The sequence below is a fragment of the Mytilus californianus genome, unplaced genomic scaffold, assembly GCF_021869535.1.
Source record: "Mytilus californianus isolate M0D057914Y unplaced genomic scaffold, xbMytCali1.0.p SCAF_1, whole genome shotgun sequence".
NCBI classification, from domain to species: domain Eukaryota; kingdom Metazoa; phylum Mollusca; class Bivalvia; order Mytilida; family Mytilidae; genus Mytilus; species Mytilus californianus.
This window is the reverse complement of record NW_026262581.1, coordinates 118,626,445-118,747,326: the sequence shown is the minus strand read 5'-3', so window position 1 is coordinate 118,747,326 and position 120,882 is coordinate 118,626,445. Positions and strand designations below refer to the sequence as shown.

The 120,882-nt window shown below is 31.7% G+C and overlaps 2 protein-coding genes across 2 annotated transcripts; both read right to left on the bottom strand.

Annotated features, from left to right (window-relative positions):
- Positions 1-12,026: 12,026 nt before the first annotated feature.
- LOC127732184 (xylose isomerase-like) lies at positions 12,027-72,787 on the bottom strand. The gene is made up of 15 exons (XM_052241255.1): positions 72,558-72,787; positions 68,083-68,159; positions 66,267-66,339; positions 65,023-65,164; positions 64,235-64,372; positions 63,767-63,876; positions 62,966-63,061; positions 53,983-54,066; positions 53,417-53,472; positions 52,372-52,442; positions 48,857-48,962; positions 48,381-48,483; positions 14,800-14,879; positions 14,419-14,493; positions 12,027-12,225 (listed from the first exon to the last, which is right to left on the bottom strand). The coding sequence occupies exons 1-15, from the start codon at positions 72,643-72,645 to the stop codon at positions 12,142-12,144; spliced, it is 1,383 nt and encodes a 460-aa protein (XP_052097215.1). The 5' UTR covers positions 72,646-72,787; the 3' UTR covers positions 12,027-12,141.
- A 2,251-nt stretch (positions 72,788-75,038) lies between these two features.
- On the bottom strand, positions 75,039-101,400 carry LOC127738877 (receptor-type tyrosine-protein phosphatase kappa-like). Its single transcript, XM_052250345.1, has 20 exons — positions 101,232-101,400; positions 96,373-96,567; positions 94,524-94,629; positions 93,950-94,050; positions 92,252-92,457; positions 88,128-88,215; positions 87,098-87,174; positions 84,650-84,686; positions 83,900-83,997; positions 83,379-83,504; positions 82,580-82,728; positions 81,567-81,702; positions 80,563-80,712; positions 80,008-80,107; positions 79,523-79,596; positions 78,902-79,033; positions 78,090-78,215; positions 76,848-76,990; positions 76,282-76,417; positions 75,039-75,493 (listed from the first exon to the last, which is right to left on the bottom strand). The coding sequence occupies exons 1-20, from the start codon at positions 101,299-101,301 to the stop codon at positions 75,419-75,421; spliced, it is 2,325 nt and encodes a 774-aa protein (XP_052106305.1). The 5' UTR covers positions 101,302-101,400; the 3' UTR covers positions 75,039-75,418.
- Between the last annotated feature and the right edge of the window lie 19,482 nt (positions 101,401-120,882).

Below are 120,882 nucleotides of genomic sequence, written 5' to 3'. Positions count from 1 at the left end.
TGGGGAATGTGTCAAAGAGACAACAACCCGACCATAGAACAGACAACAGCAGAAGGTCACCTATAAACTACACGAACACCAGCATACGTATACTTGGATAGATAAAAAAAACATGTCTGCACACAAGTAAAAATTGTTCATATCATGAACGTCCACTATATTCAACCCACACAGGTTTACGTACATGTATGTTTAAATCGATCCATCATGTCCGCACCCATGTAAACATGTCAACGCCAAGGTAAACATGTACATATTCACACATACGTATACTGATGTGAACAATTTCCATGTAAGTGTACCGATATGGATTTCATAAAGTAAATATTTCGTGATGTAAACAAACTTGATGTGAACACAGAAATGTTTGATTGAGACTTAAATACACATAGTGTGTAAAGCAGGTAAATGTGTGTATTTTAACAGAAAATACATCCTAAATGTTTCACGAAGTGTGATCAAGCGTATGTTATTAAGCTTGGTTACACAATAATAAAGCACCATCATAGCTCCTTTCCATCAGAAATTAAAAGAAGAAAAATTGACAATGTATATTTGTGAGGTGTACGCATATTATATACTAATTTTATTTTTTTTCTTATCATTTCAAAAGAATCGTACTAAAGCTTATGATTTCATGGTTTATAAAATACATTGGATAAGTCCACGATGTTATCATCAGCTCAGTAGTCAGTACATCGGTACTGACATGATTTATAACAAACCTCTCTAAAATTGGGGGCTGGGGAATAGACATATGGTCACTTAGGTCCGACCGGCAGTTAAACCTTTGCCAAAGTGGGGCGTCCGTTTAACTGTGTGGGATGTACAAGAACACAGTCACGTCCGGTCAGAACAGGGCGTGTAAAGAGAGTGTCACACTTTTTGCACGTTAAGAATCCTTGCAACAACTCTTTTGGAGGTCCGTAGGTGGCATTTTGCAAGGCAAAATTTCTGTAACTACCCAATATACCCTCATGTTTCAGTGGCAGTCTAAATTTCCCGACCTTCGTCCAGAACATCCTCTATTAAAAGACCTACCTATTGTATTTATTGTTAATTTGTTCTCGTCCTGAACATGCATGCAATGTTTGCCACAGGACGATAAGCAGCCAACAATTAATCATCTAAAATCGTCCGTTTTTAAATTTTAAAACTATAAAGAAACTTAGGTTTCAACTTCTTCAGGCAAATTTGAACCTTAGATAGATTTGGCTACTTTTCATATGATATAAGAAGATGTGGTATGAGTGCCAATGAGACAACTCTCCATCCAAGTCACAATTTGTAAAAGTAAACCATTATAGGTCAAAGTACGGCCATCAACACGGAGCCTTGGCTCACACCGAACAGCAAGCTATAAATACTAGTGTAAAACCATTTAAACAGGAAAACCAACGGTCTAATCTATATAAAAAACGAGAAACGAGAAAAACTTATGAACCACATCAACAAACGACAACCACTGAACATCAGGTTCCTGACTTAGGACAGGTGCAAACAAATGCAGCGGGTTTAAATGTTTGAATTGGCGCCAACCTTCACCCTACCTGAAACAATAGTGTAACATCACAACATAGAAAGACACACTATAAAATATCAATTGAAATGGCTTAACTCAATTAAAAGACATATTAACAAAAACAAATGAACATACACTGAACGAATAAATTTGATCTATGACACAATGTAAATACAAAATTAATAAAACAAGGGGTTCAGATTTAAAACGATATCAGAAAGACAACCATAACCCTTGACAAAATGCCGCCAAATAAAATAACGTATACAGGTAAATAAAAATAATTTTGTTGTAAGGTATACATGGAGTACGGAAATAATTTTTACAGAATAAATAATTTTGTTGTTCCTAGTACGAGAACAAAAGTGAAAATTTATCTTCATACTTAACACTTATCAAAGGTGGTATATATTAAAAATAGTGAGACCAGATATAACACTGAATAAGTAAACATTAAATAAAAAATGTACATTACAAATTGTATCAACAGGTCAAATTAACACGAAAGTACGATTTGAGAGTACTCGCAGTTACTGAAAGCTAGTTAAAAGCCAAAAACAATTAATAATAAACATACATCAGAGACTAAAATCAACTAAAACACATCCCAGGGATTTAGTGTTTTAATGTCATGGCATGACTTGTGCAATGCCAAAATAAAAGCATCGACAGACAGTAGGATAGTTAGGAGTTAACCTGTTAATAAATATGTATAATAATAATAATAATAATAATAATAATAATAATAATAATAATAATAATAATAATAATAATAATAATAATAATTAAAAACCAATTGTTCAGAGAACAATTGAAGGTCTTTCCACTCATAAAGATCTATTTTGAAATAGAACTATTAAAATTTGGTTTAAAATATCATATTCAGCGTCTAATGATAGTTTATTGTACACTGATTCCAAAAATACATGGTTTCTATACATTTTTTTCAAAATAAGGGAGATAAATTGTTATTTCCGGTTTGAAAGATGTCACTTCCGGTTTTATTTGATAGTTTACTTGATACTGATTCCAAAAATATATGGTTTAATATACTTTTACATTAAATAAGTACAAAAAATAGCTACTTCCGGTTTACACAAGGTCACTTTCGGTTGGCTTTTCCATGGTCAAGTGGCTTGCAACATAATGCAAAAAGTCTTACGGCTTTATCACGTATACTAACGAGGAAAAAGCAAAGGTCAAAATCTAGAACGTCAAATTTACCTATGACCTTTAGCTCAATTTCAAGGTCATAAACCGAGGGCTTCAAATCAAAAGACCATAGGTCTTAATTATATATGGTTAATGAGTTATATCACTTTACGCCTAATTTTTAACATAAGAGGGGAGAAAACTCCAATTTAATGTTAGCGTATTATTTCAACCAAAATTTATGTGTTACGACATGTCGCAACTTACAATTTAGTAAAAATATCTTGTCGATATCTTATACGGTTTTTGAAAAGAAGTGAAAATAAGCAAAAATCAAAATTTAAAATATGACCTTGACCTCTGACCTTGATCTTATTTTCTTTTTTTTTGGACCAAGGACCTCAAATCAAAAGATCCTAGGTCTCTATCACTTTTTGTTTAGAAGATAGAAATGCATATCACTAATAACAAACGCATAAGGGGAAATAACTCTCATATGGAGTGTTCATAGCGCTTCGGTCAAAATAGGACAAATCATGCGAAGGATATAACGAGCAATTTTATAAAATAAATTTGTCGCTTTCTTTTACGGTTACAGAGGAGATGCAGTCACAAGGAAAACAGTGTTCGGGGAGATAACTCCTACAAAGAAAAGTATTTGGTTACGCAGGGTGAATTTCAAAGGCGCATAAACTGTTCGATATCATATACCAAACATCTAAGCGACATCTTGCGAAACAAAATTTATACGCAAGAAAGAAAGAAGAAGAAAAAAAAATAATAATCAGAACAAATACCGAAAAGTGGAAAGACCTAATAATAATAATAAATTCTTTATTTTCAGAAGGCAACACAGATAACAAAACATTTAATCCACCCAATGGCCTTCTACATTTACATATACATACACAAAGATAAACAAAACAAAATGCTATTACACTACATGTGTACAAGATCACAATCATATATAGTACAGATAGAGCAATACCACCGACATGAAAAAAGTATCGGCTTTTTTAAACATATCTTAAAATATCTCATCCTTTAAAAATGCACAGTTATGATTGTAAAAACAATGTTACTTTAAATACATAACAAACAGAATGAAAGCCATTCGATACAGATTGATAAAAGGCTGCTATATCACATCAAAACAATTAATTTGAATAAGAATACTGCACAAAAGTGAAATATACCCTTCCTCGTCAATTATAATACAATGTAATTGTTTCAATTGTAAGATCGTAGATTACAAGAAACGTCTGTATTTATTTCAGTGTCATTAGAGTATTTGTAATTATCTCTATAATTATTGCAATTTCCATGGAAATTTTGATTTGTTTTAATTCAGGTTGTCGTGAATTTTTTGGGAGAAGATTGCATGCAAAAGATCTCAGAATGTCATTATTTTCAAATAAAAAGGGTGATACAGAATGATGAACTTCTCATGTTGACGAACAATGTCAGTAAGTATCAAAGTTTTCAGACATACAGACAAAGGAGTAGCGTTCACAAAGTGACATTTGTCCCAATATGCCAAAAACTGTCGAAGACCGACAACTCCCGCACAAACTGTCAATTAAGAACGGCGGTGAAATATGGTGACGAACATACACATGCTGACAAACAAACCTCATAAGTATGAGCAGCATTCGGGAAAGCAGTGTCAGAGGAGTTATATGTTACGCATGGACGCGTTCAGACGTAGCTGTTGACTATTACTATGTCCTTGACCACGATGCTGTTATACAGTTGATGAAACTTCTGTTGTATTCGTTTTCCTCGGGCTAGGGCGCTCTTTGTATACCCTTCTCAAGTCAATTTATACTATAATATTTGAGAAAAAAAACACAGTTCTGTTCCTCCCGAACACATCTTTCTAAGAAAATTTTTACTTAAAAGTTTAAACTTTATTTCAGAAATGATTTTTCTTAATATAGATAGACTTTTATTTTATTTAATAGACATTTAGACAGGGAGAACATGATTTATTTATCGGTTGTAATTGGCTTTGAACTAGCTATCCAGTAACTGCGAGTACTCTTATATCGGTGCTTGGTGTCTTTTATCTTAATGTTTGTTGGTTTTTTTATGCTTCGTACTGATCTATTGAATGAGTTACGCCATTTGCAACTGATTTTTATCGATTGTTCTTTTGTTGTGGTGCTACACCACTGTTCCAGGTTGAGTTGCTTTCTCGTTTGAATTGATTCGGGTATGGGATTTCCTCCTTGGTAAAGTCCCCTATAATTACTTATAATTTTATCATATGAACTGTGGTGGATAGTTGTTTCATTGTCAATTATACCACATCTATTTATTTGTATATTACTGGTTCACACTATTTTAACGTGTCTATGAAAATAAAAGGCATTGTACAGATATAAAGACTACATTTTTTTGTGCATAATACGTTTGCGTGACATCTGCTGTTACACAATTGCTCTGCTTATCGACATGCACACCTACTTTTCTTATATCCACATGAAGAGCTTTATACCGTAATATTATTACAAATATGAAACAAAATTTACTTTTCATTTAATTTTGATCTAAAAAGTTGAAAAATAAGTATAAAATTATTTATCCCTATATGAAAACATTGGATGTATAGAATACGACCAATCAAGTGAAACAAAAAAAAGATGGCCAAGGCGGCCTACTTTTGCCTGGTTGGTAACCTATCAATTGAAATGCTGGTCCAATACGAAGTATTTTTAACATACTTTCTGTTATCTTTAATACTATTTTTTTTTTATATAAATCACTTTTTATATGTAGCATATCAATAAGACAAAATCTATTTGATTTATAGACTTCCTCCTCACTGACCAAACATGAAAAATCTACGATGATAATATTTATTTTGTTTCTAGAGTTTGAGTCAATATATTGTGCCTGGATATGTTGACATGTCTTCCTGTAGATTTTTATCTTGTGAACTAAAACGTTAGTTTTCCGTCTCAGCCTGTCGGTCTAGTAATAAACATGTTTCATATTTACATCTCATAAAACAATATTCTCGTTCTGATATGCCTTTATTACTTGCTACTAAAAGGTCTCGTTCTGATATGCCTTTAATACTTACTACTACAATTTCCTCATATTTCTGCCCTTTTCATATATTACATTTTAATTTCCCTCATTTATTGTAACTTCTTCAGTGTTACTGCTGTAGGCTTTTGTCTTTTTCAATGCATTATCTAATTTAGTTTACTAATTCCCTGAATTTAATTAGTGAATCTGTAAAACCAATCTTAAATATTTCAGGGATTTTGTAAAATCCCTTGTCAAAATCAGAGATTTTGTAAAACCACTAATCAGTTCAGTGATTTTTCAAAACTCCTCAAATTTCAGGGATTTATCATTTATTAAATCACTGATTTTACAAATTCACTTGAACATATTCACACAAGAAAAAAAAAAGACTTTTTTTAGATTTTCTTCAAGTTCTGTATTTATTGCGTGTTAATGTTCGCAATGCAGTCTAGTAAGATAACGGTTATCATGAATTTGTCATTATGGAAGTACTCAAGTTGACTGTGAGTGTATGATAAAAAGGGAAAAATATCCAAATAGCCGATTAAATACTCACTGAGAAGACACGTGTACCTAAATCCCGAGCGAGTTTTGTGGTGAAGAGATATATATACGAATATATATATTCACAAAATGTATAACTGTGTCAAAATTTTCCACCATGTCAATGGTTTTATTTACTTTTTGAACTTTCTTTTGGTCTTAAAATATATATTTGTGGTTTAAAGCCAACGGATGCTTACTTAAGAGGAACAAGAATATGAGATATGGAACAATTTGGGAGCTAGTCGTCCTTTGATGTTTTATATCCGTAAATAGGTTTGCATCAGCTGCTTACAACAACTAGTCTTGCAGAGAATGCACTAAGATTGAAAGTGCTAGCTCATTTTTCAAATAACATAAACATACGATTGTGATGGAAAACTTATTGTCCTTGTCACTTCTGGAAACTAACAACATTATCTATAAGTCATAAATATTGAAGCTGTGTTAACAGAGGGAAACATAAACTCGTTATATAAAACCATCAGCGTGTACCCTTTATATAAATTGCTGATTCCTCAAGTCAGATAAACAATTCTATTATTAATGTATGTAACACCTCAAAATACAATCAATCATGTGATACGCAAAGAAAATAAATATATATTGACAAGACTCAATGATCGTATTATTTATAAATTATGCACGTTTTTGTTCCCTCAGACCATTAAACTAATGTGTTTTGAACAACCATCAAAGCTCTATTATCTATAAACATTCAAGTATAATCAGTAGAAAGGAACTTTTGTCTTTTTTATATATTAACATGACATTTAAATAACAAGGAAATCATTGAATGATCATAGACTTTAAAAAAAAAAATCAAAGAGTTTAGATGAAAATAAGCACTGCCTTGTGATGCCTGACAATCAGAATATTTGAATGGAAGCTACTTAAGTTTCTGGGGAACAAAAGTTTCAGAGAAAGATCACCTTGATTGTGACTCATATGCAAACCAGAACTTTTTTTAGAAGGAGCTACAATAATTTCCGAGGAACGCCGGTTTAAAAAGAAAGATGATCTTGCCTGTGATACCTATGACTACCAGAACTCTTTTAGTAGAAGCTACAAGAATTTCCGCGGAACAAATGTGTTATGATTATGTTATGATTAACTGTAGAAAGATGATATTGACTGATTTCTACCAACCATAACTGTTTTGAGTAGAAGCTATCTAAATTTCAGATTAACTAGAGTTTTGGTAGAAAGATGATCTTGTGATACCTAATCCCCAGAGCTTTTGAGTGGAAGCTATATAAAGTTTTAGAGCGACATAGTACTAGTTAAAGATGATCTATACACTCATGTGTATCAATCACATGTATTATGGATTGAACGATGTTTTCATTCTAAACCAATCAGAACAAAGCTTTTAGGCTACCGAACATTCAACATGTTTTGGGAGCTCTCTGATATTTAATATATTTGGCAATTTTCTATAATCTCATCCCCTTGAAATAAAAGGACGATCATCGTATCTTTGTTTAATAATACAGAAAAGATTTGTTTCTTATGTAGCCGACGAAAGATTCTTATGATACCAAAATCAACAATTTTGTGAAAACTTACAGATTGGCAAACATTATTTGGGGTTAAACAAGGTTGTAACGTGCGTCCCCTTTACCTATATTTTATATAGATTAAATGTCACAAATGAAAATACAACAATAAAAAAACCTGCTCAGTGCAGATACCAACAGAATGAAAACCAATTAAACAAAGATAAAAAGACAGTTCATGATTTGAAAACCAAGTTGCCTATTCACATATACTAATCATTTATCAACAAACAGTACAAGTTTTGTCAAACAAAGTTTAACCACTAAAAGACATGATTTAGTAGCGATTCGTGTGTCATATATCAAGGTTTGATGACAGCAAAATACTAGCTATTAAGTATTATTGATTTCATTTCTAAACTGATTAACTGTAAAATATCCTCAAAAAGACTAACTACATACACATGTATGAGAAAGACTAACTACATACACATGTATGAGAAAGACTAACTACATACACATGTATGAGAAAGACTAAATACATACACATGTATGACACATTCTTTTAATTTACAAATGACAAAAGACGTAATGATAGACTCAAAGGTCAAATCTATTAAAAATATAAAAAAAGATAAGAAATCAAAATTATTGAAATAAATGTGCATGATATAGCTTAGTGTCATTCATGGTTTCAGAGTTATATTATAGTAATTGTTTACATGCCTTCAGATTATACAAATAACTTTTCGGATCACCTGACCTCACTTTTTGTTTTTGGTCAGGTTAGCAACACGCTCAATATTTATTTTCTGTGTACTGGTTTTTCTACGGCTTGATTTTTTTTATTGTCCAAGTTATTCCTTTTCTTTTTACTTTAGTAAAACGGTATACTTATTATTTATCAGTACAAGTTATGATATTAAAGTTTTAGTCATATTTTATAAGAATAATCAGTTTAAGATTATTGACAATATCATTCATATGTGTTAAAAATCATTTAGAATGATTGTGACATCTTTAATCATCTTGATTATGAGATCTGAACAATGGCAGCAGACACAATGATGAATCAATGTGTTGATGCCAGATCACACATATAATAACCATGCGTGGAAATGAAATGTGAATACTACAGATTCTTTAAACATAAGATAAACCTCTATCAGATTTAGTTATCCTAGACATAAATATTTAGATAATAAATATATTACACTCTTTGTTCTGTTTACAAACTATCTAGTCTGAACGTTCAAAGTTTTCTTACATAAAGATCTGGTATACCTTCCTTCCCTCTTGTAGATCTTTGATATAACAGGCGGGTTTATCATGAGATGTGCATAGTTTTTTTTATCTTTGGAATCTATTGATCTGAGTTTGTCTGTAAAATGTCCATAATTTGACGGATCTCATCTAGATTATATGTACATCATATGTAAAGACAATCACATATCAGTAATGCACCGTTAAACATTTTGAATATCTAAAGGCAATCACATATCAGTGATGCGCCGTTAAACATTTTGAATATCTAAAGGCAATCACATATCAGTAATGTGCTGTTAAACATTTTGAATGTCTAAAGACAATCACATATCAGTAATGCGCCGTTAAACATTTTGAATATCTAAAGGCAATCACATATCAGTAATGCGCCGTTAAACATTTTGAATATCTAAAGGCAATCACATGTCAGTAGTGCACCGTTAAACATTTTGAATATCTAAAGGCAATCACATATCAGTAATGCACCGTTAAACATTTTGAATATCTAAAGGCAATCACATATCAGTGATGCGCCGTTAAACATTTTGAATATCTAAAGGCAATCACATATCAGTAATGCGCCGTTAAACATTTTGAATATCTAAAGGCAATCACATGTCAGTAGTGCACCGTTAAACATTTTGAATATCTAAAGGCAATCACATATCAGTAATGCACCGTTAAACATTTTGAATATCTAAAGGCAATCACATATCAGTAATGCGCCGTTAAACATTTTGAATATCTAAAGGCAATCACATGTCAGTAGTGCACCGTTAAACATGTTGTATATCTAAAGACAATTACATGTCAGTAGTACACCGTTAAACATGTTGTATATCTAAAGGCAATCACATATCAGTAATGCACCGTTAAACATTTTGAATATCTAAAGGCAATCACATGTCAGTAGTGCACCGTCAAACATGTTGTATATCTAAAGGCAATCACATATCAGTGATGCGCCGTTTAACATATTGTATATCAACGACAAGTAGAAAGCCCCGAGCAGTATTCCAGAAAAAAAATTGTTAAAGGCTTGTAAGTAAAGTTTGAAGATTCCATAGGGAAATCAGAAAAAAAAACTTAAACAAAAAATGCAACACGAACTCCAATAAAACTGGAGGTGAAGTGAGATTTTCTGTTGGGTTTGTATGAATAAAATCATATGGAGTATACCTCAACATACAGCTTGAACAAAAGACCATTGTCTACTTAATATGTCAAGCTTAAATTGTCCAAGTCTTTGCAATGAATATAGCACTTTAAAAATTCCGAGCAAGTTGTAAGGAAGTAAGAGCCTGGTAGCAGGACTCAGGCCGTTCAGTTTTCTCTTTTTGTCATGCCTGGAGCTTTTGAGCTTTCATTACGTGTTTTGTTCATTGTTAAAGGTCACCTATAGTTATTTACATCCTTGTCCTTTGCTATATCAGTGGTTGGCTTATATGCCACATCTATTTATATGTATTCAACTGATGTAATGCAGATCTACACAAGATTTTTTGCTATCTCAGTGGTTGGCTTATATGCCACATCTATTAATATGTATTCAACTGATGTAATGCCGATCTACACAAGATTGTTTGCTATCTCAGTGGTTGGCTTATATGCCACATCTATTAATATGTATTCAACTGATGTAATGCAGATCTACACAAAATTTTTTTTTAGTAATGATATATTTCACGGATTTGTCCCACTTGTCTTAAATCCCGCCCTCTTTACCTCGATTGTGACATTACAGAATACCAAATCGACTTATAACAGGATTTTCTCTTGCATGAACGACACAAATGATGCCCCATGTGGAGCAATATCTGCCTACCCTTCCGGTGCGCCTGATTCCTTGTTTTTTTGGTGGGATTCGTGTTGCTCAATCTGTGTAATGGTTTGACATTGTTGTTGGTTTATTCGTCGATTTTATTTTTAGCCATGGTGTTTTCTGTTTTTATTGGTCTCAACGATATGCCATGAAAATGCCAATATGCTATTTAAACAACCGAATACCATAATTTACATACATGAGTGGTTCCCTTAACCTGACCTCATCACAAACTTTAACATATAAACGATGCAATTTACCATGACTAAGGAGGGCAAAGCCAAATATTTCTCATGGAAATGCGATGTGCAAATGCTAATACACATGTCTACCAAATATTATTGCCTTATCATTTATGGTTCCCCTTAAACTAACCGAATCAAAATTTAACAATTGTTGACGCCGACGCTAAGATCAGAACACCCAAGTCTCGCTTTCTCGACTACGTGGGAGGTGACACATGATTATATGGCATACAACTACAATGTTTAAACAAAACCATAAGTAAGCTGCTGATCTTAGAACACTAAAAAAATAGTAAGTAAGTGGATTACGAGAAACGAAATAGGTGTTTGAATGTTCATCCTTGACGAAAGTGATCTTTGCCACTCGACCATCATGCAAAGTTGTGTTTCATTAATGGTTTAGTATTCAGCCAAGCCGCAGCTGGTCATATTAACAAGAACATTTTTCTTTAGATACAAGATACAAGGACATGATTGAATTTTTTTTCTCTTTAACATATACTCTATGACATAACAAATCATTTAAGAGCATTTCAAACTGAATCTAAATGTTTGCACATTCAAGGTTTGTACAGTATGAAGATCAATGCTTATTGACATGGCCTCTTAACTCATTTTTATTTTGACTCCGTTGATTTCAGTCATTCAACACCTCAATACAGATATCAAATCAGTAAATCATAACACTGACCTAAAATCTTTATGAGAAAAATCATTATGAGTAGAGTACTAATATTATAAAAGATTGGATTAACTGCCAGACGAATAAGAGGAAATTAAAAATATTCTCAGATAAAGAGCACAATGAATTTTGATTTACTTGGCATAAATGACTTAATTGTCCATTTATAGAAATAAATGAAACCTCTCAACTGCAAAAGAATTCATTAAACAATATGCATCGAATGGAAACATATTAAGTAACTACAAAACCGATGTAATGAATTTTACATTTTAATAAAACGAATCCTATCATGAACAAACTGCTACAGAATTAAGTATCTAAATCAATCTTCAGATATCTACTAAAACATCTAAATTAAACATTGTTCTTCACATGTAAGAATTGAGCATTGATTCATAGTGTTCTTGTCGGCCTGAGGCAACTTCTGGTTCTCCTTTCTTCATTATATATTCCTAAAAAGAAAATATATAATAATTTAAATACAATACACCAAACCGTTATGTATAGTAGTCACTACTTAAACAGAAGCGGTACATGTATAATATTTTATCGTGTAAACAGACGCCTGATTGAAATTGAGATATTTTACAGTCGTGGGAACAAACGCCTTAAATCGTGGTGTTATTATATTTAATATTGGAGCAGACGCCTTAAACGGAGGCATTTTATTCTACAGCAGTAATGATCCCCGTAAACAGAGGGCAAAACATTTAATGTAGTAACAGACACATTAAGTAGAGGACCCTTTAAATGAGGAGTTAAATCATATTTCACCGTGCTATGTCCTTAAACAAATAGGTCATGATATTTTACCTTGGAAATTGACTCGTTATAATATGTTACCGCGGTAGAAGGAATTGACTTAAAAATATTTTAAGATAAATAAGAACATCAATCTGGAAGAGAATCAATTTTGCTTTAACCGCTTTGTTCTAGTGAAAATCTGGGTAAGTGTGAAAACTATTCCAGGAAACACTATTTCCCACAGATTTCCCTTGAGTGATAACTCTCTGATCTTGAAGGTTGCTGCTTACACAATCATTTTTGGTAATAGCAGATTGAAACTAATGACCGACTTTAAACTGTCAATTCCAAGGAGCAGTATGTATATTAGATAAGAAAAAAACCGACAATAACTCTGTAATTGCGCGCATAATCCATTGTGAATAGTTATAAAAATGCAAACCTTTACACACTGTTTTAGCCATACATGTATGATGGCGGTACTTACACATGGAACTACGCAGTGCAAAAAGGTTTTGGCGATATAACATACCTGATTTTCTTTATGTTTTTTTTTTGTAAAGTCTGATTCTTTAGATGAGATCAAAGAATAATTGGCTTTGTCATGAATTGTTATAAGTAACAACAAACGGTATCAATGTTACTGCAACAGATGCGCATTTCGACAATTAATGTCTTTTCAGTGATGCTCGAGGCCAAGAATATTTGAAAATTCGAAACCTAATACAAAGAGCTAATTAAACAAAAAGGCTCTTCTTTTTCTTTGTAACTTTCTATTGTATTTCCTAACATCTTAAGAACATGCAATATTGCCTACTACTTACAATAACTTATTATTGTTACTATGTTTATTATTATTCTTTTGCTTATTATCATTACTATGTTTGATGTGAATTGATAAATACATATACTGTTGTTTGTCTCTTTGTCGTTTTTCGTTTCGTGCCATGGCGTTGTCAGTTTAAACTCGATTTATGAGTTTGAATATCTTCTTGACTTCTCTCGGCTCTCTTTTAAAGTAACATTAGAAATCTGACAGAACATGCAGAATACAGAGTATTGGCATATTATTATATAATACATTTGACGTATTTCGATACCATCTTATTTAAGGACTAGACAACTTGGATTGTTGGGCCAGTCAACAGTCATGGCAACAAAATAAAACAGTTGAATAATGTATTGAGTATATTAGTGAAAAGTAGTATTTGAAAAATGACATGACTTAAGTTTAGGTCATATAGATAGTTAAAGTATCTCGATAGGCTACTTGAAAAACAGGAGTGATCGCAAAGTGTGGTATGAAGTATTTGATTATGAAAATTTGTTTCATGTTAAAGTAGTGTGTTTGGATTAAACAATATCAAGAATCTAGAAATGACTTACACTTAGTCATATACATTGTAGTCCACTTGTTACTTACAAGATTAAAGAGATCTTATATTTGCAGCTATCACTCGTTTAATTGATGTAAATTTACTTCATTCACAAATTTATATTCATTAAATAAAACATACTTTAAAAATCTACTTACTGAAAATCTGAAGTTGCACATTATTAAAGTATGGTGCCAATATTTTGTCTTATACAAATTATGATTTAGCATTATATGAAATATCAACGATAACCACACCAATGGTAAACGGACGAATTATGGAGCAATCCTTACTTGAATTTTACAAATGTCTGATTCAGTAATGTACAACAGTGTTGGAATACTATAGATCCAAATTCTACGATCCTAGGCCTAGAAACATCAAGCTAATATTATATGAAAGTATAAATATTTATTCGAGTATATACTATGAGCATGATTAAACGTGATATATTCCGTCCATTGCATCTCCCCCGATATTAGATTAATGACGCCATTCTATATCCCATAAACATATTTTAATTACCTCTAATTCTTCCAACGACGTTTGAACTTTATTAATTTTCTTTCCAACACCTGTGTCATAGCTGCTATATCTTTCCTGCAACATAAATCGAAAGGGAGTATTACTTTTTATATTTAATACTAATAAGTCATAGTATACCAGTAATAACACATGATGTATGGATAGATAGGAAATAATTCAACCTTAAGCAGAAGGGAATAGTACATTACGCTTTCTAACGTATTACATTTTTGTATATACGTAATTTAGAAAAAAAAATCATTCGTTGGGGATAAAGTAGCTTATCGTTGTAGGAATGATGGGTCAATATCAATATATAGAACATGTTTTTGAAAAACTAGTCCTATTCGTTTGGCGATAAATGTTATACATAACTATTACCTTGACTTGTCTAGGAATAACTCCATCTGTTAAAATTTTGGCAGCTATTTCCAGTCCCCTTGCAAATGTATCCATTGCACCTTCAATGACATAATATGCAATAATTTTTGTTTTGATGACAGCTTAAAAGCCCAGTTTACATTGACATATACAAAGTTAGGAGCCTATAATTCAGAAACAGTCGGTGTTTCTATTTTTTGGTCGTTTTCATTGTAATTAGCTAAAGTAAAATCTTTATTTGTTTCCTTTAATTACATTCAATGGATGTTGCCTTTTCGATTTTAAGAGCTTGTCTTAAAGTATTGATGGACAATCTGTACAAAGTCAATTAAATATCTAGATGTAGTAATTGCACATCATACCTATAATTTCTAAAAAATATAGCCTATATTTTCAGTTTTACTCTAAAGGTAAGTCAGATTCCCTTTAACCAAAATATTTAATAAAAAAGTAGTTTTGTAATAAACTAATATTAAATCTGTACCTATTTACACCACTGGGTCGATGCCACTGCTGGTGGACGTTTCGTCCCCGAGGGTATCACCAGCCCAGTAGTCAGCACTTCGGTGTTGACATGAATATCAATTATATGGTCATTTTTATAAATTTACTGTTTGCAAACTTATGAATTATTCGAAATACTAAGGATTTTCTTATCCCAGGCATAGATTACCTTAGCCGTATTTGGCACAACTTTTTGGAATTTTTGGTATTCAATGGTATTCAACTTTATACTTGTTTGGCTTTTTAACAATTTTGATCTGAGCGTCACTGATGAGTCTTATGCAGACGAAACGCGCGTCTGGCGAATCAAATTATAAGCCTGGTACCTTTGATAACTATTATCACAAGTAATAGCTTTTCTAAAAAGCTAGCCGTCTTTAGCTAATGAAAGTGGAATATGTTTTCGCTTTGAAGTTTAATTCATTCAGAATAGCCTTGTATATAATTTGTAGTGGATTATAAAACTTATAAAAGGTTTATACAATTTTTAAGATTTACCAATATCTTTTTGGGGGGAATGTATTTACACAGGAAACGGAGGGGTACTGTCCTATTCATCTGCGTTTGTACCTTTTTAACGATTTTTTTATTTTTCAAACAGATATATATGTTGTTCGTTTACTTTTTCTTTGGTTATTTGTTTATTTCTTTGTCTTAGAAAAGTATGACCGCTTCCACCTGAATGTTTTTCATTCATAATAGGCATCGAAAAGTGCAAGGAATGAAGCGTATTAAAATTTAAACATATAAGAACACAAATGATTTATTTCAAACGGTATCTCACATCTTTTAAAAATGATCCTTAAAATGTAAAGCTTTACATATGTATGGTCTTGTTTTTTTTAATACCTTGTCTATTCATTGTAGTTGGACTGCAATGTGGAATGCCCAACGCCTGTTTTTCTATATTTGAATAATGGGTATTCTTACAATTAAATGTTTCTCTTTTGATATTATTTGGTTTTATTTTCACTTTTGAAAAAAAAATACTCAAAAAGGTGATGTGTTATACAAGACCTATTGTAAGCGATTGAAATTCAAAAGATAGTAGTTTCGCCATTCTTTTTCAAATTATCATATTATTATAAGATCATTTGCTATTAAGAAGGTGATAAGTTCTGCAATGCTATTTTAGATTCACTATGAGGCCATCAACATAATAGAATCAAAAAAATTTACCAAAAAACTTTATTAAGCATGCATTTTGATACTGTATCGTTTGTTATTGTTTTACTTGTGCATGTCTTCATATTTATTTACTAATTACCATTTAATGTTGGGTGACGAATAAGGCCCTTATCGTACTTGCCCTTCAAAGCTTGGCATACTGGATTGACATATAACATTTTTTGGAGACTGGTCGTATGTTGATATATAAATGTCTTTTTTTTTATTATGATCATAGTATATGTATGTTTATAAAGTATTTTTTTTATGTTTTTTATACTAATAAATGATTAACTTTTTAAATCAACTTTACACTTTTGCACTGATAGCAGCAATCGCAGGCGAGACACAGGGTTCCGCGGAACCCCTTACGATTTTTTTGCTATTAAGATATTTTTTGACAAACGGGACGATTTCAATTTTATTATTCGGTATTCAAGAGCTTGCAGCTCCTACTCAGACTTTGTAAAACGTCACCAGTGAGCAGAAAGTTGATGAACAAGGGGTATGTCAAAGAACGTCTCGTCCTTTTTCTAAAAAAGTTCATCGGAAGGTACCAAGACCTTGTTGATGAATATTCCGTATCAACTTCACAAATAATACACGATGGTCTTGAAGTATAGATTCTGCGTACTGACGTTGTTTATCATCTTAATAACGTGTTATAGTATTCTTTTATTTGTCTTTGTTAATATTACTTTTACTGTTAAGTCTGTTTTTTAGATATCCATTTGACGTGACTATATACTTATGTATCCCGTCATACTTTGAACGACAAAATTATTTTATTTATCATATTACTATTACTGTTAAGTCTGTTTTTTGTGATAAACATTTGACGTGACTCTGTACTTATGTATCCCGTCAGACTTTGAACAACAAAATTATTTTATTTATTAATATTACTTTTACTGTTAAGTCTGTTTTTTGTGATATCCATTTGACGTGACTCTCTACTTATGTATCCCGTCATACTTTGAACGACAAAGTTATTTTATGTCTACTAGTGCGAATTTCAAACGCGCGATTTTACGCCAGTACTTAAAACCTTCCATCCTTTATGGGTGGATTTTACAAAGATAAATAAAATCGTATAATAAAAAAGCATAATGAGGATGTTAAATTTGATGTATGCCTTTTTGTACTCTTCGTTACATTTGTTTGTTTTTTTAGTGATTAAGATGATTACACAATGTTGACTGCTGTACACCTATTTTTGACATTTTTACCTATTGTGTCTGTTTGTTTTGTTCACGCATCGTTGTCAATATAATGGAATTTGATGCGACTGTCATACAAGTGAGAGGTTTAGCTAGCTATAAAACCACGTTCAATCCACCATTTTCTACATAAGAAAATGCCTGTACCAAGTCAGGAATATGACAGTTGTTATCCATGTGTTTGATGTGTTTGAGCTTTTGATTTTGCCATTTGATTAGGACTTATATCTAGAAATTGACTATAAGGGTCGGTTGAAAACAAAACTTTACGACAAAAGAGATGATTTCAGTTTCCCGATTGTGACCTTTTCATTTTTAAACCAAGAGTTCCAAATAGTGCAGTTGAAATCATCACTTCGTAAATTTTACGGACGCCATCACGAGTTGGTTGCCCGTTATGGAATATCCGTTTCACAGATGATATCGGATATGTTCCTTATGTCGTTACTACCATCCCGTTCCCTTATCACGAATGTGACCTACCGAATTAGACTATTTACCGGCTTTGTAATAACATGAGCAACAAGACGGGTGCCACATGTGGAGGAGGATCTGCTTACCCTTCCGGAGTACATGAGATCACCCCTAGTTTTTGTTGGGGCTCGTGTTGCTGTTGTACCCCTATTTGTGACATTTTTACCTATTGTGTCTGTATGTTTTGTTCACACATCGTTGTCAATATAATGGAAATTGATGCGACTGTCATACATGTGAGAGGTTTAGCTAGCTTTAAAACCAGGTTTAATCCACCAATTACTACATAAAAAAATGCCTGTACCAAGTCAGGAATATGACATTGTTATCCATTCGTTTGATGTGTTTGAGCTTTTGATTTTGCCATTTGATTAGGAACTTTCCTTTTAGAATTTTCCTTGAAGTTCAGTTTTTTTGTGATTTTACTTTTTACATGGATTCACAACTATGCTACATATTGAATCTAGACTTGGGAGGATAAAAAACTTAAAATAATGTAATGACATGTCTATTGTAAAAGACCGTATGTTGAACTTTAGAAGTATATTGTTTGTTTGTTTTTTTGTTTAATTGGGTTGCTTTCTAAATACATTATGTATACTTCACATCTCCTTTTGAATCATGCATAAATATTTAATATTGCTTAAAATATGCTAGCATACATGTATAATTGCTTTACTCGTCTGTGAGTAGCTTTTTTATTCTTCTTATATTCCCCTTTGGAATTGTTTTTTGTCTTCTGTTCTTCAACGTCTGCTATCTTGATAGGAAGAGATAGGTAGAGGGGTATGTGGAGGGGGCACGTATTATAATGAGTGGAAGCAGATGAGCCGCTGGTAGAGAAATTTAGGTGAAATATATAAGAAGGTTGATGATTGTGAATCTGAAACTAATCAGATGTCGATATTTTTTACAGATGCAATTAAAATTACTGTCGTTAATGCTTAAGACAATTTGTCAACTCTATTTATCTCACTATGAAAAGCGTAACAATGATAGCTATATATATTATATGTAGGTATAATTATTGTAAAAAAGTATGACTCTTCTGTTATTCAAAATATATGAAAAGGGTGGGATATTGGATGTCTCAGCTAGTCATCCCTACCATAAAAAGGTCGAAGTGCCGCCGCCCCCTGAGATAAAGATTCCATTGTAAACTAATATTAATTGAAAATACCGGTAAATGATTTGGATATCTCCGTTTTTAATGTTTTTGCTGCCTTTTGATTATCTTACTAAGAAATAATATCTATAACCAAAAGAAAAAAGCAGGCGCGGTGTTATCCTATGTTTTCGTGTATAAACCGTAAGGCGACTGGATTGAATGTGAAATAATCACGTGTGTGTTTACAAATTTTAGGAGTTTCGGCTATTTATAGATAAGTGTTACCTGTGTACCGATATGCATGATTGGTAAACAGGCAAAATCTAATTGCTAAAATAAAGAGTTCAAATCACACACTCGGCCCAAGACCACAATTAATGATCCCGCTTTTCGTTGTCCACGAATATAGTTCCTTTTAATTAGAGTGTATTTTTTCTTAATTTTTTTCCTTTCCCTTCCTCACTCATTTCTTAGTTTTTTTTGGGTGGAAATAAAAGAAGAGAGGTGAAATAATCTTTTGGATGTTGTATTTTAACTGATTTTGATATGGAAAGAGTGATTAGGCCAGGTGCAAAAAGGTGATATTTACAGTTTTCGGAACATCTCTTGACTTGTCCATAGGGGTATGGATGTGTATTGGCTAAATTTGTAAGAGTCATTGGTTCAATCTTTCTGAATTTTGGATATATTTTTGGACTAGTACTATACATTATACACACAAAAGATTTGACAAAAATGCAAGGTGCAATTTTTTTAATGAAACAAAACGTTATAAAGAACTAATAGGGGAATTTAATTGTGGTCTGTGGCCTAAGAGGTGAATTCAGGAAATATTGAATTTGTACTTTGACAACTTCCCTGAATGATCTATTGGTATTAATTTGTCAAACTACATGAGAATAAATGATTTCCACTTTTATTTGATAGAAATTTTGTAAAAAAGTGACATTTCAGCCTACATGCCCAAAATTGAACTTTTTCAGTTGTTTCAATATTTTTACAAAAGTAGCATGCTTACTTTCTCTCTGACAGATTTTTCTGGTTTTCTATTTGTGTTTGTGATATCTAATGTAGATGTTTAACTCATTTTTGAACACTGAAGACAAAAAAAAGTAGATAAAATCAGAATAAGAGTGCAAAATGTGCTGCTTTAATGGTCTTAGTCTAACGGTCAGTATGAAGCAAGTGAAAAATGAGGTTCTATGCACATACAACTTGAATTCCTTTTAGCAGATTTCACTGAATCTGTATCAAAAGCACTTATTACTGGTTGTTTGACCTTGTCTGTTTCACAGACTACCTTTATTTTCTTTTGTTTGATAGCTAGTGGTTAAAATATTGGCCTTTTGAGGCTGAAATTTCATGCCGGTTTTAAAAAGTAAAGTAAATAACTTTGCATCAAATCATACTGTCTACATATATAGTTGAAAGTGACAGTCATGTTACATCCAGGCTCCATGTTTTATCATATCTAAACAAAGATTTGAGCAAAAAGAAGCATATCTCTATCTACCATATCATTTATATGCTTTTTAATATGCAAATGTGGGGAACGACCTAAATTTACAACCTGTTTTTTTAAGCTTGACATTGCTGAAGACCATTTTATTCACATGTGTTATGCTATTTGAAACTTATATTTCCATTAAAAGTACATTTATAACATGTAAAAGGTGTTTTTATAACTTAACAACTTCAGAAAATTGTGGTAAGTGAAAAATATTACATTTCATATAAGGCCTCGATTCATTTGAAAACCTCTATTTTTTGGCACAGGCTCATATAAAATTTACTTCTGGCCATTTTTTATAAGTCTGAAACATGAAGTATGCTATCTGTTGCTTTTAATAGGTGATAACTTATACATAGAAACATTAAAAAATGTAAGTTTTGGTATATTTTGGTTTTTAGAAGCCCAAATTTGATAGTTGAAATTGTTCTAATTCAACGCCACAATTCAGCACCCAAAGTTCAGATATAAAAAATGCCACATTTTTTATAATTGGTATCATATGGCTTTGAAACTTTGTAAACTGTTTTATAATACACTAAGCTTAAATCATGCCAAGTTTTATTAGAATTGGTCAAGTTTTAGACCCCTAATAGGCCCAAGACCACAATTAATGATCCCGCTTTTCGTTGTCCACGAATATAGTTCCTTTTAATTAGAGTGTATTTTTTCTTAATTTTTTTCCTTTCCCTTCCTCACTCATTTCTTAGTTTTTTTTGGGTGGAAATAAAAGAAGAGAGGTGAAATAATCTTTTGGATGTTGTATTTTAACTGATTTTGATATGGAAAGAGTGATTAGGCCAGGTGCAAAAAGGTGATATTTACAGTTTTCGGAACATCTCTTGACTTGTCCATAGGGGTATGGATGTGTATTGGCTAAATTTGTAAGAGTCATTGGTTCAATCTTTCTGAATTTTGGATATATTTTTGGACTAGTACTATACATTATACACACAAAAGATTTGACAAAAATGCAAGGTGCAATTTTTTTAATGAAACAAAACGTTATAAAGAACTAATAGGGGAATTTAATTGTGGTCTGTGGCCTAAGAGGTGAATTCAGGAAATATTGAATTTGTACTTTGACAACTTCCCTGAATGATCTATTGGTATTAATTTGTCAAACTACATGAGAATAAATGATTTCCACTTTTATTTGATAGAAATTTTGTAAAAAAGTGACATTTCAGCCTACATGCCCAAAATTGAACTTTTTCAGTTGTTTCAATATTTTTACAAAAGTAGCATGCTTACTTTCTCTCTGACAGATTTTTCTGGTTTTCTATTTGTGTTTGTGATATCTAATGTAGATGTTTAACTCATTTTTGAACACTGAAGACAAAAAAAAGTAGATAAAATCAGAATAAGAGTGCAAAATGTGCTGCTTTAATGGTCTTAGTCTAACGGTCAGTATGAAGCAAGTGAAAAATGAGGTTCTATGCACATACAACTTGAATTCCTTTTAGCAGATTTCACTGAATCTGTATCAAAAGCACTTATTACTGGTTGTTTGACCTTGTCTGTTTCACAGACTACCTTTATTTTCTTTTGTTTGATAGCTAGTGGTTAAAATATTGGCCTTTTGAGGCTGAAATTTCATGCCGGTTTTAAAAAGTAAAGTAAATAACTTTGCATCAAATCATACTGTCTACATATATAGTTGAAAGTGACAGTCATGTTACATCCAGGCTCCATGTTTTATCATATCTAAACAAAGATTTGAGCAAAAAGAAGCATATTTCTATCTACCATATCATTTATATGCTTTTTAATATGCAAATGTGGGGAACGACCTAAATTTACAACCTGTTTTTTTAAGCTTGACATTGCTGAAGACCATTTTATTCACATGTGTTATGCTATTTGAAACTTATATTTCCATTAAAAGTACATTTATAACATGTAAAAGGTGTTTTTATAACTTAACAACTTCAGAAAATTGTGGTAAGTGAAAAATATTACATTTCATATAAGGCCTCGATTCATTTGAAAACCTCTATTTTTTGGCACAGGCTCATATAAAATTTACTTCTGGCCATTTTTTATAAGTCTGAAACATGAAGTATGCTATCTGTTGCTTTTAATAGGTGATAACTTATACATAGAAACATTAAAAAATGTAAGTTTTGGTATATTTTGGTTTTTAGAAGCCCAAATTTGATAGTTGAAATTGTTCTAATTCAACGCCACAATTCAGCACCCAAAGTTCAGATATAAAAAATGCCACATTTTTTATAATTGGTATCATATGGCTTTGAAACTTTGTAAACTGTTTTATAATACACTAAGCTTAAATCATGCCAAGTTTTATTAGAATTGGTCAAGTTTTAGACCCCTAATAGGCCCAAGACCACAATTAATGATCCCGCTTTTCGTTGTCCACGAATATAGTTCCTTTTAATTAGAGTGTATTTTTTCTTAATTTTTTTCCTTTCCCTTCCTCACTCATTTCTTAGTTTTTTTTGGGTGGAAATAAAAGAAGAGAGGTGAAATAATCTTTTGGATGTTGTATTTTAACTGATTTTGATATGGAAAGAGTGATTAGGCCAGGTGCAAAAAGGTGATATTTACAGTTTTCGGAACATCTCTTGACTTGTCCATAGGGGTATGGATGTGTATTGGCTAAATTTGTAAGAGTCATTGGTTCAATCTTTCTGAATTTTGGATATATTTTTGGACTAGTACTATACATTATACACACAAAAGATTTGACAAAAATGCAAGGTGCAATTTTTTTAATGAAACAAAACGTTATAAAGAACTAATAGGGGAATTTAATTGTGGTCTGTGGCCTAAGAGGTGAATTCAGGAAATATTGAATTTGTACTTTGACAACTTCCCTGAATGATCTATTGGTATTAATTTGTCAAACTACATGAGAATAAATGATTTCCACTTTTATTTGATAGAAATTTTGTAAAAAAGTGACATTTCAGCCTACATGCCCAAAATTGAACTTTTTCAGTTGTTTCAATATTTTTACAAAAGTAGCATGCTTACTTTCTCTCTGACAGATTTTTCTGGTTTTCTATTTGTGTTTGTGATATCTAATGTAGATGTTTAACTCATTTTTGAACACTGAAGACAAAAAAAAGTAGATAAAATCAGAATAAGAGTGCAAAATGTGCTGCTTTAATGGTCTTAGTCTAACGGTCAGTATGAAGCAAGTGAAAAATGAGGTTCTATGCACATACAACTTGAATTCCTTTTAGCAGATTTCACTGAATCTGTATCAAAAGCACTTATTACTGGTTGTTTGACCTTGTCTGTTTCACAGACTACCTTTATTTTCTTTTGTTTGATAGCTAGTGGTTAAAATATTGGCCTTTTGAGGCTGAAATTTCATGCCGGTTTTAAAAAGTAAAGTAAATAACTTTGCATCAAATCATACTGTCTACATATATAGTTGAAAGTGACAGTCATGTTACATCCAGGCTCCATGTTTTATCATATCTAAACAAAGATTTGAGCAAAAAGAAGCATATCTCTATCTACCATATCATTTATATGCTTTTTAATATGCAAATGTGGGGAACGACCTAAATTTACAACCTGTTTTTTTAAGCTTGACATTGCTGAAGACCATTTTATTCACATGTGTTATGCTATTTGAAACTTATATTTCCATTAAAAGTACATTTATAACATGTAAAAGGTGTTTTTATAACTTAACAACTTCAGAAAATTGTGGTAAGTGAAAAATATTACATTTCATATAAGGCCTCGATTCATTTGAAAACCTCTATTTTTTGGCACAGGCTCATATAAAATTTACTTCTGGCCATTTTTTATAAGTCTGAAACATGAAGTATGCTATCTGTTGCTTTTAATAGGTGATAACTTATACATAGAAACATTAAAAAATGTAAGTTTTGGTATATTTTGGTTTTTAGAAGCCCAAATTTGATAGTTGAAATTGTTCTAATTCAACGCCACAATTCAGCACCCAAAGTTCAGATATAAAAAATGCCACATTTTTTATAATTGGTATCATATGGCTTTGAAACTTTGTAAACTGTTTTATAATACACTAAGCTTAAATCATGCCAAGTTTTATTAGAATTGGTCAAGTTTTAGACCCCTAATAGGCCCAAGACCACAATTAATGATCCCGCTTTTCGTTGTCCACGAATATAGTTCCTTTTAATTAGAGTGTATTTTTTCTTAATTTTTTTCCTTTCCCTTCCTCACTCATTTCTTAGTTTTTTTTGGGTGGAAATAAAAGAAGAGAGGTGAAATAATCTTTTGGATGTTGTATTTTAACTGATTTTGATATGGAAAGAGTGATTAGGCCAGGTGCAAAAAGGTGATATTTACAGTTTTCGGAACATCTCTTGACTTGTCCATAGGGGTATGGATGTGTATTGGCTAAATTTGTAAGAGTCATTGGTTCAATCTTTCTGAATTTTGGATATATTTTTGGACTAGTACTATACATTATACACACAAAAGATTTGACAAAAATGCAAGGTGCAATTTTTTTAATGAAACAAAACGTTATAAAGAACTAATAGGGGAATTTAATTGTGGTCTGTGGCCTAAGAGGTGAATTCAGGAAATATTGAATTTGTACTTTGACAACTTCCCTGAATGATCTATTGGTATTAATTTGTCAAACTACATGAGAATAAATGATTTCCACTTTTATTTGATAGAAATTTTGTAAAAAAGTGACATTTCAGCCTACATGCCCAAAATTGAACTTTTTCAGTTGTTTCAATATTTTTACAAAAGTAGCATGCTTACTTTCTCTCTGACAGATTTTTCTGGTTTTCTATTTGTGTTTGTGATATCTAATGTAGATGTTTAACTCATTTTTGAACACTGAAGACAAAAAAAAGTAGATAAAATCAGAATAAGAGTGCAAAATGTGCTGCTTTAATGGTCTTAGTCTAACGGTCAGTATGAAGCAAGTGAAAAATGAGGTTCTATGCACATACAACTTGAATTCCTTTTAGCAGATTTCACTGAATCTGTATCAAAAGCACTTATTACTGGTTGTTTGACCTTGTCTGTTTCACAGACTACCTTTATTTTCTTTTGTTTGATAGCTAGTGGTTAAAATATTGGCCTTTTGAGGCTGAAATTTCATGCCGGTTTTAAAAAGTAAAGTAAATAACTTTGCATCAAATCATACTGTCTACATATATAGTTGAAAGTGACAGTCATGTTACATCCAGGCTCCATGTTTTATCATATCTAAACAAAGATTTGAGCAAAAAGAAGCATATTTCTATCTACCATATCATTTATATGCTTTTTAATATGCAAATGTGGGGAACGACCTAAATTTACAACCTGTTTTTTTAAGCTTGACATTGCTGAAGACCATTTTATTCACATGTGTTATGCTATTTGAAACTTATATTTCCATTAAAAGTACATTTATAACATGTAAAAGGTGTTTTTATAACTTAACAACTTCAGAAAATTGTGGTAAGTGAAAAATATTACATTTCATATAAGGCCTCGATTCATTTGAAAACCTCTATTTTTTGGCACAGGCTCATATAAAATTTACTTCTGGCCATTTTTTATAAGTCTGAAACATGAAGTATGCTATCTGTTGCTTTTAATAGGTGATAACTTATACATAGAAACATTAAAAAATGTAAGTTTTGGTATATTTTGGTTTTTAGAAGCCCAAATTTGATAGTTGAAATTGTTCTAATTCAACGCCACAATTCAGCACCCAAAGTTCAGATATAAAAAATGCCACATTTTTTATAATTGGTATCATATGGCTTTGAAACTTTGTAAACTGTTTTATAATACACTAAGCTTAAATCATGCCAAGTTTTATTAGAATTGGTCAAGTTTTAGACCCCTAAGAGGTGAATTCAGGAAATATTGAATTTGTACTTTGACAACTTCCCTGAATTTTTATTGGTATTAATTTGTCAAACTACATGAGAATAAATGATTTCCACTTTTATTTGATAGAAATTTTGTAAAAAAGTGACATTTCAGCCTACATGCCCAAAATTGAACTTTTTCAGTTGTTTCAATATTTTTACAAAAGTAGCATGCTTACTTTCTCTCTGACAGATTTTTCTGGTTTTCTATTTGTGTTTGTGATATCTAATGTAGATGTTTAACTCATTTTTGAACACTGAAGACAAAAAAAAGTAGATAAAATCAGAATAAGAGTGCAAAATGTGCTGCTTTAATGGTCTTAGTCTAACGGTCAGTATGAAGCAAGTGAAAAATGAGGTTCTATGCACATACAACTTGAATTCCTTTTAGCAGATTTCACTGAATCTGTATCAAAAGCACTTATTACTGGTTGTTTGACCTTGTCTGTTTCACAGACTACCTTTATTTTCTTTTGTTTGATAGCTAGTGGTTAAAATATTGGCCTTTTGAGGCTGAAATTTCATGCCGGTTTTAAAAAGTAAAGTAAATAACTTTGCATCAAATCATACTGTCTACATATATAGTTGAAAGTGACAGTCATGTTACATCCAGGCTCCATGTTTTATCATATCTAAACAAAGATTTGAGCAAAAAGAAGCATATTTCTATCTACCATATCATTTATATGCTTTTTAATATGCAAATGTGGGGAACGACCTAAATTTACAACCTGTTTTTTTAAGCTTGACATTGCTGAAGACCATTTTATTCACATGTGTTATGCTATTTGAAACTTATATTTCCATTAAAAGTACATTTATAACATGTAAAAGGTGTTTTTATAACTTAACAACTTCAGAAAATTGTGGTAAGTGAAAAATATTACATTTCATATAAGGCCTCGATTCATTTGAAAACCTCTATTTTTTGGCACAGGCTCATATAAAATTTACTTCTGGCCATTTTTTATAAGTCTGAAACATGAAGTATGCTATCTGTTGCTTTTAATAGGTGATAACTTATACATAGAAACATTAAAAAATGTAAGTTTTGGTATATTTTGGTTTTTAGAAGCCCAAATTTGATAGTTGAAATTGTTCTAATTCAACGCCACAATTCAGCACCCAAAGTTCAGATATAAAAAATGCCACATTTTTTATAATTGGTATCATATGGCTTTGAAACTTTGTAAACTGTTTTATAATACACTAAGCTTAAATCATGCCAAGTTTTATTAGAATTGGTCAAGTTTTAGACCCCTAATAGGCCCAAGACCACAATTAATGATCCCGCTTTTCGTTGTCCACGAATATAGTTCCTTTTAATTAGAGTGTATTTTTTCTTAATTTTTTTCCTTTCCCTTCCTCACTCATTTCTTAGTTTTTTTTGGGTGGAAATAAAAGAAGAGAGGTGAAATAATCTTTTGAATGTTGTATTTTAACTGATTTTGATATGGAAAGAGTGATTAGGCCAGGTGCAAAAAGGTGATATTTACAGTTTTCGGAACATCTCTTGACTTGTCCATAGGGGTATGGATGTGTATTGGCTAAATTTGTAAGAGTCATTGGTTCAATCTTTCTGAATTTTGGATATATTTTTGGACTAGTACTATACATTATACACACAAAAGATTTGACAAAAATGCAAGGTGCAATTTTTTTAATGAAACAAAACGTTATAAAGAACTAATAGGGGAATTTAATTGTGGTCTGTGGCCTAAGAGGTGAATTCAGGAAATATTGAATTTGTACTTTGACAACTTCCCTGAATTTTTATTGGTATTAATTTGTCAAACTACATGAGAATAAATGATTTCCACTTTTATTTGATAGAAATTTTGTAAAAAAGTGACATTTCAGCCTACATGCCCAAAATTGAACTTTTTCAGTTGTTTCAATATTTTTACAAAAGTAGCATGCTTACTTTCTCTCTGACAGATTTTTCTGGTTTTCTATTTGTGTTTGTGATATCTAATGTAGATGTTTAACTCATTTTTGAACACTGAAGACAAAAAAAAGTAGATAAAATCAGAATAAGAGTGCAAAATGTGCTGCTTTAATGGTCTTAGTCTAACGGTCAGTATGAAGCAAGTGAAAAATGAGGTTCTATGCACATACAACTTGAATTCCTTTTAGCAGATTTCACTGAATCTGTATCAAAAGCACTTATTACTGGTTGTTTGACCTTGTCTGTTTCACAGACTACCTTTATTTTCTTTTGTTTGATAGCTAGTGGTTAAAATATTGGCCTTTTGAGGCTGAAATTTCATGCCGGTTTTAAAAAGTAAAGTAAATAACTTTGCATCAAATCATACTGTCTACATATATAGTTGAAAGTGACAGTCATGTTACATCCAGGCTCCATGTTTTATCATATCTAAACAAAGATTTGAGCAAAAAGAAGCATATCTCTATCTACCATATCATTTATATGCTTTTTAATATGCAAATGTGGGGAACGACCTAAATTTACAACCTGTTTTTTTAAGCTTGACATTGCTGAAGACCATTTTATTCACATGTGTTATGCTATTTGAAACTTATATTTCCATTAAAAGTACATTTATAACATGTAAAAGGTGTTTTTATAACTTAACAACTTCAGAAAATTGTGGTAAGTGAAAAATATTACATTTCATATAAGGCCTCGATTCATTTGAAAACCTCTATTTTTTGGCACAGGCTCATATAAAATTTACTTCTGGCCATTTTTTATAAGTCTGAAACATGAAGTATGCTATCTGTTGCTTTTAATAGGTGATAACTTATACATAGAAACATTAAAAAATGTAAGTTTTGGTATATTTTGGTTTTTAGAAGCCCAAATTTGATAGTTGAAATTGTTCTAATTCAACGCCACAATTCAGCACCCAAAGTTCAGATATAAAAAATGCCACATTTTTTATAATTGGTATCATATGGCTTTGAAACTTTGTAAACTGTTTTATAATACACTAAGCTTAAATCATGCCAAGTTTTATTAGAATTGGTCAAGTTTTAGACCCCTAATAGGCCCAAGACCACAATTAATGATCCCGCTTTTCGTTGTCCACGAATATAGTTCCTTTTAATTAGAGTGTATTTTTTCTTAATTTTTTTCCTTTCCCTTCCTCACTCATTTCTTAGTTTTTTTTGGGTGGAAATAAAAGAAGAGAGGTGAAATAATCTTTTGGATGTTGTATTTTAACTGATTTTGATATGGAAAGAGTGATTAGGCCAGGTGCAAAAAGGTGATATTTACAGTTTTCGGAACATCTCTTGACTTGTCCATAGGGGTATGGATGTGTATTGGCTAAATTTGTAAGAGTCATTGGTTCAATCTTTCTGAATTTTGGATATATTTTTGGACTAGTACTATACATTATACACACAAAAGATTTGACAAAAATGCAAGGTGCAATTTTTTTAATGAAACAAAACGTTATAAAGAACTAATAGGGGAATTTAATTGTGGTCTGTGGCCTAAGAGGTGAATTCAGGAAATATTGAATTTGTACTTTGACAACTTCCCTGAATGATCTATTGGTATTAATTTGTCAAACTACATGAGAATAAATGATTTCCACTTTTATTTGATAGAAATTTTGTAAAAAAGTGACATTTCAGCCTACATGCCCAAAATTGAACTTTTTCAGTTGTTTCAATATTTTTACAAAAGTAGCATGCTTACTTTCTCTCTGACAGATTTTTCTGGTTTTCTATTTGTGTTTGTGATATCTAATGTAGATGTTTAACTCATTTTTGAACACTGAAGACAAAAAAAAGTAGATAAAATCAGAATAAGAGTGCAAAATGTGCTGCTTTAATGGTCTTAGTCTAACGGTCAGTATGAAGCAAGTGAAAAATGAGGTTCTATGCACATACAACTTGAATTCCTTTTAGCAGATTTCACTGAATCTGTATCAAAAGCACTTATTACTGGTTGTTTGACCTTGTCTGTTTCACAGACTACCTTTATTTTCTTTTGTTTGATAGCTAGTGGTTAAAATATTGGCCTTTTGAGGCTGAAATTTCATGCCGGTTTTAAAAAGTAAAGTAAATAACTTTGCATCAAATCATACTGTCTACATATATAGTTGAAAGTGACAGTCATGTTACATCCAGGCTCCATGTTTTATCATATCTAAACAAAGATTTGAGCAAAAAGAAGCATATTTCTATCTACCATATCATTTATATGCTTTTTAATATGCAAATGTGGGGAACGACCTAAATTTACAACCTGTTTTTTTAAGCTTGACATTGCTGAAGACCATTTTATTCACATGTGTTATGCTATTTGAAACTTATATTTCCATTAAAAGTACATTTATAACATGTAAAAGGTGTTTTTATAACTTAACAACTTCAGAAAATTGTGGTAAGTGAAAAATATTACATTTCATATAAGGCCTCGATTCATTTGAAAACCTCTATTTTTTGGCACAGGCTCATATAAAATTTACTTCTGGCCATTTTTTATAAGTCTGAAACATGAAGTATGCTATCTGTTGCTTTTAATAGGTGATAACTTATACATAGAAACATTAAAAAATGTAAGTTTTGGTATATTTTGGTTTTTAGAAGCCCAAATTTGATAGTTGAAATTGTTCTAATTCAACGCCACAATTCAGCACCCAAAGTTCAGATATAAAAAATGCCACATTTTTTATAATTGGTATCATATGGCTTTGAAACTTTGTAAACTGTTTTATAATACACTAAGCTTAAATCATGCCAAGTTTTATTAGAATTGGTCAAGTTTTAGACCCCTAAGAGGTGAATTCAGGAAATATTGAATTTGTACTTTGACAACTTCCCTGAATTTTTATTGGTATTAATTTGTCAAACTACATGAGAATAAATGATTTCCACTTTTATTTGATAGAAATTTTGTAAAAAAGTGACATTTCAGCCTACATGCCCAAAATTGAACTTTTTCAGTTGTTTCAATATTTTTACAAAAGTAGCATGCTTACTTTCTCTCTGACAGATTTTTCTGGTTTTCTATTTGTGTTTGTGATATCTAATGTAGATGTTTAACTCATTTTTGAACACTGAAGACAAAAAAAAGTAGATAAAATCAGAATAAGAGTGCAAAATGTGCTGCTTTAATGGTCTTAGTCTAACGGTCAGTATGAAGCAAGTGAAAAATGAGGTTCTATGCACATACAACTTGAATTCCTTTTAGCAGATTTCACTGAATCTGTATCAAAAGCACTTATTACTGGTTGTTTGACCTTGTCTGTTTCACAGACTACCTTTATTTTCTTTTGTTTGATAGCTAGTGGTTAAAATATTGGCCTTTTGAGGCTGAAATTTCATGCCGGTTTTAAAAAGTAAAGTAAATAACTTTGCATCAAATCATACTGTCTACATATATAGTTGAAAGTGACAGTCATGTTACATCCAGGCTCCATGTTTTATCATATCTAAACAAAGATTTGAGCAAAAAGAAGCATATTTCTATCTACCATATCATTTATATGCTTTTTAATATGCAAATGTGGGGAACGACCTAAATTTACAACCTGTTTTTTTAAGCTTGACATTGCTGAAGACCATTTTATTCACATGTGTTATGCTATTTGAAACTTATATTTCCATTAAAAGTACATTTATAACATGTAAAAGGTGTTTTTATAACTTAACAACTTCAGAAAATTGTGGTAAGTGAAAAATATTACATTTCATATAAGGCCTCGATTCATTTGAAAACCTCTATTTTTTGGCACAGGCTCATATAAAATTTACTTCTGGCCATTTTTTATAAGTCTGAAACATGAAGTATGCTATCTGTTGCTTTTAATAGGTGATAACTTATACATAGAAACATTAAAAAATGTAAGTTTTGGTATATTTTGGTTTTTAGAAGCCCAAATTTGATAGTTGAAATTGTTCTAATTCAACGCCACAATTCAGCACCCAAAGTTCAGATATAAAAAATGCCACATTTTTTATAATTGGTATCATATGGCTTTGAAACTTTGTAAACTGTTTTATAATACACTAAGCTTAAATCATGCCAAGTTTTATTAGAATTGGTCAAGTTTTAGACCCCTAATAGGCCCAAGACCACAATTAATGATCCCGCTTTTCGTTGTCCACGAATATAGTTCCTTTTAATTAGAGTGTATTTTTTCTTAATTTTTTTCCTTTCCCTTCCTCACTCATTTCTTAGTTTTTTTTGGGTGGAAATAAAAGAAGAGAGGTGAAATAATCTTTTGAATGTTGTATTTTAACTGATTTTGATATGGAAAGAGTGATTAGGCCAGGTGCAAAAAGGTGATATTTACAGTTTTCGGAACATCTCTTGACTTGTCCATAGGGGTATGGATGTGTATTGGCTAAATTTGTAAGAGTCATTGGTTCAATCTTTCTGAATTTTGGATATATTTTTGGACTAGTACTATACATTATACACACAAAAGATTTGACAAAAATGCAAGGTGCAATTTTTTTAATGAAACAAAACGTTATAAAGAACTAATAGGGGAATTTAATTGTGGTCTGTGGCCTAAGAGGTGAATTCAGGAAATATTGAATTTGTACTTTGACAACTTCCCTGAATTTTTATTGGTATTAATTTGTCAAACTACATGAGAATAAATGATTTCCACTTTTATTTGATAGAAATTTTGTAAAAAAGTGACATTTCAGCCTACATGCCCAAAATTGAACTTTTTCAGTTGTTTCAATATTTTTACAAAAGTAGCATGCTTACTTTCTCTCTGACAGATTTTTCTGGTTTTCTATTTGTGTTTGTGATATCTAATGTAGATGTTTAACTCATTTTTGAACACTGAAGACAAAAAAAAGTAGATAAAATCAGAATAAGAGTGCAAAATGTGCTGCTTTAATGGTCTTAGTCTAACGGTCAGTATGAAGCAAGTGAAAAATGAGGTTCTATGCACATACAACTTGAATTCCTTTTAGCAGATTTCACTGAATCTGTATCAAAAGCACTTATTACTGGTTGTTTGACCTTGTCTGTTTCACAGACTACCTTTATTTTCTTTTGTTTGATAGCTAGTGGTTAAAATATTGGCCTTTTGAGGCTGAAATTTCATGCCGGTTTTAAAAAGTAAAGTAAATAACTTTGCATCAAATCATACTGTCTACATATATAGTTGAAAGTGACAGTCATGTTACATCCAGGCTCCATGTTTTATCATATCTAAACAAAGATTTGAGCAAAAAGAAGCATATCTCTATCTACCATATCATTTATATGCTTTTTAATATGCAAATGTGGGGAACGACCTAAATTTACAACCTGTTTTTTTAAGCTTGACATTGCTGAAGACCATTTTATTCACATGTGTTATGCTATTTGAAACTTATATTTCCATTAAAAGTACATTTATAACATGTAAAAGGTGTTTTTATAACTTAACAACTTCAGAAAATTGTGGTAAGTGAAAAATATTACATTTCATATAAGGCCTCGATTCATTTGAAAACCTCTATTTTTTGGCACAGGCTCATATAAAATTTACTTCTGGCCATTTTTTATAAGTCTGAAACATGAAGTATGCTATCTGTTGCTTTTAATAGGTGATAACTTATACATAGAAACATTAAAAAATGTAAGTTTTGGTATATTTTGGTTTTTAGAAGCCCAAATTTGATAGTTGAAATTGTTCTAATTCAACGCCACAATTCAGCACCCAAAGTTCAGATATAAAAAATGCCACATTTTTTATAATTGGTATCATATGGCTTTGAAACTTTGTAAACTGTTTTATAATACACTAAGCTTAAATCATGCCAAGTTTTATTAGAATTGGTCAAGTTTTAGACCCCTAATAGGCCCAAGACCACAATTAATGATCCCGCTTTTCGTTGTCCACGAATATAGTTCCTTTTAATTAGAGTGTATTTTTTCTTAATTTTTTTCCTTTCCCTTCCTCACTCATTTCTTAGTTTTTTTTGGGTGGAAATAAAAGAAGAGAGGTGAAATAATCTTTTGGATGTTGTATTTTAACTGATTTTGATATGGAAAGAGTGATTAGGCCAGGTGCAAAAAGGTGATATTTACAGTTTTCGGAACATCTCTTGACTTGTCCATAGGGGTATGGATGTGTATTGGCTAAATTTGTAAGAGTCATTGGTTCAATCTTTCTGAATTTTGGATATATTTTTGGACTAGTACTATACATTATACACACAAAAGATTTGACAAAAATGCAAGGTGCAATTTTTTTAATGAAACAAAACGTTATAAAGAACTAATAGGGGAATTTAATTGTGGTCTGTGGCCTAAGAGGTGAATTCAGGAAATATTGAATTTGTACTTTGACAACTTCCCTGAATGATCTATTGGTATTAATTTGTCAAACTACATGAGAATAAATGATTTCCACTTTTATTTGATAGAAATTTTGTAAAAAAGTGACATTTCAGCCTACATGCCCAAAATTGAACTTTTTCAGTTGTTTCAATATTTTTACAAAAGTAGCATGCTTACTTTCTCTCTGACAGATTTTTCTGGTTTTCTATTTGTGTTTGTGATATCTAATGTAGATGTTTAACTCATTTTTGAACACTGAAGACAAAAAAAAGTAGATAAAATCAGAATAAGAGTGCAAAATGTGCTGCTTTAATGGTCTTAGTCTAACGGTCAGTATGAAGCAAGTGAAAAATGAGGTTCTATGCACATACAACTTGAATTCCTTTTAGCAGATTTCACTGAATCTGTATCAAAAGCACTTATTACTGGTTGTTTGACCTTGTCTGTTTCACAGACTACCTTTATTTTCTTTTGTTTGATAGCTAGTGGTTAAAATATTGGCCTTTTGAGGCTGAAATTTCATGCCGGTTTTAAAAAGTAAAGTAAATAACTTTGCATCAAATCATACTGTCTACATATATAGTTGAAAGTGACAGTCATGTTACATCCAGGCTCCATGTTTTATCATATCTAAACAAAGATTTGAGCAAAAAGAAGCATATTTCTATCTACCATATCATTTATATGCTTTTTAATATGCAAATGTGGGGAACGACCTAAATTTACAACCTGTTTTTTTAAGCTTGACATTGCTGAAGACCATTTTATTCACATGTGTTATGCTATTTGAAACTTATATTTCCATTAAAAGTACATTTATAACATGTAAAAGGTGTTTTTATAACTTAACAACTTCAGAAAATTGTGGTAAGTGAAAAATATTACATTTCATATAAGGCCTCGATTCATTTGAAAACCTCTATTTTTTGGCACAGGCTCATATAAAATTTACTTCTGGCCATTTTTTATAAGTCTGAAACATGAAGTATGCTATCTGTTGCTTTTAATGGGTGATAACTTATACATAGAAACATTAAAAAATGTAAGTTTTGGTATATTTTGGTTTTTAGAAGCCCAAATTTGATAGTTGAAATTGTTCTAATTCAACGCCACAATTCAGCACCCAAAGTTCAGATATAAAAAATGCCACATTTTTTATAATTGGTATCATATGGCTTTGAAACTTTGTAAACTGTTTTATAATACACTAAGCTTAAATCATGCCAAGTTTTATTAGAATTGGTCAAGTTTTAGACCCCTAATAGGCCCAAGACCACAATTAATGATCCCGCTTTTCGTTGTCCACGAATATAGTTCCTTTTAATTAGAGTGTATTTTTTCTTAATTTTTTTCCTTTCCCTTCCTCACTCATTTCTTAGTTTTTTTTGGGTGGAAATAAAAGAAGAGAGGTGAAATAATCTTTTGGATGTTGTATTTTAACTGATTTTGATATGGAAAGAGTGATTAGGCCAGGTGCAAAAAGGTGATATTTACAGTTTTCGGAACATCTCTTGACTTGTCCATAGGGGTATGGATGTGTATTGGCTAAATTTGTAAGAGTCATTGGTTCAATCTTTCTGAATTTTGGATATATTTTTGGACTAGTACTATACATTATACACACAAAAGATTTGACAAAAATGCAAGGTGCAATTTTTTTAATGAAACAAAACGTTATAAAGAACTAATAGGGGAATTTAATTGTGGTCTGTGGCCTAAGAGGTGAATTCAGGAAATATTGAATTTGTACTTTGACAACTTCCCTGAATGATCTATTGGTATTAATTTGTCAAACTACATGAGAATAAATGATTTCCACTTTTATTTGATAGAAATTTTGTAAAAAAGTGACATTTCAGCCTACATGCCCAAAATTGAACTTTTTCAGTTGTTTCAATATTTTTACAAAAGTAGCATGCTTACTTTCTCTCTGACAGATTTTTCTGGTTTTCTATTTGTGTTTGTGATATCTAATGTAGATGTTTAACTCATTTTTGAACACTGAAGACAAAAAAAAGTAGATAAAATCAGAATAAGAGTGCAAAATGTGCTGCTTTAATGGTCTTAGTCTAACGGTCAGTATGAAGCAAGTGAAAAATGAGGTTCTATGCACATACAACTTGAATTCCTTTTAGCAGATTTCACTGAATCTGTATCAAAAGCACTTATTACTGGTTGTTTGACCTTGTCTGTTTCACAGACTACCTTTATTTTCTTTTGTTTGATAGCTAGTGGTTAAAATATTGGCCTTTTGAGGCTGAAATTTCATGCCGGTTTTAAAAAGTAAAGTAAATAACTTTGCATCAAATCATACTGTCTACATATATAGTTGAAAGTGACAGTCATGTTACATCCAGGCTCCATGTTTTATCATATCTAAACAAAGATTTGAGCAAAAAGAAGCATATTTCTATCTACCATATCATTTATATGCTTTTTAATATGCAAATGTGGGGAACGACCTAAATTTACAACCTGTTTTTTTAAGCTTGACATTGCTGAAGACCATTTTATTCACATGTGTTATGCTATTTGAAACTTATATTTCCATTAAAAGTACATTTATAACATGTAAAAGGTGTTTTTATAACTTAACAACTTCAGAAAATTGTGGTAAGTGAAAAATATTACATTTCATATAAGGCCTCGATTCATTTGAAAACCTCTATTTTTTGGCACAGGCTCATATAAAATTTACTTCTGGCCATTTTTTATAAGTCTGAAACATGAAGTATGCTATCTGTTGCTTTTAATGGGTGATAACTTATACATAGAAACATTAAAAAATGTAAGTTTTGGTATATTTTGGTTTTTAGAAGCCCAAATTTGATAGTTGAAATTGTTCTAATTCAACGCCACAATTCAGCACCCAAAGTTCAGATATAAAAAATGCCACATTTTTTATAATTGGTATCATATGGCTTTGAAACTTTGTAAACTGTTTTATAATACACTAAGCTTAAATCATGCCAAGTTTTATTAGAATTGGTCAAGTTTTAGACCCCTAATAGGCCCAAGACCACAATTAATGATCCCGCTTTTCGTTGTCCACGAATATAGTTCCTTTTAATTAGAGTGTATTTTTTCTTAATTTTTTTCCTTTCCCTTCCTCACTCATTTCTTAGTTTTTTTTGGGTGGAAATAAAAGAAGAGAGGTGAAATAATCTTTTGGATGTTGTATTTTAACTGATTTTGATATGGAAAGAGTGATTAGGCCAGGTGCAAAAAGGTGATATTTACAGTTTTCGGAACATCTCTTGACTTGTCCATAGGGGTATGGATGTGTATTGGCTAAATTTGTAAGAGTCATTGGTTCAATCTTTCTGAATTTTGGATATATTTTTGGACTAGTACTATACATTATACACACAAAAGATTTGACAAAAATGCAAGGTGCAATTTTTTTAATGAAACAAAACGTTATAAAGAACTAATAGGGGAATTTAATTGTGGTCTGTGGCCTAAGAGGTGAATTCAGGAAATATTGAATTTGTACTTTGACAACTTCCCTGAATTTTTATTGGTATTAATTTGTCAAACTACATGAGAATAAATGATTTCCACTTTTATTTGATAGAAATTTTGTAAAAAAGTGACATTTCAGCCTACATGCCCAAAATTGAACTTTTTCAGTTGTTTCAATATTTTTACAAAAGTAGCATGCTTACTTTCTCTCTGACAGATTTTTCTGGTTTTCTATTTGTGTTTGTGATATCTAATGTAGATGTTTAACTCATTTTTGAACACTGAAGACAAAAAAAAGTAGATAAAATCAGAATAAGAGTGCAAAATGTGCTGCTTTAATGGTCTTAGTCTAACGGTCAGTATGAAGCAAGTGAAAAATGAGGTTCTATGCACATACAACTTGAATTCCTTTTAGCAGATTTCACTGAATCTGTATCAAAAGCACTTATTACTGGTTGTTTGACCTTGTCTGTTTCACAGACTACCTTTATTTTCTTTTGTTTGATAGCTAGTGGTTAAAATATTGGCCTTTTGAGGCTGAAATTTCATGCCGGTTTTAAAAAGTAAAGTAAATAACTTTGCATCAAATCATACTGTCTACATATATAGTTGAAAGTGACAGTCATGTTACATCCAGGCTCCATGTTTTATCATATCTAAACAAAGATTTGAGCAAAAAGAAGCATATCTCTATCTACCATATCATTTATATGCTTTTTAATATGCAAATGTGGGGAACGACCTAAATTTACAACCTGTTTTTTTAAGCTTGACATTGCTGAAGACCATTTTATTCACATGTGTTATGCTATTTGAAACTTATATTTCCATTAAAAGTACATTTATAACATGTAAAAGGTGTTTTTATAACTTAACAACTTCAGAAAATTGTGGTAAGTGAAAAATATTACATTTCATATAAGGCCTCGATTCATTTGAAAACCTCTATTTTTTGGCACAGGCTCATATAAAATTTACTTCTGGCCATTTTTTATAAGTCTGAAACATGAAGTATGCTATCTGTTGCTTTTAATAGGTGATAACTTATACATAGAAACATTAAAAAATGTAAGTTTTGGTATATTTTGGTTTTTAGAAGCCCAAATTTGATAGTTGAAATTGTTCTAATTCAACGCCACAATTCAGCACCCAAAGTTCAGATATAAAAAATGCCACATTTTTTATAATTGGTATCATATGGCTTTGAAACTTTGTAAACTGTTTTATAATACACTAAGCTTAAATCATGCCAAGTTTTATTAGAATTGGTCAAGTTTTAGACCCCTAAGAGGTGAATTCAGGAAATATTGAATTTGTACTTTGACAACTTCCCTGAATTTTTATTGGTATTAATTTGTCAAACTACATGAGAATAAATGATTTCCACTTTTATTTGATAGAAATTTTGTAAAAAAGTGACATTTCAGCCTACATGCCCAAAATTGAACTTTTTCAGTTGTTTCAATATTTTTACAAAAGTAGCATGCTTACTTTCTCTCTGACAGATTTTTCTGGTTTTCTATTTGTGTTTGTGATATCTAATGTAGATGTTTAACTCATTTTTGAACACTGAAGACAAAAAAAAGTAGATAAAATCAGAATAAGAGTGCAAAATGTGCTGCTTTAATGGTCTTAGTCTAACGGTCAGTATGAAGCAAGTGAAAAATGAGGTTCTATGCACATACAACTTGAATTCCTTTTAGCAGATTTCACTGAATCTGTATCAAAAGCACTTATTACTGGTTGTTTGACCTTGTCTGTTTCACAGACTACCTTTATTTTCTTTTGTTTGATAGCTAGTGGTTAAAATATTGGCCTTTTGAGGCTGAAATTTCATGCCGGTTTTAAAAAGTAAAGTAAATAACTTTGCATCAAATCATACTGTCTACATATATAGTTGAAAGTGACAGTCATGTTACATCCAGGCTCCATGTTTTATCATATCTAAACAAAGATTTGAGCAAAAAGAAGCATATCTCTATCTACCATATCATTTATATGCTTTTTAATATGCAAATGTGGGGAACGACCTAAATTTACAACCTGTTTTTTTAAGCTTGACATTGCTGAAGACCATTTTATTCACATGTGTTATGCTATTTGAAACTTATATTTCCATTAAAAGTACATTTATAACATGTAAAAGGTGTTTTTATAACTTAACAACTTCAGAAAATTGTGGTAAGTGAAAAATATTACATTTCATATAAGGCCTCGATTCATTTGAAAACCTCTATTTTTTGGCACAGGCTCATATAAAATTTACTTCTGGCCATTTTTTATAAGTCTGAAACATGAAGTATGCTATCTGTTGCTTTTAATAGGTGATAACTTATACATAGAAACATTAAAAAATGTAAGTTTTGGTATATTTTGGTTTTTAGAAGCCCAAATTTGATAGTTGAAATTGTTCTAATTCAACGCCACAATTCAGCACCCAAAGTTCAGATATAAAAAATGCCACATTTTTTATAATTGGTATCATATGGCTTTGAAACTTTGTAAACTGTTTTATAATACACTAAGCTTAAATCATGCCAAGTTTTATTAGAATTGGTCAAGTTTTAGACCCCTAATAGGCCCAAGACCACAATTAATGATCCCGCTTTTCGTTGTCCACGAATATAGTTCCTTTTAATTAGAGTGTATTTTTTCTTAATTTTTTTCCTTTCCCTTCCTCACTCATTTCTTAGTTTTTTTTGGGTGGAAATAAAAGAAGAGAGGTGAAATAATCTTTTGGATGTTGTATTTTAACTGATTTTGATATGGAAAGAGTGATTAGGCCAGGTGCAAAAAGGTGATATTTACAGTTTTCGGAACATCTCTTGACTTGTCCATAGGGGTATGGATGTGTATTGGCTAAATTTGTAAGAGTCATTGGTTCAATCTTTCTGAATTTTGGATATATTTTTGGACTAGTACTATACATTATACACACAAAAGATTTGACAAAAATGCAAGGTGCAATTTTTTTAATGAAACAAAACGTTATAAAGAACTAATAGGGGAATTTAATTGTGGTCTGTGGCCTAAGAGGTGAATTCAGGAAATATTGAATTTGTACTTTGACAACTTCCCTGAATTTTTATTGGTATTAATTTGTCAAACTACATGAGAATAAATGATTTCCACTTTTATTTGATAGAAATTTTGTAAAAAAGTGACATTTCAGCCTACATGCCCAAAATTGAACTTTTTCAGTTGTTTCAATATTTTTACAAAAGTAGCATGCTTACTTTCTCTCTGACAGATTTTTCTGGTTTTCTATTTGTGTTTGTGATATCTAATGTAGATGTTTAACTCATTTTTGAACACTGAAGACAAAAAAAAGTAGATAAAATCAGAATAAGAGTGCAAAATGTGCTGCTTTAATGGTCTTAGTCTAACGGTCAGTATGAAGCAAGTGAAAAATGAGGTTCTATGCACATACAACTTGAATTCCTTTTAGCAGATTTCACTGAATCTGTATCAAAAGCACTTATTACTGGTTGTTTGACCTTGTCTGTTTCACAGACTACCTTTATTTTCTTTTGTTTGATAGCTAGTGGTTAAAATATTGGCCTTTTGAGGCTGAAATTTCATGCCGGTTTTAAAAAGTAAAGTAAATAACTTTGCATCAAATCATACTGTCTACATATATAGTTGAAAGTGACAGTCATGTTACATCCAGGCTCCATGTTTTATCATATCTAAACAAAGATTTGAGCAAAAAGAAGCATATCTCTATCTACCATATCATTTATATGCTTTTTAATATGCAAATGTGGGGAACGACCTAAATTTACAACCTGTTTTTTTAAGCTTGACATTGCTGAAGACCATTTTATTCACATGTGTTATGCTATTTGAAACTTATATTTCCATTAAAAGTACATTTATAACATGTAAAAGGTGTTTTTATAACTTAACAACTTCAGAAAATTGTGGTAAGTGAAAAATATTACATTTCATATAAGGCCTCGATTCATTTGAAAACCTCTATTTTTTGGCACAGGCTCATATAAAATTTACTTCTGGCCATTTTTTATAAGTCTGAAACATGAAGTATGCTATCTGTTGCTTTTAATAGGTGATAACTTATACATAGAAACATTAAAAAATGTAAGTTTTGGTATATTTTGGTTTTTAGAAGCCCAAATTTGATAGTTGAAATTGTTCTAATTCAACGCCACAATTCAGCACCCAAAGTTCAGATATAAAAAATGCCACATTTTTTATAATTGGTATCATATGGCTTTGAAACTTTGTAAACTGTTTTATAATACACTAAGCTTAAATCATGCCAAGTTTTATTAGAATTGGTCAAGTTTTAGACCCCTAATAGGCCCAAGACCACAATTAATGATCCCGCTTTTCGTTGTCCACGAATATAGTTCCTTTTAATTAGAGTGTATTTTTTCTTAATTTTTTTCCTTTCCCTTCCTCACTCATTTCTTAGTTTTTTTTGGGTGGAAATAAAAGAAGAGAGGTGAAATAATCTTTTGGATGTTGTATTTTAACTGATTTTGATATGGAAAGAGTGATTAGGCCAGGTGCAAAAAGGTGATATTTACAGTTTTCGGAACATCTCTTGACTTGTCCATAGGGGTATGGATGTGTATTGGCTAAATTTGTAAGAGTCATTGGTTCAATCTTTCTGAATTTTGGATATATTTTTGGACTAGTACTATACATTATACACACAAAAGATTTGACAAAAATGCAAGGTGCAATTTTTTTAATGAAACAAAACGTTATAAAGAACTAATAGGGGAATTTAATTGTGGTCTGTGGCCTAAGAGGTGAATTCAGGAAATATTGAATTTGTACTTTGACAACTTCCCTGAATTTTTATTGGTATTAATTTGTCAAACTACATGAGAATAAATGATTTCCACTTTTATTTGATAGAAATTTTGTAAAAAAGTGACATTTCAGCCTACATGCCCAAAATTGAACTTTTTCAGTTGTTTCAATATTTTTACAAAAGTAGCATGCTTACTTTCTCTCTGACAGATTTTTCTGGTTTTCTATTTGTGTTTGTGATATCTAATGTAGATGTTTAACTCATTTTTGAACACTGAAGACAAAAAAAAGTAGATAAAATCAGAATAAGAGTGCAAAATGTGCTGCTTTAATGGTCTTAGTCTAACGGTCAGTATGAAGCAAGTGAAAAATGAGGTTCTATGCACATACAACTTGAATTCCTTTTAGCAGATTTCACTGAATCTGTATCAAAAGCACTTATTACTGGTTGTTTGACCTTGTCTGTTTCACAGACTACCTTTATTTTCTTTTGTTTGATAGCTAGTGGTTAAAATATTGGCCTTTTGAGGCTGAAATTTCATGCCGGTTTTAAAAAGTAAAGTAAATAACTTTGCATCAAATCATACTGTCTACATATATAGTTGAAAGTGACAGTCATGTTACATCCAGGCTCCATGTTTTATCATATCTAAACAAAGATTTGAGCAAAAAGAAGCATATCTCTATCTACCATATCATTTATATGCTTTTTAATATGCAAATGTGGGGAACGACCTAAATTTACAACCTGTTTTTTTAAGCTTGACATTGCTGAAGACCATTTTATTCACATGTGTTATGCTATTTGAAACTTATATTTCCATTAAAAGTACATTTATAACATGTAAAAGGTGTTTTTATAACTTAACAACTTCAGAAAATTGTGGTAAGTGAAAAATATTACATTTCATATAAGGCCTCGATTCATTTGAAAACCTCTATTTTTTGGCACAGGCTCATATAAAATTTACTTCTGGCCATTTTTTATAAGTCTGAAACATGAAGTATGCTATCTGTTGCTTTTAATAGGTGATAACTTATACATAGAAACATTAAAAAATGTAAGTTTTGGTATATTTTGGTTTTTAGAAGCCCAAATTTGATAGTTGAAATTGTTCTAATTCAACGCCACAATTCAGCACCCAAAGTTCAGATATAAAAAATGCCACATTTTTTATAATTGGTATCATATGGCTTTGAAACTTTGTAAACTGTTTTATAATACACTAAGCTTAAATCATGCCAAGTTTTATTAGAATTGGTCAAGTTTTAGACCCCTAATAGGCCCAAGACCACAATTAATGATCCCGCTTTTCGTTGTCCACGAATATAGTTCCTTTTAATTAGAGTGTATTTTTTCTTAATTTTTTTCCTTTCCCTTCCTCACTCATTTCTTAGTTTTTTTTGGGTGGAAATAAAAGAAGAGAGGTGAAATAATCTTTTGGATGTTGTATTTTAACTGATTTTGATATGGAAAGAGTGATTAGGCCAGGTGCAAAAAGGTGATATTTACAGTTTTCGGAACATCTCTTGACTTGTCCATAGGGGTATGGATGTGTATTGGCTAAATTTGTAAGAGTCATTGGTTCAATCTTTCTGAATTTTGGATATATTTTTGGACTAGTACTATACATTATACACACAAAAGATTTGACAAAAATGCAAGGTGCAATTTTTTTAATGAAACAAAACGTTATAAAGAACTAATAGGGGAATTTAATTGTGGTCTGTGGCCTAAGAGGTGAATTCAGGAAATATTGAATTTGTACTTTGACAACTTCCCTGAATTTTTATTGGTATTAATTTGTCAAACTACATGAGAATAAATGATTTCCACTTTTATTTGATAGAAATTTTGTAAAAAAGTGACATTTCAGCCTACATGCCCAAAATTGAACTTTTTCAGTTGTTTCAATATTTTTACAAAAGTAGCATGCTTACTTTCTCTCTGACAGATTTTTCTGGTTTTCTATTTGTGTTTGTGATATCTAATGTAGATGTTTAACTCATTTTTGAACACTGAAGACAAAAAAAAGTAGATAAAATCAGAATAAGAGTGCAAAATGTGCTGCTTTAATGGTCTTAGTCTAACGGTCAGTATGAAGCAAGTGAAAAATGAGGTTCTATGCACATACAACTTGAATTCCTTTTAGCAGATTTCACTGAATCTGTATCAAAAGCACTTATTACTGGTTGTTTGACCTTGTCTGTTTCACAGACTACCTTTATTTTCTTTTGTTTGATAGCTAGTGGTTAAAATATTGGCCTTTTGAGGCTGAAATTTCATGCCGGTTTTAAAAAGTAAAGTAAATAACTTTGCATCAAATCATACTGTCTACATATATAGTTGAAAGTGACAGTCATGTTACATCCAGGCTCCATGTTTTATCATATCTAAACAAAGATTTGAGCAAAAAGAAGCATATCTCTATCTACCATATCATTTATATGCTTTTTAATATGCAAATGTGGGGAACGACCTAAATTTACAACCTGTTTTTTTAAGCTTGACATTGCTGAAGACCATTTTATTCACATGTGTTATGCTATTTGAAACTTATATTTCCATTAAAAGTACATTTATAACATGTAAAAGGTGTTTTTATAACTTAACAACTTCAGAAAATTGTGGTAAGTGAAAAATATTACATTTCATATAAGGCCTCGATTCATTTGAAAACCTCTATTTTTTGGCACAGGCTCATATAAAATTTACTTCTGGCCATTTTTTATAAGTCTGAAACATGAAGTATGCTATCTGTTGCTTTTAATAGGTGATAACTTATACATAGAAACATTAAAAAATGTAAGTTTTGGTATATTTTGGTTTTTAGAAGCCCAAATTTGATAGTTGAAATTGTTCTAATTCAACGCCACAATTCAGCACCCAAAGTTCAGATATAAAAAATGCCACATTTTTTATAATTGGTATCATATGGCTTTGAAACTTTGTAAACTGTTTTATAATACACTAAGCTTAAATCATGCCAAGTTTTATTAGAATTGGTCAAGTTTTAGACCCCTAATAGGCCCAAGACCACAATTAATGATCCCGCTTTTCGTTGTCCACGAATATAGTTCCTTTTAATTAGAGTGTATTTTTTCTTAATTTTTTTCCTTTCCCTTCCTCACTCATTTCTTAGTTTTTTTTGGGTGGAAATAAAAGAAGAGAGGTGAAATAATCTTTTGGATGTTGTATTTTAACTGATTTTGATATGGAAAGAGTGATTAGGCCAGGTGCAAAAAGGTGATATTTACAGTTTTCGGAACATCTCTTGACTTGTCCATAGGGGTATGGATGTGTATTGGCTAAATTTGTAAGAGTCATTGGTTCAATCTTTCTGAATTTTGGATATATTTTTGGACTAGTACTATACATTATACACACAAAAGATTTGACAAAAATGCAAGGTGCAATTTTTTTAATGAAACAAAACGTTATAAAGAACTAATAGGGGAATTTAATTGTGGTCTGTGGCCACTCTACGGGATTAACAGACATTGACTAGATTATGATTGTCTCAACCAATCAATGAACTTCACTATTAAGAGTCAGTAATTATCTTCCAATCAGATAGTAAGAAGCATTCAGCCCGCAGACTGTGCATCGTTCAGCTCTTAATACCCTCTCCGTGGAGACGGTAAAAATACAGATTTTTAATTGTACCATTATAATAAGGTCAATTGTATTTTTAGATATATATATTTAAAATCTGTACATACTGTACATCACGAAATAAATAAACAAGACTACGTTCGAACATTAACAATGACATCGTTCTCATCAAAAATCAGAAAACTGATTGGCGACAATGGCGGCAAAAGAAGGTCACCCAGAGTGAACTGTGAACGAGATAGGTAACTTACTAGTATACATGAATGAGCCAGAACACTTGCTGGAATAAGGAAAAACTAAATCCGGACAAGCACAATTTACATGGAATTTTCCAAGGGCCGAACACTTGTAATTCCATGAAAAACAGATCACCTAATACAAAACGATAGTAGTTCATAATTCATCATTAATCACATTATAACCAAAAATTTACTCAATACCTAAAAGTACAACTATAAAAGGTCACTGGTTGGAAAGACATACAAAAACTAAACTTCTATTTCAAACATGCAAAGCATTGCTGGATGACGTATCAAAACGTCGCATTCAGCAATAAAGCTGGTTATAGATAATAAGCGTTAAATGAAAACAGTCTGTCTAAATCATGGAACGTCAACTCTGATCGCATTTCCATTAAACAAATAGACGAGACAAATTTTTCAAGTCTAACTTAGAATAATAGAACGGAATTTGTCAACCAGGCAATGAAATGATCTCAGTAGTTAAAAGGCCATACACAATTCATTTGATAATAGAGTAACACGATATGACGGAGTCAAGCAATCAACATTCTACCTCAAAGACAAAAGTGTGAAATTGATCTGTCAATTCAATGTCGTTTTTCGCAATATGATTTACATTTGGACAGAATTGACAAATTATCTCACGGAGTTTACCATTGGCACATTACGCGTGAAACAGAAATGATTTACTTAACAATATCGTATCAATTTTGTGGTTTATAAAATGTATGATAGCAATACTGATATGATTTTTATACTTCTGTGGAATAATCTTATACAAGAAAACTCCATTTTTTGTTTGATTGTTATCGCGCTAAAAACGACGAACATGACAGAGTTAACGATTACTATAGATTTAACCTAATACATAACTTCAATCTATGAAAATTGAAATATAGGTAAGAATGTCATATTTGAGAAGAGGATGATACCCTTTGGGACTAGCAATCCACCAGTAGCCATGGGTAAAGAGAATGTATAGTCACCACTCTTTCAGTACGTGGATTTACACATTTATCAACTCTGTCCGTATTCATTTAAGCTTTATGAAATTATTAGTGGTAACACACTTCAACTTTAAATAGGGAATACACCTCTGGCATCAAAATTATTTCTATGAAAAGATGTTCCTTTTAAGTGTTATAAGTTGTTATACGTTTCAGTTTATTATTTGCAATCTTGTAAAAAGCCATCTATTTATAATAATAATAATAATAATAATAATAATATTATTATTATTATTATTATAATAAACGAATTGATAACATGTAAACAAAAAAATTTCTAATATTACAAATAATAGAAAAGAAAAGGAAAAGAAAGGAAAATAGATTATGCTGATTTCCTACCACATATTCCATACCTATATGTGAAATAAACATGTCCTTTAAGTCCGTAGATTCTCGTCGAACTTTACAATCAAAGTTCAGACCTCCAGGTTGTATGCCATTCTGTTCCAATACTGTCTGAAAAGAAAGACAATTAACATGTTGACCGCATCAATATTCATATATTGGTCATGCTTAGAAAATAATAACAGACTGTAAAGACGCCAATCGATACGCACGTCTCTGTTTATTTCCAAAAAGTGCATATTTTAAATATGACCGCATGTCTGCCGACACGTCTGTTTTCTGTAAAACCTTTGTATATGATATAATAAAGCCTTTGGTTTTTTTTAATTAATTACAGTAGTCAACTATATTCAGGCTATTTTTTACAATTATACTAGATGAAATATAGTTATTAATAATTTTCTTTGGATTCATCTGTCATTTTGGATATAGATAATAATATTTTCAATCGGATATATGTGAACGCATCATCACTAAATCTAACCTTCATCACCATCGTAGCATTTTTCACATCCATTGGAAATTGATCTGTATCCCATCCTAAATCTGGAGAACCCGTGTTAGAATCTATTGAACCTAGCATTCCAAACCTGAAAGAAATGTATGGAAAACGGGTTTTAAATGTACCTGAAAGAAATGTATGGAAAACGGGTTTTAAATGTACCTGAAAGAAATGTATGGAAAACGGGTTTTAAATGTACCTGAAAGAAATGTATGGAAAACGGGTTTTAAATGTACCTGAAAGAAATGTATGGAAAACGGGTTTTAAATGTATTTGCCAGATGAAGAGAAAATGTATGATATGATTTCATGCCCTGGGAAACATTATATGCTTCTTAGATGATTTTCACCAGGAACACTCAAAGCCACATAATAATCCCATCTTATTCATACAAAAACTTTACAGAACAGTCAAACACATCTATTGACAACTTGACTTTATGGACTGACATTATACAGACAAAATCCCAAAGCAATGACTACTGGGTCGATGGTAGCCTCAAGGGCTGATAGTCCACAAGTAGAGGTATCGACCATGTGGTATTAAAACATGAGATATGAGTTCCGTCTGCACATCATTAAAATATTTATGGGTTTAAACGATGCAAGTTTTAAATATATCAAAAGATAATAGAATACATGTAAGCTTATAGAATATATGTAACTGTTTCACTGCTGCCTTTCTAAATAATCCGAAACATAAATTAAGCAAATAATATAATTCAGTAACTCAATTTTAAAATATCTAACAAACTCCTGTAAGACCATTTCTAACCTTGATTATTATTTTCAAATGCTATTAAAGACCCAACCCACCAGCTTACACACCAGGATACTGCTGTTTTGATAAAAGAACTCAAACATTTAATATAGTATCCATAAGACATTTATTCTAATACATTGTATAAATAACTTACAAAATCGTGAAATGATTTTAGTGGCAATTGCGAATGTAGTTTACATGCATGAGATTTATGGGACAGAGAATCAATTTACTGAAATAAAGTTAATGCATGGCTATGTATGTTCGATAAACCAATTTAACAATTCATACATCTCTTGCCATAAACAAAACTATTCATTATTTATATCTTTAAAAAGTTTCAATTTAAATCAATTGTAGTGCACTACAATAACTACGAGAATATTATATTTAGCTATACAAATTGGCACTGACGCTTTCAACATTTTATATTATTTTAGAAAATGAAATTTGAAATGCTAGAATTAAGACTTTTTATTAAGTATATAGAGAAAGTCTCCTTTACAAAAAAATCTGTACAATGCCATTGTACGTTTAGTGTCAGATGAACACTTAGTTTTGAGTTTCATAGTCTCCTGATGCAATGACAAAAGCCTTTGTTTTTAATCAATAACACCGACAAATATACAAGACGTATAGAGATGAACATTTAACCTTCCCTCTCAAGAATAAAATATATGTGACGGAGTTGAACTCAACCAAATTCTTCTAACAAATTATGTAAGAGAATCTACCACCATTAATTCATTAGGACAAGAAGTGACATTTTGAATCAATTTTCCAATAATAAGTGTACGACTGTAGCTTTTCGTTAAAGTTGAATACAAAATAAAAAACTGTATCCTAAGTCTATGGCTTGTGACCACATGATGATATGAAACCGTTCAAGCACAGCCGCTCTGTTTTAACACTTTAAAGTCCGAGTTGGAAGTAACGTTTGCATTCCCGAAACATAAATTTACTAATTAAAGATAAAATTATGCAGTTCATTTGTAAGTTTTTTGAATTCAAAGTCCCGTCTGTATTGTAATCGGTGCTTCCAGTAACATTCTGATTTTCCTTTATAATATAACATTTATAGAAAAGATGTCACTCTTATTCAAATGCTCATTTTCGACCTTCAACTGATTTAGCTGTTCTTTTTTAGGAGCGTACTAGAATCTGGTTTAACAAGGTCGTCCTTGTCAACAGATGAACACGATGACACGGTTGTAATTCGTTTTTATTGTTAAAATATCTCAAGTCTCCTCTACCTCATTGTTTCTGTTATTTCGATTTGTGATATTACGACTTCTTGACCTTCTTCTGATTAGGAAACAATTCCGTTTTCCATTGATATGGATTTCTGAGAGTATCAGAAGGTTTGTTATGGTTTAATGATGCAGCAGCATGCTGACTTTTGCATGATATGTAAGCATCTTGATCTCGTCGTTAGATTCACACAAATCATAGCCAATGACAGTACGCGTCCGAAAAAAAAAGAAAAAAAAAAAGCAAAAAGAAAAGAAAAAGTATAAAACTCCTCCTCCAACATAAACAAAAATTTGCAGCAATTAAATGAAATCATACATACGGTACATCCTCTTAGATGACAGAACATAACAATATTTTATGTCGCCAACTATATTTTACCTGTTTGTAAAGGTACAAGTTATTCTGTAAAGTGTACCTACTTTGATATATATTCATTACAATTCCTTTTTGTGACGAATTTGCATACCAACTTATAAAATTTGATTTGATTTTATACTCAGGTCTTGTATAGCATTTTCATAGCAACGACTACCGATACGCGTACAAGTCTTCGAAACTTCACCAGTTTCTCAACTTAAAGATATAAGAGATAACATATATATAGAGAAATTTTTTATGTACTGTTTCATTAGTCTGAGAAACGCTTCCTATTGTTTATGTTTTTCAATATAGCGATTGCATGTAGATTCACAGAAAACGTTTGGACTTAAATGCTTTAAAAAAATACGCGGATAATACCGAGGGAACATTCAAAGCTCACAAGAGAAAAACTACAAGATAAACAAGAACACAAAAAAAATTCATAGAAATAAAAAAAAAATAATAAACACGAACCCAACCAAAAATTTATTGTGATCTCAGGTTCCAGAAGGGCAAGCAGATCTTGTTCCACTAGTTCTACCTAAGGCTATATTTCATATGGAAGGACGTTCTTCTTTTTTACTTTGGGACATTGAGGGGTTGAGACAGGTATTGAATCAAGTAACATTAGTTAACGGTATATTAGGCTATACCTAAATACCAGTTTGAATCAATATCATGAAGTAACACAACGATGTGCATAACTAATAGTGTTCACGCTATAACATTCTACATAAGGAAATGTCTGTACAAAGTCAAGAGTATGACAGTTGTTTTCCAGTCGTTTGATGTGTTTGAGCTTTTGGTTTTGCCATTTGATCAAGGACTTTCCGTTTTTAATTTTCCGTGGAGTTCGGCATTTTTTTTATTTTACTTTTTTCATGTCCGCTTTGTGCATTGTAATTTGAATCAAATGTTTTAATATTGCAATATATTCCTCGCAATTTTAATGGTGTTTTCTGTTATATTTTTATATCTATCATTCAATCTTAACAATGACTATTCTAAAAAAAGAACAAATCAACAAATCAAACAACAGAAACAATAACAGTAACCCAGAAATTAAATTAGAATAAAATGATTAGAATTAATAGGATGTGTAAAATAATTAATAATCTTACGCTGATGACATAACTATGTCATGTTCGTAGCTGTGTCCTGCTAGGGTCGTGTGATTAGGTTCTATGTTTAACTGAAATAATATAAAAATATATCAATCTAATGAAATGAAATATAAAAAGTCAACAGGAGTCAATAGAAATATTGAAATCAATCACTCTTGGCACTTAGTTTTCAAACCTCTGTTATATCCACTAATTCTAAAATGGATTAACCATTCCAAACCATATTTCCATATAAGCCAGATACTGATATCTGTTGATTAGATGATCTGTGGAATCAATAGTTTAATTAATAAAGTAAATACAATCCAGTAAACTGTAATTCACAAATTCTCTGATAATTCTCTTATCAATCATATGCAATAACCATGTGGAAATTATGGGCTTTTTGCTTTTTCTCGGTCAGTTAGAAATTGTAATTTGTCTAAAATAAATCACAAGGAATGATTTTAATTAAAACATTTAGAAATTTAAATTTGCCTTACTTTTGGTCTCAGCAAGGAATTGTATATTCAAATATATTCCTTGGTCTCGGAGATATCATTTTATAAATACGTCTATCTTCTTAAATAGCTTAACTTTAATGCAAGAGTACAAATGTTTTATATTTTATAGTAATGCTTTGACTTCACTGATGAACACCAGTATGATGAGTAAATTTAATCAAACGTTTTTGTATAATGTTGGTTTACTCAAATATTGGCGCGAATTAAATAATCAAAACAACATAATTATCTTGCATGTTTTTTATACAGCAATTGGATCTGACATTATACAATCACTGTAAAGTTTGGATCATTGATGATGACTGCTTGCAGGAATTAAAACCACACTGATGTTCTATATACATCAAGAGAAAACAAATTGGGGCTCTGAAAAGAACTAATATCTCAACAAAACTTGTTACCATTTTTATTTTGTATTTGATGGTCACCATCCCTCAAATAAAACATTAGATAATTAACAATCAGCTGATGATAGGAAAGGATCGTGTACCGATTTGGAATGCATTTTTGGGAGAATAAAAAAACTTTGTTATCCTTACTTTGTAGTCATTTTCTAATCCAAAATGTTTCAGGAACCCAATAACTGTCATGGCATCTGAAATAAAAATCGATGTTTAAAAGAAACCACATATCTATCAAGATATAAAGGGGGGGAAGGGGGGGGGGGGGGGGGGGTTGTACCGAAAAAAAGAAAAATACCGAACTTCAGGGAGAATTCAAAACGGAAAGTCCTTTATAAAATGGCAAAATCAAAAGCTCAAGCACATCAAACAAATGGAAAACAACTGTCATATTCCTAGCTAAACCTCTCAGTTATATGTCAGTCGCATAGAATTACATTATATTGACAACAATATGTGAGCAAAACAAACAGACATAATAGATAAAAATGTCAAAAATTGGGGTACAGCAGTCAACATTGTGTTATAATCTTAATCACTATAAAAACAAATAACTATTTCAAGAAAGAAAATCAAAATGGCATAGAGACACTCTATAGAAAAGTAAATGTTTTTTTTTATCTGTTCAAACAAATCTGTTTTGAAGTTATAGCTTTGTATATATCTATAAATGAAAAAGTAAAAATTATGTAATATATTCTTACCATAATCATATTGATGTTTTGATGGCTCTTTGGGTTTAGGCTCTATCAACAAAGGTCCAGTAAAACCAATTTTCTTTTTGTAGGCTGAAAAGAGCAAGATAATTTGTAGATGAGTAATTTTATGAATTTCCTAGTTTTATTGTAAGTTAGAGCAAAATTTACGTACTTGGTGGCATTTCGAATTTTTATGAAATTCGATAAGCATTTACTCGTTGAACCTCTAATGAAAACGAAAAATTATATATGCAGTAGTAACACATTTCTATTATATTAAGTTAAAATAGGGGTAACAGCTCAACGCATCTCAAATACATACAGAATTTTTAAAAGATCCGAAATACCATCCAATAACGTTTACTTTTCTTTGGGTTTTTTATAGATCTTGGTTCATACGAAATTGTTTTGAATTGATATTCAAGTACAAGAAGGGAAGTGACACGGGATATTTGACTCATATTAACAGCAGACATGGGGTAATTGAAATATGTAATTGTAATTGACCGTAATTCATTACAAGTTCCTAAGTAATTGAATATAATGTGTAATTGACCATTTTTTCAATTACAAGTAATTGAAAGTAATGAATTGACTGCAATTGACAATTATTTTTCAATTACAACTCAATTACATTTGAAATGTTGAACCAGGAAGATTGAATATTGTGTTTTCTCAACACATGACGAAAAGCCATGACTTTAGTAAATGTAGTTAGCTGACAAAGCAAAGCCTAAACAGTATACCTTTTGTAATGACACAGCCATGGGAGATTCTTTATTTTGTATTGAATGGAAAAAAATAAATAAAAAGAATAAAAAAAAGATTGTGAAAACATGCCATAATTCATGTTAAAAGAAACCATTAGTAAGACACAGTCTTATTCCTTAATTAGCTTGTTACCCGCATTTATATTCAGATAGATATCGTTAGACATTGATTTACATAGTTAACTTTGTATATGTAAGAGAATGCTAATCCCTTTCTTCATGATTAAGTCCGAGCGTTAGCGAGTACTTATCATGAAGTAAGGGATTATCATTCTCTTACAAACTTAGAATATTGTAAAGTGCTCAAGGCTCAAATGATCTCCTGATTGGTTGTATACAAGAATTAGTTTCATTGTCATTGCAATGTTTATAATTGATGCATGACTTCCTTTTTCGGCATTTCATTTATGGATTAGTTTTAGTGATGTAAGGACTTTCTTATAATTTGGGAAATATTAAAAAAAAAATGCGTAATAAAATTTTAGTGAAGATTTTTTTTTATTTACAATTTAAATTAATAAATACTTTTGAGATTCAACTGATTTTATTTCACAGCCAATATTTTGGTCCGGCTTTTTAAATCAAATACTATTTCATTCAGTCAGGGGAATGTTCAAATAAATGCCTTTAAAAGTTTTTAATAAATTCAAAACTTAAATTAAATTCCTGTTTTTTTATTTTATCGGAATATTGGAAATAACTATTCTTCGCAACCGCTGGTCCAGTAATCAGATTTTGGGAAAACTAAGGATTTGGGTAATTTTTTATTTAAAATTATTTTTCTTTTTTGCATTGCTTTGATGTTATTCAATTTTTAAGTAATTTGAAGTTATTAATATTTTCATAATAACATTAAAGGTACCAATTTTAGTGCACTAGTAAACTTCAACTTATTTTGAATTTTTTGTTTGTTTCACAATTCAACTTTTAGTTAGTTTCAATCACTGTGTGATAAATCCTTTCAATCTGATAAATGTGCTTCGGGGCAGCTGTAACTCATTTATAGAAACTCTTTGTTTTGAACTGTAAATAGACCTAAATAATAGGATAATCCCTTACTAAGAACATGATTTAATTCATTCTTCACAATTAAGAGACATCAAATTTTACAATTTCATTGGTCGAGAGCACTTTGTTATATTCTAAAAAGAACATAGTCAATCAATAAATATAATCTTTCGCTTTTTGTTTTATTATAAACTATATAATAACTGTTTTTACAACAGTTATGTTTGCAAGTAAACAGGTGTTTAGCCAATTAGAGAGAGATGAATATACCCCTAGGTACATGTAACTCGTGAAGGAAATATACATATGACAAAATCTCACACGCAAAAAATTGTTCACTAATAATAATTTAGACTTTGAAAATGTTAAGATGTGGATCATTTGCGTTTTAACAATATATTATTTCATTAATATTTCCCCCGTTACTTGATTAAGGATCCAAATGGTTTTGTAGTAGAGTATGAGTCCATATATTAACTTGTTTGAAGGCTATCTGTTCCTGCTCAATCCCCAATGTCTAATTTTTGCAGTAGAATTTTACCATCATCTTGAACCCTATATGTAAGTTATCTGTTCTCATCCACTCCTTTTTCTATCCCAATTCACCCTTTTTCCCAGTAAAATCTGAGTATTTCAATTTTTTTCAGGTTTTATTGCTTGCCTGTTCCCCACATGTCCACTTTATTTTCCATCAGATATACTATAAAGCAATGTATGATACTTATCATAGAATAAATGCATGTTTTCAATATTTTAGCTAAATTTTTCTTTCAAAAGTTATTGAAGTAATTAATTACATTTGCCAAGTAATTGGAAAGTAATTCATTATATTGGCAAAAAAGTAAAATGTAATGTGTAATTTAATTGAAGATTTTGTAATTGTAATTAAATGTAATTAATTACTTTCAAAAGTGATTGACCTCATGTCTGATTAACAGCAACGGTAAAATACATTTTTTGAGTAAAGCTGCTGCTTATGTTACATATAAATAGGTAGATCTATCTGGGCCAAATGATTCTAATGGAAATATGACGTATAAATGCTATCACACCTGAATACCTAATAGCATTTACTTACCAGTAGTAGTTCATTCAACATTTAAACTAGGGGAAAGTTTCAAAGTCAGTTAACTATGACTGAGGGGACAGGACATGCATTTCAACATGGAAATGAAATAATAATTAATGCTAATACAACTGCATATCAAATATCATTGACATATCATTAGTGGTTTTCTAAAACCGACCTGATCACAGACTTTAGCAATTATTGACGCCGTAAACTGCTTAAGCAATACTTCCTTTGAAACCCTCTATGTCTATGTTAATGCTTATTCCCGTCAATAAGATCGGTCCAAAAGGAAGTCTTTCCTTGCTATTTTTTAAAATGATATATTTGACAATTTTTCATAAATTGACCGTATAAAAGTGAATTGCGTATTTTATGTCAATCAGATAGAAAGCTTGACATACCCTGTATACTATATAGCAAATATATATCACTACCAAATTATGTAGGAAGTATACATCATCCTCTAAAGGAGTTGCAGAGATAAGGTGCACTTAAACCTTATATAAAATAAGATCAAATCAATTTCAATTTACCACATGGCTGTATAATATCTATTAAATGAAATTAAATAGCTAGCCCAATGTATATAATGGTGATAAGAAAAACATTTGTTATATATGGCTTTATAGAATCAAGACTAATGACCTAATCAAAAGTGATCAAATTGTTACCGAATAAAGAATAAAGTTTTCGAATATTAGAATAGTCGACATATTAGGCTTTAACATTCCCACGCTATTATTTGCGGAGTCTTCAATCTTCAGTTTTCCGTGTATAGTATTTTATGGAATATTGTTTTGTCAATTCCATTTTTTTCTGTTAGTCAATGCATTGTTCGTCGACTTATGATTTTGATTTTCACTCGTATTGTTGTCTCCTTACTTTCGCGATATCTGTTAAAAATTAATTTTCATTGGCTTTACATTTTTAGTTTCATACAATGTACTGTTTACGTTTCAATTTCTGGACAGGGGAAAGTTCACAGTAGAGGCGTTTAGTTTGTCGTATGTGTTTCGGTTCGCCCTTCTTATCTCGTTAATGACTTATTACAATTTTATCACAAGTTAGGCACAGCTAGTTCATTTACAGATTTTAGCTGAGTAAATGCTACTGTGATCTGTTTTCTGTGGATTATTGTCATTTCTGTCTATATTTTTTAATTTGGCAATGAAAAATCGCTTTTTCTTGAATTTACCGAATGTTTTGGGTTGAACTTTCCTCTAATATTACGATCGAATGGTGGTTCATTAACTTAAAAAAGTATGAATGCAATCTAAAACCGATACAATTTTACTGCGCAGGGAATGGATCATCAATTAGCTGTTCTGAAAAGGGAACTAGGACCTGTTTAACACTGATATGTTGATTGATACGATGAGTAAGTGTCATATTTCAATAGAAACATGCTTTTTAGCGGAGGTAATTCTTTAAGAAAAGTTGTCTGATGTGTTAATTTATCTTTGTGTCCTATGCCCTTTCGTATTATTTTAAACTGATATAAAAATAAGGAGATGTGGTATGATTGCATATGAGACAACTTTCCACCAAAGTTCAAATGAAATGGATGTAAGCATTTATAGGCAACCGTACAGCCTTCAACAATGAGAAAAATCCATACCGTATAGCCAAGAAAGGCACCGACATGAAAAATATGAAACAATTCAATTGGGAAAACTAACGGCCTAATTTATAACAAAATAATTTACGAAAAACAAAAATGAAAGACATGAACCAACGAAAACCGCTGAACTACAGACTCCTGACTTGGAATAGGCACGCCAAGAATGTGAATGGGTTAAACATGTTTAATGCCGCCAACCTTCCCCTAACCTGGGACATTGGTGTAACAGTACAACATAAGAATAAAACTATAAAAAAATCAGTTGAAAAGGGCTTCACTCGTCAGATCGATACATAGCAGAAAAACATGTAACAAAACACATACCGGACGTGGCAGGTTTATACATCCCCCACAACAACAATAGCCACAAAGAACAGGTCTGAGAGTACTCGCAGTTACTGACAGCTAGTTCAAAGTCAATAACAACTAATATAAAAATCATGTATCTAAGACTAAAATATCAGTCAGTACACATCAAACATCTCATAGATTTAGTGTAAAGACGTCAATAGCAGTTAGGGAAAAACATGACATTGTGCAATGCCAAAATATAGGTATCTACAGATTGTAGTACCGTGAATGTGCACATATATATAACACATAATAGTGAGTATGGTTTTTATTTGAGTCCGGATTCTTTTCGTGGATGGTGCATGCATAGCCGAATACGTTAAAATAAAAATAAATATTTTCGATTTTTCTCCGTTCAGAGTTCATGCGTCAAATGGATTTACAAGTCCTGAACACCAGTAAACTGCTGTTACCTTATATTGTACAAGACTGATACACTTAGTCGGATCATAACATGCCAGTTCACAAGGCAGTTTGCAGAGAGTTTAGTGTTGGTTGGTCTTTTGTACTGTCCAATATTTTTGATAACTCATGTTACAAGTCCTCTTTCTTTATTATGCTACCATACACGGATACATTATTCTACTCAGATGTCAAAGCATCCAAAACCATTTTTAACATAAATGTTTTTACCAAGGTGGTAATCGAATTCTAAATCTTTTACACTCGAAGCCAGCACGCCACACCGAGGCTACCGAATATTATATATTTTTTCCCATTGTTGTCTGCATTGAGAGGTCTTACTCATATATTTGTCCTTTAAGGCTGTCCAAAGTCAGACCAGTGATAAATGATATTGCCTCTCAATTATTTGAGTTTAAGGGATTGTGTGAAGTTTTTGTATACCGTCCTCTATCATTGTTTCGTAGATTTTGACAAACAATCTGTTTTAATCGCTAATGAGGGTAGTTAACCTTGCAAGAAAAAGAAGCTGCGTAGTACTCATCTAGGCTTATAATAATGGAGTACAGATACTGTCATACGATCTGAATATGTTTCTTATAGCGTACTTTTGTTTGCTTCCGAATAATTAAAACTTCTTGAAAACCTTTCTCTGATGACATCTTACTGTTCGCTGATATAAATTTCTGTTGTTTTCGTTACTGTCAATTATTACATTTTACGACTTCGTTTTGTTTCTGATAAATAAGTGTCCATTTCTTTGACAACCAGAGGCCATAGAATTTTCTAATAATGGACTTGATTGTTTCTTTCTGCAGCGCAAAGAACTGGACATGAGAATAGTATGGATTAATGTCGTTTGAAAATTTCTGGACGCCCACGATTTCATTCCTTTATTCTTAGAGATTTTAAAACCTTCACACACAAAATTGGGTCAAATAGAATTTCTTATCAATATATAAAAATGAACACTGTTTAGTTTTGAATATTAAAGTTAATATGATTTCAAAGTCACATAGACTCTCTCGCATATATATATATATATAGGATTGCAAGGGTTTATAGAATAGACTACTACTAAGAACATTGTGATTATGAATGAATGTTTCCACGATGTTAATGATTTTGGTCCTTCTAAAACTAATGGACATTAGCAACAAATCATTAAAACCGCACAGAAAATAATCTGTCCTTAATATGACCACATAGATGATAAAGGGGAATAGTGAATAAAACATGAAATATTTCTAATTTTGTAACCTATATGTAATCCAAATTCATTGACGTCAAGCGACTTTTAGTTAATCTATATTTAGATGCAGATGTGGGACGTTATGCAAAACATAAAATATAGCCTTTAAAACATTGAGATGGCATTTTTTATAACTTGTCGACATTAGGTTTGTGCAAACTACTGCTGACAAGTCTCATGCATGAGAACAAAAATATTTGTTCCAAAAAGTTTGATTTATAGATACTAATGTGTTTAATCATTTGTTAAGCTATAATTTGTACAATTCCATGTTTGGCACATGGACTTTTCTCTTTGGTGTCCTAAATAAGGTCTCAGTCAAATCTCAACAAAGGTCGTTGCAATAGGATGTCAGCGGAATTTCCAGCTATAATTAAATGTAATGCTTTTCTTTTGTTTCCAATAATTTGTTTGATTTGTTATTGCTGGCATTACTTTAAAATTCTATAAATATGTTATGTCCTCTTTCAACTTACTTCATATGAATTCTATTTATTCCAAGTCTAATGATTTTTTTTCAAAAACTATTGGGTCTTTTATCCTCAGTTAAATTAACAATAAAGTGATTTAATTGACCAGTTAAGGTTTGAGAACATACGAAAGCTTGGAGTTATTGGTTTGTTTTGTTTCGGGTTTAATTAAAACAGAAAAGGGATAATTCAAGTTGTGCGAAATCTTTGGACAGGTTCCCAGTGTAACTTAAAAGGATAAAGTATAATGGATGTAAACCAATATAACAGTTTAATTAACTTCAATCAGAATTACTAACTAGTCTAAAAGGGTTAAAATAAAATCGGTCATGTGAGATTTAATGGAGTAATGTCCATTACGAGATTTAAATCAACATTAAGTACATAAAAATGCAGATAGTTTTAAGTTGATACTGTACTGACACATTTCATTCATTCTATAGCACGTCAGGACTAGATATGACTAAAAACATTAAAAATAATTAATTGAGGAAAGCATTAAAACATCCTACAGAGATTCTTCTGACTTCAACATCGTCTACATACAACAGAGATGTGCTAGTTGGAGAAGTCAGAGAATCTATTTTAAGGAAATTACCCCTAAAAACCACAGGTGCAGGTAGTAGTAAGAAAGCATTGATTGGGAAAACTAAAGTAATGACCAGGAAAGGACAATTTTGGGAAATTTCTTTTTTCAAGGGTAAAAACTCCTTAACCGTAAAACTGTAATGTATGAAACTCAAATTTGAATTAAAAATTATTAGCAATTCCAAAATATATTAAATATTTTGTTCGAAAAAACTAAATTAATCTTCTGTCAACCCCTCAATGGTATTGATTTTCAATTTGTTAACGGGAAGAGAGGGAAATCCTGAGGAGTATAAGTTGCGACTCGGAAAATCTAACTTGCCCTGTATGGATGATTAATACTTATTTCCTGATAACATTAGTGCTATATATTCAAAGCAAAAAAAATAAAAATAGTAATTACTCGAAAACAACCAAGTTTGCTGCTTCTTTCTTTTCCAAGGGGCTTCAGTTCTAATGGGTAGCAACTACCAAAGTGGGGATTATGTAGAAATAATGACAACCGTACTTTTTCAGAGACATCTTTATATTGGTGCTTTAAGTCTATTGTTTTTATGTTAGTTGTTTTTGTGCCGATCTATTAAGTTAAGCCATTTGCAACTGATTTTTATAGTTTTGTTCTTATTTTGTGCTGTTAAACTTCTGTCCCAGGTAATGGGAGGGTTGAGCGCTCACAAACCTGTTTAACCCCACCCCATTCTTTATATGCCTGTCCCAAGTCAGGAGCATGTAGTTCAGGGGTTGTCTTTGGTTCATGTCTGTCATAAATGTTTTTTCGTAAATTGTATTGTTATAAATAAGACCATTAATCTTCACGTTTGAATTGTTTCGGGGCTTTTTATAGCTGATTATACGGTATGGGTTTTTCTCGTTGTTGAAGGCCGTATAGTGGCATATAATGAAATATACATTGCAATGGGTCATAAATATAAGTGGTCTTTAAAAACTAAAAAAAAATGTATGTACTTATCTTTTTATCTAATTACTATGAATGATTCATGTCGTTAACATCTTGTTAAGATGTCAATTGTATGTCTGGAAAATATATGAAATGGGGGATGATTTTGCTATGAAATATATATATGGGTAAGGATTTTCGAATTAACCAATATATGAATTGGGGTGGTTCTTAAACCCCAGATGGACGTCTGAGCCAAACCCCTTTTAAAAAATCTCCCCGAACACAAAAGTTGGCATAATATTGAAACTGCAAAGCACTCCGTACCTTTTTAGAAAGATTAAACCTATATACTGCAACTTTACATATTGTGGATCATAAGTTTCAACGTTACCACAGATAATCTAGTGTTACAATTTTCATATATGTGTAATAAATGATCTTTTAGACTATCAAATATTATTTCAAGGGTGGTTGATGTTGTTAATTATACACGAAGAGAAATATTAGGTTCTATATTTATAACGTCAGCATGAATTAGTCGACAAATTACTTACCGGCAGCCATCTTGAAAAAAGAGGCCATATTTGTCAGTTCAGTAAGAACGTTGGTATTCAATATGGTATGGTATCCTTCGCGGCCTCCCCAGAACACTGAAGGTACAAAATATATAAAATGAATAACATAAATGGAATATGAAACTATCAGTTAAGTATGTACTCAGCTTATATTGAAATAGTATGGAAGTAAGTAATTCATTCGAGATTTAGATGCAATATTGTCTTCCGAAATCATATAAGAGAGATGAAAGATACCGAAGGGATATTCAAATCAATAAGTCTGCTAAAACAAATCCAGATATTGCTAAACAATGAATGAAATATAAGCATTGTCTAATCTATCAACTGACAGAAAAGTATTTTAATTACTGTATTAAAACTTCGTTTTCTTGTTTTTGTAAATCCCCACTTCATCCACTGACCATTTTAGCAAGTACGTTCCAACATGCTTACAAAATATATGACACAATCAACTTCGATATTATATTATTTGCTAAAATAGACTGGTGTATAGCAGTATGGCACATGTGTTTTCTTTCAGATATGACATTAAGCCACTTGTCTTTGAAAATTTATTGTGAATGGCAGAAGTTTGGCAGTCTCTGTTAAATTTATTCCACTGTTCGATTTTATAGCTTCATACAAGGTATAGACATTTGTCTTTTGTTGAAGACCATATTATGTTTAAATTACATTTTTGGAGGTTTATATGTTGTTGGGTTGCTTTCTCGTTGACGTATGAACCAAACATCGCTATTCATTCACAGACTGTAAATAAATATATCTACTGCAATTTACCAAAATTTTCAGCTCCTAGTTTCTTGGCTACTTCTAGTCCTTTCTTGACCTGCGCTGCTGCATACGCTAATATGTCAGCATTTGGATTACTTCCTGCGCCGTTCATATACCTTAAACATACATGATACATTACACAATAACAATAAGTAAGCAGATAATACGATTTTTTAATCAAATACCGCTCAAAGGACAGAAATTCACACATATCGCGTTGTAAAAATTACGATTTTGTAGATATTTTTATGGTTACATGGGTGCAGTATGCTGCAATTAATTTTATTTGAATAGTATTATTCTATTTGCATATTTCTTTGAAATGTTGTGCAAATACTCTTTTGTATGTTTGCAAGGAGGCCTTTTAAATCTAGACATTTTCAACCATATTTGCATTACACTTAATGCTTCACGACAAAGGAGATTTGCAATTTCATCATGTGAAAAACTTATTATTTTAAAATTTTAACAAACCTGCTGTTAGCAAACAAATTGCAAGTGGCCCATAATAACTTGACACCTGTCTTTTTCTGCAGTTCGAGGGCTAGGTCGGTAATTTCATCCAAGTTTTTATTCGATTCTGCTAGAGTGGCACCCTCTGGGGCTACATCTCTGGAATATTTATGTTAATGTTTATATAAGGTACACTGACACTTGCAAATTTAAATTATTAAAAAATCCAAAAGTTTATATGAATGCATTAGAGATACATCTTTAAATTTACATGTTATCTTTGAACATACATAGATGCTTAGAATTAGCTAATCTAAATAAAATTATTTACCCTAGATGTACTGATCATATATAAGACAAGCTTATTACTGTATAACATATTCCAGACCTAACCTAAATATGTCATAACCACATGTCTTTACTTTAATCAGTAATTGTAGAAACACAAAATAATTGTTTTTTTTTGCTATTAGAATGGAACTTGTTATGATTGTATCTTTACTTCATTAGGATTTTGATAAATCCAGCAGGGGTCATTTTCTTAATGAACCATATGGCTTTGATTTGGAGTTGTCGTGCTCTAACAAGCATTGTAGTTGATGTAAATCCATATCAGCTTTTTAATAACTGAAGAAAGGGTTAGGGGCATTTAACATGCATTTGACATGCATTATCTCGAGACCTGCGTGACGTTCTATTGGTTGTTCAACTTATGCTTTGTGATAATCAATAATTACGTAAAACAAATGTCATCGGTGTTAATTTTGTAATTTACAGCAATAAAAAAGTATAATTACATAGCAATTTACCTGTCATGAAAAGTGTAATACTTCACTCCAAGTTTTGTGAAGAATTCAAATGCTGCTCTAAGTCTGCGTTTAGCATTTGCCAATGAGTCTGAACCATCATCCCAGGGACGGAACAAGGTAGGAAAACCAAAAGGATCAGCACCTTCAAAAGAATAAAAAGTAAACGCCTGAAATTTTATGTTAGAAACGCATTCAATGAATATATAAATGTATATATACAAGTCTAAACTGAAAACAACGTTCAAACCTATGATTGCGTTGGATAAAAACCGCATTTTTTATACGTGTGCATGCAAAACAAATTTCTTGGTAGAGGGGTCTAAATACAGCACAAAAAACATTTTACAAAAGACCAAAAAAGTGAAAAAGTATATTTTAACAAAACGCATTTGACTAGCAGGTCGAACAACGGATGTTCTTAAACCCTGCTGACTGCCATGGCGATTGCCAAATAAACGGATCACCAGATGTAACAAAATGGACCTTAATTATTAATTTATTACCAAACAGAAAACAATAAACTTGCGGAAAAGATGGTATACCGCAAACATGAGGTGCAAAAATTGGTACACCATATCCGGATTTCGACAATTAGTGTCTTTTCAGTGATATTAGGAATCAAAACGGTATTTGGAAGGCTATATAATTTACCTCAATTTAGGATTGACTCATGAATTTTGAAGAGTCGAAATAGGATGAACGGATCATATAAACCCGAAGGCAAATATAATACAAGCCCAAACGAAAAAATATAAACAAGTATAAATTGAAAACAACGTTCAAACCTATGATTGCGTTGGATAAAAACCGCAAATTTTATACGTGTGCATGCAAAACAAATTTCTTGGTAGAGGGGTTCAAACCTATGATTGTGTGTATATATATATATATATATATATATATATATGTGTGTGTGTTTTTTATACTATGTGAACCGTAAGCTTCATTGATTCTGTATCTGTTTTATTTAATTTCATCATCATCATCATCATCTAGTGTTATATTTTCAACCAATTAATGAAACAATATATACATTTAAATGGTGCACGCGTCTACTTTAAAAAAAATTATAAGATAACCAAACCGAAGTATATGTCATATTTAAATTTTGGGTTAGCTAAATATTGTCATCACAACTGTTTGAACAGGAAAACAATATTATATCTTTTACCTGTTCTTCTTGTGTATCAAAACATTCAGTAAATTTTAGCCGCTCTTCCAAGAAATACGTCATATATATTTACCTGTTCCCCTGAACGTATGCCAGAAACACACGGAGAATCTTAGCCACTCTTCCATTGTTTTTCCCATAACCACCTGGATGTTGAAAAGGAAACAGAGTAAAGCACTAAAACTTCACAGTACCCAAATTGCACCCATTTAGCAAAAAAAAGCAACGGAAATCTTACAAGTGTTCTCAGTAGAGACTAAACAATTTGTATTTTTATGATTTGACATTATGCAAGTCTTTCAACATAGCTAAATATATATAAATATACACAAAACGTTCACAGTATATATCAACATATGAAGTATTCACTTCAAAAAGTAAAATCTACTGTAACAGAAACGTCGCCATGCGACGTCAACAAAAAAGTCAACTTTTAAAAATGAGCAATTAAAATATGTTACAGGCATCCATTTCTTAAAAAAAATGAATAGTAAGCATGGACGATTGTCAAATTGTTCTGAATATTTGAAGAAATAAAACAAAACATCAGTTATTCGATTTTTACGGATGTGAATTTAAGCATGGATGCAATCTGGGAACTCATCTTTACAGAATCATGGGTCGTTTGGAGGTCGGTTCAAACCCATTTTTCTATGATTCAATATGGATTCAAAATTAAATTGGTGGAACTGTAAAGTAAATAGGACACATCTACAAAATAAACACAGAAATGGAAACTTTTGTCTGGATCATAAATAAACGTAGGTGAAAAAAACTCAAAATATGTGGAAGTTGGGTACCCTCACGTTACAGTTTTGACACTACCATAAACACAAACAAAAGTGGATATGTACAACTCATTGATTGTATACGTATTATAGAAACTAGAATCTGTCATTTAAAAAATATGGTTACATTTGTAATTTATTAAAGCCACAACACTTACCAGAATCAAAAACTGTAACTTTTTCACGAGTATTAGGGAATGACCCTTTAACTTTGATGGAAGGGAAAAGGGGGGGGGGGGTATTTTTTTTTTTTGTATAACGCGGGCATCAAACTATTAATTTGTTTGTTGCGCAAAACGCGATTTTTTAAGAACCTAACAATCAATTAAATAGCTCTACTCTCAATCAGAAAATTTATTTCTTCAAAGTTTGGAATATTTGTTTAGCTAAAAACCATACACCCCTCAGATTCAAATGGTCGTTTCATTAAGAATGAAATGTACACTCTTGATTTAATCAAAGAACAATAACATTTTGGTCCTCTGGTAAATTTGTTTTTGTCTGTTGAAGTGCTTTGATGATATAGTTAATTGTTTACTAGTATTTTATTTTGTACGTTGTGTTTCATTGGTGTTGGAACTCAAAGTTCTGTTTTTATGTATACTCCAAAAATGTTCTTGGGTGGTGAGAAGATTTGTAGCAGTCGGTCTAAGACAATCAACCTGACAATTATATATATACAGAGAGAGAGCAATTTTGTCTCTAAACTTTGTTATACTTCTTTTTGGTTTCACAAATTCTCATGAATCCCATTCATTTTTAGTTTCGATTTTTTTTTTCTTTTTCAATTTAAAAAAAGAAGTTGTAATAGTTGCTATTATGACAATTCAAAATGAAAGCTTCTTTTTGGTCATATAGCTCTTCGACTCTTTCAGTTATTATATGTCCCTGGCTTTGAAATATTCGGTACTGAGCGTTCCTGATGAAGGTAATTCCAGAAAATTGCTTCGGACGTATGAAATTTATCAAGAGTTGTTTTCATTTTAAATATATTTATATAGCACAGATATAAAGCCTATATGCTTATTTAAACTTACAGGAAATTTTAGGTCACCTGAAAACGACCAGGACTAAGAGAAGTAACTCAAACATATTAAATACCTTTTTTGCATCATAATGTTTGTAGACAAGAGAATTATCAACCGCAGCATCTTTCTTCAAGGATATATTTGGAATACCTACAAAGACAATCAGAAATATATTCAAACAAATAATATAGGTAAAAGTCATCAAACTAAATTCCTTTCCATGGAGTAAAGAATTTATCTCAGTTTCCCAATAATGTTCTTTGTGACGCTGATTTTAGCCCGGCTTATAGATCCTTTTTCAGCATTGTCACAAGAACTAATATACACAAATGTGCTTTTGATATCAAAGACGTAGTGGCAAACTTTATATATAGTACCTTTAGTGGATACTTTTAGTTGAAAATAACATTTTCATACTTTGCTTCTTAATGTACTTTTTGTGATAAAAATCTAGAATAGAGAAACCCATGTAGTAGTTATTCGTTAATACCCAGTTTAAGAAATTGAAGTAGATGAAAGCCAAGCCACATTTGCATTTTGAATTTTCTGTAGTATACAACTATGTTACTACAAAATTTAACATCAATTTCATGAAAAAAAAATGAAATCATATTAAAAAATCCAAAAAGAAAGTTTTACGGATGTCATCGTGATTTAAATGACTACGGATATGCTCCACTTTTCAATCCCACAATCCCGTTTTCTTTTCCCCTACAATAACATAACCAAATGTGACTTATCACCAATTTTTTACTCGCAATAAGTTAGACGACGGGTGCCACTAATAGAGATGTGATCAACCTATGTTTTGGTAGGCTTTGTAGTGAGTAAGACGACGGGTACCACTAATAGAGATGTGATCAACCCATGTTTTAGTAGGCTTCGTAGTGAGTAAGACGACGAGTACCACTAATAGAAATGTGATCAACCCATGTTTTGGTAGGCTTCGTAGTGAGTAAGACGACGGGTGCCACTAATAGAGATGTGATCAACCCATGTTTTGGTAGGCTTCGTAGTGAGTAAGACGACGGGTGCCACTAATAGAGATGTGATCAACCCATGTTTTGGTAGGCTTCGTAGTGAGTAAGACGACGGGTGCCACTAATAGAGATGTGATCAACCCATGTTTTGGTAGGCTTCGTAGTGAGTAAGACGACGGGTACCACTAATAGAGATGTGATCAACCCATGTTTTGGTAGACTTCGTAGTGAGTAAGACGACGGGTACCACTAATAGAGATGTGATCAACCCATGTTTTAGTAGGCTTTGTAGTGAGTAAGACGACGGGTACCACTAATAGAAATGTGATCAACCCATGTTTTGGTAGGCTTCGTAGTGAGTAAGACGACGGGTGCCACTAATAGAGATGTGATCAACCCATGTTTTGGTAGGCTTCGTAGTGAGTAAGACGACGGGTGTCACTAATAGAGATGTGATCAACCCATGTTTTGGTAGGCTTCGTAGTGAGTAAGACGACGGGTACCACTAATAGAGATGTGATCAACCCATGTTTTGGTAGGCTTCGTAGTGAGTAAGACGACGGGTACCACTAATAGAGATGTGATCAACCCATGTTTTGGTAGGCTTTGTAGTGAGTAAGACGACGAGTGCCACTTATAGAGATGTAATCAACCCATGTTTTGGTAGGATGTGTGATTATCACGTCATTTACGATCTATACCCATTTTTGAAAGAATGTCACCAGGTTAAATCGATTAACAAATTTCGTGCTGACGTTGTTCCATGATAGCATTTATGTGTTATAATACATTTAGATTGGTTTGAAGAGGATACTTGTTTGATTGATGAGGTTTAACTGTCAACAATAAAACAACAATAAAAGCGTTGTTCCTTGAATTGATCTATTAGTGTCTCCTTGTATCTTAAAAGACTTATGTCTAATCTTCTTTTATTTTCTTACAAAAATCATAAAAAGATGTATACATTTTTTTTTAAATTCGCACTTGCACAACGCATTTTATTACGAGCACTTATTAAGGGGAAACAAGAATGCTAGAGGTTAAATATCCTTTAAATATCGTTATCAAAATACAAATACAAATAAATAGAAAATAAATTAAAGAAAAACAAACTGAACCTTAGAATCGTTGAGATGTGTAAAATGCAGATATAGTAATGAAGAGATAAGATAATGAATTTCTATTTATAGTAATTAAGGCACTAAAGTAACAAAAGCAATAATAATACATATCTCGATCACATTAGGCTGCTAGTTTTAATCTTTTATAGAATACTATACGGTATGGGTTTTGCTCATTTTTGAACGCCATACGGTGACATATAGTTTTTAACTTTTACATCATTGGTTTCTGGTGGAGAGTTGTCTCATTGGCAATCATACCACATCTTCCTTTTTTATATAAAGAAACCATACTAAAAATGCAAATTACGATGACATTTAAACGCACCTTTTATGTATGTTAAATTCTTAAATTATATGTCATATCGAAACAGTTCATAAATGAATATATGCGTTTGAGTCCTTAAAATAATTCTAGAGATATGAAACGATTTACAGACACGCTGATTGATATTCTTTGTGGTATGTGACCCCCCCCCCCCCCCCCCCCCCAAAAAAAAAAAAAAAAAAATCATACTAAAAGTTGAAGCAGGTGCACAACTTCATGTCCCAACTAAAGAAGAATGAGTGCATGGTTCTGGGAATTCCGTCAATTCATTTTCAAGGAGTTAAGGCAATCTGTATTAATAAGCGAATTTAGAGACTCTAGTTGACAGAGGCCTACAGCGTTTGGCGACAAAAAGTAAGAGGATATCGTTTCAAACTAGGCGATAGAAAATCGTTTGTATTTCATAACCAAAAAAAGCACATCTTATAGTAACAAAATATTTTTCTTAAAATCAATATCCGTATTCAAAGAAAATGCAATTACAAAAACAGGATTTTTAAATTGCGTACTGGACACCCACTATAGTGAATTGGCACTATTATTCCGGCTTCCCTCTGTTTATCACACAATCGTATAAAACAACATTTCAACATCTTCATTATAGTTATGCTAATTTACAAAAGGACAAATAATGAAATAAAAAAGTGAGATTTGTTTGATTTAAGTATAAAGTTGAGGTTTAAAACTGTTTCTACTCTAAAAGTCTGATTGGGGTTTGTTGCCTTGGGTATAAATAAATTGAGATCAATCACATCTTGAATATGATAGCCATTATAAACCAATGACCCCACCATATAAACCAGTGTAATTGGTTTTCCAAAACGGTTTTAGTTCGGGATTAAGAAATCAGAATATTTTCAAACTGGCTACATTAAACAAATAATCATGATTCATTTCATTAAACTTCTTCAAAATAAAGACTGTTTTCACATTTATAAGTCGATTTTAGCCAGGAAGCTACTTCTAATTTCCAAAACAGCACATCAGAATGGAACATACATGGTTGCCTCCTATTAAGCATGTTGTAATGTTATCTATCGGAAGAGAGAGGGATGGGAGAGAGAAAAATTATTTCTTTAACAAGAAAATTATGCCCAACATTGAACAGCAGCTTCATTAAAAATCCATGTCAGTTTTTCTACATCTTATATAAAAAAAAATGTGGTAAAATCATGCTTTTTTATATAGCAGTATTATATCTTATATACCAAACAGGCATTTAGGATCACGATTGCATTTCTTTTTTTTTTAAAGAAAGCAACTTGTTTGCTAACATTTATTCTGCGTGTAATATATATGATAAGCTACATCTATCTACATATACATCTACCATATAGTGACCGCCTTCGACAAATTGAAGATTATGTCACAGGAGGATAACGTACAACAAGACATATATTTATATTACAAGTTGTATTCAAATTAAAAATACAGGAAAATGAAAATGACAAATGTACAATATGTTTGATGTGAATAGCTGATTTTAATATTGATATTTTGAGATTGAAGATTTGAAAGAGTTTACTGATGCGCAATTTATGATGTTCTCGGGTAGTTTGTTCCAGTCGGTTATTGTTCTGGGAAAAAAAAAGATTTTATTCTGTGTTTTGCAGGATGGAATTTGAAACTGTTCGAATTTGAATGTCTATGCTTGATTTATTACATGTACACATATTTAAGCTGTTTTACAAAAATAATTAGTCCGGAAGTACGTGTTCAATAATCTGATGTTTGTCATAACTGAAGGCAAAAATAATGTACAGGAAATAAGATGATTTAGGAAGATGACAATGACTTCAATACACAGACTTACGTTTAAAAGTTATAACATCAGAACTTTAGTATTTGTTGCTGCAAATAGGAGCTCCTTCAGAAAAAAATTGTCAACAAATTTCAATATTATGATGTTACTGCTGTCAGTATCATTTAAAGTATGGAATAGGTGCTGATGGATTTAATGGAAGCTTACATGAGTATTTATCTAGAATGTGGCCTACGCAATAGCTTTTAAATAGCTCGATTACTTTTACAGAAAATTGCATTTACGTATATGAATGAATTTGAAAGTGTTACCACGGTTAGTCTGGTTAAGCAATGAATTGTATATGCAGACACATACCTGCAAAAAATTCTGCATCTGGAGCGTCGTATTTTGCGACGTCTGGTTTGGAACTGTCGCTACTAGATGTTGGAGCAAAGGAAGACATCTTGCTGTACAAATGTACGCGTGTATACACTTTAAGTGAATATGTTTATCAAAGACTTACTAAACTTCTCTGTTATCAGACACTTGGCTATCTTTGTTTATCTTATGTATAGCGTTCAAATGTAAATGCATTTAACGGTGAGAAGTTTTAATCATGTTATCATGTATGCTGTTCTAATTATTGAACTTCTGATTTTATATAAGACTGTAGATCAAATTATTCTACTTTTAGTATACTAGCGTTGAAAATATTTCAAACATCTTTTAATTTATTTCTGATTTCATCTTGAAAAATATCAATTATCATTGATCAACCATGGGAAATAGTATAATTACGTTTTTATAACATTTTGTCTGATAAAAAGACTTTGAATGTTTTCTGTTTGGCAATTTGTTTTATTTAAATATCTTTTGTTTGCCTTTTAATTGTGCAAAATATTCTCGCACGGTATATTTGTTCTTCATATCACACTAGCATGGAAGAACCGAGAAGTTATCGAAATCGCAACTACATGTACTAATCTTTTTAATCGATATAAAAAAGAAGATGTGGTATGATTGCCAATGAGACAACTCTCCACAAGAGACCAAATGTCACAGAAATTAACAACTATAGTTCACCTTACGGCCTTCAACAATGAGTAAAACCCATACCACATAGTCAGCTATAAAAGGCCCCGAAATGACAAATGTAAAACAATTCAAACGAGAAAACTTACGGCCTGATTTATGTACAAAATAATGAACGAAAAACAAATATGATATACAGCAACAAACGACAACCACTGAATTACACGCTCCTGACTTGGGACAGGCACATACAGAATGTGGCGGGTTTAAACTAGTTTAAAGGCGCGCTAACCCCTCCCCCTAACCTGGGACAGTGATGTAACAGTACACAATAAGAACAAACTATAAAAATCAGTTGAAAAGGTCTTAACTCATCATATTACCATGACGGACAGACATCAGCATTTTCATATCCCCCCCCCCCCCCCTCCCCCCGCAACAAAAGAAAGAGAAAACGTCACAAACTGTAATGTGTACCAATACACGTGTTCCTGGAAATACCTTTATCAGGTACACTCAAGGTTTGGAAAATAAAAAAAAAAATATATATCGTTTGAAACCAAGAGGGGTTAATCCTGTCACTTTTTTTTTAAACAGACATAGATATATGTCATTTCGTAAATAACTTTTGAATACGTTTTTAATATGAAAAAAAATTCTTTGTCAAGATATAAAGTTGTTAAATGTCTTCTTCTTTGCATATATCTTTATATTGACACTTAATTTTTTTCAGAAAAGAGTTTGAGGTACAAATATTGATTATTGAACTGAATTGACGAATTGATAATATCTAATATTTTTACCATTAAAAAAAAAAGGGATCATGCTAAGTTCTTTTATTCACTTTGAGATCTGTTTGTGATGCCTTGTCACTCGGTAACCCACATTTCATTGAGTGCTTGCTTTACGTATTTTCCAGTGAACTTGATAAACAAATTTTACCGAAACCAGCAGGTCTGCTTCATATCTGGAACTTTTCTTGATAATGACACAGATGGACGAATTCAAACTAGGATGTGTGACATGAAGGATTATGGCTTTCCAATCGTCAACTTAATGGCATTCCTAAGCAGTAACTTAGGCTCTGTCCCATTGTATGTTGTTGTATTTGTGAGTTGACACATTAAGCGAGTGAATATCACCTATACGGACTTCATTAACAAGGAAGTTTTCCTAAAGGAGAAACCTGCTCCAGCATGGTTATGTGGAAGATCGATTGAAATCGGCACTACTCAAGTTTTACGGTCGCTATCACAAATTGGTTGTTAGAAACAATATGTCTGTGTCTCAATTAACAAGAGACATTTTTTTCGGTGTCATTATTCTTTAGATACCATAAGAGTCATCTGAGAATAAAATTACCGATTGTGTCCCCTATTGTGACATTTTGACTGAACTGTGGATGAGGTTGACAGGTAAAACATTCATAGCAGGAGACGCTTACTATATTGAGTGAGGCACCCGGTCACGCTGTCTGGATTTAATGCAATTCCTTTGTTTTTTCTCTCTTAATTTTGATCTATATCATCTTAATGAATTCTACTAGAATTGAACATATTTAAAAAGTCAAATAACAAAAATACCGAACTCCAAGGAAAATTAAAATCGGGAAGTCCCTTATCAAATGGCAAAATCAAAAGCTCAAACACATCAAACGATTGGAAAACAACTGTCATATTCCTTACTTGGTACAGGCATAAAATACTGTAACCTTATTCAGTGTTCAGTAGTTCAGGGTTGATAAAATTAAAGACACATCACACACTTGCCAATTTTAAGCAGCTTTTAATTGCTGTAGAAGGCGAAAAAAGTTCAGCTAACAAAAAACATATCCATCGTTTAATCGTAGTATAGAATTCAAAAGTGTCGTATATTGCTGTCATATTTGTTTATTTACAAAATACAAGTACATATAACGACGTTTTCCCTCAGCGTTTTCCGTATCTAAAGACATTCTAGATATTGCGTTTTTGAATATAAATCATTTAAAGGTACATAATTGCGTTATCTAATTGATATAAATACAATGATAAAAAAATATAAATAAGGCATTAATATTAAGTTGCAGACTATTTCGCTTCAGTCAGCAAGTCAATCATTGTCAACTGTATACATCTGTACCAAGAGATTAAAGTCGCTACTTAAACTGAAGTCAACGATTTCAGATCCACTAAATAATCTAATTAATTCATTGAGGAAACGATTCACTGGAAATTAGAATACGTTTCAAAATCTTGTAGATATTCAATTACAGCTTCGTATATAAACTGGAATTGTTCCTGAAAAAAATACACCAAAGTTTCAACTACAAATTCTAAAACGAATTATAAAATTGCCTAAACGATGTTTGTACATAATAGTGATAAATAGAAATTATTGGTATTGTGAACAGTCGGGTTTTAGTCAATGGCCGCTTATTTTCCTCTTTGTATAATATTTATGGTATTTTGAACATGTGTGTTGTACATTTAGACCAGTTTCATGTTTTGTATTTTGATTTTTTTTCTTCAGAAATTGCGTTTATTTTTCAAATACCGGTATTAAAGTGTTTATACGTTTCGTGTTGTGTCCATTTGTAACGAAAGTAGTGTTACTATCATATCTAATGTTGTGTCTATTAAAAAAAACCCATCCATAGCCTTTCAAAACCTTGCATTATTTATAGCTTGCTTTATTGTATGGAAATACACGTCAACCATTGCATTCCCTAAGGCGACAGCAGTGTCTAAAGTATGGACATACACCTTTCAACGGTTGCATTCCCTAATGTGGCTACAGTGTTTAAAGTATGCGCATACACCTGCCAATCGTTGCATTCTGTCAATCGTTACATTCCCTAGTTTCCAAATGTGACCAAAGTGTGTATTTTTGTTTGTACAATGTACAACACATTTATTGCATGCAATTACAATGTACTTATATGTTCTATTTTACACATTAATTTGACGATGAAGGATGTAGGTACAAAAAATGTACTTTGGTCGTGAATTTAACGTTTTCCCTATTGGTTGCATTTATTTTAAAGTGTTACAAGTCCTTCAAATTTAAAGATTAAAAGATAGCGCACATAGTTTGGGATAATCTGTGGCCTCATGTTCCTCATCTGTTTGATGATGTGTTGTATGTCGACATCTTGTTCTATCCTCAGTCGTTCTATAACAGTCGCCAACACACAGTATAGCCCACTCTTGTCACAACCATTTCTAATTAAATAGATTTAGAAGACACGTTTCAAGATATTGAAATTATTGTAGTTTTCGTGCAGAAAAAAAAAAAATAGGAAAAAAAAAAGAAAGAAAGTATTTCTAGTCTGCGGCATGGTTTTGTTATTCGTGAATAGACAAATATTAAGAAATCATAGTTTATGACTAAATCAAGGATATAATAAACGTGCATATATAAAATAATAATACAATTCTTTAGTTTTAATGAAATCTAAACTAGAGGTCTGTGACATTACTGGTTTTAATGATGATAGTATATTACAGTTACCCACTCTAATACGTTTCAGCAGTTATGGCCAATTTATACAGCTTTCATTTTAATAGTTATGAAAAAAATTAAAGAAAAATATGCCCTTAGTGCGTTTACTTATATATTAAAACAAAACATAAATTTGTTTTTATCACATACAGGCAATGGACAAGTACTGGCCCGCTACTATTGCAATCATTTTCGACAACGTCAATGAAGCTAAACATATCACTAGAGGTCTTTGGAACACCATCTATGTCACCCCAAAATTTGGCCTGGAACATCTTGAGATTTCTATGATCCTACAAAAGTATTTATTCTTTTATTCTTAGCGTAAAAATTAACAACAGCTGAAAACATAGTTTTGTGTTTGAAGTTGCTGGAAAACTAATATTAACTTCTATGTCATGTGGTCTCTGGTGGAGAGTTGTCTCATTGGCAATTATATCACATCTTCTTATTTCTACAATAAGAAACGATGTCAAATTTCATTTCAAACGTTTCTGTTCAAAGCGCAGCATAATTCAACCAGAACGACACATAGTAGCCAAATATAACCAACCGTTCATATCCTAAAAATGCAACAACACACAAATAGATATAAAAGGGTACAAGTCTACTTCTATAGAAAACATTTGGTATACAAATATTACGTGACTGGTTTTTTAAACAAAAATATAGTATGCTTTTAAACTTGGCAAAAACAAACAAAATACTACCATTTGAAAAATGTTATAATATTTTCATCAAGGGCTACGGAAAAAATAAATGTGCCTAGGATCACAATAACTGACAAGAAGGATGGTCTGGATGGTGGTACTTCTTTTCTGCATTCTTTAATTTTTAAACAATTTTTCTCTATTCTAATTTTTGGGGGCAATTATTCTCTATTCTTTATATTCCAGCATCATTCCATTCGCTATTCTCTACTTTTTGGCCTATTTTTCTCTATTCTTTATATTTTGTGTCCTTTATTGTGCACTTTGTGTCCAATATTCTCTATTTTGCAAACCCCACGCAGATCCTTATGAAGTTCTATCAATAGCATGCTAACAATTTCCTAACATTTTAAATTTTCATTTTTATTTTCAAAAAAGTATTTATCCCAAAAATCTTCATTCTGATTATTTCATTGAATATAACTACAGCATCATTGACTATACCACTGCATTGAGATTTACCAATTTCAAAAGAAAGATGACAAGAATAATGATCGTTTTGGTCAAGTACCAATTTAGTAGAAAATAGTCTTCAAGTTAACTGAGTACATTTGTATGCCAGGTCTCACTTAAAGGACAACAATCGAAAAAAAAATCTGTATTTTTCAGGGAAGTGATTTTAAATTCATAGCTACTATAAATGATTATAGACAAATTCTGCTGGAATTCCTTAAGAACTAACCTTGTTTTTATACACAATCTTCAGTTGAAGGAGTTGGAATAACCGACTGGACTCTATGTTTGTTTGTTCAATGATAAACGGACCAGATGTTACTGATAATTCACCTAATTCTGGCCAGTAAGCATCCTGCGTAAAAATATACAATCATTCTTTTATCATTGAAACCAATTTGTACATTTAATATAGGTATATGATCACCGTAAACATGTCGTAACATAAATAAATCAGTATTAGATGTAGTCTTCTCATATCTGAGGGGCGTTAGAAGACCCGCTACAAATTAATTACCAGGGTTATGAGAAGACAGTTTGTACACAGGAAATGCGTAGAAGATGAAGAATGGAGATGACAGAACTAAGTTGAAAAACTTGTGTCTAATCCATTTGTTTTATACAATAAAATATGTTTAAACTAAATACTAATTTTAGTATGCAATTTCTATTATCGTCGATAAATCAGGAGGGATAAAATAAAATAGAGTTTTATTAATTGATTATACAAATACTGCAATTGAGAGGTTTTTAGTGAACATAAAAATACAACATAGAACGTTATACTAGTACTATATCTTAATCATTACATTGGATATGAGCCCATATACCCTAGGCATGTGCAGGTAACGTAACCAATCAAATTGCATGATTAGCTGGGATATTAAACTCTAGTATGATATATTATTGTTTTACAGGATATGTTGATTGTACATGCAGTAGATTACTGCAATATTGCTCTGTTTAACCACATTAAGAGTATTAAATGTCATAGAAGTAGACGTTGCAAATTATTCTTTCGACTTAAATATTTGAACTCACTCTTTTATCGTAGCTTTGATTAAGCATTACAATGGATGATATGTTATAGTCATACACCAGTCTCCACAGATCTACCTTGGTATCCTCTAGTGGCATCTGTGTCACTATGAACGCTTTACTGTTTTTATAGCCCTATGTTATAAAACAATTTTACAGTACACGTTTGACAATATCTTTTATATTAAAATATAGTTTCTTTGAATAATTTAATATGCTCAACAGGTAACATAAATGCATGACAACCAACACAGACACATTAGCATAACTCCCATCAGTCCAGTCTTTGCTTTTACTCATAAAGTCTACTTTAAAAAGAACTGTATTTATTTGGCAGTTTTAATGCTGTTATGTTTTAAAAAATTAAAAGAAAATTATTTTTTTCTTAAGAATACTTTTTCCTAAATTTGTTGTTCATGGTATGCATTCAATTTTTCAAACATATATTTAAATGATTTGAAATGTGTAAAGTGTAATGTAACTGTATATATATACATGTAGAACAGTTAGGTTGTAGAGTTTTCATTTATATTTATCCGTGACGCCAATAGTGTAAAGTTCACATTTAGAATCTATACTTTCATATTTTCCCGTAAAGATGAAGGTCATTGAAAAATAACTTACAGGTAAGAAAACAGCGTTAATGTACTCATTATGTCCTTCAACAACAGTACATAGAAGTGGTATTTCGGATCCGACTGTAATGTATGAATAAAAATAGATTAACATATTTGTTTGCAAACAACTATAAATGAACTGATCTGTACATGTATAAGTAGAAGAGCTAAACTAGTTAAAATCCAAACAAACAAAAACTAATATAATCGTCCTAGTACCTCTTTATCATTGTTTCACTTTTTGTCCACTATATATATATATACTAGTATTTCTGGCAGATTATCGACCTAAATAGTAGTCGCTGTTTAAATGAAAACTGCATCATATGGTGATGTATTTGACAGTAATCTCGATTAAGTTCGTTTTCAGTCGCATACAGAAGATACTCAACAATATGTAGAATCCTTTTCTATTATTTTATATTTTTATACACTTTAGTTTGCTGCCTCGTTTCCAACTTGCATTGATTTTAACTTACTTCATATACATACCTGGAATTATATTGCTGTACCTATTTTTTGTTTTATTTTCAACTGACTTGCCCCTATCAAACTCTTCTTCGTCATGTCTCCGAGAAATTTTATTCATCATCTTAAATAAAGACCAAAAACTTACAACTGAATGATACATACCGTTTATATTTGCATTGATAAAAACAAATTGCAATACTTTCACGATTGTCATGGTTAAATTCATGCATCATAACCAACATGAAACCAATTCGGTCAATTTCAATTAAATTTGACTAGGAACATTGTCATCATTCGTGAAAGCGAAAGGAATTTGTATCTATATATATATATATATTGCAATCCTGAAACAGCATTGTAAGACAGTAAATCTAATTAAATAAGAAAAAAATGAAAACATTCAAATAGGTTGGTTAAACGATACAAATTTGTTGTTTTATTCAAAAATGGAGCTTTCAACACATATCCAAAGAAACACATATCATATTCATTTTATTTGTTATCTTACTACTTTATGCATTAAAATCGAATTTTGCATAAGTTTATAGTTAAAATGAAATAGAAAGAAACATATACCTCATATTCCACACGTAATTTGACTTTCTTTTTAATGCTATCAAACTCCAACAGTTTTTTGTAATCCTCTTGAAAATCCTTAGACGGTATTCCTGAATTTGGGCACATGAGTGCCTCTAAAACTGCATCATGGAGAAAAACATACTGGCGCTGAAAAAAAACCCAAATAACAATGTTTGACGTTGATGCAACATATTTTGAAAAAAAAAGAAATCAGCGTGTGTTTGTTGTTGAAAACCCCGTTATCGGTACAACACACATATATATGAATAAGAATAAGAATATTTATTGAATCCAATTAAAGGGCCCGTTACAGAGCATATACATATATGAACTGAAATTTGCTATATTCATTATAAAATGTATCACTAAATAGATGAACAAAAAAATTTCTTTCGATACTAACATTTGTAATATTTTGAACTTATTATGTGAAGTTGCAGTTTTAACAAATGTAGAAAAGTGCAATACGCATATATAGAATAACTAATATACGAATATATTCGATAAATGATCAAACAACTCATCAAGAAATTACGAATGCTCGAGTTACAAAAAGTATCAAATAGATAGATTTACCTGTACCATGACTGATATTGAAGATGACTTTCATTGCTAATACGATAGCAATCACTCATCTCCATTTAAACTGGTTTGAAATTTTAGTTAAAAAAGGAGTAAAGAGGAATCAAAGAATTAAGGTAATTATATCTTGGTAAACAAGAACACTGTTGATCTCGTCTGAAGAAAAATGTTTGAATATTTCTGTTGAAATAAAATGTATAATGAAATATTACTGCACATACTGTTTAAAGCCAAACCATTGTTTAAAATGCTTATAAAGAGTATAAAAGCTTGTCCACATTGCTTAAATCTAAAAGAATTTAACTATTAATATGATGAAATATTCCTTTTAGATGCCGATACATTTTTCACTAAATGTTTTCGTGTTATTACATTATCTTGATATTGGTTGAATGTTAATCATACAGTGCTATACATACTTGTGTTTGCACCATATTAACCCTCTGTCGTCGTAAACCTTCAACACACCCAAACACGTCCACATAGTCAAATTCCTTAGCTTGATTTACCACATAATCTAAACCAATATATGTTCCTGTTCGTCCTATACCAGCACTGTAAATAGATAATTGTCAACACATGAATTGTATAATTTTTTATCAAAAGCGAATTGGACAATTTCATATTTGGCATAACGATTTGCGAAACACATAGCGAATGTTAAGAGCTGTAGCAAATCTGTTGAACAAGTCGGATTTTTGTTTATGGGGAATTTAATAATAAAAAAAACAACATTTTTTTAGTTTCTAGGAAACATATGTAATATAATTGCTTCTCTCTGTGGTATTTTCAATTTCATGCACGCATCTTAGCAATCATTGTTCAGCCTGGTCACTTGCAAGTTTTAGAAATCATAATTTCCCTGTGACAAATCAACTCTGCAAAAACCATGGTTTATTACAGTTCAAAGTTTCACTGCTATTCAATAAATAGTATCATTATAATATACAGAATTCTTTTTAAATACTTTGTCGGAGGATTATTTGTTCACATGAAAACAATTCTCTGTTGTTAATTCAGTACACAGAATTTCAAATAATACATCAGAGTTAACTAAAAAAAACGTCATCGCCTCATGATGAATTATTTTCATGCAGTGCTTGCTACCACTCCACAACGTGACAGACACAGTCAGGCAAAATGATATGGGTTATCAATAAGTTTTTTTTTGTTAAAACATTTCGTTTTATACGGAATAGAAGAGCTTATGACTTGCATGCTATTAGTATGAAGAAATAAATAACAGCAAACTATTAGAACTTAAGTAATAAATGGCTGCTAGCTTCTTCTTCTTCTTTTTTTCCATGTATCTTGGTTAAGCGTCATTTACAAAATATTGTTTAATTGTTTAATTGTTCATACATAATTATTACGTTATTTTGTACTTAACTATATAAAAGAGACGGCTTACTCCCTGTTTATACGTACTTACCTACAATGAACAACCATAGGACCAGTACATGACACCTCGGTATTGTTGACTTTGTGTCTAAAGTGAACTAGAGATGAGGAATATTTTGGAACATTTTTATCAGGCCAGGCAGTATAGTGGAAATGTTTTACTACCTTGTTTTCCGTTCCCTAAAATTTTAATATAATGTAAATACACGCAGTTTATCTAGAAGATCTAAAACATCTGTACTCTTTGGTTGTCTATATGTTTGTATTATTTCTGTTACAATGAGATTATCGGCTATATTTTTACAATATTGTTTATTTGTCCTTGATTATCTTTGATATTACCCTGAATCTGTGCGCTACAATGTGCAGATATTATCTTTATCCACATACATGTGTATAATGGTAATCTTGAACTTTCAGTGAAATATGATCGTTTGCTACAGGTTGAAGGTATGACTTTGAAATAAACGGATGAATTTGAATGACGAATGGGAAATTTGCTATGTGAAAAAAGTTATTACATATAAGATCAACCAAAATTAACACCAATGGTTCGCAAAAAGTATTAGGCGTTTTTACTATTACACATACATTCAGATTTAATAAAAAGAGAATGTTTATAAGCTATATTAAATTATAGAAATCAGTTGTGCAAGAATATCACTTCACAGGAAACAATTAAAAAAAAAGACCGTTTCAAATGGGCTTACTTATTGCATTGCATGCTCAGTGCATTCTTTCAGAGTTTACTGCAAATATTGATATTGAATCACACGAAACGAAAAAATTATACAATAATAAAAAAAAATGGGAGAAAATAGTTTAAATACCTTTTGCATCTTTATAATTCTTATGACAAAATCGGAATAAATCTCTTCTTTTATTAAGAGAATTTCCATTCCTCCAAACACTGCTTTTTTATTTTCTCCCTCTGGCCAATATTGTATACATTTTTGCTAAAATTAAACGGAAACAGTATTGATGGACTCCATGTTAAACGGAAAAAATAAATACATTTGTCAAGTATAATAGCCTTTCTAAGTTTTTACATGTACGTTCTGTCTAAGAAATTGATTTCCTTTCAATCTTAATGTTCTATTACAATAAAATTGATTTTTGTACAATTGCGAAATTTTCCTAGTTAATGGCAGTTTTCGTGTTGCTCGGTCTTTAGTTTTCTATGTAGTGTATTGTGGACTTGTTTTGTCTTTTCGACGTCTTTCTTTTCTTTTGAATGGTTGTTCAGAGATACGTTTATATGGTTATCCACGTCTTTGTAAATTGCATATATACATGCTTGATATAAAGTTTATTTTCAAAGAAATTGATTACTGGTTGAAACATAATTTACCTTTCCTTCCTCGAATATATTTGTGAGCATAATAATTTTACCACAATCACACTGCCAAACCATCTTCCAAAAGTCATTCACAGTATTATCCAGTGGTCCTGTAAGTTTCAACATTATTAATACATGTATCAGCATCGTAAAATGTAGATAAAATTGAGCTCGGATTATGTTTGCGGTTTAGGACTAAGAATAGGTAGATTAATTTTTGCCGCGTTCATTGTTTGCGTTTCACGAACTTGTACAAGGAATTTAGAGGAAGAGTGAAATGTTTACCTTCAATTATATAAATTATATATACACATGATACTAAAAAAATCCAAATTTGGTAATTTTACCCGATTTTAAAAGTAAAAACATTTATGTTTCTGTTGGGATTGAACAGATGGCCTTAATTTTCAATGCTGCGGCAGCATATCTTGAGATGGGATGGGTGTAAGTAGATAAAACCAAGACGGCATACAATCGGGATTTCAAAATATCATAAATACAATGAAAAAACTCTCAAGCTTAAACAATTTACCTTTCACATTTTCCAACGTAAGTGAGTAGATGGAAAGGGAGAATTAAAAGAGCCTCGGAAGTCTCGTTTTACGATAGATAAGTGTTTGATAATTTCAAGATATATGAATCCATAGAAAGTTCAAACCACCGACCATATTTCTGATATGAAAATATAGCATAAGAGTTGTTTTATACAGTTAATCGGGATGCAAACCGATACTGAAGGCAATACACTACAAATGCCCTTACCTTGTGAAGCTATATACTTTCTAACTTGTCCATATCCCTGTAAAAGTTGATATGTATTGTGTTTAAAATTTCAGTGTGGTTTTATTATAATATTTTGTTTGTTCAAAAAGGTAATAAGCCGAATATGGTGGCCCAAGATTATAGGAGGGAGATATAGAAGCAAATAATAAAAAAGTATATTAATTAATTGCAGATATCAACACTATGAATTAATGAAAAAGAGGTAAGAAAAAAACAACACTCTACAAAATATACAAAACATTCTAGGTTGAAAACAAAAGCATACCACTTGAAACCAGGGAATCACAAGTACGCATGACATACAAGTTCCTGTTCCACTAATACACACATAGTGTTCGTCATATTTGTTGGTATGTTTTGAACAGGGAAAAGAGAAAAAATTAAGGCTACAATAGGCTACCGATGTATAATCTCACATATCGATTAAGGATGTTCGCTATTCTGTTTCAAAACAACAAGCTTTTTTATAAGTTGATCGTATATAAATGAAGGAACTAAAAAAGCAGAAAAAAATGAACGGTCCGTTTGCTTGTTTTCGAGATATAAGCCATTGAAAATTTGGCGGGAAATGATTCTCTCTAGATTTTTCATACATTTGACATTGGCACCTTTTCTCTTTCAAAATCAATGAAAAAATAACAAGGATTTTATAAGATTTTCAAATATGGCTTTTAAAACTATAAGTAATAAAATTATGAAAAGAAAAGTATGGGTTAGTGGGCAAAATGTTTAATGGCACTACATGGATAAAACCAGTGGATTCCGAATATCTGGCAAAAAAATCTGAAACAAAAGGAGCGAACATCCTTAAGGAGACAAATCAAGGTAACAAACAAAAAGTGAGGAAATCGCATGAACTCCGAAAGAACGAACCGGGTGCGTCGACAAGGTAAGCGTGTCGTGCTATGCATGCATCACCCGCCATGCGAATAGACACTCAGTCAAAATGCCACAATCGGGAATAGGACAAATTTGGTAAAAGATCTACGACTGCGAAAACATATGCCTGTCACTTTTGAGTTGAGACACAGACATATCGTATCGGTCAACCAATTTGTGATGGTGACCTTGAATTCGAAGTTATGTAATGTCGATTTTAGTCGTTCTTCCTCATAATTTTGTTGGGGCAGTTGTTGTGTTAGGAGTGTACCTCTGCTCACGAAGTCCATATAGGATAAACACGGAAGAGTGTAACATATCAACTGAGATATGTAAACGCCATATGATGGGACAGAGAGTATGTTACAGCTTATAAATGGGCGGTAGACAATTTGAAAGTTGAAATCATCACGTTTGTCATATGTTCTAGCTTGAGGTCGTTCATCTGCGTCAATATCGAGAAAAAAATCAAGATATGAAGCAGACCTTCGAGGTGCGGTAGTATCCTTAATCTCAAGTGTATTGGTATATATGAGATTCAAGCAGTCACTGAAATATATAGTTTATTAAGTGACAGGATGTTATCAATATACATTGTATCTGAAAAAGAAATAAAGTGAAATTACCAAATTTTGCAAGATGTTTTTTGTCTTTTTGTCTTCAAGAAGTTTTTTTTTATGAATTATTCTTTATATGAGTAGAAAAACAAGTCGGCCAGGAGGGGACACAATTAGTACCCATCGGTATCCCGACTGTCTGTTGAAAATTCAATCCATCAAACTGAACAAATTATGATGTCGATCAAAAAGTCAAACATTTTGATGATATCATAAGTGGTTAAACTCGAGGAAACCGTAATTAAATGAAACATATATCTATAGTAAAAAAAAAGTCATGCTTAAAAGTAGAATTGAATAAAACGTATAATTAAGCAACCAAAAGATGCAGACGCCACTATGAAGACTTTAACAAGATACAGGTGTCTATACATTATACCAAGCTCTAAATCGTTGCTAGTCGGAAAAAAATGGTGAATGAACAGAAAGATTTCCCATAAAAACCAAATCTCCATATAACAGATAATAGCAAATCCATCCTCTCTTTAAAAATACTACAAACAAACCAGCAGACCTATGTGTAGGTCATAACAACAGACGTGAATGTATGTAATACACAAAAAGACTTATACACTAGGTAATACGAATTCATAGCAAACTCCTGAGGTAAGAGGAAGCACTATTACTACCTTTCTGACTGCTTACAAAAATCTAAACGCTATGAGTTAAAAATTCAGTATTTAACTACAGCCTTGTCTGAGTATATTCCTAGTCGATCATGACATCGATTTGTAAATATTGTGAATGTAACATGTATATTCCTTGTATTTCTAAATGATATTAGTTGATTTTAATTAAAGCTTGGTTAACGTCTAGTGGAAAATTTCTGAAATAAAAGTATACTGTTGTTATTGGTTTGCCGTAAAACTTCAAATGAACACACATAAACTCCCAAAAATGATCAAGACATAAACATATCAAATCAACTCACATGTATGAACGACGCGTTGATATAGTCGGAGTTTTGTGATCCTTCAACAACATCAAGTATAACTCGTGTTTCATCATCTACAGTAAAAAGTATATTCATTTATTTTTATATTTTATTAGTTGACTCATCACAATCTGTTTTAATTATTGTATATAAACTCATCATAAATACCAGTATTAAAATTTTGAGTACTTCAGACTCGTGTTCGTCCTCAAGAGACTCAGCAGTGACGCTAGAACCAACACATTTAAAGATCAGAATAAAGTACGAAGCCGAAGAGCATTGAGGACCTAAAATTCCGAAAGGTTTTGCCAAATATAGTTACGGTAATCTAAACCTGAGTAGGGTAGAAATTTGCCAGAATTATACTGCACATATATGTACGTCTAAAAATTGAACATTAACTCTAAAAGGCCTTACAAATATTTTGATGAAATTTTGACCTAATGGCACGGAAAAGGATAATTGTTAACCGAAACATTTAATGATCATATTATTGTTTTTTGTTATTTTATTTCTTTCCTTTTTTATGTTGTTGCATCATTTTTATTTTTGTTTATTTAGTTATTGTATCCTTTTATGAAACAACCGCACGTCTTTGTAAGAATAATCGTTGACTATCATCTATAGATGTTTCATATTCAACAGAAATGCCGAGGTTTTTTTTCATATCCTATTTGCACTATATACTAACAATTTTTTGAGTTAACAGAATGTTCAACTATTATTTATACGAGATTTGTTGATACATGTACGTGCGTACAGGGCCAACTTAACTGTGAAAAGTTATTTCGCATTTTGTATCACTGACAACTAATTTAAAACAAATTCGTATCCACAATACACTAACAGCAAATGAATCGCAGGTGATATGATGAAAATTATCTAAACGAAGTAATCAACATTTCTTTTAAATATCTATAAGAATTAACCAGATATATATTCATACATGTAGCATGTAGAGTTGTGCAAAAAATTAATATATGATATGACATATAAACTATTACTTGTTTAAAGGAGTTGTACTTACATGCATACATATTTTTATATTTATTTTTAGCTTTATTCCCAGGTTTTAGAGCGGCCAGTGTTGCTTTCTGCAGACCATTCTTAAATGTCTACAAAATAATCTATTACTATCAGATAAGTGTTCAATTGTCAGTGGCGGATCCAGAGGGGGGCGTAGACGGCGTACGCCCCCCCTTTGCATGAACTTTTTTTTTTTTTTTTTTGTAAAATGATTAATCAGACTAGACTTCGTGAACTTTGCCATTACCCGGCCGTGTATTTAATTTTTATGCGACAATTCTTTACTTATAAAGATATTTTTCGCTCGTATTTACTGTAATATATTATTGATTATGTCAAAGTCATGTGATTCGCTACGGTGGAGTTGATCAGTACGTCGAAAAAAACGTCACTCAGTGATTTTGAAATTTAAATTACAGTAACACATTGCTTACAGCGGAGGATGACAAAAATGACTCTTTCAAAGCGACAAAGGATTGAACAAGAACCACGTATTGACTTCTATTTCACAATTCCACTAAACAGAAAGTAATACTCTATTACACTCTCATGAAAAAAAAGTTCCACAGCAATATTATTTACCTACAAAAATATGTTTAACCAAAGACGCCCCAGCCAATTAATAACATTGCTGAATAGTGATCCCCAGTCAGTTAGCTCTAGATAGATTTAAAGTCTAAGGTACGGACCATTTGATTTGATAGGGCAGTCTGAGATATTTTAGAGAAAAAATTCTGACCCTGATTTTTGCCTTAAACAAAAATTCTGGCCGTATCTGTATTGAAAACAATTCTCGTGTCCCCTTTTTGCTATCAGAAAAAAAAATCCCACAGAATTATTCAGCATTAAATGAACATGGTGAATAAAAAAACGGGCGTAAATTTTTTTGGGGGTTTGCATGTAAATCCCATATCTGACCGAAATGTCTGTTTCGCCGAACTGATATACTGAATACTTTTTTCAAGGCCCAACTGCAACCTGCCTGCTGGGTGTGGCCTTTATGTCTCCATTTGTCGACCGTCATTCACAACTTCGTTGTCATTTGATTTTCAGACTCATTCGTAGCCTTTGGTTGATTTGGGACCCCTCACTTCCCTTGTTGGGTGAAACATTTCAACCAAACATTTGGATAAAAAATGCTTGTTTGTCTTTGTTCGTGTCGGTCGTATTATAAACTTCATTGAATAGCCGCATATCATCATACATGTTTACAGAAATCTGTGAGGTTATGCTAACTAACCATACAACAAACGAGAATTGTCCATGTCCATTTTTTACTGACAAATCCCACATCAAATATATTATTGTACATAGCTTTGGATCCATTCAGTCATTTTATAATAGACAATTAATGGGGAGAATGCGGCATCAAAAATGTCCAACCCTAGCTTACACTTTAACTATAAAATATACATGCCCCACGTCAGGAACCGTTAAAAATGTGCATTTTACACTTATTTTATGTTTTTTAGCCCCAAAAAAGGTCTAAAAAAATTTTCGCTTTGCTCCGCTCGGCGAACTTTAAATACTACGCCCCCCCTTTCCAAAATCCTGGATCCGCCCCTGATTGTAACGAGATCAATGGAACAACTAAAAATTACTGGGATATATACTAGTAGTTTAAATAAAAACGTGGTTCATCGATTTATTTGCTTATTTGTTGTTTTTTTTCGAATCTGTTTTTGTCATGTTCACCCATAACAAATAAGGGACGACATAATATGAACAGCTTCTGTTGGTGTTACCAGAATTCGGACGGGCACATTAAAAGTAGAAAACTAGCAACCCTACCTTTTTTGTATCGAACATTGGAACAGCTTGATGTTCAGAGCAAAATGCACAAAACGAACAAGTTACATGTGGTAACATCTCTATTGCTAATTTAATGATATCGGCGTTACAGACGACAAAGACCTAGTTATATCTTTGGTAAAACAAAGCAATTTTATATTACACCGTTTAAACTTCCACAACATATTAAGGTCAATTAAAATTAATCGACAGATTTTCATCTCCAACCGCTCCTCTGAAATCGTCCCAACCCGATTTGTTTTCTTCAAAAATTTACGATTTCCGGATTTTTATTATTTCCGTAACCAGTAACCGCCGATAGTTTCGTTTCATTCAAAACTTCCTGCTGCAAATTTCGGTTTTCGTATTTCGTCTAGTAACATATTCTGCTGCTCAATGATGATAGCATTATCTTCCGAGAATAGAGATTGATTACGGGAATGGCATGACATATTCGAATTACGAGTAATAGGCGGTGTCTTAGAACGCAAATTTCGCTGCATGTCACAAATTTCAGTGAATTTAGAAAACCGTGGATTATTTTTGTGTATAGAATGACTTTGTGTTAGGAAATTTGGACTGTAAATGATACCCACAGCGTAAGAATCGTGGAACACATTGGTACAAAAAAACATGACTGGGTAGGGGCGCATCCAGCCATTTTTAAAAGGGGGTTCACACACAGGATAAAAAGGGGGGGGGGTTCCTACCATATGTCCCCATTCAAAAGCATTGATCGTCAAAAAAGGGGGTCCAACCCCCGGAACCCACCCCCACCTGGATCCGCCACTGTTGGAATAAAGAAATTGACACTAGCACAAACATGTGCGATTCATGACAGTATATTGAGTACAAAAAGTCGGCCAACGTACAAATCGTATTATAGCAACCCCTTAGATTTACCCCAAAGGCTGTCGTTTGTTGTTGACAAACAGCAAACACCATCTGTCCTCAGCTCCTCATTAGAGTCACTAAACACCTTCTTTTTTTGGTTAAGTTCATGTTTTACATTGTAATTATCTGATTTTTTTGCACCTTGCATAAGAATCTTAAAAGCATCAACCCTAGTATTTTCAACACAGCTTAAGTTTTCATTTCACTCTGCACTCATAATACTTATGTTAAAATACCACGGCATATGCTTCATTTTGTGGGCACTACAAACCATAGCTTAAAAAGAAAAATACATTCATTTGATGTAGGTAGTCTAAAAGAGAGCATTCCTCCACGTTTTTTTTATTTACTGAAAATAGGTTTCTAAAGCAGCAATTACATTTAGAACAGTTGTTGCCAATCAGAAATATTTATTGAAGAATTTGAAAAATTATGTACATTTGTAGAATTCCTGATATATACATAATAAAAGCTTATTATTACCCTTGCATATGAAGAACACATTACAAAAGGGTTTCAGAGGAAATAAAAAAAAAAAAAAAAATCCTCCCACCGCTCCATTTTTTTCAAAAATCTGGATGAAAAACTACTAATTAATTCTCGAGTTGGGTTATGCATGTACAAGGCGTGTTTAGCTATTATTTAAAAAGGAAAATAATGTCAACATTGAAAGTGAAACACAGGGGTGAACCATTTTGTTGACTGATTCGATCCACAAAAAATCATTCTTATCTTAAATCGATGATTAACATATTTTTAAACCAACAACATGAAATTAAACAGATATAGAAAAATCAAATTCCTTGTGGTCGTTATCTATTTATATTTATATTTTTTGTTTATATCTGGTTATAAAAATCTGGATGAAAATCTACTAATTAATTTTTGTTGGTTAAAACTTTCTGATCAAAATTAAATTATGATTTATTAAAAGCTAATTAAAGCCGTTGTGCTCTCAAGATGATTTCATATAGCACATTCAAGAACAGTCTGAAGAAATTAGGACTTGTGCATTGCTCAGTTACATCTGTGTACAGATTTTAATACATGAAATGAAAATAAAACCTCTTTTTACAATTTTTGTCAATGATTCTCAACTTGACAAATGATATTTACCATGAATGTTTTAAGTTACTTTTCGAAATAGAAATTCAGTGGCAAAGACTATTTATATGAAGATTGTATTCAATAGTATACTATTTCTTTTTATTGTAAATAGACGGGTTTTAAGATTTATATAATCTAGATAATGCCTTTTTTCAAATTACCTAACAATATCATTACAATAATGATTCAATCGCCCTCTGTTTTATTTCATATCTTATTATGTTTATGATACATGTTTATTGACTACGATGACGATTCTTGCTTTATCCCAGATCGTCCTACCAAATGACTAGGGTCTACTTATATCAAGATAATTTTACATGAAATACTGACCAGGAATTCTAACTCTATCTTCCCTTCAGTTTCTCTTCCATTTTCAACGTAATCAAAGAAATCTTTCACGAGAATAGCACTTTTGGGAATCTGTTTATCTAATGTGAAGCTGTAATATCCTTCTCCATCTTTGTCATTGTAGTACGGTGTATCATTATTCTTGGAAGTAGTGACTTTCGACTCGGCATTTATTGAACTTGTAAGGTCTAAAAGGAATGCACCAAGTTAAAAGCAAACATTCTATAAAACATAAACCAATTAAGTTTATATATTTGAGAGTTCCCGAGTCTTATCGTTTACATTTATTTGTCTTGCTTCGAGATGATATAAAGTTTTGTTTACCAAAAAAAAGTTTGCTATTTACAATACACAATACAAGAAATATTACACTCGAGAAATTGTTTGGGGGTGGGGGACAAAAAATCTGCACATTTCTCAAACGGAAAGGAATGTTTTTTCTCTCTCATTAATTAGCGAATTATAAGAAACTTATCCGTTCAAGTATATAAAACATATTCATCTTTTTTTTCTAAATTAGAAAGATCATATGACTTTGATAAAGATCAAATACCTTACTGAAAATTTTAAAAAAAGTCAAATTACAGTGGATATATTTCTATTCATTAACATCAGAAATTGAAAACTAATCTCCCTTATTAGATAAACCATAAACGAATGATTGATTATTTTTAGCATGAAGGGGCAATAGCTACGATTTAGACCCCATAAAATCAAAATACTATTCTTTTTGTTTCAAGTATTAATAAAAGTGGAATTTTGAAGCAATATTTCGTTAAAAGCAGTCAGTTTGTCTCAAATTTGTCAAATTAATCTAAAATTATCGCTGATGTATTAATTACTTACAAGAGAATAATTTAACCTCAATTGAATTCGTATTCATGTAATCTTCAGTCTAACCCCTTAGCTCGAGATAGGTTATGCATGTACTAGGCGTGTTTAACTATTATTTAAAAAGGAAAATAATGTCAACATTGAAAGTAAAACACAGGGGTGAACCATTTTGTTGACTGATTCGATCCACAAAAAATCATTCTTATACAAGTTAAATCGATGATTAACATATATTTGAACCAATAATATGAAATTAAACAGACATAGAAAAATCAAATTCCTTTTGGTCGTTATCTATTTATATTTAAATTTATGTTTATATCTGTTTATATGACCATCGGCAGTCTTCGGAGGTCATCTTGATGGTTAATCAATGGATGAATGGATGGACACCTTATTCTTATTTTGCAATGTTCAACAAATCATTATAAAACAACATATGATTTAATTTCAAGAATCCTAGTTTCTGATGGCTACAAATTATTCACTCGATTTTTTCAGAAAACTAAAATCCACGAATTTAAGAACCCACGAACATGTAACTTTTGGTCAAACCACGAAAATTGACACCCACGAATAAAAGTACATTTACAGTGAATTACTGTAAGTTGATTGGTCGGAATGAAAGGCGTTAAATTTTATTTTCAAATAAAAAAAAAAGAATTTACCATCCACTGTCAAACTGGCACCCTCATGTCTTACTGAAGTCCAGGCGATAATGTTTCTATAACAAAGTCAAACTTTGTTTTTGATATTTTCGGTATATATTCATCGAGTTTCATCACTTCCTCATTCTTTGAAAGTAAAATGCTTTTACGGAAAAAAATTTAGAATACTAGTAGTTACCTGTTTTACTACGTATACTTTTCTCTTCACCCCAATTCCGAAATTCCGATGAAGTTTCTTTGTAAACTGTACGTTTAGCAGTTCTCTGATCTTGTTTTCTTCTAAAACAGTTTACTTTTTAATTAATTTTGTTATTCTACTGAATTTATTTATAAGTCGTTATTGGATATGAACTAGCTTTCTTTTTTTTTGTGTCTTTTGTCTTTTTGTAAGTTGATTTTTGTGCTTCGTGCTGATTTGATTAGTCAGGGGAGGGCTGAGCACTAGCAAACATGTCGCACCCCGCCACATTCTGTTCGTGTCCGTTCGAAATCAGAACGGGCACATAGCCTGCAATTTAGGTGTTGCCTTTGGTTGCTGTCTTGTCATATTTGATAACGTGTTCTATGGTTTACTACACGGTATGTGTTTGGTTCATTGTTGAAAGCCATGTGATGCACATATAGTTGCTTAAATCTGCTTCATTCGTCCATTGGTATTTGTTTCATTGGCAATCATACCATTAAGTGATTTTAAAAGTTTTTTTGTGTAATTTCTACTGTATGAACCTTTTCCCTGTACACGTATATCTTACCTACGAACGATTATGATGACTATGGTCACGGATATCAAAATGACTGCAAAAGCTGATCCCACAGCAGCACCTACAGTTGCCGCGGGAAATTCGCTCGAGTTTTCAGCTAAAATAAAGTTATAAATTGTACAATTGGATATATAAAATATATGACATTCCTTATGGTAAATGGGTCTTTACATGGTATCTGTATCATGCATTTACTGATGGAATAACGCATTGTCATTTACATAACATGTTTCCTTGTTTTATCTTTATTTATCCACTGTTGAAACATATTGAAACTAAATAGGTTACAAATCTATGACGAAATACAAAAACAATGAAGCAGGGATACTTGTCTAAACATGTCTAAATATTGGATAAGGGTTTCCTACGGTTGAAATAAAAACTACCAAGCTAAATAACTTCAAAAAAATATTTCTGAAATCCTCGTGTAATATAAAAGTTTATCTATTTCTTAAAACAAAAAATAATGTCTCTTGACATATCGCCGAATTTCTTTCTTTTTATAAACCTGGAGGCGAATGTCTGCCAAATTTAAAAATAATAAATTGGATAATAAAGTCATGATAACTTTTTTACTAACAAAATAAATGTTATTATTACCTTCCTTCACACACATAGCCTTCAATTATTCTTATAATAGAAAATTGAAGAAAACAGCGTTAAAATTTTCTTGAAGTAATGTGAAGGACTAAATGGTACCAAACTGTGTTAAAGGATATATTTATGATTCAAAATAATGACTAGTAACCCTATTATCATACAACCTGACATAACAATAAATAAAGATTATCTGAAACATTGCATGTAGGACCAACTGCTACCATAATATTACCATTCTGTCAAAAGTATGGTTACTGAGGGAAATAGTGCTACCAACCAAATTTAAACATGGTTTGAAATATTATAAAAAAATAAGAAATAGACGAAAATGTTAATAGGAAAACTGGAAACCCACGTGAATTGTTAAATAACTTTTGTTGATTAATAAATTTGTGACACTTCAATACTCGCAGTCTGCATGTAATTAGGACACGCCTACCACTGTCAAAAGTAATTTTTTACATCGAATAAATTGCAGAAGTCAATGAAAGATACACGAGAATGGATAATAATGTCTTACATTCCACGTCATTTGCTGTCTGGTGTATGATTGTCTCATTGGCAAGCATACTACCTTATCACAGACGGTCTTCATTAAAATAATAGATAAGTGTCGATGTATATGTTATACACCATATTATCTCTTAAGAGCCTAGATTATATCGGCAAAGATTATCTCGAATCTACGATCATCACCCAATACTCCAAACGACAAAACATTAAGATATACTTACATGTAAGATAACCCCTAACAAGATTGGTTACTTAAAACAGGAAAATTAAATGTGGCGGGATTAAAAATTTATAATAATTACCATTTCAGCTACACTTAAAGTCTTTGCATTTTATTTTGAGTCCTTATTTGAGTTGAGGAATATTCACTCTTATCTATATATATCGTTTATTCATTATAAAAATAAGCAGATGTGGTATTATTGCCAATGAGACAACTATCCTCCTAAGTTTAAATAAAGTGGATGTAAGCAATTATAGGCAACCGTATGGCCTTCAACAATGAGATAAACCCATCCCGTACAGCCGGCTATAAAAGGCCCGGACATGAAAAATATGATACAATTCAATTGAGAAAACTAACGACATAATTTATAACAAAACAATTTACGAAAAACAAATATGACAGACATGAATCAACGACAACCACTGAACTACAGGCTCCTGTATTATTATTTTTATATATTTTTTTTTAATTAAACTTATAGAAGTATTAAGAAATTCTGACCTGTACAAACTGGTTGAACACCATTCCATTTTCCAAATGGATAAAGACCATTTGCTAAACAAATCAGATATGCATTTCCTGATAATTTGTAACCTTGGTTGCATTTGAATGTTACCGCATCTTGAAATCTGTATCCACTTAACTTTTTAGGGAGCTCAGAATTATCAGTTTTATTGAGGCCTGGACAAGGAACACCTTAATAAAAGAAATATCATGTTGAAATTAATATTAGCGACATTTAAGAAAATAGCTTTAAGTAGTATTCTAGTATTGTGCACCATTGTATACATTGTACAATATATATATCGTTTCAGAACTATTTTCTTACACTTGTCCCCTTGTTGCTTCTTTTTCTAAGGTATTCAAGTAAACCAAAGTCTCCAAATGGTATAGTTGAAGTTATCCCTCCAAAACGGTGTGGAAGCAATCATAATGTGGTATATACGTAGCTCATTGTGAAAAATTTGTGTCACAGATGACCACGGAAATGTTCAACATGGAACTAGGGATGTCTCCGATAGTGACCGAACGCGACTTATCAACGAATTCATACTTGCAATTGGCCATACATAAAGCCAACAGTAGTTTCACGATGTTCAAATCGTTTAAAAAGACAAGTCATATTAACAAACAATAAAAGAAGAATGTGTCTGAGAACACGAATGCCCCCGCTCTAGCTTTGCCAATTTCCAAGTTAAAAAGATGCATAACTCTAGAACGGTTAATGACTCACTGCCTAAATTCGAACTCTGTCTGAAAATCTTGGCATTGTGAATGAGTCATAAAATTTGGATGAGTAAAACTTAAGTCAGAGTAAGAAAACGAAAAAAAAATCAATTTTCCAAGTTATAAAAGGAGCATAACTCTAGAACGGTAAGTGACTCACTGCCCAAATTTGAACTCTAACTGCAAGTTTTTGTTCTAGCGTTGTGTATGAGTTTCATAAAATTTAGATGTGGAATAATTAAGTTAGAGTGCGGAAACAAAGATGGTCAAGGGTAACAGTTAATGCCCCCCCCCCTATTGACTTCGGCGGGGGCATAAACACTGAGAAAATCGCATGAACTCAAAAAGGAGCGAGACTGGGTGCATGCATAGGGTAATCGTCTCCTTTTTGCGTGCAATAGGACAGGTGCAACTTTTTGAAATGGAACTACTTACCCTTGCGAGCCCTTCCGGATCATCTGTTTTTTTTTATTGTTCCTGATATTATATAGTGTTTATTGTTTTCTGTGTAATGGTTTATGCAATGTTATTTGAGTTTTGGTATTTTTTCTTATGGAAATGTTTTTTTTCTAGTTTTGTTACAATTTTGAATGTCCCATTATATCTTCTCATATACTTTCACAAAGAATCTAGCAAATACTAGTATCCGAATGTTTTCCCTTCGCATGAGGGTAAATATATATATACAATGATCAATGAAATGTTCATGTTATAACTGTAAATTTAAAGTAAACTATATTAATAAAATGTCAAAAGAAAGGATTATGTTACTAAAAGCACTTTAGGAATTTGATCCCTGGTCACCTGACTGTCGCCAGTGCAATATATAACCTGAAAACCTCATTCGGGTCAAGTTCGGTAAATTAATGCAGTGTTACAGAAACAAGAGTTTGCAGTGATTTCCCTTATTCGTTATAATATTATCATTTCATCTGGAATACTTGTAAACCCAATTCATGTTTCAAATGTAACCATCCCTACCATGTCGGGGTTTCACTCAATTATACTGATAAAACGAAACAGTTCAATATTTCCAATCATCACAATTGCACCAAATGTTGTGAATAAGAGAGACGAAAGATACTAAAGGGATATTCAAAATCACAAGTCGAATACAAACTGACAACGCCATGGCATAATTATTTGACACGCCATAGACAAAAATTGTATTTTAAACGCAAAAAAATAACACATAGACGTGAAAACATCACTACTAAATTTTTAATAACACAGCAAGATTTGAAATACAATGTTGAATTTTAAAAAACACAACTACCCAAACATTGCCAAATACTCATCGAAACCTCATTACTAACTAATAACATCTATCACATCAAAAATCAAGCTTCAGACTTCTCTATTTCTCTAATTCCCCGTTGTAAATTGAAAATCTTAGTTCCATGAAAATGATAAAACAAGACGGTCAATGCAAATACAGGTATATTGTTTTAAGAACGGATACATAGTTCGCTGTAAAATAAAACAACTACTAGTATTCAAGCAGAAAATTCCCTGAAACTAACATCTTCAAAATGCTAGGTTGTTTTCATTGACAACATATTTGCTACGTTTTGAAGACGTTTTTCTCAAAATACAACAAGGTTTCTATGGTTATAGATACTATGTTTATTGTTTTGTGTGTAATGTTTTATGCAATGTTTTTCAACATACAATCCGGATTTATATATGTGTCCCTCTGCTTGCTGACTAGTTCCTATATCTTTATGAGGCAGATTCAATACAGAAGCTTCTAAAGAAAATTAAAAAGGAATTTTCCATACATTTCACCTTCCGTTTAATAGATGATGAATTTCACTGAAAAATTTAGAGTTTTGTGACTATGTTGACTGCATCAATCCCACTTCACTTGACAAAAAGGGATACCACAGATACATTTTGTTCTGCCTTATATCTTTATACTTTCATCTAAAATTTTACAACGGAGGTCGGTTGAGAACTTAACTTCTCGACAATAAAGATGATTTCAATTCTTAAGTTTGGAGCTATCCATTTCTATGAAGCAACATTTCATAAGCGCTTACATATGGGGTATATATATTTTAGTTGAAACAATATTCCAGGGCTTCCGTTTCCTTAATAGATGATAATTGTTTACAAGCAAGCAATTGTATCAAGGGTTCTAAATGGCTAAGTTGAAAGCGCAATGACTTCAACAAGGCGACAATTGTTGCCATGTTACTTATTTGAAGATCTCGTCTTGCTGATCATTTTGCATTTAAAGTTTCTGTCTATCTATTATTATTTTCAAGATAGGCAAAAATGGAAAAAATATATGGTAAAATTTGTCATGTATAGGGATTTCCTATAAGAAATCGTTTGACCATTTTGATGTAGATGAACAGTCGGTAGATCTCAACATTCTGAACATTTTTGTCCTATCAGATATTTTAGATGATAGACAAAGCTTGAATCTTACCGCTCTGTTTTATTTTTAGCCATGTCTGCCATGCTTGTTGGCAGGCGGGGTCATAGAACATATTTGTTTTAAACTAGATACTCCGATGATGAGTGTGGCCAAGTTTTGATAAATATAGTCCGCTCATTTCAGAGGTGAAATTTATTTTAAACGTAAACGTCCGACGACAGATAACGGACGACGACTACAGACGGCGGACGCCATGTGATGTGAAAATCTCACACTGATACTTTGTACTAGGTTAAGATAACCAAATAAACACAGAGGACTTAATTTAGTATATAGGCATGTAATGGTTCATTACTTCCTTAACATTGTAATTACCAAAACACTCGATTCATCTGACTTTAAGAATGAGTTTATTGAAAGGTTTATATGGATCTTAGCTTAATTTACAATAAACATCATTAGTTCGCGTGATTTTGTTTAGAATTTCAAATCATTAAAAATTTCTGAAATACAATTATTGAATGAGCTATTCGGATATACATGTAGTCCAAATTGTAAATGTCGGTCTTAAACACATCGATGCAGTAATTGTGCGAATAATTTGCTATTGATATTTATCGTTACTTGCAAACTCCATGGGAAAGAATTATTATTTGTTTTGCCTTTATGGAAATTTTGATAATAGAGAAAGAAACTTAACACTTTTTTTTAAAGAAATCAATTATAATATGAAGTTATTGTTTATCCTCGTGCGCAGAGTTCATATTCGTTCGTTCCATACTTCGTTTACTACAGTAGGTTGAGTATTACGCATGAACGGAACGGAAATGAACGATGTGTCGTATATTGGTTATCGTTATGATTTTTTTCGTATTTTTGGGAGAAACTCTGTTTTTATGGCACTTTCTCTAAAGTTGTCATAGATGTACGATTATCGCATATTCCATTGTGGTGTCCTGGTGTACTGTCGTAAATGCATGGGAGGTGTCCGTTGTTATTCTGTGGGTTACATGTTGTAATGTACTATTATATTAATTATTTATGTTTTTCTCTGTTCTGAGTGTTCTTCCGTTTAATTGTATTGTATTCCTGTCACGTAATGTTGTCATTTAAACGGTATTTTTAACATTGCTATATAAGCGGGAGGTTTGGCTAGCCATAAAACCAGGTTCAACCCACCATTGTATCATAAAATGTCCTGTACCAAGTCAGGAATATGGCAGTTGCTATCAAATAGTCCGTTTCTATGTATGTTGGCGTTTGTTTTTGTTGCAGTTCGTTGTTTCTGTTGTTCCGTTGTTTTACTCTTATAGTTGATGTGTTTCCCTCGGTTTTGGTTTGTGACCCGGATTTGTTTTCGCTTAATCGACTTATGACTATTGAACAGCGGATAACTACTGTCTATGACTATTGAACAGCGGTATCCTACTGTTTATAACTAATGAACAGCGGTATAAAAAGTAAAATAACAAAAATACCGAACTCCGAGGAAAATTCAAAATGGAAAGTCCGTAATCAAATGGCAAAATCAAAAGCTCACACTTTTGCCTTTATCTATACTTAAAATGAAAAGTAATCAAATTGTAAAAATTCCTATAAACCTTTATTTCTTATGAATATAGCAACTGCGCTATAAATAAAAATCAGTATTTAGTTGTAATAAGATGTATTCACATACCACCAATAAAAAGATAATATCTTCGATTTATAAGCGTCATTATTAAATAGTACAAAGCGAACTACTCACCTTCACAGACTGGTCCTCTTTCTGACCACTTGTTAATATTGACACACTGTGTCCTTTTTGCATGTCCCATATAACCAGCATTGCAAGAAATATTTACAATATCTCCAAAATTATAAGTATCTCGAATATCATGAATAATTTGACTTTTCACAAGATGAAGGAAACTTTTGCCACATGTGATTTCTATAAAAAAGAAAGATTTCTAGTTGTCATACTCGCAGTCTTATATCAAACATTCATTAAGGTACCAAGGCAAACTGATTTATGTACACACCTTAAAGTAAAAAAAAAAGAAGAAGAAAAAAAAAACGTACAAAAAGTATTATTAATTTCATGAGGAATTAATCTCATGTAAGATATCTCATGATGGGGGTTTATTAACGACCTTGACTGGATATACAGCCCTCGCACGGTCGGCTCGTGCCCGGAGGCGATTGTTGATATTACATATTTTCTGTTGCAGATCAGGAACAGGCGGAAGGCGAAGTTTTTGTTAGGCGGCCATCTTGGTTTACGTGGGTTGTTTTGGTTTTTTACTATTTTGATGTTTCTTTGCAGTATGAACTCAACAACGGCTGCTTTCAGGGCCAGGTTGATCAGCTGGTCAGCCCGCTAACCACGATGATGTGTGGCTGGTAGATGAATCATTGACTCCGTAGTAGATGACTGCAATTGTACAAAAACTAAGATACAGCTAGCTTTCGGACGTCTGGGCAGCATATGACACTCACCCATCCACAATGGTTTTCAGAGTGTCGCTGACGCGGGTTTATTGTACGAGAGCCTCATAAACTAGTTTGTCGTTGAACCATCTGAGCAGCGTAACATCTTTTAGCTAACGGATAATCAGGAGATGATCCAGCACGTCTTTTCAGTTGTAAGGACTGAGACGTGACTGTATATGGATTGATTTATCCAGTCGTCCTGGTGTTGGGGTATGAATCGTGGGTCTATATGATGTGAGATATCTGGGGTGTCTTCCTCTATCTTGGATTTTGAAATAGCAGATAAAAATCGGTCTAGATTTTTAATGAAATGTGCAAATTTCGAGAGTAGTATGTTTCGTATGTAAGACTTTTCATGTTAATATAGAACATTATGTGTTTTATCATATTTTATGGCTGCATTTTACGAAAAACAGATTATTTTTGTTTTATTCATTTTTTTTAACTTTGCCAAATAAGGGTGGATAACTCAAATAAAGTTACTTTTATAGTATTATGTGTTGTGAATTGTAGCAAGAAAACGAGTCTGATGACCTCAATTTTTCTTTTTCTTATCTGAAAGCACATTATTAGAGCTATCTTCTCATACGCTATCTTAAAATTCTATGGTGTAGTTTTCTTTATTTCACACACAATTGGGTTTTCCATGCATAATCTATACAAAATGTGACAATTTAGCACAACCTGTAGCGTGAAAATAGTTGCTGAACAACAATTTTTATAATATTTTAAAAAAGATGATATAAACTACATTTTGACAAATTATCAAAAAAATCTATGCATTTTAATTTAGACCCCCCTCTACCTTAAAGTTTATTTTCTTACTATTACAGCTTGGTTGTGTCGTGTTCCACCTTCCTTTTGTATGATTTTCGTTAACTAAGCAAAGTAGGGTTCCAACACTTGATAATGTATAGCCCACCTTACAGTGAATATTAACTGTGTCATTGATGTGGTAACCGGTTATATTAATGGAATTCTGTAAGTTGCCGATTAGGAGATCTGGACACGAGAACACTGAAATTAATCATGAATAACAAATTTAAGAGACATTTTTAATAATGCTCAATATTTTAATATCAATACTCTAATACAAGCATCATATATATATTATATATATATGTACATATATTCATGATATAATGGAGATTCACTTGTTGTCGAGTATCGAGTTGCAAGTTACAAAAGTCGAGTTGCGAGTTACGAAAGTCGAGTTGATAGTTACGAAAGTCGAATTGCGAGTTAAAGTCGAGTTGCGAGTTACGAAAGTCGAGTTGCGAGTTACGAAAGTCGAGTTGCGAGTTACGAAAGTCGAGTTGCGAGTTGCGAGTTACAAAATTAGATTTGCGTGAAAATGGGGAAAGCTATTTTAATTTTTTGGTGTACCTCTTTAACATTTTTGAATGATGATTGCTTATGGAATTGTACACAGTATTGTTGATTCTTTTTGTTGTTTGGACTTCATCTGAGTCTCGTGTAAAAAAAATGAATGGATCACTACGCAAAGTATGGTTATTTTCTGAAGAAACAGATAGCCTTTTGAAATACAGCGGATGGCTTGTATTCTAATTATTATTAAATTTCATTTGCTAGCACCGTCATATTAAACGTAAAGGGAGATAGCAACTAAACTATAGTACATATATGTAAAAGACCCCTTCTGCAGATTTCGTTAAGATTGGACTCTTTGTGGCAGCTGCAGAGGCAATATTTGTTAGGGACCCCAAAATTTATTCTTTGGCAGTGGCACTCAAAATTGTGGACGTTTAAGTTATATATGTCTACATTGGCTAGAGGTGAAGGGGGAAGGTTGAGTGCTCATAATACCTGTTTAACCCCGCCGCATTTTTGCGTCTGTCCTAAGTCAGGAACCTCTAGCCTTTGTTGGTCTTGTATATGTTTTAATTTTGGTTCATCTACATGTTTTGGAGCATAGAATGGCGTCCATATTCTTGATATACTGTACATTGTGTTTCGGGGCCTACTCGGGGCTGCCTCTGGGTGTGGGATTTCTCGCTGTGTTGAAGACCCATTGGTGGCCTTGGGTTGACTTGAATGTATATTTTGGTTGGGTTGTTGTCGCTTTGACACATTCCCCGTTTCTATTCTTTATTCTATACATGTAGCTGTCAAAGATACTTTTGTAAAAGAGACAAAAGAAGCAGTATTGGAATATGTAACTTCTTTCTAAAAAACGGGTTAATCATAACCAAATCAATCAAGTTACTAGTAATTTAGGAATAACATGCTGACAAATATAACTCTTTTGACTTTTTTAAAACGTTTTTTTATATGATGCACAATGGCTATTTAATTCATTTTTTTGGGGTGCATGTGTCCTTTAAGGATAAATTTTTTTCAAATATTTCCAGAAATAAAACACTAAATGTGTTTTGTTTTCATTAAAATCCGAACAATTTATTAGAAACTTAATGTCAATATATATATTTTCTCCTAATTTTCAGTAGAAATAATCTTTAAATTTATTCACTTCCATTTTAGACAATTTTTTTCTCAAGGAATTCAGAATCAAACAATTCTTTAAAAAAAACCTACGCCTTTCCAAAATATGGATGGCAGATGCCTGAAAGTACAACTTGATGCCATACTTACCTGGGTAAAACTTTTTTTAGGTGCTCTCGTGACAGGCTATACATGATATTATAATGAAAAGGAAGCACATTTTTGTATGTTCATGATTTTTTTCAATTTTTTTTTATCAATATGCAGCAAAGATTGGCAGTTTCTAAATCTCAATTTCACAAGCTTCTAATGTAATTATCTCGATAAATGCTGAACATAAAACATCGTGTATTTGCATGTATATTTCTTATAACACAGTTTAACAATTAATTTATTTAAAATGAACAATTATCATTTAGAAATAGCTTTTGATCAGTATCGTCACCGGCATTGTTTCATTATTGACCTTCTCGACTCTATCATAAGAAGAGTGAATTTTCTTTTGTTCTCGTTCACTGGATATCCCACTGTGCACGTGTGACAGACAAGGCTTCCGTGCTCATATCGTAAAACACACGCCATAACATTTAACTAAATCTGTTCCTTTATTTTTTGTAACAGCGGTATAGCTTATTGTAAAATAACGTCTTTCCAATTTAAAAAAAAAATCCATGTTATGATCTCCAATGCCAGGAAGTTACCATAATGCCATAGACAGACATCTATAGCATGCTTATTTTTGCGTTGTAGTATTCAGATATACATATATTGAACAACTCGATTATTAACTATTTGGTATATATATATGCACTCTCCGCTTGGGGTTGAATCACAAAGTTAACCAAGTTCAAAATTATTTAATTTATCACATAAAGCACATATCATATCACATTTCTGACTAATTCATGAGATATTTTCCTAAGTTAAATGTGCAATTCTGCCTATATCACCCTAAACCTTTGCGAAAGACGAAGAGTTTGCACTTGGTAGAGTGTAGACGAAACGTGCGTCTGGCGTAGAAAATAGTATAAGCCTGGTACCTTTGATAAGTATTTACTTTAGACCTAACACAGTGCCATATTCTGTGAGATGTCGAAAAAATTTTTGAGGTAAAATTATCGAAATGTTCTTCCAGAGTGGGTGCAATGTAGATATCTCGCCAAGCGAAAATATTGTGTGGTAAAATTAGCGAGAAATTAAAGTTTCAAGCTAAAACCGCCTAAATCCACCCCTGACAACAATCTACAATCACCATAAATTAATTAACAAGAAATCTGTGAGCTTCTGTATATATATAATCATTGAGACTAACCCCATATATTTATCAGAAAACGGGACGTAAGACATGTAGAATAGAGACAGACCTCAATCCGGAGTACACAATCTGACCCTCCATATAAAAAAAATTCAAGTGAATGTTATGTCAATGGTTGATGAGAAAACTGGTGTAACATTCATATTAGTAAATTGAATATATTCGGGGGGAAATGAAGTAATGATGTAATAGATTTGTATGCGTGCATATGGAACGCCATGACTGTCTTCTGATGTTGATTGTTTAATATGTTCGGTGCTTTATGCATTATGTTCAGTAGTATTTATATTTTGTTCAGTAGTTTTCATATTATGTTCAGTATTTTTGACATTATGTTCAGTAGTTTTGACATTATGTTCGGTGCTTTGGTTATTATGTTCAGTAGTTTCATTATTATATGCAGTGGTATTTAAATTATGTTCAGTACTTCTTACGTTATATTCAGTGCATTTTTCATTATGTTCAGTACCATCGACATTAATATGTTCATCAGATTCAATATTATTTGCAGTACATTATGTATTACCTTCAGTGGTACCGGTTTCTTTATATTCGGTAGATTTTTCATTATGTTCAGTAAAAGCATCCGTATTATACTCTGTTAAATGAACTATATGTTCAGTAGTTGTATCATTATGGTGATGCAGTGAAAGTCGGGAAATCAATAACGGAATTCAGAAAAAAATGAACGCAGATATTTTCGACGGACGTTTTCTTTATGAACACTTTAACGGGATCAGGAATGAAAATGGAAAAAATGGAAGCAGTATTAAATTGGTTTGGTTAACGTTGACACGTTGGCAATTTTCACAAGGAAAAAAAATACTCCTGACTTAATTTGTAAGATGTCATGATTGATTGATTGTTTGTTGTTTTCTGAACGTACAGTGGCAAATATTTCACGCATATTTATGACGGAGAGAAGAATTTTCAAACAAGAAATAAGAAGTTGCATGCATTGTCGTTGATACACCATGACTATAGAGAGACGACAAAAAGACAAACAGCAAAAAATAAAATATAAAAACATATTCTATAGCTTTTGTATTCCTAGTAGGTAACCCTTTTTGTTGGTTGGTTGTAGCATATTAATCTCATGCACTGACTTTTAAGAGACCACGAAAAATCTCCTTGCAGATATTCCTATAGTATTTTGCATCCTACCCCGCTAACAGGCGCTTAAATATCAGATATTTATTTGAAATAACCCAAGATAAATGAGGTTGTGGATGAGGTTTACAGAATAGAGAAAGTTGATTCATAAATATGACCATATCAATGATAATTCATGGTAACACGGATTAGCCTCGAACCTGTACCTGGATATTGTCAATCTATTCCTCTTCATTCTGGCTATCTTTGGTGGATCTAGAGACTAAATCCAGAAATATGTTTTCAAACGCTCTGTTCAAGAACAGATATTAAGTTATTGGTTTGGGTAGTTTCTAGTCTCTTATTAAACAAAAGGGGTCATGTTTTATGCATTACTTTAAAATAATAAGAACCATAACTGTACAGAAATGGTGAAAATTTGCACATAATTAAAGTATTGCACTTTGTATTTTGATATTCATAACCTGTCTAATAGACAGCCTATATGGTAATCATATTTACACTTAGACCTAGTTAGTTTTTGTGTATACAGCTTGAATTTGGAAGAATAAAATCTTAATAAATGATTTTAAAATGACAATCATACTGATACTCAATGTTCATTTTTTGTAGCACTTTGTACAATATTTCATTCTATACCCTTGCATACCAGCATAAATTTCAATGTAGCTCTTTGAATGTATGAAATTTATTACTAGTTGTTTTCTGGTTTTTATGCTATTGCAGAGCTTTTTCATTCCATATCAATAATAAATTCGGTATGCAGAAAAAGTTTAGTTATTCTGTTAATCATTTAATTCTGTAATCACTTTTTTTTTTTACCTTTTTCCAAAGTTTTAAACATTTTTTTTAAAGCACCCTTTTATTCTCTATGTTTTGCCCAACTCTCTCTTTTTTGGGGGTATGGGCATTATTCTCTATTCTGTAAACCTCATCCACAACCTCATATATCTTGGGTTATTTCAAATAAATATCTGATATTTAAGCGCCTATTAGCGGGGTAGGATGCAGAATACAATAAGAATATCCAGAAGGAGATTTTTGGTGGTCTCTTAAAAGTCGGTAAGTCGGTGCATGAGATTAGTATGCTACAACCAACCAACAAAAAGGGTTACCTTCTAGGAATACAAAAGCTATAGAATATGTTTTTATATAATTTTTTTTTGCTGTTTGTCTTTTTGTCGTCTCTCTATAGTCATGGTGTATCAACGACAATGCATGCAACTTCTTATTTTTTGTTTAAAAATTTTTCTCTCCGTCATAAATATGCGTGAAATATTTGCCACTATACGTTCAGAAAACAACAATCAATCAATCATGACATCTTACAAATTAAGTCAGGAGTAATGTTTTCCTTGTGAAAATTGCCAACGTAGGAACGTAAAACAAACCAATTTAATACTGCTTTCATTTCTTCCATTTTCATTCCATCCCGTAAAAGTGTCCATGAAGAAAACGTACGTCAAAAATGTCCGCCTTTGTTTTTTTCCCCGACAATTTCCGTTATTGATTTCCAAATTTTTACTGCATCATCATAATGATACAACTACTGAACATATAATTCGTTGAACCGAGTATAATACTGATGCTTTTACTGAACATAATGAATAATCAACCGAATAAAAAGAAACCGGGACCACTGAAGGTAATACACAATGTACTGCAAATAATATTGAATCTACTGAACATAATGTCGAAAGTACTGAACATAATGCAAAATGCACTGAATATAACGTCAGAAGTACCGAACATTATTTAAATACCACTGCATATAATAATGAAACTACTGAACATCATAACCAAAGCACCGAACATAATGTCAAAACTACTGAACAGAATATGAAAACTACTGAACATAATATAAATACTACTGAACATAATGCATAAAGCACCAAACATATTAAACAATCAACACCAGAAGACAGTCATGGCGTTCCATACGTGCAAATGCAATACCGGACTCCTAGCGGATCCTTCGGACCAAATATCAAGTGATGGACTGGCGGATGAACGGACAGAGGTAAAACTATGTCCCTGTTTCCGCGAAGAGCCTTTGAGGTAAGATGGCAAGGTATCCTACAAAATTGGAAAAATCAACAACGATCTCCTAAACATCCCTAACTTACGCCCTAAGGGATTCATAATAAGTTTTTAATTTTTTGATTTTCGGAGGTCGTGCCAGACTTTATATATACTGTTTTCGCCGCAAACCACTAAAATCAAAATAAGATGCTTTTACGAAGTTATGTTTATTTTCTTGGGATCCCATGTAATACGGTAGTACGGGTCGGGGGCCTTGATCGTTTATGCATACTTCGGCAAAATTTTAGGTTGCAAGTGAGAAATATATATAGACACAGAGATATTAAATAATGATACAAATTAATAAACTAACCTTTCGCTTGAAACAGTATTTCTATCTTTCATTAAGAATGAATCTAACCTGGATTGTTTTCTTGGCTGTGCCATGATGAAATAACCAACCCAACCGCGGGTAGGGCACATTCACCTACTTCGTGGGAATGTGAGTTAGGGATGTTTTGAAACTTCGATTATCAAAGAAATTGTTTATAAAAACCGTAAATACAATGTAGCAATTGTTTTTACTTTAACTGCTAAAAGCCTCTAATACTTGTCATCAAACGCATCACCGCGTTTGACACATTCCTTTGAAGTATATAATATTTATAGAACTTAAATAAACCGTAGTTCAGTTGATGAGTAATCAATTCACGTTGGTTCTGTTAAACTTAGTGTTTATAATACAATTTGAATGTTAAAACGGATGGAATGCGACGGCTTTTAATTTTCGTCGTCTCTTTAGATACTTTATTAAGCTGAGGACAACCCATGCTTTGCAAATTTAAGGGGGGTGCACGCCCGCCACGCCCCCGCCTGTATCCGCCCCTGTTTGCAAGTATATTTCATTTGTCTACATGATTTATTTTCTTATGCTTGATTTGTTCAGTACGGTATACATTTTGTCTTATATCTACAGTATATCCTGTTTTATTTTAGAAAATGAACAATGTCGTTCTCATGAAAGAAATTTAAGCGTGCCTGACTTTGCAACATATAGACTCTTATAAATAAGTATCACATAACTCTTTCAAATCCTGCAATCAAAATACCGGGACCCTTCCTCATGCAGTGTATAACTAAGTTCAGGTACATGTATGCTTTGTTTATTAAATGCGAAGTAAACCTAAAAATTCTGTTTCAAAAATCAGACGACACGACCATTTATATACAATTCTTAAGAAATTAGAGAAACATAATATTTTTGTAACTTGCAACTCGACCTTCGTAACTCGCAACTCGACTTTTGTAACTCGCAACTCGACTTTTGTAACTCGCAACTCGACCTTCGTAACTAGAAAGTCGACTTTCGTAACTCGCAACTCGACTTTCGTAACTCGCAACTCGACTTTCGTAACTCGCAACTCGACCTTCGTAACTCGCAACTCGACTTTCGTAACTCGCAACTCGACTTTCGTAACTCGAAAAAATGTTTGTGGATGCTTTATTTAAGCAAATAATTATTTATTTTGTTGTTTTAACAATCGATATTTTATAAAGAAGTCTTCAATCTTTGTTACAATGTTCTAAAAATGTATTTTGACCTCTTAAAATGTTTTTTTTGTGTGTTGCTTGGGTTGCCCTCTCCATGTGTCTGTTTGTTCATTATATTATACTGCACTACTCCTAAAATAAAATAATCATAACACGTCTATACTTACGCAGTGAACAACTTTCCCCTGTCCAAGGAACTTTGCATCCAGCCGACTGATTTTTGCATTTTCCTGTGATAACATTACAACCACCAACATTACAGTGACATCGCTTCTCGCAATTTTCTCCAAAGGATCCAGGTGCACACACTATTAAAAGGATTAAATGTTACGATGTTTGTTTTTTATATGGCAGGATTATCGTCTATGATAGTTTGAAATTTAACAACATTGTACAAGGAAAATTTTTTTTTTACTTTAATCAACAGGAATGATTAGTTATGCTCCAGCATACCTGTTACCTCAATAAACTGTATGCAGCGATACAGGTTCAGCTTATACAAGGTACTTTAATTCTTGTAACATTAAGATGTCAAAATTATTAAAAACAAACCATTGGACTCTTTGTTAAAAAATACACGAATCTCGGTAATTATTGTATTCAATATAACGACAATATGTTTATAAAAAATAGTTTTACTTAAACGACATTTCGACTTAAATGTTTGATTAAGAAGTCTCGGAATGTTTTATGTGTTTGTACTGACAAAGTAACAAACAGCGTAATCTTTATTTTTTTAACGTTACTTTGCGTAAAAACTATATTGGTAAGAGTATACCACTACTGAAGAGTTACCACCATCAGTTGAGAATTTGACGATCACAAATGCAGTTTTACTGGCAACGTGCAATTGGAAAGTTGTCGCCGTCAATTGGGGATTATGTCACTTGAAAATTATAATCATCAATTTATTGGCTCCGTGTTTTAATTGGAGACTTGATGTTCGAAAATGCAGTTAAACGGATATTTGCTACTGTCTAATCTCTCAACTGACAGGGGGCAACTCCTCAACTAGAGTGTTGTAATTAAATCTTATTATAATGCATTAACAAAAAGAAAGGTTTTATAATAAATATTATTCTAAGTGTATCTGTTGCAATCGTCCAAACAAAAACCAAATACATTAATTGGACGTGCGGAGAAAATGTTAAATCAATAAATTTGGTCTTATTAATATCCATGTTCATTTGAATACAATTATCATAGCTCGCCACCAGAATTGTCCTTAGTATAGGACTAAGCCATTAGTATTCCGATTGGGACTACATATGTATCTGTGTCTTTATATTTCTACAAATATTTCGTTACTGTAATGCATGACAGTTGCTGAAAAAGGTCCTTTCGAAACAGCACTTGATAGAAACATATGTGAACTCACAAAAGAATACAACTGCCCCATACTACTATTAGTATATCTTAGTAAGTAAATGTTTTAATTTTACTTTTATCATGACGGACCGTTCTTATATAGTCTAAGGGAATAATGCATGCCATGGTACGAAATGTAACCACATTAAATAAGTGGCATCAGACAAAAAATTATTCGGTCATACAGAACTTTTAAGATTTTTTAGTTGAATATATAGTAGAAAAGTTCAAATTTCTTTTTCGGTCAGACAAACCCTAAAACAGTTTGGCACAGACTGATCAAGAGGGACAGTGGAAATGGGAGAAAAAGTGAATTTACTTCAACCTTTCGTAAAACTTGTTGACATTGCACTCCCGGCTGTATTTGTATAATTTAAAAACAAAGAACTTAAATTGATCATCTCAGAGTAAAACAAATGGTTTTTTTTCTCCGATGTCCACTGTCCGCGGACTGCGGCTTAACATGGACGAATTCTAGAAACTTTGGCACCGAGACTAATCGGCTCCAGGACATTTCGGCATCCGCGAAAGACATTTTGGCACCCGAGAAAGACAGTTCGGTATCGATAAAAGTAGGCAACCCATAGTTACTCTTTTATATTCCACTGTTGAGCTTTCTGACCTTATTAGCAACAATCATTTCTGTGGCCACAGTGGCCTGATACTGATGTAGGTTTTCTAAGATTAAATACATGTTTTCTATTTGGAAATTTTTTTTATTTTTTGGGGTCAGTCAAAGCAAATGTATTGTAATATGAAATCATTTATGGAGTGCATTACAATTCGTAATACTGATACAAGAGTGTAACTTAAATAGTCGGCCCCGGGTCTGGCTACTGGGTGATGTCCATATTGAATGCTATATCAATCCTTTAAACAATATAATTTTTGGAATTATATTTCAATTTGGAAAAAGGCCTCTGCTTAAATATATAATAAAGTAATTAATACATGATAAAATCCGTTTCACATGCTGTATTACTCTCGACCAGTATCAGCCCTCGGACATTCGTCCCTCTAGCTGATATTAGTTGCTCGGGTTGATACAGCATGTGATACGGTTTTATCACGTATTATTCTCTATATATTGTACAGTTTTTTCTTGATTGTTTCGTCCTGTACTAGGCATGCTAGATGCTGTTAAGTTTTTCCTGAAGTGCAGCAGACTAGCTATCGATGTTTAATTGTAGGTTGGCCTGATTTCATATCAGTAGAATATGTACTCGCTTTCAATAACTTACTGTATGTATTTATATTCTTTCGTACGATATTATACTGTAAGTTGGTATTGATAGTTGATCTTGGATAGTCTGTCTGCATTGAAGTTTTCACAACCGTTTTTCGACCGACGAGATTATATTATGAGCTTGACAAATTGTAGAGACATCTGTTTATTATTGTATATTGTATGTTGATCTCTAAATTTCTTTTTTGGTTTTGATACTTTGCCGAGACAGTTGACGTAAACATAATGCGACTTGTTAGTCATGGATAAAATACTCAAACGATGTTACTTAGCTTACGAATCCTTTAAGCGTAACAGAACAAATATATGATATATCAGGCAAGGTTATGCGTTTTACTAGAATATTTGTTTAACAATCGCGCTTCATAAATAGATAGCTTATTTAAATTGCAATTCATAGTACTGAATTTGTCGTTTGAGCGTTTCATGTTGCCTATGCTATTCACTCTAGTATTGTATGATAACTGTTCAAAAACGGAGTCAACGTTATCAAAGTGTATGTACATATAGTTGTTATTCCTATATCATAAGGCAAAGTTAATTTAGCCTGATTAATTTTTCCGGATTTAAAACGGTATTATACTTTTTGTATCCTAGAATTTTTTGTTGTTGTATAAATCACCGGCATTATGAATAACTGTTTTTCAAAATTACGTATGTTTTAATTTAGTCTGTTAATCTTTTATTGTTCTTCTGGTCATATTTAAAAAGTGGGAACTGCGTGCTTAAAAATAAGCTGTTTCACAGTCGCCTGCTAATGTTCCTATCACAATGCAGTATTGTTGTCGGTGGTAATTTTTAATTATATGTTTTGTCTTTTGGCAAATGGGTGTTGTTGTCATAACTATGATAGTCTTGGTTTAATTTATTCATAGCTTGCATATATATAGACTTGGGCAATTTAAAATATTTAATATGATGTACAGACTTTTGTCTTTTGTAAAAAAACATGTTATGTCTCGAGTATTTCTGGAGTGGTGTCAATTGACAATTACTCTACAAAACATTCAGTTGTATAGAGAACGCATAAAATCGGCGAAAAACGTTGAATGATTGAAATGCTCAATATAAATACGTATTTTAAATGGACGTACTTTAGGAGACTCTATAGGGAAAGTAACTTATCATAGTTACAATAGAACCTCAATAGATGATTATTGTATCTGCAGTTCAACATTCCTATCAAATATAATGAATTTTAGAATTGAAGACTTTCATCCAAATAATTCAGATCACTGTCAAATAACCGTTAACATTTTTTGTAATAATATAATGGGTCCTAAACAGGACATATGTAATTTTCGGAAATTGCCACCAGTCATAAGATGGTCTCCAATTCGAGAGCAAAAATTTATTGAAAACTTAAATTATGATAGTTTTAATAATATTTGTACAAAAACCGACAAGCTGATAGCAAGTGAGAATGCTGATAACAGCACATCAGAAGTGGATGACGTGGTTTCTAATTTTAATAAATTACTAAAGGGAGCAGCAACCCTAGATAACAGATTTGAATCAAAACTGCATAATAAACAAAAAAGAAGGAAAATTAAAAAAAACATGGGTTGACAAAGACTGTGATGTTAAATATAGGCATATAAAAGCTCTCTGTAGAACTTTAGGTAGGAATCCTTGGGATTCTAGTTTGAGACTAAAAATTTTGACAGAGAGAAAAAAGTTCAACAAGCTTGTACGTAAAAAACATAGGGTCTATAAAAATAAAATACTAAAAAATATACTTGACCTATCCGAGAAAAAACCTTCGGAATTTTGGAAATCTGTAAATTTATTAAAGGACAAAGCGAAGGAAGACCCTAGCTCCAATATTTCACATGATGAATGGTTGAAGTACTTTAAAAATTTAATGAATTTTCAACATTGTAATAATTTTGATGAAAACTTTAGTAGTATTGATTGCAATAATGATTGTTTAAATGATAGTATTACTGCGGAGGAGGTGTTAAAGTTTGTAAAAGACTTAAAGTTAAAAAAAACTGCTGGTTGTGATGATATAACAAACGAAATGATTAGAGTGTCATGTGGTAAATTAGTTAAAACATATATATATGTGTTGATTTTTAATTTGATATTTAAAAGTGGAATCTTTCTTTAATTCTATATGGAGAGAAAACATCATTAAGCCTATATTTAAAGGAGGGTGTTTAAATGATCCTTCCAACTACAGGGGTATAGCTCTTTCTAGCTGTTTAGGTAAATTTTTCTTAAAGATATTATCTACCAGGTTAGAGAGCTTCCTTGAAACTAACAGTATATTACACAAGGAGCAAATAGGCTTTAGGAAAAATAGCAGAACAAGTGATCATATTTTAACATTAAAAACTCTGATTGACAAGACCTTTAAAAAATCTAAACATCTATACACTTGTTTTGTAGATCTAAGAAAAGCGTTTGACACAATCAATAGAGATGGCCTTTTTCATAAGTTACTAAAATATAATATAAAAGGGTCTTTTTTTAACATTTTAAAAGATATGTACAAAGATGTCTCTTTCTCTGTAAAATTAAAAGAGGGACTAACACAAACATGTCCCTCATGTGTAGGATTAAAACAGGGTATTATATTAAGCCCTATATTATTTTCATTGTATATAAATGAACTGGTTGAAACGTTTGACCACAAATGTGATCCAGCATGCCTAGATGATAAACAAGTGTCTTGCCTTCTTTATGCAGACGATTTAGTAGTAATATCAGAATCTGCATCTGGCCTGCAAAATGCTTTAGATTAATTAAATATGTTTTGTGATAAATGGAATCTATCTGTTAATCTTAATAAAACAAAGATTATAATATTCAATAAAACAGGAAAAATTATTAAAAAACACAATTTCAATTATAATGAAAAACTACTAGAGCTGACTGATGAATACAAGTATCTAGGTATTATTTTTAAACCATCTGGATCTTTTACTACAGCAATTAATCAGTTATCTAAAAAGGCTAGCAAAGCTATTTTTTGTATTAGAAAATTATTATATTCTGAAAAGATGAATTTACTACCACATTTAAAGCTTTTTGATTCATGTGTTAAACCTATTTTATTATATAGCAGTGAAGTTTGGGCTACTGTTAGTTTAGTGAAACAAAATACTACCATCGAGTCAAACTATGCAAACTTTAGTCCAAATAAGATTCAAATCAAATTTGCTCAATTTTTATTGGGTGTAAATAAAGGTGCTGCGAATAATGCTGTACTTGCTGAATTAGGTATATTCCCACTTTCATTGTCAGCCCTTAAAAATACTATTAATTTCTGGATTCATATCATTAATATGAATAGCGAGAGTATGGTAAAGAAAGCATACAGTGAAAACTTTAACATGTCTAATGTATTTTGTAGTAAAATAAAAGTGTTTTTAGGTATAAACTTGGTTTTCAGCATGTTTGGGAAAATCAAAATACTATGTCAAAGACAAAATTACTTTTTTCAGTTCAAAAGAAATTAGAGGAGGAATTCATTAAATCCTGGAAACAAGCTCTTTTTTGTGACTCTAATAAAGATAGTCATGGTAATAAACTAAGAACGTATCGCAAAGTTAAAAATAATTACGAATTAGAAAAATATCTCCTACTGGACCTTAACAAAAATGTTATTTCTAAAATGGTAAAAATTAGAATTAGTAATAGCAAATTACTAATAGAAGTTGGTAGATATACAAGAACGCCTTTAGAACAGAGAATTTGTCCACTTTGCAAGGATGGAATTGAAGATGAATTCCATTTCCTCATTAAATGTAAAGCGTTAGAATTTAATAGAAATATACTCTTTTGCAATTTAAGTGATATAGTTCCATCTTTTGTTAAAATGTCTGAATAAGATAAAATTAGTTTCATTTTGAAAAGTTATGATACTGACATATGTACTGCATATGTGTAGCTGGAATAAGCGATATGTATGATAAGAACATTTATTTAAAGCAAACATAATGTTGTTAAGAACTGTTGTAGTATTAACGCTTATTGTAATAGCTTGAAGTGATAATATAGTATAAATAACACCTTCACGAAATGTAGATATAGAATATGTGTCTCTCATCATTGAGAACATATATCTCTGTATATTTGTTTTTTGTTTATTTTTGTCTGTTTTTGTATTTTGTAAATGTCAGCTGGTATCATTCCTGTTTTGGAGTTTACACCGATAAAATTATTTGATTTGATTTGATTTGATATAATTGCATGAGTCGATCTATTTTATGAAAAATTTGTGTAATTATAAATTGACTTTTTCATGGATTTTATCAGATTTAAATTTTTATGTGTGCAAATTTGATAGGTCGTTTTGGCAGGCCGTCAAATTGAGATAAATATTGAAGAAGAAATTGTTCCTTCAGTATGAGTTTAGCTTTACAATTTTATTGGATACAGCCTGCATGAAATTAAATAATTCATCGTTGATGTTCAGAAAATGCAGTACACCTACGGTATCCGGCGTTTAAAGACATCTCAAAATTGTACTTGGTCAAAAATTAGACTAACGTTTTTCACAACATTTCACTTGCATTGTTACTCAATTCTGACAGACATTCCATGATTCTTAAAAAATGACTACATATTTTTACTTTAAAAAATATTGGATAATATGGTCTAAGGATAAGTTTGTTCATTACGTTTATATTCAATATTGTGAATTTATTGTTATTTACAACTCAAACCCATATACATATACTCTTACCACATATAGGAATATCACAGTAATTCCAGGAGTACTGAATGTAACACCAGGGTGTCTCTACAGCATCTCCCGTTGGTGCTCGACAATAGTTATGCTGCATAGGATAATGCGTATGAGAACCATTGTTCCAAAACAGACATTGAACTCCACCTTTAGCGACACTTATTTTTCCGTTGTAATCTCTGTCTTTCTCCTGCAATTTACAATCGGTGGCTGAAAGAAGGAAACATTGTTGTATCATGTATTAAAAGAATTAGATACCAATGGAGGTATATATATATATAAAATCCTTAGTCAAAGAAGGACATGCAACACTATGATCAAAATATGTATGGCTTCTATTGTTTTTACGTCTATCAGACAAACAAAAAAGGTTTTAATGATATTAAAGTTTAAGTAAAAAGTAAAAAGTATAATAAAATAACTTGCTGGGATTAAAGAAAACTGTTTAACACCCTAATGGAGTTATAAATTACACATAGCTAAGAGGGTGATAGAGCAGACTGTTACCCCTCGAAAAACATTGCCAACCTTGGTTTCGCCTAATTTGACAATGTTTTCTCGGACGAAAAATCTGCTCCATCAATTTCACAAATATGTGTTATTTTATGTATACTGAATGTTCGATTATTATTGTTTTTTTAATTTTAAATTGATGGCAATAAACTATGACGTCTTGTATATAACAACCATCCTCTATAAATAAAGCGCACAACCGATCAAGTTTCTCCGTGAAGGGTACTAGAAGAATATAAGCCATGTGATAGAGTAAATTATGTTCCTGTTTACCAATCAAAATCTTTCATTTTGACGTACAGTGTAATAAATTATAATGTTTCATTTTTTTTTATTTGGAGAATTTTGTGTTAATCGCAGATCTTGGAAATGTTTCTGTTTAATTCATTCACAACTTTTAAAGACTCGGGACGATTAAGAACTTGTCAATGACATAATGTTAATGAACCTATTTTAATATCTTCATATTCCTGTACTTTTTTCGTACCGTTAAAAAAGGGTTACATTTCATTCCTGTACGTTTTTAGGTTTCTTTTAAATTCTCATAATCTTCATGAAAAGGGGAGGGTTAAGACCTAAAAAAAACCCAGTTAAACCCGGCAACATGTTTATATAAGAGTCACAAAAAAAATACCGACGAAAAGACGTAAAAGTCCACAAAACACTACATAAAAAACTAAAGATTGAGCAACACGACCACACCAACATCGGGGGTAAACTACCATCTTCGAAATTGAATGTCGATTTCCGTAAAAATAAACTTGATCCATGTGTTTGATTACTATTTCCAATTTCAGGAATTTGAATCAAATGGATTTTCAAATGCATGTTTTGCATTGGATGATTTAACAGTTTTCCCTATTTATTATATTCTATAATAGAAAGTTCAAACTTGGGTAAAATTATTTTTGCTGACTAGTATATGTTTACGTGACCCAAGGCAGGAACTTCATCAGCGTTTGTATTTTGTAATATTTAATTTTTTTCTTGTCTTTTGAACTAAAGGGAGTTTTATTTACAAAAAGTTCATGGGAATCGTGCGATTAAAGCCTCTGAGATTGAATAGACACCTGTCGACTTTTGAATAACGAACCTCAAGATGTACTTTTGTTTTGTTTTTCTTCATTGTTTACACTGAATATTCCAATTTCTGCTTTTATATCACATGCGTAAACGCTACTATACTTTTCTTTCCTAGTTTGAGTGAAGTTATCAACTATGATACAATCCCTTATTTTATTGTCATACTAATACTTCAAACAACGAGACAGGCGATTCGACCCTATTTTGTTTAAAACTTTACATATATACTGAAGTTTAAAAACGATTGCAGGGGAGGCTACTAAGTATTTATAAGGACTTTCAACTACGTGAAAAGTATTTTCCATCCTTTTAGAGAGTTAACACGTAAGACGTTTCCAAAGAAAAGAAGTCTGGAAACAATTATCTCCCACAAGTAAAATATCAAGGCACTTTTGTTTTTTTGTGGCACTTTGACTAAATTGAGTAGTTTACTGATGTTTATATCCCATATATCTACTCAGAACATTAAAAAGGGAAAAAAACCAAAAGGAAACGCATGAACTCATAATAGCGAAAGACTGGTTGCGTTGACAGCTGCAATGATCGTATAATATCTCTCTAACATCTGAAATAGATGTAGGGTATATTCTTACAATCTATTAAACCAAAGTCATTATGTTTGAATTATTTAAGTAATGTCACGACTTTTCCTTTTTTCCTTTCCTTTCTTTCAAGCAGAATCGCCTTAATAGTCGCATGTTCGGAAAAGAGACAAATATGCCGGATCAGTTCGTAAATCGGCGAATCTAGAAAAGGCGATCGATCTGATAGGTGTAGAGCACAACAGTCAAGGGAAAACTATGAAAAAAATGCTGCTCCTTCAACTGATGCAAACACTATATAACGTGAATGTTTCCCCTTTGTTCGTTGTTTGTTAACCTCTGCGTGAATCTAATTAAAAGAGACAGAGAAGTGATCCTTACAGCTGCTTTTAGTCGTTTGGCTAGTTTAATAGATCCAGACGTATAAACCTATATATTTAAGAGGAATTTGATATATAAATAAAGGCTATATTCACCAATAAATGTACTGTTTTCTCTTAGATACATAATACCCTTTTCAGAAAATAAGAATTGAGAGAGTGTACTGAATATGTTGCAAAACAATCCTCTAGTCAGTTGAAATCATTTACTATAAAAATGATAAGTACATAATATTACAAAAAACGAACGTAATACTAATGTCTCTGTCGCAAGAACATAAAACGTAAAAACATCTAGTACGTACTATAATTACAACTTGCACCCTTCCAGCCCGTCGCACATCCTGGTTTGTAACAGACCCCTGTCATGTTATCACAATCTCCAAGTTCACAATGACAATGCATTTTACAGTCTGTTCCAAATCTGTTTGACATACATACTACAAAAGTTCTAGTATCATAAGTTACAAAAGTCCTCAGATTATCTTATTTAATTTTACCATATGAAATTAAGGTGGGTGGTACTTGTATCCCCAATTACCATCACTGGACCATGTGTTGGTAATACTCAAAGCCACACAATGAAAAGTCTTCCAAGATATGATGCAGTGCCACACAAATTTTCTTTAAG

Bases quoted from the DNA above. Each gene is read 5' to 3' on its own strand.
- LOC127732184 (XM_052241255.1), bottom strand. From the start codon at position 72,645: ATGTCTTCCTTTGCTCCAACATCTAGTAGCGACAGTTCCAAACCAGAC. The intron at 63,877-64,234 runs GTTTGTTAAAAT...TGTATGTTTAAG, and splicing joins AATTTGTTTGCTAACAGCAG to GTATATGAACGGCGCAGGAA. The intron at 14,880-48,380 runs GTATGGAATATG...ATGTCATTGAAG, and splicing joins CATGTTTATTTCACATATAG to GTGCAATGGATACATTTGCA.
- LOC127738877 (XM_052250345.1), bottom strand. From the start codon at position 101,301: ATGGGACATGCAAAAAGGACACAGTGTGTCAATATTAACAAGTGGTCA. The intron at 94,630-96,372 runs GTCAGAATTTCT...ACTTTATTTTAG, and splicing joins TGTTCAACCAGTTTGTACAG to CTGAAAACTCGAGCGAATTT. The intron at 94,051-94,523 runs GTAAGATATACG...AAACTGTTTTAG, and splicing joins GTCATCATAATCGTTCGTAG to AAGAAAACAAGATCAGAGAA.